Source organism: Rutidosis leptorrhynchoides, chromosome 2, assembly GCF_046630445.1.
Source record: "Rutidosis leptorrhynchoides isolate AG116_Rl617_1_P2 chromosome 2, CSIRO_AGI_Rlap_v1, whole genome shotgun sequence".
NCBI lineage: Eukaryota > Viridiplantae > Streptophyta > Magnoliopsida > Asterales > Asteraceae > Rutidosis > Rutidosis leptorrhynchoides.
Window position 1 is genome coordinate 33,725,936 of NC_092334.1, and position 144,179 is coordinate 33,870,114.

Sequence of the window (144,179 nt, forward strand, 5' to 3'; positions counted from 1 at the left end):
CTTAATAATCACCTGAAAAGAAACATGCTTAAAACGTCAACAAAAATGTTGGTGAGTTATAGGTTTAACCTATATATTATCAAATCATAATAATAGACCACAAGATTTCATATTTCAATACACATCCTATACATAGAGATAAAAATCATTCATATGGTGAACACCTGGTAACCAACATTAACAAGATGCATATTTAAGAATATCCCCATCATTCCGGGACACCCTTCGGATATGATATAAATTTCAAAGTACTAAAGCATCCGGTACTTTGAATGGGGTTTGTTAGGCCTAATAGATCTATCTTTAGGATTCGCGTCAATTAGGGTGTCTGTTCCCTAATTCTTAGATTACCAGACTTAATAAAAAGGGGCATATTCGATTTCGATAATTCAACCATAGAATGTAGTTTCACGTACTTGTGTCTATTTTGTAAATCATTTATAAAACCTGCATGTATTCTCATCCCAAAAATATTAGATTTTAAAAGTGGGACTATAACTCACTTTCACAGATTTTTTACTTCGTCGGGAAGTAAGACTTGGCCACTGGTCGATTCACGAACCTATAATAAATATGTACATATATATCAAAGTATGTTCAAAATATATTTACAACACTTTTAATACATTTTGATGTTTTAAGTTTATTAAGTCAGCTGTCCTCGTTAGTAACCTACAACTAGTTGTCCACAGTTAGATGTACAGAAATAAATCGATATATATTATCTTGAATCAATCTACGACCCAGTGTATACATATCTCAGTATTGATCACAACTCAAACTATATATATTTTGGAATCAACCTCAATCCTGTATAGCTAACTCCAACATTCACATATAGAGTGTCTATGGTTGTTCCGAAATATATATAGATGTGTCGACATGATAGGTCGAAACATTGTATACGTGTCTATAGTATCTCAAGATTACATAATATACAATACAAGTTGATTAAGTTATAGTTGGAATAGATTTGTTACCAATTTTCACGTAGCTAAAATGAGTAGTTTTTACCAATTTTGTTTTGCTCGCCATTTCTTCGTTTCTAATCCGTTTTGAGTGATTTAAGTGGCCACGGTTTCGTATTGAACTTGAATTTATGAAACTAAACAGAAAAGGTATAGGTTTATAGTTGGAAATACAAGTTACAAGTCATTTTTGAAAGAGGTAGTCATTTCCGTTGAAAGAACGACATCTTGATGACTGTTTTGAAAAACATACTTTCACTTTGAGTTTAACCATTATTTTTGGATATGGTTTCATGTTCATAAGAAAAATCATTTTTCCAGAAGTATAGCTTTTAAATCAAAGTTTTTCATAGTTTTTTATTATCCAAACCAAAACAGCCCCCGGTTGTAACTACGACGGCGTAAATCCGGTTTTATGGTGTTTATCGTGTTTCTGGGTTTTAAATTATTAAATTAGCATATCATATAGATATAGATCATGTGTATAGTTGATTTTAAAAGTGTATTTATAAGGATTAACTTTATTTGCGAACAAGTTTAGAATTAACTAAACTATGCTCTAGTGATTACTAGTTTACCACTTCGAATATGATAGCTTTTTATGTATGAATCAAATGATGTTATGAACATCATTACTACCTTAAGTTCCTTGGATAAACCTACTGGAAAATAGAAAAATGGATCTAGCTTCAACAGATCCTTGGATTGCTCGAAGTTCTTGAAGCAGAATCATGACACGAAAACAAGTTCAAGTAAGATTATCACATGAAATAAGATTGTTATAGTTATAGAAATTGAACCAAAGTTTGAATATGACTATTACCTTGTATTAGAATGATAACCTACTGTAAGAAACAAAGATTACTTGAGGTTGGATGATCACCTTACAAGATTGGAAGTGAGCTAGCAAACTTGAAAGTATTCTTGATTTTATGTAACTAGAACTTGTAGAATTTATGAAGAACACTTAGAACTTGAAGTTAGAACTTGAGAAAGATCAATTAGATGAATAAAATTGAAGAAAGAAAGTGTTTGTAGGTGTTTTTGGTCATTGGTATATGGATTAGATATAAAGGATATGTAATTTTGTTTTCATGTAAATAAGTCATGAATGATTACTCATATTTTTGTAATTTTATGAGATATTTCATGCTAGTTGCCAAATGATGGTTCCCACATGTGTGAGGTGACTCACATGGGAGCTGATCATTGGAGTGTATATACCAATAGTACATACATCTAAAAGCTGTGTATTGTACGAGTACGAATACGGGTGCATACGAGTAGAATTGTTGATGAAACTGAACGAGGTTGTAATTGTAAGCATTTTTGTTAAGTAGAAGTATTTTGATAAGTGTCTTGAAGTCTTTCAAAAGTATATGAATACACATTAAAACACTACATGTATATACATTTTAACTGAGTCGTTAAGTCATCGTTAGTCGTTACATGTAAGTGTTGTTTTGAAACCTTTAGGTTAACGATCTTGTTAAATTGTAGTGACCCGAACTTTTCCATGTTTATATATATTAATTGAGATTGATATTTACATGATTAAATGTTTCCAACATGTTAAGCAATCAAACTTGTTAAGACTTGATTAATTGAAATATGTTTCATATAGACAATTGACCACCCAAGTTGACCGGTGATTCACGAACGTTAAAACTTGTAAAAACTATATGATGACATATATATGGATATATATATAGTTAACATGATACTATGATAAGTAAACATATCATTAAGTATATTAACAATGAACTACATATGTAAAAACAAGACTACTAACTTAATGATTTTTAAACGAGACATATATGTAACGATTATCGTTGTAAAGATATTTAATGTATATATATCATATTAAGAGATATTCATACATGATAATATCATGATAATATAATAATTTAAAATCTCATTTGATATTATAAACATTGGGTTAACAACATTTAACAAGATCGTTAACCTAAAGGTTTCAAAACAACACTTACATGTAACGACTAACGATGACTTAACGACTCAGTTAAAATGTATATACATGTAGTGTTTTAATATGTATTTATACACTTTTGAAAGACTTCAATACACTTATCAAAATACTTCTACTTAACAAAAATGCTTACAATTACATCCTCGTTCAGTTTCATCAACAATTCTACTCGTATGCACCCGTATTCGTACTCGTACAATACACAGCTTTTAGATGTATGTACTATTGGTATATACACTCCAATGATCAGCTCTTAGCAGCCCATGTGAGTCACCTAACACATGTGGGAACCATCATTTGGCAACTAGCATGAAATATCTCATAAAATTACAAAAATATGAGTAATCATTCATGACTTATTTACATGAAAACAAAATTACATATCCTTTATATCTAATCCATACAGCAACGACCAAAAACACCTACAAACACTTTCATTCTTCAATTTTCTTCATCTAATTGATCTCTCTCAAGTTCTATCTTCAAGTTCTAAGTGTTCTTCATAAATTCCAAAAGTTCTAGTTTCATAAAATCAAGAATACTTTCAAGTTTGCTAGCTCACTTCCAATCTTGTAAGGTGATCATCCAACCTCAAGAAATCTTTGTTTCTTACAGTAGGTTATCATTCTAATACAAGGTAATAATCATATTCAAACTTTGGTTCAATTTCTATAACTATAACAATCTTATTTCAAGTGATGATCTTACTTGAACTTGTTTTCGTGTCATGATTCTGCTTCAAGAACTTCGAGCCATCCAAGGATCCATTGAAGCTAGATCCATTTTTCTCTTTTCCAGTAGGTTTATCCAAGGAACTTAAGGTAGTAATGATGTTCATAACATCATTTGATTCATACATATAAAGCTATCTTATTCGAAGGTTTAAACTTGTAATCACTAGAACATAGTTTAGTTAATTCTAAACTTGTTCGCAAACAAAAGTTAATCCTTCTAACTTGACTTTTAAAATCAACTAAACACATGTTCTATATCTATATGATATGCTAACTTAATGATTTAAAACCTGGAAACACGAAAAACACCGTAAAACCGGATTTACGCCGTAGTAGTAACACCGCGGGCTGTTTTGGGTTAGTTAATTAAAAACTATGATAAACTTTGATTTTAAAGTTGTTATTCTGAGAAAATGATTTTTATTATGAACATGAAACTATATCCAAAAATTATGATTAAACTCAAAGTGGAAGTATGTTTTCTAAAATGGTCATCTAGACGTCGTTCTTTCGACTGAAATGACTACCTTTACAAAAACAACTTGTAACTTATTTTTCTGACTATAAACCTATACTTTTCTGTTTAGATTCATAAAATAGAGTTCAATATGAAACCATAGCAATTTGATTCACTCAAAACGGATTTAAAATGAAGAAGTTATGGGTAAAACAAGATTGGATAATTTTTCTCATTTTAGCTACGTGAAAATTGGTAACAAATCTATTCCAACCATAACTTAATCAACTTGTATTGTATATTATGTAATCTTGAGATACCATAGACACGTATACAATGTTTCGACCTATCATGTCGACACATCTATATATATTTTGGAACAACCATAGACACTCTATATGTGAATGTTGGAGTTAGCTATACAGGGTTGAGGTTGATTCCAAAATATATATAGTTTGAGTTGTGATCAATACTGAGATACGTATACACTGGGTCGTGGATTGATTCAAGATAATATTTATCGATTTATTTCTGTACATCTAACTGTGGACAACTAGTTGTAGGTTACTAACGAGGACAGCTGACTTAATAAACTTAAAACATCAAAATATATTAAAAGTGTTGTAAATATATTTTGAACATACTTTGATATATATGTATATATTGTTATAGGTTCGTGAATCAACCAGTGGCCAAGTCTTACTTCCCGACGAAGTAAAAATCTGTGAAAGTGAGTTATAGTCCCACTTTTAAAATCTAATATTTTTGGGATGAGAATACATGCAGGTTTTATAAATGATTTACAAAATAGACACAAGTACGTGAAACTACATTCTATGGTTGAATTATCGAAATCGAATATGCCCCTTTTTATTAAGTCTGGTAATCTAAGAATTAGGGAACAGACACCCTAATTGACGCGAATCCTAAAGATAGATCTATTGGGCCTAACAAACCTCATCCAAAGTACCGGATGCTTTAGTACTTCGAAATTTATATCATATCCGAAGGGTGTCCCGGAATGATGGGGATATTCTTATATATGCATCTTGTTAATGTCGGTTACCAGGTGTTCACCATATGAATGATTTTTATCTCTATGTATGGGATGTGTATTGAAATATGAAATCTTGTGGTCTATTGTTACGATTTGATATATATAGGTTAAACCTATAACTCACCAACATTTTTGTTGACGTTTAAAGCATGTTTATTCTCAGGTGAATATTAAGAGCTTTCGCTGTTGCATACTAAAATAAGGACAAGATTTGGAGTCCATGTTTGTATGATATTGTGTAAATACTGCATTCAAGAAACTGATTTCGATGTAACATATTTGTATTGTAAACCATTATGTAATGGTCGTGTGTAAACAGGATATTTTAGATTATCATTATTTGATAATCTACGTAAAGCTTTTTAAACCTTTATTTATGAAATAAAGGTTATGGTTTGTTTTAAAAATGAATGCAGTCTTTGAAAAACGTCTCATATAGAGGTCAAAACCTCGCAACGAAATCAATTAATATGGAACGTTTTTAATCAATAAGAACGGGACATTTCAGTTGGTATCCGAGTGTTGGTCTTAGAGAACCAGAATTTTGCATTAGTGTGTCTTATCGAGTTTGTTAGGATGCATTAGTGAGTCTGGACTTCGACCGTGTTTACTTGAAAAATGATTGCTTAACAAATTTTGTTGGAAACTATATATTTTTAACATGTGAATATTATGTGATATATTAATCTCTTAACGCGTTTGATATTATGTGATAGATGTCTACCTCTAGAACAAGTCCCATTGACTCACCTAATAATAATGAAGAGTCAAATGTAAATTGGAATGATTCGTGGACTGATTCACAAGTTCCCGAAGAGGAACCGGAAGAAGAGTCGGAACCGGAAGAAGAATCGGAACCGGAAGAAGAATCGGAACCGGATGAAGAAATAGAACCGGTGGGGGAAATAATAAAACGGTTAAGTAAAAGAAAATCCTCTACCAACCGACCAAGGTTAATTATGGTCAATGGTGTTTCCGCCAAGGAAGCAAAGTAGTGGGGGAAATAATAAAACGGTTAAGTAAAAGAAAATTCTCCGATGAATCGGATTCCGACGAGAATTCCGATGATGTTATAGAAATTACCCCAACTGAATTTAAAAAGGCAAAAGAAAATAATAAGGGAAAGGGCATAAAAATAGAGAAATCTAATTCCAACCCCGATGAACTTTATATGTATCGTCAACGCCCGAAGTCCTTAAGTTGTAACAATGACCCGGGAACCTCTAAACCACCAGGTTTTTCTAAACCAATGTGGACAACGACGGCTCGTATTAGGGGAACATCATATATCCCTAGAAACTTGGCAAAACGAACCAAAACCGAAGAAGAAGAAACGAGCGAGTCGGAATAAGATAGTTGTATTCGTGTGGTGTAATATATGTAATATAGTGTTCTTATGCTTTATGATATATGTAAAAATTGCTTGTATTAATAAGTATTTTTTTTATGAATCTAACTCTTGTCTATTTTACAGTTTAAAAACACAAAATGGATAGACAACCCAATATTTTAAGAGACCTACCCGGAGACATGATTGATGAAATCTTGTCTAGAGTCGGCCAGAATTCCTCGGCACAACTATTTAAGGCGAGATCAGTTTGTAAGACATTCGAAGAACGTTCCAAGAATGTCTTGGTTTATAAGAGACTTTCGTTTGAAAGATGGGGGATATCACATTGGGAAACCCATAAGTTACGATGTGTTTACTTTGACGCATATATTGCGGGGAACCCAAATGCTATTTTACGCAACGGGTTAAGAAATTATTTTGACTCAATATATCCGAATATTGGACTTCGTGATTTAGAAAAAGCGGCTAACATGCAACATAAAGAAGCATGTTATGCTTACGGATTAGTAATGTTCGCTTCTCACCAAAGTGAGAACAAGAACATCGGGCTACAACTATTAAACAAAACGTTTCCACAAGTGACGGAGTCGGTAATTGGGGTAAGAAATGAGGTTTTTAGATTATTACGGGACTGTTGGACATTACGTAACCCTCGTCCCTTTGATGACGTTACAACACGCTGTCTTATCAACGGCCATAACGGTTATGTTGCACAAGACCAAGGATGGGAAGTAGTCCTAGTAAAACCAGAATGCATGACTTGTTTCTGGACGTATGAATTACGTGTCTTTATTGCCTTTGCTGAACGACTTGTGTACTAGCTAGAATTGTCTTCACAACTATCTTGTATCAAAGTTATTGTGTGCTATATTTCATGCTTTATGTAAAATAAGCGGTATTGTAAGTTTGTAAAATATTGTATAAAAGTTTGAACGCGAAATATTATTATAATCAGTTTTTCATATAGAATTGTAGTAGTTGAATTGTATATTAGCTACTAAGTATGAACTTAACGGGTAGGTACTACCCGAATTTAAACTTATAAAACGCTAATATGAAGAAAAAGCTTTTATAAATGAGTTCATATTATGCTACGAAATACTATTAACTACTCTTAATATTCTGTATGATTAACTTGTTCCATTTAACTATTTTGAAGGAAATGGCACCGACTACTCGACACACCGTGAATATGAATGAAGAGGAATTCCGTACTTTTCTAGCTTCAAACATAGCCGCAGTACAGGCTGCGCTACATACCAACAATAACCTTGGATCTAGCAGTACAGGAAATCGTGTAGGATGCACCTACAAAGAATTCACTGCCTGCAAACCTTTGGAATTTGATGGAACCGAAGGACCGATCGGATTGAAACGGTGGACCGAGAAGGTCGAATCGGTGTTTGCCATAAGTAAGTGTACTGAAGAGGACAAAGTAAAGTACGCTACGCATACCTTTACAGGTTCTGCGTTAACATGGTGGAATACCTATCTAGAGCAAGTGGGACAAGACGATGCGTACGCACTACCGTGGTCAGCATTCAAGCACTTGATGAACGAGAAGTACCGTCCCAGAACCGAGGTCAATAAGCTCAAGACAGAACTTAGAGGGTTACGAACCCAAGGATTTAATATTACCACGTACGAAAGACGATTCACAGAATTGTGCCTATTGTGTCCGGGAGCATTCGAAGATGAGGAAGAGAAGATCGACGCGTTTGTGAAAGGATTACCGGAAAGAATCCAAGAAGATATAAGTTCACACGAGCCAGCCTCCATACAACAGGCATGTAGAATGGCTCACAAACTCGTGAACCAAATTGAAGAAAGAATTAAAGAACAGACTGCTGAAGAGGCCAATGTGAAGCAAGTCAAAAGAAAGTGGGAGGAAAACGGTGATAAGAATCACCAATACAACAACAATTACAACAATAATCGCAACAATTATCCCAACAATCGCAACATCAATCGCAACTACAACAAACGGCCCAACAACAACAACAACAACAACAACAGCAACTACAACAATCATCCCAACAACAATAATAACCGCAACAACAACAACAATCAGAAGCAGCTATGCCAAAGGTGTGAAAAGAATCACTCGGGGTTCTGCACCAAATTTTGCAACAAGTGTAAAAGAAATGGTCATAGCGCGGCGAAGTGTGAGGTCTACGGACCAGGGGTTAATAGAACGAAAGGAACAAATGGTGTCGGAACGAGTAATGGCGGAGCAAGTAGTGTCGGAGCAAGTTATGCCAATGTAGTTTGTTATAAATGTGGAAAACCGGGCCACATTATTAGAAATTGCCCGAACCAGGAGAACACGAATGGACAAGGCCGTGGAAGAGTTTTCAATATTAATGCGGCAGAGGCACAGGAAGACCCGGAGCTTGTTACGGGTACGTTTCTTATTGACAATAAATCTGCTTACGTTTTATTTGATTCGGGTGCGGATAGAAGCTATATGAGTAGAGATTTTTGTGCTAAATTAAGTTGTCCATTGACGCCTTTGGATAGTAAATTTTTACTCGAATTAGCAAATGGTAAATTAATTTCAGCAGATAATATATGTCGGAATCGAGAAATTAAACTGGTTAGCGAAACATTTAAGATTGATTTGATACCAGTAGAGTTAGGGAGTTTTGATGTGATAATCGGTATGGACTGGTTGAAAGAAGTGAAAGCGGAGATCGTTTGTTACAAAAATGCAATTCGCATTATACGAGAAAAAGGAAAACCCTTAATGGTGTACGGAGAAAAGGGCAACACGAAGCTACATCTTATTAGTAATTTGAAGGCACAAAAACTAATAAGAAAAGGTTGCTATGCTGTTCTAGCACACGTCGAGAAAGTACAAACTGAAGAAAAGAGCATCAATGATGTTCCCGTCGCAAAAGAATTTCCCGATGTATTTCCGAAAGAATTACCGGGATTACCCCCACATCGATCCATTGAATTTCAAATAGATCTTGTACCAGGAGCTGCACCAATAGCTCGTGCTCCTTACAGACTCGCACCCAGCGAGATGAAAGAACTACAAAGCCAATTACAAGAACTTTTAGAGCGTGGTTTCATTCGACCAAGCACATCACCGTGGGGAGCTCCTGTTTTGTTTGTCAAGAAGAAAGATGGTACATTCAGGTTGTGTATCGACTACCGAGAGTTGAACAAACTTACCATCAAGAACCGCTACCCACTACCGAGAATCGATGACTTATTTGATCAACTACAAGGCTCGTCTGTTTATTCAAAGATTGACTTACGTTCCGGGTATCATCAAATGCGGGTGAAAGAAGATGATATTCCAAAGACTGCTTTCAGAACACGTTACGGTCATTACGAGTTTATGGTCATGCCGTTTGGTTTAACTAATGCACCAGCTGTGTTCATGGACCTTATGAACCGAGTGTGTGGACCATACCTTGACAAGTTTGTCATTGTTTTCATTGATGACATACTTATTTACTCAAAGAATGACCAAGAACACGGTGAACATTTGAGAAAGGTGTTAGAAGTATTGAGGAAGGAAGAATTGTACGCTAAGTTTTCAAAGTGTGCATTTTGGTTGGAAGAAGTTCAATTCCTCGGTCACATAGTGAACAAAGAAGGTATTAAGGTGGATCCGGCAAAGATAGAAACTGTTGAAAAGTGGGAAACCCCGAAAACTCCGAAACACATACACCAGTTTTTAGGACTAGCTGGTTACTACAGAAGGTTCATCCAAGACTTTTCCAGAATAGCAAAACCCTTGACTGCATTAACGCATAAAGGGAAGAAATTTGAATGGAATGATGAACAAGAGAAAGCGTTTCAGTTATTGAAGAAAAAGCTAACTACGGCACCTATATTGTCATTGCCTGAAGGGAATGATGATTTTGTGATTTATTGTGATGCATCAAAGCAAGGTCTTGGTTGTGTAATAATGCAACGAACGAAGGTGATTGCTTATGCGTCTAGACAATTGAAGATTCACGAACAAAATTATACGACGCATGATTTGGAATTAGGCGCGGTTGTTTTTGCATTAAAGACTTGGAGGCACTACTTATATGGGGTCAAAAGTATTATATATACCGACCACAAAAGTCTTCAACACATATTTAATCAGAAACAACTGAATATGAGGCAGCGTAGGTGGATTGAATTATTGAATGATTACGACTTTGAGATTCGTTACCACCCGGGGAAGGCAAATGTGGTAGCCGATGCCTTGAGCAGGAAGGACAGAGAACCCATTCGAGTAAAATCTATGAATATAATGATTCATAATAACATTACTACTCAAATAAAGGAGGCGCAATAAGGAGTTTTAAAAGAGGGAAATTTAAAGGATGAAATACCCAAAGGATCGGAGAAGCATCTTAATATTCGGGAAGACGGAACCCGGTATAGGGCTGAAAGGATTTGGGTACCAAAATTTGGAGATATGAGAGAAATGGTACTTAGAGAAGCTCATAAAACCAGATACTCAATACATCCTGGAACGGGGAAGATGTACAAGGATCTCAAGAAACATTTTTGGTGGCCGGGTATGAAAGCCGATGTTGCTAAATACGTAGGAGAATGTTTGACGTGTTCTAAGGTCAAAGCTGAGCATCAGAAACCATCAGGTCTACTTCAACAACCCGAAATCCCGGAATGGAAATGGGAAAACATTACCATGGATTTCATCACTAAATTGCCAAGGACTGCAAGTGGTTTTGATACTATTTGGGTAATAGTTGATCATCTCACCAAATCAGCACACTTCTTGCCAATAAGAGAAGATGACAAGATGGAGAAGTTAGCACGACTGTATTTGAAGGAAGTCATCTCCAGACATGGAATACCAATCTCTATTATCTCTGATAGGGATGGCAGATTTATTTCAAGATTCTGGCAGACATTACAGCAAGCATTAGGAACTCGTCTAGACATGAGTACTGCCTATCATCCACAAACTAATGGGCAGAGCGAAAGGACGATACAAACGCTTGAAGACATGCTACGAGCATGTGTTATTGATTTCGGAAACAGTTGGGATCGACATCTACCGTTAGCAGAATTTTCCTACAACAACAGCTACCATTCAAGCATTGAGATGGCGCCGTTTGAAGCACTTTATGGTAGAAAGTGCAGGTCTCCGATTTGTTGGAGTGAAGTGGGGGATAGACAGATTACGGGTCCGGAGATTATACAAGAAACTACCGAGAAGATCATCCAAATTCAACAACGGTTGAAAACCGCCCAAAGTCGACAAAAGAGCTACGCTGACATTAAAAGAAAAGATATAGAATTTGAAATTGGAGAGATGGTCATGCTTAAAGTTGCACCTTGGAAAGGCGTTGTTCGATTTGGTAAACGAGGGAAATTAAATCCAAGGTATATTGGACCATTCAAGATTATTGATCGTGTCGGACCAGTAGCTTACCGACTAGAGTTACCTCAACAACTCGCGGCTGTACATAACACTTTCCACGTCTCGAATTTAAAGAAATGTTTTGCTAAAGAAGATCTCACTATTCCGTTAGATGAAATCCAAATCAACGAAAAACTTCAATTCATCGAAGAACCCGTCGAAATAATGGATCGTGAGGTTAAAAGACTTAAGCAAAACAAGATACCAATTGTTAAGGTTCGATGGAATGCTCGTAGAGGACCCGAGTTCACCTGGGAGCGTGAAGATCAGATGAAGAAGAAATACCCGCATCTATTTCCAGAAAATTCGTCAACACCTTCAACAGCTTAAAATTTCGGGACGAAATTTATTTAACGGGTAGGTACTGTAGTGACCCGAACTTTTCCATGTTTATATATATTAATTTAGATTGATATTTACATGATTAAATGTTTCCAACATGTTAAGCAATCAAACTTGTTAAGACTTGATTAATTGAAATATGTTTCATATAGACAATTGACCACCCAAGTTGACCGGTGATTCACGAACGTTAAAACTTGTAAAAACTATATGATGACATATATATGGATATATATATAGTTAACATGATACTATGATAAGTAAACATATCATTAAGTATATTAACAATGAACTACATATGTAAAAACAAGACTACTAACTTAATGATTTTTAAACGAGACATATATGTAACGATTATCGTTGTAAAGATATTTAATGTATATATATCATATTAAGAGATATTCATACATGATAATATCATGATAATATAATAATTTAAAATCTCATTTGATATTATAAACATTGGGTTAACAACATTTAACAAGATCGTTAACCTAAAGGTTTCAAAACAACACTTACATGTAACGACTAACGATGACTTAACGACTCAGTTAAAATGTATATACATGTAGTGTTTTAATATGTATTTATACACTTTTGAAAGACTTCAATACACTTATCAAAATACTTCTACTTAACAAAAATGCTTACAATTACATCCTCGTTCAGTTTCATCAACAATTCTACTCGTATGCACCCGTATTCGTACTCGTACAATACACAGCTTTTAGATGTATGTACTATTGGTATATACACTCCAATGATCAGCTTTTAGCAGCCCATGTGAGTCACCTAACACATGTGGGAACCATCATTTGGCAACTAGCATGAAATATCTCATAAAATTACAAAAATATGAGTAATCATTCATGACTTATTTACATGAAAACAAAATTACATATCCTTTATATCTAATCCATACACCAACGACCAAAAACACCTACAAACACTTTCATTCTTCAATTTTCTTCATCTAATTGATCTCTCTCAAGTTCTATCTTCAAGTTCTAAGTGTTCTTCATAAATTCCAAAAGTTCTAGTTTCATAAAATCAAGAATACTTTCAAGTTTGCTAGCTCACTTCCAATCTTGTAAGGTGATCATCCAACCTCAAGAAATCTTTGTTTCTTACAGTAGGTTATCATTCTAATACAAGGTAATAATCATATTCAAACTTTGGTTCAATTTCTATAACTATAACAATCTTATTTCAAGTGATGATCTTACTTGAACTTGTTTTCGTGTCATGATTCTGCTTCAAGAACTTCGAGCCATCCAAGGATCCATTGAAGCTAGATCCATTTTTCTCTTTTCCAGTAGGTTTATCCAAGGAACTTAAGGTAGTAATGATGTTCATAACATCATTTGATTCATACATATAAAGCTATCTTATTCGAAGGTTTAAACTTGTAATCACTAGAACATAGTTTAGTTAATTCTAAACTTGTTCGCAAACAAAAGTTAATCCTTCTAACTTGACTTTTAAAATCAACTAAACACATGTTCTATATCTATATGATATGCTAACTTAATGATTTAAAACCTGGAAACACGAAAAATACCGTAAAACCGGATTTACGCCGTCGTAGTAACACCGCGGGCTGTTTTGGGTTAGTTAATTAAAAACTATGATAAACTTTGATTTTAAAGTTGTTATTCTGAGAAAATGATTTTTATTATGAACATGAAACTATATCCAAAAATTATGATTAAACTCAAAGTGGAAGTATGTTTTCTAAAATGGTCATCTAGACGTCGTTCTTTCGACTGAAATGACTACCTTTACAAAAACGACTTGTAACTTATTTTTCCGACTATGAACCTATAATTTTCTGTTTAGATTCATAAAATAGAGTTCAATATGAAACCATAGCAATTTGATTCACTCAAAACGGATTTAAAATGAAGAAGTTATGGGTAAAACAAGATTGGATAATTTTTCTCATTTTAGCTACGTGAAAATTGGTAACAAATCTATTCCAACCATAACTTAATCAACTTGTATTGTATATTATATAATCTTGAGATACCATAGACAAGTATACAATGTTTCGACCTATCATGTCGACACATCTATATATATTTCGAAACAACCATAGACACTCTATATGTGAATGTTGGAGTTAGCTATACAGGGTTGAGGTTGATTCCAAAATATATATAGTTTGAGTTGTGATCAATACTGAGATACGTATACACTGGGTCGTGGATTGATTCAAGATAATATTTATCGATTTATTTCTGTACATCTAACTGTGGACAACTAGTTGTAGGTTACTAACGAGGACAGCTGACTTAATAAACTTAAAACATCAAAATATATTAAAAGTGTTGTAAATATATTTTGAACATACTTTGATATATATGTATATATTGTTATAGGTTCGTGAATCAACCAGTGGCCAAGTCTTACTTCCCGACGAAGTAAAAATCTGTGAAAGTGAGTTATAGTCCCACTTTTAAAATCTAATATTTTTGGGATGAGAATACATGCAGGTTTTATAAATGATTTACAAAATAGACACAAGTATGTGAAACTACATTCTATGGTTGAATTATCGAAATCGAATATGCCCCTTTTTATTAAGTCTGGTAATCTAAGAATTAGGGAACAGACACCCTAATTGACGCGAATCCTAAAGATAGATCTATTGGGCCTAACAAACCTCATCCAAAGTACCGGATGCTTTAGTACTTCGAAATTTATATCATATCCGAAGGGTGTCCCGGAATGATGGGGATATTCTTATATATGCATCTTGTTAATGTCGGTTACCAGGTGTTCACCATATGAATGATTTTTATCTCTATGTATGGGATGTGTATTGAAATATGAAATCTTGTGGTCTATTGTTACGATTTGATATATATAGGTTAAACCTATAACTCACCAACATTTTTGTTGACGTTTAAAGCATGTTTATTCTCAGGTGAATATTAAGAGCTTCCGCTGTTGCATACTAAAATAAGGACAAGATTTGGAGTCCATGTTTGTATGATATTGTGTAAATACTGCATTCAAGAAACTGATTTCGATGTAACATATTTGTATTGTAAACCATTATGTAATGGTCGTGTGTAAACAGGATATTTTAGATTATCATTATTTGATAATCTACGTAAAGCTTTTTAAACCTTTATTTATGAAATAAAGGTTATGGTTTGTTTTAAAAATGAATGCAGTCTTTGAAAAATGTCTCATATAGAGGTCAAAACCTCGCAACGAAATCAATTAATATGGAACGTTTTTAATCAATAAGAACGGGACATTTCATAAATGTTGTTAACCCAATGTTTATAATATCAAATGAGATTTTAAATTATTATATTATCATGATATTATGATGAACGAATATCTCTTAATATGATAAATATACATTAAATATCGTTACAACGATAATCGTTACATATATGTCTCGTTTCAAAAATCTTTAAGTTAGTAGTCTTGTTTTTACATATGTAGTTCATTATTAATATACTTAATGGTATGTTTACTTATCATAATATCATTTTAACTATATATATAACCATATATATGTCATCATATAGTTTTTACAAGTTTTAACGTTCGTGAATCACCGGTCAACTTGGGTGGTCAATTGTCTATATGAAACCTATTTCAATTAATCAAGTCTTAACAAGTTTGATTGCTTAACATGTTGGAAACACTTAATCATGTAAATAACAATTTCATTTAATATATATATAAACATGGAAAAGTTCGGGTCACTACAAGTGAGTCTGGACTTCGACCGTATTTTCTTTTAAAATGATTGCTTAACATTTTTGTTGGAAACTATATATTTTTAACATGTGAATATTATGTGATATATTAATCTCTTAACGTGTTTGATATTATGTGATAGATGTCTACCTGTAGAACAAGTTTCATTGACTCACCTAATAATAATGAAGAGTCAAATGTAAATTGGAATGATTCGTGGACTGATTCACAAGTTCCCGAAGAGGAACCGGAAGAATAGTCGGAACCGGAAGAATAATCGGAACCGGAAGAAGAATCGGAACCGGAAGAAGAAATAGAACCAGTGGGGGAAATAATAAAACAGTTAAGTAGATGAAAATCCTCAACCAACCAACCAAAGTTAATTATGGTCAATGGTGTTTCCGCCAAGGAAGCAAAGTATTGGGAGGATTACCAATTCTCCGATGAATCAGATCCCGACAAGGATTTCGATGATGTTATAGAAATTACCCAACACAATTTAATAAGGCAAAAGAGAACAATAAGGTAAAGGGCATAAAAATAGAGAAATTTGATTCCAAACACGATGAACTTTATATGTATCGTCAACACCCGTATTTCTTAAGTTGTGACAATAACCCGGGAACCTCTAAACCACCAGGTTTTTCTAAACCAATGTGGAAAACGACGGCTCGTATTAGGGGAACATCATATATCCCTAGAAACTTGGCAAAACGAACCAAAACCGATGAAGAAGAAATGAGCGAGTCGGAATAAGATAGTTGTATTCGTGTGGTGTAATATATGTAATATAGTGTGCTTATGCTTTATGATATATGTAAAAATTGCTTGTATTAATAAGTATTTTTTTTTATGAATCTAACTCTTGTCTATTTTACAGTATAAAAACACAAAATGGATAGGCAACCCAATATTATAAGAGACCTACTCGGAGACATGATTGATGAAATCTTGTCTAGAGTCGGTCAGAATTCCTCGGCACAACTATTTAAGGCGAGATCAGTTTGTAAGACATTCGAAGAACATTCCAAGAAAGCCTTGATTTATAAAAGGCTTTCGTTCGAAATATGGGGGATATCACATTGGGAAATTCATAAGTTACGATGTGTTTACTTTGACGCATATATTGCGGGGAACCCAAATGCTATTTTACGCAACGGGTTAAGAAATTATTTTGACTCAATATATCCGAATATAGGACTTCGTGATTTAGAAAAAGCGGCTAACATGCAACATAAAGAAGCATGTTATGCTTACGGGTTAGTAATGTTCGCTTCTCACCAAAGTGAGAACAAGAACATCAGGCTACAACTATTAAACAAAACGTTCCCACAAGTGACGGAGTCGGTAATTGGGGTAAGAAATGAGGTTTTTAGGTTATTACGAGACTGTTGGTCATTACGTAACCTTCATCCTTTTGACGACGTTACAACACATTGTCTTACTATAGGTCACAATGGTTATGTTCCACAAAACTAAGGATGGGAAGTGGTATTAGTAAAACCAGAATGCATGACTTGTTTCTGGACGTATGAATTACGTGTCTTTATTGCCTTTGCTGAACGCCTTATTTATTAACTAGAATTATCTTCGCAACTACTTTGTATCAAAGTTTTATGTGCTATATTTCATGCTATATGTAAAAAAAAGTGGTATTGTAAGTTTGCAAGTTATTGTATAAAGGTTTGAATATGATATTTTTTTTTGTGATTAGTTTTTCATATAGAATTGTAGTAGTTGAAATGGTATGTTAGCTACTAAGTATGAACTTAACGGGTAGGTACTACCCGAATTAAAGAGTATAAAACGCTAATATGAAGAAAGAGCTTTTATAAATAAGTTCATAATACGCTACGAAATACTATTGACTACTCTTGATATTCTATATGATTAACTCGTTTCATTTGACTATTTTGAAGGTAATGGCACCGACTACTCGACACACCTTGAATATGAGTGAAGAGGAATTTCGTGCCTTTCTTGCTTCAAACATAGCCGCAGTACAGGCTGTGCTACATACCAACAATAACTCCAAATCTAGCAATGCAGCTAACGGCGCAAGAAATAGTGTAGGATGCACCTACAAAGAATTCACTGCCTGCAAACCTTTGGAATTTGATGGAACCGAAGGACCGATCGGATTGAAACGGTGGACCGAGAAGGTCGAATCGGTGTTTGCCATAAGTAAATGTACTGAAGAGGACAAAGTGAAGTACGCTACGCATACCTTCACATGTACTGCGTTAACATGGTGGAATACCTTTCTAGAGCAAGTGGGACAAGATGATGCTTACGCACTACCGTGGTCAGCATTAAAGCACTTGATGAACGAGAAGTACCGTCCTAGAACCGAGGTCAATAAGCTCAAGACAGAACTTAGAGGGTTACGAACCCAAGGATTTGATATTACCATGTACGAAAGACGATTCACAGAATTGTGCCTATTGTGTCCGAGAGCGTTCGAAGATGAGGAAGAGAAGATCGACGCGTTTGTGAAAGGATTACCGGAAAGAATCCAAGAAGATATAAGTTCACACGAGCCCTCCTCCATACAACAGGCATGTAGAATGGCTCACAAACTAGTGAACCAGATTGAGGAAAGAATTAAAGAACAGGCGGCTGAAGAGGCCAATGTGAAGCAAGTCAAAAGAAAGTGGGAGGAAAACGGTGATAAGAATCACCAATACAACAACAACAGCAATTACAACAATAATCGCAACAACTATCCCAACAATCGCAACATCAATCGCAACTACAACAAACGGCCCAACAACAACAACAACAACAACAACAACAACAACAACAACAACAATCAACCCAACAACAATAACAACCACAACAACAACAACAACAACAACAACAACAATCAGAAGCAGCTATGCCAAAGGTGTGAAAAGTATCACTCGGGGTTCTGCACCAAATTTTGTAACAAGTGTAAAAGAAATGGTCATAGCGCGACGAAGTGTGAGGTCTACGGACCAGGGGTTAACAGAACGAAAGGAACAAATGGTGTCGAAATGAGTAATGGCGGAGCAAGTAGTGTCGGAGCAAGTTATGCCAATGTAGTTTGTTATAAATGTGGAAAACCGGGCCACATTATTAGAAATTGCCCGAACTAGGAGAACACGAATGGACAAGGCCGTGGAAGAGTTTTCAATATTAATGCGGCAGAGGCACAGGAAGACCTGGAGCTTGTTACGGGTACGTTTCTTATTGACAATAAATCTGCTTACGTTTTATTTGATTCGGGTGCGGATAGAAGCTATATGAGTAGAGATTTTTGTGCTAAATTAAGTTGTCCATTGATGCCGTTGGATATTAAATTTTTACTCGAATTAGCAAACGGTAAATTAATTTCAGCAGATTATATATGCCGGAATCGAGAAATTAAACTGGGTGGCGAAATATTTAAGATTGATTTGATACCAGTAGAGTTAGGGAGTTTTGATGTAATAGTTGGCATGGACTGGCTGAAGAAGGTGAAAGCAGAGATCGTATGTTATAAAAATGCAATTCGCATTGTACGAGAAGAAGGAGAACCCTTAATGGTGTACGGAGTAAAGGGCAACATGAAGCTACATCTTATTAGTAATTTGAAGGCACAAAAACTAATAAGAAAAGGTTGCTATGCTGTTCTAACACACGTCGAGAAAGTACAAACTGGAGAAAAGAGCATCAATGATGTTCCCGTCACAAAAGAATTTCCCGATGTATTTCCGAAAGAATTACCCGGGACTACCTCCACATCGATATGTTGAATTTCAAATAGATCTTGTACCAGGAGCTGCACCAATAGCTCGTGCTCCTTATAGACTCGCACCCAGCGAGATGAAAGAACTGCAAAGCCAACTGCAAGAACTATTAGAACGTGGTTTCATTCGACCAAGCACATCACCATGGAGAGCTCCTGTTTTGTTTGTCAAGAAGAAGGATGGTACATTTAGGTTGTGTATTGACTACAGAGAGCTGAACAAACTTACCATCAAAAACCGTTATCCACTGCCAAGAATTGACGACTTATTTGATCAACTACAAGGCTCATCAGTTTATTCGAAGATCGATTTACTTTCTGGATATCATCAAATGCAAGTAAAGGAGGATGATATTCCAAAAACTGCTTTTAGGACGCGTTATGGTCATTACGAGTTTATGGTTATGCCGTTTGGATTGACTAACGCACCAGCTGTGTTCATGGACCTTATGAACCGAGTGTGTGGGCCATATCCTGACAAGTTTGTCATTGTTTTCATCGATGACATACTTATTTACTCAAAGAATGATCAAGAGCACGAAGAACATTTGAGAAAAGTGCTAGAAGTATTGAGGAAAGAAAAACTGTACGCTAAGTTTTCAAAGTGTGCATTTTGGTTGGAAGAAGTTCAATTCCTCGGTCACATAGTGAACAAAGAAGGTATTCAGGTGGATCCAGCAAAGATTGAAACCGTTGAAAAGTGGGAAACCCCGAAAACTCCGAAACACATACGCCAGTTTATAGGACTAGCTGGTTACTACAGAAGGTTCATCCAAGACTTTTCTAGAATAGGAAAACCCTTGACTGCATTAACGCATAAAGGGAAGAAATTTGAATGGAAGGATGAACAAGAGAAAGCGTTTCAGTTATTGAAGAAAAAGTTAACTACGGCACCTATATTGTCATTACCTGAAGGGAATGATGATTTTGTGACATATTGTGACGCCTTAAAGTAAGGTCTCGGTTGTGTATTAATGCAACGAACGAAAGTAATTGCTTATGCGTCTAGACAATTCAAGATTCACGAACAAAATTATACGACGTATGATTTGGAATTAGGCGCGGTTGTTTTTGCATTAAAGACTTGGAGGCACTACTTATATGGGGTCAAAAGTATTATATATACCGACCACAAAAGTCTTCAACACATATTTAATCAGAAACAACTGAATATGAGGCAGCGTAGGTGGATTGAATTATTGAATGATTACGACTTTGAGATTTGTTACCACCCAGGGAAGGAAAATGTGGTAGCCGACGCCTTGATCAGGAAGGACAGAGAACCCATTCGAGTAAAATCTATGAATATAATGATTCACAATAACCTTACTACTCAAATAAAGGAGGCGCAACAAGGAGTTTTAAAAGAGAGAAATTTAAAGGATGAAATACCCAAAGGATCGGAGAAGCATCTTAATATTTGAGAAGACGGAACCCGGTATAGGGCTGAAAGGATTTGGGTACCAAAATTTGGAGATATGAGATAAATGGTACTTAGAGAAGTTCATAAAACCAGATACTCAATACATCCTGGAACGGGGAAGATGTACAAGGATCTCAGGAAACATTTTTGGTGGCCGGGTATGAAAGCCGATGTTTCTAAATACGTAGGAGAATGTTTGACGTGTTCTAAGGTCAAAGCTGAGCATCATAAACCATCAGGTCTACTTCAACAACCCGAAATCCCGAAATGGAAATGGGAAAACATTACCATGGATTTCATCACTAAATTGCCAAGGACTGCAAGTGGTTTTGATACTATTTGGGTAATAGTTGATCGTCTCACCAAATCAGCACACTTCCTGCCAATAAAAGAAGATGACAAGATGGAGAAGTTAGCACGACTGTATTTGAAGGAAGTCATCTCCAGACATGGAATACCAATCTCTATTATCTCTGATAGGGATGGCAGATTTATTTCAAGATTCTGGCAGACATTACAGCAAGCATTAGGAACTCTTCTAGACATGAGTACTGCCTATCATCCACAAACTGATGGGCAGAGCGAAAGGATGATACAAACGCTTGAAGACATGCTACGGGCATGTGTTATTGATTTCGGAAACAGTTGGGATCGACATCTACCGTTAGTAGAATTTTCCTATAACAACAGCTACCATTCAAACACTGAGATGGCGCCGTTTGAAGCACGTCATGGTAGAAAGTGCAGGTCTCCGATTTTTTGGAGTGAAGTGGGGGATAGACAGATTACGGGTCCGGAGATAATACAAGAAACTACCGAGAAGATCATCCAAATTCAACAACGGTTGAAACCCGCCCAAAGTCGATAAAAGAGCTACGCCGACATTAAAAGAAAAGACATAGAATTTGAAATTGGAGAAATGGTCATGCTTAAGGTTGCACCTTGGAAAGGTGTTGTTCGATTTTGTAAACGGGAGAAATTAAATCCAAGGTATATTGGACCATTCAAGATTATTGATCGTGTCGGACCAGTAGCTTACCGACTTGAGTTACCTCAACAACTTGCGAATGTACATAACACTTTCCACGTCTCGAATTTGAAGAAATGTTTTGCTAAAGAAGATCTCACTATTCCGTTGGACGAAATCCAAATCAATGAAAAACTTCAATTCATTGAAGAACCCGTCAAAATAATGGATCGTGAGGTTAAGGGACTTAAACAAAACAAGATACCGATTGTTAAGGTTCGATGGAATGCTCGTAGAGGACCCGAGTTCACCTGGGAGCGTGAAGATCAGATGAAGAAGAAATACCCGCATTTATTTCCAGAAGATACGTCAACACCTCCAACTGCTTAAAATTTCGGGACGAAATTTATTTAACGGGTAGGTACTGTAGTGACCTGAACTTTTCCATGTTTTTATATATTAAATGAAATTGATATTTACATGATTAAATGTTTCCAACATGTTAAGCAATCAAACTTGTTAAGACTTGATTAATTGAAATAGGTTTCATATAGACAATTGACCACCCAAGTTGACCGGCGATTCACGAACGTTAAAACTTGTAAAAACATATGATGACATATATATGGATATATATATAGTTAACATGATATTATTATAAGTAAACATATCATTAAGTATATTAACAATGAACTACATATGTAAAAACAAGACTACTAACTTAATGATTTTGAAACGAGACATATATGTAACGATTATCGTTATAACGACATTTAATGTATATATATCATATTAAGATATATTAATACATCATGATATCATGATAATGTAATAATTTAACATCTCATTTGATTTAATAAACAATGGGTTAACAACATTTAACAAGATCGTTAACCTAAAGGTTTCAAAACAACACTTATATGTAACGACTAACGATGACTTAACGACTCAGTTAAAATGTATATACATGTAGTGTTTTAATATGTATTCATACACTTTTGAAAGACTTCAATACACTTATCAAAATACTTCTACTTAACAAAAATGCTTACAATTACATCCTCGTTCAGTTTCATCAACAATTCTACTCGTATGCACCCGTATTCGTACTCGTACAATACACGGCTTTTAGATGTATGTACTATTGGTATATACACTCTAATTATCAGCTCTTAGCAGCCCATGTAAATCACCTAACACATGTGGGAACCATCATTTGGCAACTAGCATGAAATATCTCATAAAATTACAAAAATATGAGTAATCATTCATGACTTATTTACATGAAAACAAAATTACATATCCTTTATATCTAATCCATACACCAGCGACCAAAAAAACCTACAAATACTTTCATTCTTCAATTTTCTTTATCTAATTGATCTCTCTCAAGTTCTATCTTCAAGTTCTAAGTGTTCTTCATAAATTCTACAAGTTCTAGTTTCATAAAATTAAGAATACTTCCAAGTTTGCTAGCTTACTTCCAATATTGTAGAGTGATCATCCAACCTCAAGAAATCTTTCTTATTTATAGTAAGATATCTTTCTAATACAAGGTAATACTCATATTTAAACTTTGATTCAATTTCTATAACTATAACAATCTTATTTCGAGTGGAAATCTTACTTGAACTTGTTTTCGTGTCATGATTCTGCTTCAAGAACTTTCAAGCCATCCAAGGATCCTTTGAAGCTAGATCCATTTTTCTCATTTCTAGTAGTTTTATCCAGAAAACTTGAGGTAGTAATGATGTTCATAACATCATTCGATTCATACATATAAAGCTATCTTATTCGAAGGTTTAAACTTGTAATCACTAGAACATAGTTTAGTTAATTCTAAACTTGTTCGCAAACAAAAGTTAATCCTTCTAACTGGACTTTTAAAATCAACTAAACACATGTTCTATATCTATATGATATGCTAACTTAATGATTTAAAACCTGGAAACACGAAGAACACTGTAAAACCGGACATACGCCATCGTAGTAACACCGCGGGCTGTTTTGGGTTAGTTAATTAAAAACTATGATAAACTTTGATTTAAAAGTTGTTCTTCTGGAAAAATGATTTTTCTTATGAACATGAAACTATATCCAAAAATCATGGTTAAACTCAAAGTGGAAGTATGTTGTCTAAAATGGTCATCTAGACGTCGTTCTTTCGACTGAAATGACTACCTTTACAAAAATGACTTGTAACTTATATTTCTGACTATAAACCTATACTTTTTCTGTTTAGATTCATAAACTAGAGTTCAATATGAAACCATAGCAATTTGATTCACTCAAAACGGATTTAAAATGAAGAAGTTATGGGTAAAACAAGATTGGATAATTTTTCTTGTTGTAGTAACGTGAAAATTGGTAAACAATCTATATTAATCATATCCTAGCTAACTTATATTGTATTATATATGTATTCTAATATATTATGTAATCTTGGGATACCATAGACACGTATGCAAATGCTTTGACATATCATATCGACCCATGTGTATATATTATTTGGAACAACCATAGACACTCTATATGCAGTAATGAGGGAGTTAGCTATACATGGTTGAGGTTGATTCCAAAAATATATATACTTTGAGTTGTGATCTAGCCTGAGACGTGTATACACTGGGTCGTGGATTAATTCAAGATAATATATATCAATTTTTTTCTGTACATCTAACGTTGGACAACTAGTTGTAGGTTACTAATAAGGACAGCTGACTTAATAAACTTAAAACATCAAAATGTACTAAAAGTGTTGTAAATATATTTTGAATATACTTTGATATATATGTACATATTTGTTATAGGTTCGTGAATCGACCAGTGGCCAAGTCTTACTTCCCAACGAAGTAAAAATCTGTGAAAGTGAGTTATAGTCCCACTTTTAAAATCTAATATTTTTGGGATGAGAATACATGCAGGTTTTATAAATGATTTACAAAATAGACACAAGTACGTGAAACTACATTCTATGGTTGAATTATCGAAATCGAATATGTCCCTTTTTATTAAGTCTGGTAATCTAAGAATTAGGGAACAGACACCCTAATTGACGCGAATCCTAAAGATAGATCTATTGGGCCTAATAAATCCCATCCAAAGTACCAGATGCTTTAGTACTTCGAAATTTATATCATATCCGAAGGGTGTCCCGAAATGATGGGGATATTCTTATATATGCATCTTGTTAATTTCGGTTACCAGGTGTTCACCATATGAATGATTTTTATCTCTATGTATGAGATGTATATTGAAATATGAAATCTTGTGGTCTATTGTTACGATTTGATATATATAGGTTAAACCTATAACTTACCAACATTTTTGTTGACGTTTAAAGCATGTTTATTCTCAGGTGAATATTAAGAGCTTCCGCTGTTACATACTAAAATAAGGACAAGATTTGAAGTCCATGTTTGTATGATATTATGTAAAAACTGCATTCAAGAAACATATGTCGATGTAATATATTTCTATTGTAAACCATTATGTAATGGTCGTGTGTAAACAGTATATTTTAGATTATCATTATTTGATAATCTACCTAATGCTTTTGAAACCTTTATTGATAAAATAAAGGTTATGGTTGTTTTAAAAATGAATGCAGTCTTTGAAAAACGTCTCATATAGAGGTCAAAACCTCGCAACGAAATCAATTAATATGGAACGTTTATAATCAATATGAACGGGACATTTCATGTAACGACATTTAATGTATATATATCATATTAAGATATATTAATACATCATGATATCATGATAATGTAATAATTTAACATCTCATTTGATTTAATAAACAATGGGTTAACAACATTTAACAAGATCGTTAACTTAAAGGTTTCAAAACAACACTTACATGTTTATAGTAGTTTGAGTTGTGATCTAGCCTAAGACGTGTATACACTGGGTCGTGGATTGATTCAAGATAATATATATATATCGATTTATTTCTGTACATCTAATTGTGGACAACTAGTTGTAGATTACTAAGGAGGACAGCTGACTTAATAAACTTAAAACATTAAAACGTATTAAAAATGTTGTATATATATTTTGAACATACTTTGATATATATGTACATATTTGTTATAGGTTCGTGAATCGACCAGTGGCCAAGTCTTACTTCCCGACGAAGTAAAAATCTGTGAAAGTGAGTTATAGTCCCACTTTTAAAATCTAATATTTTTGGGATGAGAATACATGCAGGTTATATAAATGATTTACAAAATAGACACAAGTACGTGAAACTACATTCTATGGTTGAATTATCGAAATCGAATATGCCCCTTTTTATTAAGTCTGGTAATCTAAGAATTAGGGAACAGACACCCTAATTGACGCGAATCCTAAAGATAGATCTATTGGGCCTAACAAACCCCATCTAAAGTACCGGATGCTTTAGTACTTCGAAATTTATATCATATCGGAAGGGTGTCCCGGAATGATGGGGATATTCTTATATATGTATCTTGTTAATGTCGGTTACCAGGTGTTCACCATATGAATGATTTTTATCTCTATGTATGGGATGTATATTGAAATATGAAATCTTGTGGTCTATTGTTACGATTTGATATATATAGGTTAAACCTGTAACTCACCAACATTTTTTGTTGACGTTTAAAGCATGTTTATTCTCAGGTGAATATTAAGAGCTTCCGCTGTTGCACACTAAAATAAGGACAAGTAATATCTCTAATATGAGCAAATTCACAGCGGAAGATTTCTTTCATACCTGAGAATAAACATGCTTTAAAGTGTCAACCAAAAGGTTGGTGAGTTCATTAGTTTAACTGAAGCGACCCGTCCTAATCCATCCGGATGAAGTCCATATTGATTATAAATGATTCACAACGGATGATTACATCGCGAGGTACTTGACCTCTATATGATACATTTTACAAACATTGCATTCGTTTTGAAAAGACAATCTTTCATTACATCTAAAGTTGACGACATGCATACCATTTCATAACATATCTGACTATAATTGAATTAATAATAATCTTGATGAACTCAACGACTCGAATGCAACGTCTTTTGAAATATGTCATGAATGGCTCCAATTAATATCTCTAAGATGAGCAAAAACACAACGGAAGATTTCTTTCGTACCTGAGAATAAACATGCTTTAAAGTGTCAACCAAAAGGTTGGTGAGTTCATTAGTTTAACATAAATAATCATTTCATAATTTTAATAGACCACAAGATTTCATATTTCCATTTCTCATAAACATACGTCCCATACATAGAGACAAAAATATCATTTATATGGATTGAACACCTGGTAATCGACATTCACAAGATGCATATAAAAATTTTGATACAAAGTAGTTGCGAAGATAATTCTAGTTAATAAATAAGGCATTTAGCAAAGGCAATAAAAACACGTAATTCATACGTCCAGAAACAAGTCATGCATTCTGGTTTTACTAATACCACTTCCCATCCTTGGTTTTGTGGAACATAACCGTTGTGACCGATAGTAAGACAATGTGTTGTAACGTCGTCAAAAGGATGAAGGTTACGTAATGACCAACAGTCTCGTAATAACCTAAAAACCTCATTTCTTACCCCAATTACTGAGTCCGTCACTTGTGAGAACGTTTTGTTTAATAGTTGTAGCCCGATGTTCTTGTTCTCACTTTGGTGAGAAGCGAACATTACTAACCCGTAAGCATAACATGCTTCTTTATATTGCATGTTAGCCGCTTTTTCTAAATCACGAAGTCCTATATTCGGATATATTGAGTCAAAATAATTTCTTAACCCGTTGCGTAAAATAGCATTTGTGTTCCCCGCAATATATGCGTCAAAGTAAATACATCGTAACTTATGGATTTCCCAATGTGATATCCCCCATCTTTCGAACGAAAGCCTTTTATAAACCAAGGCATTCTTGGAACGTTCTTCGAATGTCTTACAAACTGATCTCGCCTTAAATAGTTGTGCCGAGGAATTCTGACCGACTCTAGACAAGATTTCATCAATCACGTCTCCGGGTAGGTCTCTTAAAATATTGGGTTGTCTATCCATTTTGTGTTTTTATACTGTAAAATAGACAAGAGTTAGATTCATACAAAAAAACTTATTAATACAAGCAATTTTTACATATATCATAAAGCATAAACACACTATATTACATATATTACACCACACGAATACAACTATCTTATTCCGACTCGCTCGTTTCTTCTTCTTCGGTTTTGGTTCGTTTTGCCAAGTTTCTATGGATATATGATTTTCCCCTAATACGAGCCGTCGTTTTTCACATTGGTTTAGAAAAACCTGGTGGTTTAGAGGTTCCCGGGTTATTGTCACAACTTAAGAAATACGGGTGTTGACGATACATATAAAGTTCATCGGGTTTGGAATCAAATTTCTCTATTTTTATGCCCTTTCCCTTATTGTTCTCTTTTGCCTTATTAAATTGTGTTGGGTTAATTTCTATAACATCATCGGAATCCTTGTCGGGATCCGATTCATCGGAGAATTGGTAATCCTCCCAATACTTTGCTTCCTTGGCGAAAACACCATTGACCATAATTAACTTTGGTCGGTTGGTTGAGGATTTTCTTCTACTTAACCGTTTTATTATTTCCCCCAGTGGTTCTATTTCTTCTTCTGATTCCGATTCTTCTTCCGGTTCCGATTCTTCTTCCGGTTTCGACTCTTCTTCCGGTTCCTCATCGGGAACTTGTGAATCAGTCCACGAATCATTCCAATTTACATTTGACTCTTCATTATTATTAGGTGACTCAATGGAACTTGTTCTAGAGGTAGACATCTATCACATAATATCAAACACGTTAAGAGATTAATATATCACATAATATTCACATGTTAAAAATATATAGTTTTCAACAAAAATGTTAAGCAATCATTTTTAAAGAAAACACGATCGAAGTCCAGACTCACTAATGCATCCTAACAAACTCGATAAGAGACACTAATGCAAATTTTCTGGTTCTCTAAGACCAACGCTCGGATACCAACTGAAATGTCCCGTTCATATTGATTATAAACGTTCAATATTAATTGATTTCGTTGCGAGGTTTTGACCTCTATATGAGACGTTTTTCAAAGACTGCATTCATTTTTAAAACAACCATAACCTTTATTTTATCAATAAAGGTTTCAAAAGCATTACGTAGATTATCAAATAATGATAATCTAAAATATACTGTTTACACACGACCATTACATAATGGTTTACAATAGAAATATATTACATCGACATATGTTTCTTGAATGCAGTTTTTACATAATATCATACAAACATGGACTCCAAATCTTGTCCTTATTTTAGTATGCAACAGCGGAAGCTCTTAATATTCACCTGAGAATAAACATGCTTTAAACGTCAACAAAAATGTTGGTGAGTTATAGGTTTAACCTATATATATCAAATCGTAACAATAGACCACAAGATTTCATATTTCAATATACATCCCATACATAGAAATAAAAATCATTCATATGGTGAACACCTGGTAACCGACATTAACAAGATGCATATATAAGAATATCCCCATCATTCCGGAACACCCTTCGGATATGATATAAATTTCGAAGTACTAAAGCATCCGGTACTTTGGATGGGGTTTGTTAGGCCCAATAGATCTATCTTTAGGATTCGCGTCAATTAGGGTGTCTGTTCCCTAATTCATAGATTACCAGACTTAATAAAAAGGGGCCTATTTGATTTCGATAATTCAACCATAGAATGTAGTTTCACGTACTTGTGTCTATTTTGTAAATCATTTATAAAACCTGCATGTACTCTCATCCCAAAAATATTAGATTTTAAAAGTGGGACTATAACTCACTTTCACAGATATTTACTTCGTCGGGAAGTAAAACTTGGCCACTGGTCGATTCACGAATCTATAAAAAATATGTACATATATATATCAAAGTATGTTCAAAATATATTTACAACATTTTTAATACGTTTTAATGTTTTAAGTTTATTAAGTCAGCTGTCCTCGTTAGTAACCTACAACTAGTTGTCCACAATTAGATGTACAGAAATAAATCGATATATATATTATCTTGAATCAATCCACGACCCAGTATATACACGTCTCAGGCTAGATCACAACTCAAACTATATATATTTTTGGAATCAACCTCAACCCTGTATAGCTAACTCCGACATTACTGCATATAGAGTGTCTATGGTTGTTCCAAATAATATATATATATGGGTCGATATGATATGTCAAAACATTTGCATACGTGTCTATGGTATCCCAAGATTATATAATATATTAGAATACATGTATAATACAATATAAGTTAGCTAGGATATGATTTGTATAGAATTGTTAATATTTCCCGTAGCTACTAAAATCAAAAAATATCCAATCTTGTTTTACCCATAACTTCTTCATTTTAAATCCGTTTTGAGTGAATAAAATTGCTATGGTTTCATATTGAACTCTATTTTATGAATCTAAACAGAAAAAGTATAGGTTTATAGTCAGAAATATAAGTTACAAGTCATTTTTGTAAGAGGTAGTCATTTCAGTCGAAAGAACGACGTCTTGATGACCATTTTGAAAAACATACTTCCACTTTGAGTTTAACCATGATTTTTGGATATAGTTTCATGTTCATAAGAAAAATCATTTTCCCAGAAGAACAACTTTTAAATCAAAGTTTATCATAGTTTTTAATTATCAAACCTAAAACAGCCCGCGGTGTTACTACAACGGCGTATATCCGGTTTTACGGTGTTTTTCGTGTTTTCCGGTTTTAAATCATTAAGTTAGCATGTCATATGGATATAGAACATGTCTTTAGTTGATTTTAAAATTCAAGTTAGAAGGATTAACTTTTGTTTGCGAACAAGTTTAAAATTAACTAAACTATGTTCTAGTGATTTCAAGTTTAAACCTTCGAATAAGATAGCTTTATATGTATGAATCGAATGATGTTATGAACATCATTACTACCTCAAGTTTTCTGGATAAAACTACTGGAAATGAGAAAAATGGATCTAGCTTCAAAGGATCTTTGGATGGCTTGAAAGTTCTTGAAGCAGAATCAAGACACGAAAACAAGTTCAAGTAAGATTTCCACTCGAAATAAGATTGTTATAGTTATAGAAATTGAATCAAAGTTTGAATATGAGTATTACCTTGTATTAGAAAGATATCTTACTGTAATAAGAAAGATTTCTTGAGGTTGGATGATCACTCTACAATATTGGAAGTAAGCTAGCAAACTTGGAAGTATTCTTAATTTTATGAAACTAGAACTTGTAGAATTTATGAAGAACACTTAGAACTTGAAGATAGAACTTGAGAGAGATCAATTAGATGAAGAAAATTGAAGAATGAAAGTATTTGTAGGTTTTTTTGGTCGCTGGTGTATGGATTAGATATAAAGGATATGTAATTTTGTTTTCATGTAAATAAGTCATGAATGATTACTCATATTTTTGTAATTTTATGAGATATTTCATGCTAGTTGCCAAATGATGGTTCCCACATGTGTTAGGTGACTCACATGGGCTGCTAAGATCTGATCATTGGAGTGTATATACCAATAGTACATACTTCTAAAAGCTGTGTATTGTACGAGTACGAATACGGGTGCATACGAGTAGAATTGTTGATGAAACTGAACGAGGATGTAATTGTAAGCATTTTTGTTAAGTAGAAGTATTTTGATAAGTGTCTTGAAGTCTTTCAAAAGTGTATGAATACATATTAAAACACTACATGTATATACATTTTAACTGAGTCGTTAAGTCATCGTTAGTCGTTACATGTAAGTGTTGTTTTGAAACCTTTAGGTTAACGATCTTGTTAAATGTTGTTAACCCATTGTTTATTAAATCAAATGAGATGTTAAATTATTACATTATCATGATATCATGATGTATTAATATATCTTAATATGATATATATATATACATTAAATGTCGTTACAACGATAATCGTTACATATATGTCTCGTTTCAAAATCATTAAGTTAGTAGTCTTGTTTTTACATATGTAGTTCATTGTTAATATACTTAATGATATGTTTACTTATCATAATATCATGTTAACTATATATATATCCATATATATGTCATCATATAGTTTTTTCAAGTTTTAACGTTCGTGAATCGCCGGTCAACTTGGGTGGTCAATTGTCTATATGAAACCTATTTCAATTAATCAAGTCTTAACAAGTTTGATTGCTTAACATGTTGAAAATATTTAATCATGTAAATATCAATTTCATTTAATATATAAAAATATGGAAAAGTTCGGGTCACTACAGAGAATATATGAGATGCTTTTATAAATGTTTGAGAAGATAGACACAAGCAAAACATTCCTCGAATGAATTATTATACAGACAGATGTTCTGTTGATTATTATTGAATTAGTTGGACGTTATAATTGCCACTAATTGATGTGAATATTTTCACTGATTATTATAGCTTGGTAACCTAAGAATTAGAAAACGGGTATGGCCCCTAATTTACGCGAATCCTAAAGGTAGCTACCGGGTTTAACACCCCCACCCAGAATGTTCACTAGACGGAAGAGCTAGTGGACGTGGTGTTTAGTACTTCGAGGTTTATATATTTATTACAGACTGAAAGTTCTGTTTATTTTGGGGATATTTATGATGTGCATTAAATGTTAAAGTCGGTTACCAAGCAAAGAATGCAAAGTGAATGTTATATATCGAGAGAATGATTTTTATAAACAGGTTATGTGTATGATATTTTGTATACGAGATATGTGTACGGTTATTAAGTATTTTGAAAACTGATTTCGTACACGAGATATGTGTACTGTATTTAAAGGAAATCGCATGTACATTACAGGTGGGTGTAGGATTCGGGCCCATTTGTACCATGCACATTTAAATCTTGTGGTCTATCAAAATTACAGAATTTTATGGTTTAGGATAAACCTATGAACTCACCAACCTTTTGGTTGCCACTTTTAAAACATGTTTATTCTCATGTCTGAAAGAAATCTTCCGCTGTGCATTTGCTCATTTTAAAGATATTATTTGAAGTTATTCATGGCATATAGAGGTCAGTACCTCGCAATGAGACCAAATGTTGGAGACTTCGTCCAGGTGGATTAGGACGGGTCGCTTCAAATACAAAAAAGGAAACGACAACAAGTAATTACAAAGGACATGGAAGTCATACAGGTCAGCTAAAAAACTACTTTCTCCGTCTCATATTAATAGTTCACGGATAAAAAATACACAGTTTAAAAAAATGACTATCACATGTACTTTTCTTTACTTTACAGTTTTACCCCGTACTTTTCACTTATCTTTTGTTTTATATGCAAAAGTTAAGGGCATAAAGGAAATTCACTTTATTATTCTTATTTATTTATGGAATTGAACTATTCTTTTGAGACAAACTCAAAAAAAAAAAAAAATATATTGGACTATCAAGATGGAACAAAAGAGAGTAATTTACTCATAGCTTTTGATCAAGTAAAAGACGACATTCTTATGTTGTCGAATAAACCACTCCTCTTGATACTCTTTGAGCCAAAAAGGTTGTCATTTCGAAAGCGCCAAATGCACCATAAAGTAGAAGCAAAAATGAAGTAGAGTTAGGCCCTAAAAATTTTCAATGCTGGGTATGTCGCAAGCCACATATACTTGATTGATTACTTTAAACGTATACTTTAACTATATGTTATCGAAGGGATTCTAACTCAACGATAATAAAAAGTCTTATTAACCTTGAGATTATAATTTCGAGTCCCGTCGTGAACAAGCAGGGTAATAATATTTCCACTTATAAATTTAATACATTCACTCATCTAATGTATTAGGTATTTGTACTGTACTAACCTGTTATGTATGATTATAAGTGGATTTATCAAAACTATAAGTGAAAATATCAACACCAGAACAAAAATAACTGTGTGTTTTTTGCCGTTCACAATGATTTTTAACTATATATTTAGTATAGTATATAATAGCTTATTTTCTCCTTCCAAAATCTAATTGTCTCCCGATAAAAAAATACAGTCTATAGCTATTAATATCCATTTTTACTCTTTATTTTTTTTACCTATTTTTTTGTCTTATATGCATATATCGAGGGTATACATTACAGAAACTTTATATATATATATATATATATATATATATATATATATATATATATATATATATATATATATATATATATATATATATATATATATATATATATATATATATATATATATATTGGAAGTATATTATTAAAGAGCAAAAAGGTCGTCTGCACGTTGCAGCGAAAATTGCAACAATAGATTTCAACATATATTTTCTATGTTGTTCCCTCCCATTTCTTAAGCCTCGGAGGTCCTGTACGTCTTGTGTTCGAGCTTCACTCGAAAGGGTTTTACCATACGCGATGCTCGTATGGATTCGCCATGAGGGTTTTCTCATAGGGACGATATGAATGTAAACGTTCGATCAAGAAAATGATCGAGTGAGTCGATTCTGAATCGCGTTCGGACTCCCGTTATTAACTCCTAATTGTCATTTAAAAAAAATAGTTTACAATTACAATAAATTATATTAGTATGTAGTGAGTGAATATATATGCATATCAATGATTGTTACAAAGATAATCATTAGACTATTTTACTAGCAGTGAATCTACATTAATCGTAATAAAAAATGCGTAACTAAAAAAGCTAGTGAGAAAGAAATATTTAGTAACAAAATTAAGAAGGAAAAAAAGTTAAAAACATAAAAGCCTTAAAAAACATATACCAAAACTAAAGTAACTTCACTATCTTTTAAAAAGAAATATATCTATATGTTAACTTACGTGGAGCTAATGTTGAGAATCTGAAATGTCGTGTTACTGTTAAAAAGCGACAGTTTTTAGTTTTTTTTTTAGTATAATAGTATAGTGTAATGTAATGTAATATAATTCAAAACAATCAAAAATATATATTGGATAACAGATTTGAGACAGAAGTAACGTACTTTTTGTATGCTAAAAAATAAATAAATGTAAATACATAATCAAATTATTATCATTATCGATACAATGTATAAAATAGTAGAATATATTAAATATAATGAATGTTATAAAAATAAAAAATTTGAAAACACTCACATTAAAACCACACATAACGAACACCATGAAACATTGTTGTACCAAGATGAATGATAATGTTTTGAACAAAATGATGGATCACATATGTAAAACCTACGGTACATGATTTTATACAAATATTTTTTTTGAAAGACAAGTTGTTTGCATCGAATACTCTCATTTGCCAAGCACGCACGCATTTTCGGGCAGAAAACCCGAGTTGCATTACAGGGATCCGAACCTTATACCATCCCGAGGGGCAGGGTCAGACCTGGGTCCTGTATACGGGTCGGTAAAACCTTCCCCGGGGAAATTCGGCTTTCAGGAAATAAATCCCATGAATATTTTTAAGGGGAGGGACTCGAACTTGAGACCTCCCCACCCTCATCCCAATGCACAAGTGCAAATGGGTGAACCACTGGACCACAAGGGTGGGTTCGATTTTATACAAATATATAATATAACATATCTAATTAAAGAATCACATCCATAAACCACCTCAAATCTGTATCAATAACTTCACCGCTTTAACGCGCGACTCACCTCATCAGTCGTTAAGTTATGTACAGAAAAAATTACATGGCGTAGGTAGCACGTTTAGAACCATTTTACATTTTAACACAAAAAGGGGCCACACACACACACACACACATATATATAGGCAGAATCAATGGGGAAGTAACCAATCGGGGGGAAGCGGGGGGAAGCAAAAAAAAAATTTCGTTTTTTTTGAAATTTTTTTTTTCCGGGATCAAGATCACACAGAAATATGAACATTTAGAAGAGACACTTCGTGATGAATGCTATTATTTAGGCGGAAAAACGATCGATAAAAATAACATTCAAGATAATATTGTTCGTGAAGAAAATGAACGTTTTTTTTTCCATGTTTTGTGAAGTAAAATTTAACCCGATTTAGAGTTTAGGGTTTAGGGTTTAGGGTTTGGTGTTAAAAACTCTAAACCGTTCGTGTTAAAAACTCAATCTAAACCCTAAATCTAAACCCTAAACCCTAAATTTCTAAACCCTAATATCTAAACTCTATAAACCCTAATATCTAAACCCCAATAGCTAAAACCTCAAAATACGCTCGAAAAACACGATAATTGTTATATATTACTTCTTCGAGCGTTTTCCCGCCAAAATAAAAACATTTATCACAAAGTGTCTCTACTAAATGTTCATATTTTCATCTCATCTATAATGTTCGTGAACAAAGTTTTTTCAAAAAACGAAAAAAAAAAGTTTTTGCTTCCCCCCGAATGGTTACTTCTCTCTTGATCCTACCACTATATATATATTCCCCAGGTCACATAGTGGTGAATACACTTAAAAATCTCCAGTGGAGACTAACATTGTGTTTATGTACCTCTTAAATGAATGGTTTATTGTTGAATGTTGAATCATTCAGTATTCAGTGCGTTTGACATATGATGCTTTATTAAGTGTTGAACCGTTCATTATTGGAACACTATCGTAAAAATTAAGCCCTTTAATTTTCTAATATCATTTCAAATAATATTCAAACACATAACAAACAAAAGGAAAGCTGATTTTTAGGAGGAATGAGGAAGTAAAACATTTTCACGCATAATGTTATTATTATTTTACATTTCATTTACATTATATATTTAACATTCTATTTATATATAACTAGAAAAAAATTCGACCGCGCGTTGTTGCGGTTGTATTCGACGCGTGGTCGAATTTGGATATACGTTGTTTTGTACCTAATATATCTAGTAGGTTGGGTTGTTTGTTGGACGTGTATGTATATGTATGTAATATAGCCCGAAATATTTAGTGTTTTTTTAACGATGTCAAGTTTCGCGTATAGTTAGTCGCGTTGTGTTCGTAAAATTATTTCGAGTTAAACGGTGGTCTCGGAAAAATTTAACTCGCACCGAGCGAGAATATAGGGCCCGTTATCTAGTGTTTTTTAACGATGTTCGTTTCACGCGTAGTTAGTCCCGTTGTGTTCATTAGATTTTTTCGAGTTGAACGGTGGTCTCGAAAAAATTTAACTCGCACCGAGATAGAAGATAGAGCCCGTTTAAAATTAGGGTGGAATTAGTTTATTTTATTATAATAAAATTATGTATTTACGCTTTCTACCCCTGAGAAAGTGTAAAGTTGAGGGGCCATTGTGTAAGTTGAGCCGAAGTTGAGAGATCGTTTGTAGTGTGAACGCGGACACAAAACGACAATCCGATAAAACTGAAACGACGAAATATGGCGCGTGTTTTAGTATGTAGGGATAAAATAATAATTTCATGATTTACATGAAAAAAAATATGTGTATGAATAAAAAATAACTTTTTTTCTATCATAAACATATAATAAGAATAACATTATTCCCTATGAGTGATTTCGAAGAATATATTTTAAATGTGGAATGATATATTTTTTTGCGCATAAAATATTATTTCTAATTAATATTTCATTGATTTTTAATAAAATATTAACTTTTTGGTAAAATAAAATACTACTTTTTTATTAATATAAATTAATATAATATTTTTTAACATAAATTAATATATCCCATTAATTTTCACTAACTTTTACCTCGAGAATAACATAATTATAAATAATCTTTTACTTTCCTTCTCCATAACTCATTTCCCTCTTTAAACCGTCTGCTAATTTTTTTTGAACCCTAAATTGGCTGACCATATAATCTTCCATTACCGAAGCTTTGAGAAGTTAGCAAAATCAAGTAAGTAATCTTAAATTAGTTAAACATCTTGCCTTTTTAATTTCGCATAATTGATAATGATCATCGTAACATAATTAGAATATTATGTCATCTCTTAATCATATCGCATAATAGATTCGCAAAAACGTTCCATTGCCTAAATGTGTTAACCATGTAATTCCACAATTTGTTTTTCATAACCTCAAGATTCTTCAAACATATTATGATTCCATTGTTATTACTGGCTCATAATTATGATTATAATATGTTTGATTTCATTCATCTCTTAAATAAATTCTGTTTTGTTTGTGTGATTAATGTTTATGATGCTTGTGTTCTCGTATGTTTTTCATTCATAGTACCAATTTACATAGAAATGTATGTATTGTAGCTTTTACATTGATTAATAATGTTACATAAGCTTCCATGATCTACCTTCATTTAAATGGTATTTCTTCAGTGTACCAAATAACATGGTGACAATTAGTATCAACTTTCCCTCATCACTCCACTTTCCTGAAAAACCGATCCATCTGCTAACACAATCGGCGTCGCGTTTTAACTGTGCGTCGCAGTTATACGCCTTTGAGTATCCAACATTTCCATAAGCACTAAAATCATCACAGAATCAAGAAACAATCAATTTATATATGTACCCAACTTTCAATTCAAAACAACGATAACAAAGTATCTTAATCTCAATAGTTGCATAAAATTTTTGGTTGTAATAGCACCGCTACTAGGCCGACCAATCATGATTTTGAAGTAGTCTTACTTGTCACTGATTTATTTGGTCAAAGTTATCAAAAGTCCAATTTAATCGATCGAAATCAAAATTGGTTGAAGTTTGGGAAAAGCGGTCAAATTCAAAGTTGGTCAACGTCCGACTAGTCTCTAAGTTAGCTGATTAGTCCCTACAAGGTTTTCGTAGTGACGGGCTAGTACCCGACTGTTAAAATAATAAAGCGTTTGCAAGTGGATGGTTGATAGTCAACATGCACATGGTGCAAATATTTGACTTGGTAAAAGTTACCAACTTTACCTAAGTAGTGTCCAATTTGATTTCATATACATATGTATGAATGAGGAAGCGCCTACAACTTGAATATTCTTGAAGTAATTGGATTGTGTGCTGAAGTGGTCAAATACAATTTGTATTTGAAGTGGGTAGTATTACTATGATAACATTCAATGGATCATGATAATTAACACCAACCAACTTGTGTTCTTTATTTACCATAAAGTCATTGCCATATGCTATAAATAAAGGATTCTACAAGTAGGTTCAAGTATCCCAAAATCACAAGTGTTCTTGTGTACTAAAAGAGAGTTAATAGAGAGTTAAAGTGTTAACTCCTAATTACAAGAGATATAAATATTAGTGTTTATCCTTGTAATTAGAGAGAAGTGTAATTCCTATTATTCTTATTAGTGAAGCATTTCTTTCCTTGCCCGTGGTTTTTACCCTGTTGGGGTTTTTCACGTTAAATCTTGGTGTCCTATTATTGTCGTTATTTCAATTATTACTAGCGGTTTGCTATAATTCGGTGTCGCTTTTCTCAACAAGTGGTATCAGAGCTAAGGTTCTAATATCTAGTGTGTATTAATCTACTTATCGTATGCTCTGTGGTTGCCACTGGAGTGGATCGTCCACATCAGAAAATAAGTAAGATTAATTTCACTCAATAAAAGTTCCCGGGTACTATTTCTCAGAAAAATAGTGTTGTCAAAAAGAAGATTGTAATTATAGCAATGTCTACGAAATTTGAAATTGAAAAATTTAACGGGAGTAATTTCTCGTTATGGAAATTAAAGATGAAAGCTATCCTGAGAAAGGATAAGTGTTAAGCGGCCATCAGTCAACGGCCATCCGAGTTGACTGATGAAAAATGGGAAGAGATGGACAGCCAGGCTATCGCAAATCTTCATCTGGCACTAGCAGATGGCATGTTGTCTAGCATAGAAGAAAAGAAGACGGCGAAAGAGATTTGGGATCACCTCATAAAATTGTACGAGACCAAATCACTCCACAACAAGATATTCCTTAAGAGGAAACTTTATGCGCTACGCATGAATGAATCTACTTCAGTTAATGAGAACATTAATTCTTTGAATACTCTATTTTCTCAACTCGCTTCATTAAGTTGCAATATAGTGCCAAAAGAACGTGCTGAACTTTAACTTAACCAATAATGCTCTCTCGGAGTATCTAGTCTATGATGAAGTTGCGGCTGCTATTCTAGAAGAAGAAAATCGGTGCAATAACAAGGAGGACAAACAGGCCGGTTCACGACAAGTGGAGGCCTTGGTGGTGTCAGGAGGGAGATCAACGGAACGTGACCCAAGTGGGAGTCACAATCATGGTAAACCGAAGTCTAAAAAGAAGAAGATATATACATGCTACAATTGTGGCAAGAAAGGTCACCTGAAGAAGGATTGTCGGAGTTTACATAATTCAAATCCTCAAGGAAATATTGCAAGCACTTCAGATGATGGGACTGCTTTGGTTAGTGAGGCAGTGGTAGCAAATGAAGGCAGAAAGACATTTGTTGATGTCTGGTTATTTGACTCGGAAGCTACTTTTCACATGACCCCTAGAAGAGAATGGTTCAAACAATATGAACGTATCTCAGGAGGATCTGTATACAGTTGCAATGATCATGAACTAAAGATCATTGGAATTGGAGATATCGTTTTGAAGATGCATGATGGTACAGTTCATACTATTCAAGGTGTGCGACACGTGGAGGGTTTGAAGAAGAACTTATTGTCTTTAGGACAATTGGATGATCTTGGTTGTAAGATGGTGATACATGAGAAGATCATGATAATCAAGAAAGGCGCGGTTGTACTTATGAAAGGAGAAAAGGTGGGTGCTAATTTATACATTCTGAAAGGCGAAACGGTACAGGAATCGGAAGCATCTGTTGCTTTGAATAGTTCAAGTGATAAAGTTTCTATGACATGGCATCAAAAGCTTGGACACATGTCTGAGCAAGGTATGAAGATTCTTGTTGAAAGAAATCTTATTCCTGGTCTTACAAAGGTATCGCTACCTTTCTGTGAGCATCGTGTAATCAGCAAGCAGCATCGCCTGAAGTTTAACACAACAAATTCTAGAAGTAAATTGATTCTAGAATTGGTTCACTCTGATGTGTGGTAAGCACCAGTTCAATCCCTAGGAGGAGCAAAGTATTTTGTATCATTTATTGATGATTACACTAGGAGATGTTGGGTGTACCCAATCAAGAGAAAGGCGGATGTGTTTGAAGTTTTCAAAGTTTACAAAGCGCGGATTGAACTTGAATCTGGTAAAAAGATCAAGTGTTTAAGGACTGATAATGGAGGAGAATACACTGTGATGAATTTGATAAGTTTTGCAAACAAGAAGGTATCAAAAGGCAGTTCACGACAGCATACACTCCTCAACAAAATGGAGTGGCAGAGCGGATGAACAGAACCTTGTTAGATAGAACGATGGCGATGATGGCAACTGCAAGCTTAGGGAAATCATTCTGGGCATAAGCAGTTAGTACTGCCTGTTACGTGATAAATCGGTCACCGTCAACTGCAATTGAGTTGAAATCGCCGATGGAGATGTGGACTGGAAAACCAGTTGATTATTCAAACCCTCATATATTTGGAAGTCCTGTGTACACAATGTACAATTCTCAGGAAATGACAAAGTTGGATCCGAAGTCTAGAAAGTGTTTATTCTTGGGGTATGCTGATGGAGTTAAGGGGTATCGCTTGTGGGACCCCACTGCCCACAAAGTAGTCATCAGCAGAGATGTTGTCTTTACGGAAGACAAAGATCTTAAAGATGTTAGCACTTCAAAAGAAACTACACCGATACAGGTTGTAAATGAATTTTATAAAGATTCTTCTGAAGCAGTACCAGAGCACGATGAAAATCAAGTAGTCGTTGATGAAGCTCCATCGACTCGTATTTCTAATCGGGAAAGGAAACGTCCAGGGTGGCACTCAGATTATATTATGGAAAGCAATGTTGCATATTGTCTTCTAACGGAGGAAGGAGAGCCAACAACTCTTCGCGAGGCACTGAATCATTCAGATGCATCCCAGTGGATGACAGCTATGCAGGAAGAAATTGAAGCTCTTCATAAAAATAAAACATGGGAATTTGTGCCATTGCCGAAAGGTAGAAAACCTATTGGAAATAAATTGGTGTATAAGATCAAGCGAAATGGCGATGATCAAGTGGAGCGGTATCGTGCAAGACTGGTGGTTAAAGGATATGCTCAGAAAGAAGGTACGGACTTTAATGAAATATTTTCTCTTGTGGTTCGACTTACAACAATTCTAGTAGTTCTAGCGATGTGTGCTACATTTGATTTGCATCTAGAGCAGCTAGATGTGAAAACTGCATTTCTTCATGGAAATCTTGAAGAAGAAATTTATATGTTTCAACCAGAAGGTTTTGAACTACAAGGAAAAAAGAACTTGGTTTGCAGGTTAAAGAAATCTCTGTATGGTCTCAAACAGGCGCCGAGATGTTGGTACAAGAGATTTGATTCTTTCATAATGAGCCTTGAATATAACAGACTTTATGCAGACCCTTGTGCATATTTCAAGAGGTTTGGGGACAATGATTTTGTCATTTTGCTGTTATATGTAGACGACATGTTGGTTGCAGGCCCTAACAAAGATCGTATTAATAAGCTGAAGGCTCAATTGGCTAGGGAGTTTGAAATGAAAGACTTGGGTGCCGCAAACAAGATTCTAGGGATGCAAATTCACCGAGACAGAGATAATAGGAAGATTTGGCTTTCTCAAAAGAATTATTTGAGGAAAATCTTGGAGCGTTTCAATATGCAAGATAGTAAGCCAATCTCAACCCCACTTCCTACTAATCTCAAGTTATCCTCTGTTATGTATCCTAGTAGTGAAGACGAGAGGAAGGAGATGTCTCGAGTACCGTATGCATCAGCAGTGGGAAGTTTAATGTTCGAAATGATATGTACAAGACCAGACATTGCACATGCAGTGGGAGTAGTAAGTCGGTACATGGCGAATCCTGGTAAAGAGCATTGGAATGCGGTAAAGCGGATCCTTAAATACATCAAGGGAACCTTAGATGTTGCATTATGTTATGGGGAACCGAAATTTATTGTCAAAGGGTATGTTGATTCAGATTATGCAGGTGATATCGATAAAAGTAAATCTACCACTGCATATGTTTTCACACTTTGTGGTGGAATAGTAAGCTGGGTTTCAAAACTGCAGTCAGTTGTGGCGACGTCAACAACAGAGGCAGAATATGTAGCAGCTACTCAAGCTACTAAAGAGGCAGTATGGTTGAAGATGTTGTTGGAGGAACTCGGACACAAACAAAAGAATATCACTCTATTTTGTGACAACCAGAGTGCCTTGCATCTTGCAAGGAATCCGGCATTTCATTCAAAGACAAAGCATATACGAGTTCAGTATCACTTCGTTCGTGAGAAAGTGGAAGAAGGAACCGTGGATATGCAGAAAATTCATACTGACGATAATGTGGCCGATTTTCTAACAAAGTCAATCAACCGTGACAAGTTTGTTTGGTGCCGTTCCTCATGCGGCCTAGCGGAAACATAAGCAACATCATTGACAAGGAAGGATTATCGTGTGAAGATTGATTGAGTTACAATCAAATATTCAAGTGGGAGATTGTTAAAATAATAAAACGTTTGCAAGTGGATGGTTGATAGTCAACATGCACATGGTGCAAATATTTGACTTGGTAAAAGTTACCAACTTAGTGTCCAATTTGATTTCATATACATATGTATGAATGAGGAATGCATTGTAGGAGCCTACAACTTGAATATTCTTGAAGTAATTGGATTGTGTGCTGAAGTGGTCAAATACAATTTGTATTTGAAGTGGGTAGTATTACTATGATAACATTCGATGGATCATGATAATTAACACCAACCAACTTGTGTTCTTTATTTACCATAAAGCCATTGCCATATGCTATAAATAAAGGATTCTACAAGTAGGTTCAAGTATCCCAAAATCACAAGTGTTCTTGTGTACTAAAAGAGAGTTAATAGAGAGTTAAAGTGTTAACTTCTAATTAATAGAGATATAAAGATTAGTGTTTATCCTTGTAATTAGAGAGAAGTGTAATTCCTATTATTCTTATTAGTGAAGCATTTCTTTCCTTGTCCGTGGTTTTTACCCTATTGGGGTTTTCCACGTTAAATCTTAGTGTCCTATTATTGTCGTTATTTCAATTATTACTAGCGGTTTGCTATAATTCGGTGTCGCTTTTCTCAACACCGACTAACGACTTTTACAACCTTTCATAATTTGTAGGACGTGTATGTTATTTGCACATCCAAATAGCTTACAGTTACTACACATGCTCTGAGTCTTACTATTTTTTTTTTATTAAAATAGCGCTCGAGTCTTACTATACATCTGTTGATTACTTTGTAAGTAATACAATCGTTTAGTTGACAATTTCTTTCGATATACACAAGTAGTTGAAGTAATAAGTTATATATATTGAGTTACCTTACAACTTCAATAACAATACTCAGTGCATTGAAGTTAAGAGGATCCTCCTGTATCTTCTTTCTCTCGGTAATGCAAATTAAGATGACGAATATGACCAGGTATGATAAAGGCGAAAACATAAGATCTTCTACAATTTTGTGTCTCCTCTTGGTTTTTAATACTTCATTACAATTTGCTCCAACATAACAAGTATATGGAGGAATGTACCTGTATAATTGTTACACAGTAAAATACTGTTATCATTACTACCTGCATAAACTATTTAGTGTAACTGGTTAAACGAGTTAACAGTTTAGAATGGGTCCAGAGGCGATTCTACATGCATTGGTGTGGGGTTAAAGGACCCCACTACTTTGAAAATTTTTTATACGATGTATTCTTTAAATTGTATAGGACACCACTAAATTTAAGTATAGGACCCCATATATTTTTAAAATTTAAGGTTTTTTAGAGGTAAATAACCACTAGAGTTCCCTTTAAATATTATTTTTTTAAAAAAAAAAATTAGGACCCCATTGAGTTTTCATCCTGGAGTCGCCACTGAATGGGTCAAATTTGTCTAGTTAGGTTTAGGACTGTTTTGGGCTGACAATGACGGGGATCGAAAACCACACACCCGATCATTTTCCATGTACACATGCATTTCCAGGCGGAAACCCGAACCTCATAACATGGACACTATCCATCAATCCATACCGGCATATGAATCGAGCCGAATCCCTGCGTACAGAACAGTAAAACCTCCCCCACGGAGTTTTTACAGAGCCAAGGATCAAACCATTGACCTCTACCGTGCCCAATGCTCAAGGTATTGGGTTAAATCATTGGGCCACGAAGGCGGTTCTGTAACGATCGGCCATTAAGATGTAAAAAGGCAAAACCGAAAAGTAGGAGAATAAGTTAAGAGACTTACATCATGAAAATAAACAACACCCAAATAGCAGGAGCAAGGCTCCAAAGATCAAGTATAGTTTCTCCTGAATACCTTGTATTCACAATTTCGAATAGTACCCCGATAAACCTCTCATAATCATTAAGTTCACTCAACCCTCGTGCGTTCCATTCCATACAACAAAACATCACAAATTGTACGAAAAGGAAACCAAAAGCACTAAACATTAACAATGTAGAATGTCGAGCCGATAGCCAATGAAAGTAGCAAATTTCGTGTGATGGACTTTCTAGCAAGTACTTAGCTTCTGCTTTCTTGATAAATTTACCCGCGAACCAAACAGAAAACCTCAAACAAGGCGGATATAATGTGTTGCCTACCAGAATTTGAGATATTAGTATTAAGAGAAAACCAGAATTTTTCTTGAATACAATCATGTTTTCATTGCATGGGATGAAACCGCAATTAGTAAAAGTAGAAACTGTTGTGAATATCACGAATGTGAATTGACTCAAATTTTTTGTTTTCAGAACATTGTTTGTGGTTGGATATGTTGCTAGATAGATTGGGATCAATATGAACCCTAATATGTGATTTACCAAAAAATAAACTATTACTACGAAACCTAAGAACTGAATCGATTCATGCTTTAAGCGACGATCTTCATCCTCAGAAACATTATCATTTTTCAAATCTTTAGGATGGTCAGCTACTACATTGATAATGTCCCTTTCTTTTCATCATGTGAATATGAAGATATTGAAGAAAGATTACTTTTATCATCATTTTTGTTTTCTTCTTTGTTAATTAGCCTAAGCTTAGCGATCGAGCATTGTAACCCAACAATGGAAATGAATATATCACCGCCTATGAACATTAACAACGTTAAGATGAGGAGTTGATTATTTGAGAAATATTCAATCTCAACGACGGACATACTAGAGGTAGTCGTTGCGGAAACAGACATAAAAAATAAATCAATTTTGCTCGGTTTATAATCGACGTAATCAACCTTTGGTTTTGTCACAAACAGAAGGAAAAACCCTAAAATTGACACGAAGATAAAATATACAAGTTGTAAGAAAAGCGGATCGATTTCTAAGAGTATATGATGGTAGAAATTTGACAACCAATTCACAGGACGATGCAGTAGTTTATGTGAAATCGAAAAAGATGCAATTCTCATCGCTTCGGATAATAAGAAGAATGAGGAATGCTTTGGATCTTGTTTAGGGTTTGAGATGATGGATTATGCATGTATGGAAACAGATTTATCCCTCTACAATTGTTTAGAATTACCTGCATAACTGAAAGAGACATGATAGATGTATAACAATAACAATAACAACCTATTCTTCAAAATAAAGGTAAGTTTTAATTCGGCAGGAGAGTTTTTGATGATTGAATATGCAAGGCCTAAAGAACATGTGAATACGTTCGGTTTGATTTGATTTATTCCAATCTTTTGTGAGCAAAATGAGGAAAAAACAATCATACTTTATTATACTTTAATATGAAATGATAAACTAACATGTATGTTATAGTAATTGTTTCGTGATAGAATTAACTAGTTGTGGAGCTGTCGCTTCGCGCCGGGGGCTCCGTTTTGAATGCGAGTTAAAAAAAAAAGTCTTGATCTATTTTGTAAAAAAGATTTTTTTCGACATCTAACATTGAATGGTTGTTCCTTTTGTGAAAGTTGCTTCTTTTAGCGTTCGTTTTTTTTTTTTTTTTTTTTAAAAAGTTAGTTGATCTATTTTGTAAAAAAGAATGTTTTTCGACATCTTTTGGTAGCATTGAAGGGTTGTTCCTTTTATGAAAGTTGACTCCTTTATTGTTGATGAAGAAAAGGAAAAAAAAAAAAAAAGGTTAGTTGATTTTTTTGGTAAAAAAGAATTTTTTTCAGCATCTTTTGGTAACATTGAAGGGTTGGTTCTTTTATGATAGTTGCTTCTTTTATCGTTGGAGGCAAATTTTTTTTTTTTTTAAATAACGAAAATACCTCTGGTTACTATTGATGAATAGTGCTACAGGGTTTGTCTATTAGATATAGAGAAAATTAGTATGATCGAGCCCGTGAGTTATTGCGAAAAATAATTTGTTTCATATTTTTTTAAGAAAAAATATCACCGTTGGTCCACGAACTTTGCACTAGAAATCAAGATAGGACAAAAACTTTAATTTCATCACCGTTGGTCCCAAGTTATGAAAAAACATCACGTCTGGTCCCAGGATTTCACACCGTTACTTCCAACCTGTTATATTGAATACACGTGATATGCACAGTCTGGGCTTTTTCGTCATTTCCCTGAGTAATCTTCACACGTCGTAACCCATAAAACCTAGTAATACCCCGCAATATACAAACCACCTACGTAATATTATATCAGTTTGTTGAGTCAATCAAAACCACCATCGACATACACAATTCTATACGTTTTTACAGTCTATTGCAATTGCAATTATGGCTTCAGCATACACAATACGCAATGAAGGAGAAGATATCGATGATCATACTTTAGACAGTGAGTATAGTTTAATTGTTTTTTTTTTTTTGTTTTTTTTACAATATAATCGAATTGTAGGATCACAGATCCTCAATAACTCATACTCAACCTCACAATTATAAACAGAACTAAAGAAAAAGTTTAGATCGAAATTGTATTTACTGTTTTTTTTTTCTGTTGCATATACCATAACAAACACAAGCATTTATACCTTCTGTAATATATAAATATATGTTTTTTGAGTTAACTGCATATAGATTTAACTAATCAAACACATGTTTACATCATATAATGATTGTTTAACTGGTTTTTTATTCATTGGTGTAGTGCGATATTCTGGGTTATTTTCCATACAACTACACCATGGTGGTTATTTCACAAAACTTCCACGCAGAGAATACATTAATGGTCGTGTTAATTTTGTGGATGGGCATTGATATAGATAAGTTATCTATTCCCGAGGTCGATAAGATTGTTGACAAACTTGGTTACCCTGATAGTAATCCAAAGCATTATGTGTTCTTAATGCCTGACACAAATTTAGATTATGGGTTATGTGAGTTCTCTAATGATTTTGATATTAATAATATGAGGTCTTATTTTGGACTATATAAGACAATAAGTGTGTACATGACTAGTGGTGTTGTTAATGATAATGATTATGATGCTAGTGGTGTTGTTAATGATAATGATTATGATGCTTTAAATGTGCCTGATGATAGTGATGATAGTGATGATATTGATTTTGTTGAAGATGGGGAGAATAACATATCTGATGTCGATGTAGATATGAAGGAGTTTGAGTTCAACATTGATAAGGATGTTGAATTCATGGGAAATGCTAGTCAGTCAATGCTTGATAAACCCGGTATTACTGATTTTGTTGATGTTGTGGATATAGATGAGATCAATAATGATAATTTTGACAGTGGTGATGATGTTGATGATATAATTACTCAAAGAAAGAAGAGAATCAGAGAATTAAAGCAGCAAGAAGGAGAATCAAACATAGGAAAAACTTTTTTCTATGTTGGACAAACGTTCAGTACCAAACGTGAATTCAAACAACAATTCCAATTACATGCCATAGAGAGTAAAAGGGAAATTATACTCTGTAGGGGGAAAGGTATGAAGAGCAACAGGATGGGCAACAGTCATTGGGTTGTGCTGCTTCTACACTAAAACCAATGTATAAGAAGCCAATTGCTAAAACTAAAAAAAAAACAACCCAAAAAACTCCTAGATCAGATCAACAAAAAAGTTGGAGGAAGAGAGAGAGATGAATATAGAATGTCCTTGGGAGATTTATGTATCCAAAGTTGGTAAATCAGAAACATGGCAAGTGAAGACATTTCATGATGAACACAAGTGTTTATTCTCAAGAGATATTCCACAGTGTACTTATGAGTTCCTTGCAAGCAAATTGGATGACAAAATTCCATCTAATCCAAACTTACCTACTAAAGCAGTCAAGGTACAATTTGAGTCTGAGTATGGGGTTAATATTACAAATCAAAAGGCATATAGAGCATTGAAGTTGGCAATAAAAATTGTCCAAGGAGATTATCAGGAGCAATATAGTCATTTAAGGGATTATTTGTTAGAGTTGGTTAAATGAAACCCAGACACAACTGTGCATGTGCAAACAGAACAATGTGATCCTGATTTACCTACTAGGGTTTTCAAGAGAGTTTATATAAGTCTTGGTGTGACGATCGCTCCAAATCCATATGGACGAACACGTCATTCATCGATTTCATTGTGAGATTTTGACCTCTATATGATACGTTTTGTAAACATTGCATTCTTTTGAAAAGGCTCACCATAAATGAATATTTAAATCAAAGGTTTTCGATATCTGATGATTTCTACATATAGACAATTACCGTAAATAATAGTTTACAATAGTACTTCCGTTGACAATGCAGTCAAAATAAGATACATGGTGATGATTTGGTGAATGCAACGTTTCCTTGAAAAATATGCCATGTAAGACTCCATGCACATAGCTTGTCTAACATATAAGCAAACAGCGGAAGACTTCTAGGGAACCTGAAAATAAACATGCTAACAAGTGTCAACACAAAAGTTGGTGAGTTCATAGTTTTAATGTTTTGCATAATCTGTACATAAAGGTGGATCACAAGATTTCAGTTGTTTCATCCAGAAACGTTTATCAAAATATTCTACAAGATTGAGCACCCTGGTAGCTAAACTCTAACGTTATAATAAGTACCCATGTTTTAACATACATGCAACCAACATGTACAATACACGCAAAATCAACGTGTACTAAACTCAAATAGCATACATCTGTTTTATAGTTCAGGCTAGGGTTTCTATACCTGGAAAAGACGGGGATGTCAAGCCCTATGGATCCATATACAACAACACGCGCCCACCAGTTCTTATAACTGGCAATTACTAGTTACCAAAGCTAAGGGATTTTCGGTTCAAACTCGGTGTAGAATTTAGTATGTACTTGTATCCATTACGTATAAAATAAAGTACATGTATTCTCAGCCCAAAAATATAGATTTCAAAAGCATTTAAAAAGGGAGCAAATGAAACTCACCTTAGCAGCATATAAAGCCGTTCACCAAAATGTGACCGAAACTCGGATTACCAAATAACCGTAGATCTCAACCTAGAGAACATATGTTGGTCAATAAATCTCTATCAAGCTAAGTCAGGTCATAGTGTATCACAATCCTAATGCTCGAGATCGACATACAAAAGTTATCCAAAGTCGTTTCAAAAGTCAATTTTGACAATAGTTCAACAAAACGAGACGTACCTTATATAAGGATTCATTTACTCGGTTGGTAATATTCAAAAATCCAATTTATCAATCTTACAAATAAGTTGTTTAAATATTAATTGCAGATTCAAAAGCAATTCTAAATAACGTCAATCATAATTCAGTTGATCATATCTTTTGATTCGTTCATCGAAATTACGCGATTTCTAAATGAAAAGTTATTGATTTTTCGCCAGCTTTCTAAAAACATGTATATCATATACCTTTTATAAGTAATATATGTATTTAATTCATGATTCATTATAAACTGTTTAACGACGAAATTTAGCATACAAGCATGCATAAATATATATACTCGAGCACTAGACATGAATACACAATTAATATATAAAAGATAAAATATGAATGCTCACGTATCAATATCGTGATTCAATATTGCTGGAAAGTACGTAGACGCGACGGAAATGATAAATGCTAGGTTGACCTTTGACTCATGATCATAACCCCAAGTAATACCCATAACCTCCATAGCTATAACTGATGTTTTAGCAGAGTGGTATAAAATACTATTAATTTTTAGCAGGAAATACTATTAAATACGATACAATTTTACACAAGATATTTATTTATTTAGAGAATGGATATACTTAAACCTTGCTACAACACTTATAGGCAGTGTACCTAATCGTACAGTAGTGTAGTTTTTAGTAAGTCCGGTTCGTTCCACAGGGAAAATCTTTAAACAAAGCTTAACGCTATATTAGTTTACTTTTATAAAAATACAAATATATATATAAGTAATATTATTATTATAAAAGGGGGGATTTTACCGTTTAATGACCGGTTTGTTGATTTTAAAACTTTAGTCGCAGTTAAAACCAAATGTAAAATAATAAATAAATACAAGACTTAATTTAAAGCGTAAAGTAAATAACGATAATGAAATTGCGAATAATAAAAGTGCGATAAAATAAACTTGCGATAATTAAAAAGTACGATAATTAAAAGTGCAATTAAATACAATAACAATAAAAATGCGATAATTAGAAGTGCAATTAAATATAAAATAAAGGAAATTAAATATGAAATAAAAGAATTATGCTTATTTAAACTTCCGTAATCATGATGTTTGACGTGTTGATTTTAGTTGTATGCCCATGGGTTAATTGTCCTTTGTCCTGGATTATTTAATATGTCCGTCTGGTTTTTGTCCATAACAGTCCATCAGTCATAAATATAAAGTGCGAGTGTCCTCATCAAATTATCCTTATACCCGAAGTCAAATATTCCAACTAATTGGGGACTTAAACTGTAACAAGGTTTTATTACTTTGTTTAATAATTACACCAGGATGTCGACTGAGTGTAACTCAAGGTTTTAATACTTTGTTATCAATTATGCCAAGTGTCCTTGTACATAATTTCACCCCTGTTTTAATAATTCTAGTGGCTATTAATCCATTCCCATGTCCGGTTAAATGAACGATTATTCGTACATATAAGTACCCCGCCCATCGTGTCCGATCGAGTGTATATGGTAATTTATAGGGACGCCCAATTGTAAATCTTTATATTAACATTAACAAACTATCATTTAGTTAAACAAATATAAAGCCCATTAATAGCCCATAGTCTAATTTCTACAAGTGTCGTTCTTTTGTCCAAACCCCAATTATGGTACAAAGCCCAATTACCCAATTTTAGTAATTAGCCCAACATCATGATTACTTCGGATTAAATAAGCATAATAATAACTTAGCTACGAGACATTAAATTAAAAAGGTTGAACATAACTTACAATGATTAAAAATAGCGTAGCGTTACACGGACAGAATTTCGACTTACACCCTTACAACATTTGCTAACATACCCTTATTATTAGGATTTAAAATTAAAATTAAAGTTAAAATATAAATTATATATATATTTTTACGTATATATTGAGAGAGAGAGATAGATATTGGATATTGAAAATGATCAGAATTCGGTTGGCTTTATAGGGAATTAAGTTCAGGGGTACTCCGCGACTCGCGGCCCTTTTTGCCTTCAAACTCCGCAAGTCGCGGAGTTTGATTTTACAGCTCACACAAGTTTGGAGCCTTTCTTGCCGACGGTTTATAATATATTTTATATATAAATAATTATAAGAATTATTTAAATATTATATTATATTTATGTGCATAGTTGATTTGTAATTTTTAGTCCGTTGCGTCGAGCGTTGAGAGTTGACTCTGGTCCCGGTTTCGGATTTTCGAACGTCCTTGCGTACAATTTAATATCTTGTACTTTACATTTTGAATATTGTACTCTTGTAATTTCGAGACGTTTCTTATCAATAATTGGAACCTCTTTGATTGTATTTTGTACTTTTGAGCTTTTTGGTCGTTTGCGTCTTCAATTCGTCCAATCTGTCTTTTGTCTTCACCTTTTATTATTTAAACGAATATCACTCGTAAATAGAACAATTGCAACTAAAAGCTTGTCTTTCTTGAGGAATAATGCTATGAAATATATGTTCGTTTTTTGCATTATCAAATATTCCCACACTTGAGCGTTGCTTGTCCTCAAGCAATATCGTCTTGAAATACTAGAATCGCTTCTTTATTCTTCACACTTTGTACATCAGTGATTTCTATACGGCGGTATAAACAATGGTAGTAACGATATGGTTTACAGTCCCACATGACTATAAAAATTTAGATCCATTAAGGAAATTGGATCTTTATGAAAACATTTGATCTTTTGAAAATTAAATCTAGTTTTTACCCTAGATAAGTTTTCCGGAATAACCCTTCACCGGTGTTTGCAAAATATTTTTGTGGGTTTGGTGGGTTTCTGATTTGAAAATTTTAGCTCAAAACTTATGGTTTTGTGTCACCCACTTGCTAACCTTGTATTTGAAAAGCAACACGTCCAGTTTACTTGTCCCGTATATTACCTTTCGGTAAACTACCGTCCGGTTGTAAAGGAAAGCGTTGAACAAGCAACTGTTAAGGCAATGTCTCCTGACATGCTTTTAATTATGGTCTTTAACGTGTCAGACGCAATTACTATCCTTGGTAGGAGCAATAGTAAAGCTCACCCTTATGATTTTGTCGGTCTGGCACAAGGCCTGTCTTTGACCACTATGCAACCACCGTTCTTACGGTTGACACCCGATTTGGTTCAGGTGACTCCAGGTGAATTCCTAGGATTTTACGTTCAATGGTAATGAATGCATTGAAAATGGGGTTTTCAGAAAACAAATCGGTTTATAATTTGATCAAAATATTTTCTCGTTCAAGCTCGAGTTTAGATATCATTGAATTTCATGAGTTTGAATTCTCAATCTTTAAGGTCAATCTCTTGGATTGATTAATATCAGGCTTAAAAGCTGATTTTTAATCTTTTAAGGAGATTATCCTTTCTGGGGATCTGATTCATTAGTCTTATCCAGCTAATTTGCACGGTGCCCTCCCCATTTTACAAGACAGATCCTCTCATGGTTAGGATAAATCTGACCACTTGGCGACCCTGTTTAATGCTGAGGTCCGTGGATTTCCTGCTGATTTTAGTGATGACTTTTCTAGATTTTTCGTCAACCTACAGCTGGTCTGGACGACAACTTCTTGACCTAAATCAAGAAGCGCGTTTCTTTTTCGGAACACTTTACTTCCTTTTAATGATGGAATTGATTCATCGTGTAGATCCATCTTTCTTACAGTAAATCAGGTAAAATTTTTTAGTTTAGTCCAAAGCAAAAGTATTTTCAGTTATTTGTACAAAAATATGTGACATATGTTTTGAATAACTTGGAGAATTTTCCCACACTTGGCTTTTATTTTCCTTTTTATTGTCCTCTATTCCATTTTAAATGAATTTTAACATTTTGGTTTGTTTCTCAATTTATGTCCTTTCCGAGGTAACAATAATTTCGGTGTTAAAACCTAGTTTTATCGTTCATAAATATGTATAAACATGATTTTGAGTTCATTTAATTGAAAATTTTAAAAAATTTTACTAGAATTGGGTAGTCAGTATATAAGACTAGGGTTGTTCTTTATTATCAGAGAGCACTAGATTCTAATACAACTACTGCTTTACTAGTATTTTTAATGATAACCAAGTGTTTAAGATAAAAAATTATAAAATTCGTAAGAATTTAACCCCTTCCCACACTTAAGATCTTGCAATGCCCTCATTTACAAAAAATCAGTAACAATTTAAATTTTTGAGGGTGATTTGTGTGAAAATGATTAAATTTTTACCAAAGTTTCCAAATATATTGGCGTTTGTTTGTTGAATGATAAATGGTGCACATCATTTGTTCATTCCGTCTTGTTGTTATTTCACATATATTTTGCATCTTGTCGTCAAAATTAGTTGCTTTAGCTGAACTTAATGCCAGTCTTTGAAAATGCGTTGTTTTACCATGTTGTGTACATAAGATAAACTGCAAACATATATACATATTTTTGAAGTTTGCTATATTACCCCACATTCAAAAATTATTAAAATCTAAGAATAAAAGTTAGAAAATTATAAAAACTATTACAATATTAACATAAGTATTAAACGTATCAACATTACAAATTACAAAATAAATAAAACTAAGTAGACTAGGGATGATACTGATACCAATAGGGGTTCCATGCATAACCATAGGTGCTATAAAATGCTTCGGCAGGGTTATACGTAGGATACGGTGGTTACATCTCTATAGACCAGGGAGGGAATATGGGCTTTGTAGTAGGAATATAGTTTCTACCTATATGTTGGCAATAAGCTATGATTTGGTTTTGATGAACTTTCCAATATTCAAATGCTCTATGTCTAGCATTTTCGTACTCCTGCGAAGCTATAAACCTTTGCATTTCTTGCATTTCATTTCCCCCTCCTACATTACCTTGCTGTTGGTTTCTCTCAACCTGTGGATGTCTACCATGGTATTGTACTGCGGCGTTATTTCGCCTCTTCAAAACTTTCGCACCATGGTATACATTTAAACCTATTGTATCGCGGGGTTCTGGTTCTTCGACTAATAATCCCCCCCGACTTATATCCACGCGGAGATATTCAGCAATCAAAGTAATAAATATACCACCTCCTATTATGCTATGCGGTCTCATCCCCCTAACCTAGCTGATAAATAATAACCCACACAATAAGGTATACTTACAGCGCTTTGTGGGTCTCGAATACACATATGGTAAAACAAATCCTGTTCATTTACCTTTTTCTTGTTCTTACCTCTTTGTGTAATCGAATTAGCTAAAAACCTATGAATTACTCTTAATTCAGCTCTATCTATATCCAAATAAGAGTAATTTCCCCCTTTGAATCGGTGATGGCTTGTCATTTGACTCCATACACCATGTGTATCAAAATTTTTATCTATCTTTCTACCATTTAGTATCAACCCTCTACAATCGGCAGATGCTAACTCCTCAGGCGTATATATACGTAAAGCCTGAGCCATGTCTAGTAAAGACATGTGGCGCATCGAACCTCCTAACAAAAATCTAATAAAAGATCGATCGGTTAAACTAGCTACCCGATCATTTAATTCTATACTACACAACAATTCTTCACACCATACTTTATATACAGGTCTACGCATGGTGAATAAACGTACCCAGTCGTTAAAAGTAGAATTACCATACCTCTGTGCAAGTAATTCCCTAATTGGCCCGGCCAATTCTACAACTTCTAATGGTCCCCATTCTATGACCCTAGGTACCTCAACAACTTTAGAATGAAGAGTATGCAAACCCCTTTGGTATTTTGGATAATCTATCCAAAGTAAGTCAAATCTCAGGTTCGGGTGCAAATCTTCCAAGTGCATATCAGAAAATGTCATGACTGGATGAGGTATATCTTGTTTGTAGTAGTTATCCACCTCCTGTTGTTCCGCATTCTCAGCAGGAGCATTGCGAGCTTGGGATGAAGATTCACCCCTTTCAGTCTGCAAAACACATCAAACACAATTTTTGTGCATCCAAATATGCATTAGTGTCAGCAAAATCATCAATCAAAATAATTACAATGACATGATCAATTTATATCAAACTTAAGCTCATTTTCATATTTTCATCAAATCTACACTTTTTCAAATAAGCATATACGAAAATGTTCGCCAAGTTCATAAGCATTCAACTCAAATAACAGGTCAAAATAATCATTACTAGCAATTAAACAAGTTTCAAATGGCATTATCTCTCAAAAATTAAGTTCATGAATTTTAGACTTGAAAAAGTCCACTTTAATTCTCAAAATCATGTTTAGGCTCAAAGTTTGGATCATTTAACTACCTAAACATGTTACACTACTTAATTTAGCAACAATTCATGACAAAAATTGGCCATAACCTGTTTAAATCAAAAAGCCCCAAATTTGCTCAAGAACACAAACCCTAGATTACTCAAAATTTGAAGTTTGAGGCTTCTAATCATGTTAAATAGCATCAATCTAGGTTATACAAGCATAATACATAAACAATTTAAGCATAATTACACTAAAAAGCATCAAAATCAAATTGGAGAAAAAATTGCTCAAGAACACTAATTTTCGGATTAAATGGTGTTTAGGTGTAGAAATTTACCGTTTTTCTTGAGTAATTCCTTGATAGCATCCTTCTCAACATGATTTTAGTAAAAGATTTGATGATTAACGGTTAAAAATTGTAATTTTGGGGGTGTTTTTGCGGGTTTTTGCGCAGTATTTTCGCAGTGTTTTGTGTGTTGTGGTGTTCAACTGATCAGTTTTTTGCGTTTTATTTTTTTTTCTGTATTTCGGTCCCTCCGCGAGTCGCGGAGTTTAAACCTTCAAACTCCGCGAGTCGCGGAGTTTTTTTTTTTTTTCTTTTTAATTAAAACAATTAAGTAATTAATTTTAAAATTTTGTTTCCCTTGTTATTTAGGACGAGGTCGTTTCGAATCGATGTCCTAGTCCGTCCTTCGTCAAAATTTTAAAATTTGTCTTTTTGTAGCGATTGTTTTAAAAGCTAAGATTTTGGGGGGGTTTTTTTTTATGTTTTTGACATACTTTAATTCAATAAGATTAAAAAATAATGATAATAAAAGTTCTCGTCCCTCCCTTGGGTAAAGCAATTTCGGTTCAAAGACCTAGTCTTCAACTTACGACGGATTTTAAAAATCATATTTTTAACTTAATGAGATAAAGTAAATTTTTGTTTTTAAATTCACACAATTTAAATATAAAATTCAAAATTAATATTAAAAATTCACACCAAACTTAAAATTTGAAATGCATAAAATTAAAAATTTATATTTTAAAAATTAAAAATTCACACCAAACTTAATTTAAAAATTCATATTATAAATTCACACCAAACTTATATTAATTTTTTAAATATTTATAATTTTAAATATATTGTTTTTACAAAGTTTACAATATTAATTTAAGATTTAATTTTAAAAATATGGTAAAAATAAAATTAAAAATCTTTTTGGCTTTTTATCCCACTTTAATCAATCAAATATTATCAAAAATATACGCCCCTCTTTTCGGTAAAGTAATTTCGGTTCCAAGACCTAATTTAACTCATGACGAATTTTTGAAATATTTTGGGTTGATTGATTAAAGATATTTATACCTTAAGAATAAACGTTAAATTTCGCAGTGATGTAATAAATTTTTGAATGATATCAATAATTTCGGTCGCCAAACCTAATTTTATTCAATACCAATTTAATACTTTATAGCGAACAAATTAGCGTTTATTATCAAAAGGTTAAAAATAAAAATAAAAAATAAAAACTGTACAAACATACCTGTGAAATAGATTTCTTAGTTATATGATCTATCCCATTCATAAGATCGTCGGTTTAATTGGTTTTTCATGGCTATATAGGCGTAACCTCGAGTATTCAGTGTTTTTTCTTCTAAACATATGAACGGTCCGTCTCTGCATAAAGTAACAAATTCGGTGTTTGAATAGGTTTGATTATTTGAACATTTACCTCCATGTGACCATTTTCCGCATTTGTGACATCTTTCTAGGTGTCGTGCTCTTCTTTTCGCTGCGGATTTTGATTTTTCTTTACCAAATTGTAACTTATTATCTTCGCATCTGGATTCTTTTCTAACTCCGTCCAATCTTTCTCTGATTACTGATACTATTTCACTCGGTAGTGTGTCATTATTACGTTTAGTGATCAAAGCGTGTAGCATTAGACCATGGTTTAGTTCACAGGCAGTCTTCATTTTGTAAAAACCTAAAAAAAAATAAAAATTCAGAATGGGGGGAGAAGACTAGTTCTTTAGGGTCTGCTAGGGAAAGACCATTCAGGTTCCATTTTCGAGAACTACACGAAAATAGACAATCTAACTCTAACAGAAATACATAAACCCCCTATACTTAGTTAGCTGTGGTATCGAAATTGTGATTAACTTCATTGTCTTCTTCCATCGGACCATGTATGTAATGTTTAACTCTGTGACCATTAACTTTAAATTCAATCCCATTTGAATTTATTAATTCTATCATTCCGTATGGGAAAACTTTTTTGACTATGAATGGTCCAGACCATCTTGATTTCAATTTTCCAGGAAATAGCTTGAATCTTGAATTGAAAAGAAGAACTCTGTCTCCTTCTTTAAATTCTTTTGAACTTCTGATTCTTTCATCATGCCATTTCTTCGTTCTTTCCTTATAGATTAACGAATTATCGTATGCTTCATGTCTTAATTCTTCTAATTCGTTTAGTTGACTTAACCGTAGACGTCCGGCTTCATGTAAATCAAGATTACATGTCTTCAAAGCTCAAAATGCTTTGTGTTCAATTTCTACTGGAAGATGACATGCTTTTCCATAAACAAGTCTAAAAGGTGTGGTTCCAATTAGAGTTTTGTAGGCTGTTCTAAAAGTCCAGAGTGCATCCTCCAATTTATTGGACCATTCCTTCGGATTTGATCCTACGGTTTTCTCTAGAATACGTTTTAAAGCTCGGTTGGTATTTTCAACTTGTCCACTTGTTTGTGGATGATATGCGGTGGAGATTTTATGAGTTACTCCATATCTTTTAAGAACTTTCTCAAGTTGATTATTACAGAAATGAGTACCCCGATCACTTATTAAAGCTTTCGGTGTTCCAAACCTTGCAAAAAGACGTTTTAAAAAGTTGACTACAACTCGTGCATCGTTAGTTGGGAGAGCTTGTGCTTCCGCCCATTTAGATACATAATCAATGGCTACGAGTATATATAGATTATTATGAGATTTTGGAAATGGACCCATAAAGTCAATACCCCAAATGTCAAATACTTCACATACTTGGATGACATTTTGTGGCATTTCATCACGTTGACTTATTTTTCCGGCCCTTTGACAAGCATCACAGGATTTGCAAAGAAGGTGTGAGTCTTTGTAAATTGTAGGCCAATAGAATCCAGCATCATAAACTTTTCTTGCTGTTAGTTGAGGCCCATAATGCCCTCCTGTTGGTCCTGTGTGACAATGGTTTAATATTTTACTAGCTTCATCTCCAAATACACATCGGCGTATTATTCCATTGGAACATCTTTTAAACAAATGTGGATCTTCCCAAAAATAGTGTTTTATATCACTGAAGAATTTCTTTCGTCTTTGGTGCGATAATCCTTTTTCAAGGAATCCACAAACTAAGTAGTTTGCATAGTCTGCAAACCATGGAATTTCTTTATAATCTATCTTCAATAGATATTCATCAGGAAAGTTGTCTTGTATGGCCGATTCATTTAGAACTTCTAATTCGGGATTTTCAAGATGAGAAAGATGATCAGCGGCGAGATTTTCTGCTCCTCTTTTATCTCGGATTTCAATATCAAACTCTTGTAAGAGTAAGATCCAACGGATTAATCTTGGTTTAGCATCTTGTTTCAAAAATAGGTATCTAAGAGCAGAATGGTCGGTATAGACCACCGTTTTTGCTAGAACGAGATATGATCGAAATTTGTCAAAAGCAAAGACAATAGCAAGGAGTTCTTTTTCAGTAGTTGTATAGTTCGTTTGTGCTCCTTGTAACGTCTTACTAGCATAATATATAGGTTGAAATCGTTTTTCAATCCTTTGTCCTAAAACGGCTCCCATTACAAAATCACTTGCATCGCACATTAGTTCAAATGGTAGATTCCAATTTGGTGTTATCATGATCGGCGCATTAGTGAGTTTCTCTTTAAGAATATTAAAAGATTTGATACATTCATCTGAAAAGATGAATGGAGCATCTTTTTCTAGGAGTTTATTCATAGGAGTGGCAATTTTAGAAAAATCTTTTATGAAACGTCGGTAAAAACCGGCATGCCCTAGAAAACTCCTAACTCCTCTAACATTGGTGGGATGTGGAAGTTTAGCAATTACATCTACTTTAGCTCTATCCACTTCAATTCCTTCTTTTGAAATTTTATGTCCAAGAACGATGCCTTCTTTAACCATGAAATGGCATTTCTCCCAATTAAGTACTAGATTTGATTGTTCGCATCTAATCAGCATTCGTTCAAGATTAACTAGACATGATTCAAATGTATCACCGAAGACTGAAAAGTCATCCATGAAAACTTCCATGCATTCTTCTATCATGTCGTGAAAAATTGCCATCATACACCTTTGAAAGGTTGCAGGGGCGTTGCAAAGTCCAAATGGCATGCGTTTGTAAGCAAAAGTACCATAAGGGCACGTGAATGTGGTTTTCTCTTGGTCTTCGGGTGCTATTGGAATTTGAAAATATCCGAAAAATCCATCTAGAAAACAATAGTAACTATTTCCGACTAATCTTTCCAACATTTGATCTATGAAAGGTAAGGGAAAGTGATCTTTTCTGGTGGCGTCATTTAATTTTCTATAATCAATACACACACGCCATCCTGTTACAGTCCTAGTAGGAATAAGCTCATTTTTCTCATTTGTAATGACAGTCATGCCACCCTTCTTAGGCACGCATTGAACTGGGCTTACCCATGGACTATCAGAAATTGGATAAATTAGACCTGCATCTAGCAGTTTAATAATCTCTTTCTTAACTACATCTTGCATATTAGGATTTAGTCTTCATTGGCGTTGCACATACGTTTTATGACCTTCTTCCATAAGGATTTTATGTGTGCAATACGAAGGACTTATTCCTTTAATATCATGAATCTTCCATGCAATGGCTGGTTTATGAGCTTTCAACACAGAAATGAGTTGTGATTTCTCATTTTCAGTAAGAGAAGACGATATTATTACAGGTAATTCAGATTCACCATGTAAATAAGCGTATTCCAAATGGTTTGGAAGTGACTTTAACTCTAATTTCGGTGGTTCTTCTATCGATGATTTATATCGATATCTGTCTTCTTCTTTTAGCATTTGAATTTCTTCTGTTGTTGGTTCATATCCATTAGCTATAAGTGTAGCTAACATTTCAGCTTCATCAATTGGTTCATTACCTTCTCCTAAAGAACATTCTCCTGTTCCTTGTAATTCTGGAAATTCTTCTAATAATTCTGCATGTGCATCTATAGTTTGAATATAATAACATGTATCATCTGCAGATTGTGGTTGTTGCATTGCTCTATCAACTGAAAAGGTAACACTCTCATCCTCTATACTTAGGGTCAATTTCTTACCGAACACGTCTATCATTGCTTTAGCCGTGTTTAAGAATGGTCTTCCTAATATGAGAGGAACTTGAGAATCTTCTTCCATGTCCAGAACAACAAAATCTACTGGAAATACTAAAGTACCAACTTTAACTAGCATATTCTCCATTATCCCTCTAGGATATTTTATTGATCTATCGGCTAGTTGTATGCTTATTCTGGTTGGTTTCAATTCTCCAAGGTCTAGTTTAGCGTATAGTGAATACGTCATTAGATTTATACTAGCACCTAAGTCTGCCAATGCTTCTATTGAACTAAGACTTCCCAGAAAACATGGAATTGTGAAACTTCCTGGATCAGATAATTTTTCTGGTATCTTATTCAACAGCACTGCTGAACAATTAGCATTCATAGTAACAGCCGAGAGTTCTTCCATTTTCTTTCTATTTGAGATTAGATCTTTCAAGAATTTAGCATATCTAGGCATTCCTGAAATCACATCAATGAAAGGAAGATTTACATTTATCTGTTTAAACATATCCAAGAATTTGGATTGCTCGGCTTCAAGTTTCTCTTTCTTCATTTTACTCGGGTAAGGAAGTGGTGGTTGGTATGGTTTAACATAAGGTTTAGCCTAAACTGTATTATCTTCATTAACCTTTTCAACTACCAGTTCTTTTTCCTTATCTTGATCAGGTTGTGGTTCTTGTGGAGTAGGAATAGCTTCATCAGAAGTTACAAGTATTTCAGGTGGTTTAAGTGTTGTACCACTTCTTGTGGTAATGGCTTTAGCTGTTTCATTCCGGGGGTTAGTATTTGTATCACTAGGTAGACTTCCCGGTTTTCTTTCACCTATTAACCTTGCTAGGTTACTTACTTCTTGTTCCAGATTTTGAATAGAAGCTTGTTGATTTCTAAATGCTTGAGCATTTTGTTCATTAGTTTGTTTCTGAGATGTGAAAAACTGCGTTTGAGTTTCAACTAGCTTCGTCATCATATCTTCTAAATTCGGCTTTTTATCATCGGTTTGTTGTGGTGGTTTGTTTTGAAAATTAGTTCTTTGCTGGTTGTAAGTATTATTGGATACTTGTTGATTGCTAGGACCTTGTTGGTTGTTGTATGGAATATTTCGGTTATAGTTCTGGTTTTGATTGTAAATAGGTCTTGGCGGTTGATAATTATTCTGATAATTATTTCCAGGCCTTTGGTTTATGTATGAAATATTCTCTCTTTGTTCCATTGTTAATTCAATACTGAGACAATCTTTTGTCAAATGTGGTCCTCCACACTGCTCACAACTAATTCGTATTGAGTGAATATCTTTAGTCATCTTTTCCATTCGTCTCTCAACAGCATCTATCTTTGCGGAAATGGAATCTAAGTCATAGCTAGAATCGGCTCTAGCTGCTTTAGATGATCTAACGATATCTTTTTCTTGGTGCCACTCGTGTGAGTGGGAAGCAGTGTTATCAATAATTTTGTAAGCATCAGTTTCGGTTTTCTTCATAATAGAACCACCAGCTGCTATATCTATGTCTTTCCTTGTAGTGATGTCGCATCCTTGGTAGAATATTTGTACTATTTGACAGGTGTCTAAACCATGTTGCGGACATCCTCTCAATAACTTTCCAAATCTACTCCACGCCTCATATAGAGTTTCATTCGGCTTCTGTGTAAACGTAACAATTTCTCCTTGAAGTCTTACGGCTTTAGATGCAGGAAAGAATTGTTTAAGAAATTTTTCAACTAAAACGTCCCATGTATCAATCGCCCCTTCAGGTAACGATTCCAACCAATCTTTGGCTTCTCCCTTTAAAGTCCAGGGAAATAACATGAGATATATCTGTTCATCCTCTACTTCTCGGATTTTAAATAGTGTGCAGATCCTATTAAAGGTACGTAGATGTTCATTTGGATCTTCCTTCGGCGCACCACTAAATTGGCATTGATTAGTCACCATGTGTAGAATTTGTCCTTTGATTTCATAATCTGGCGCATTAATGTCTGGATGAGTAATTGCGTGACCTTGGCCAGTGCGTTTAGCTCTCATTCGGTCTTCCATACTTAATGGTTCTGTTACTTCCATAATTGAATTTGTTGAATCGGAATCACTAGAGGATTCTGATTTAATGGTTCGTTCCTCAACAATCTCTGTTTGAATGATTGGTGGTTCCGGAAGAAAGTTTAGTGGTTCAGGATCTATGAATCGTCCCTGAATATTCTCCGGATTCTCAATTGTGAGGTCGGGTTCAAAAAATGGATTATCGGAAATTTGAACGGGAGTACTTGGTCGACTGAATGACGATTGTAAAGAAAAATCAACGGCGGTAATATTTGCTAAATGTCTTGATCTAGTTACAGGTGGTGAACGTACAAAAGGTTGTGAACGTCTTGCTCGGTGCATTCACTGAATATCCTATTAGTTTTTAAAAGGAAAGAAAAATTATAATAAGTTATCCAATTAATAGACTTTTCTGATTTTGCCCACGTTTCGAATAGCCAAAAGATGCAGCAGAGGGGCAGGATTCGTTTGGTCTCAATATAATTCGTTTGGTCCACGTACAAATCCAACTATTACTACGAACCAGAAAATTTTGATGTCTATCAATTTAACCACTTAAAATAAATTTTCGTAATTTTAAGAAATTTAGATAAGAAGTAGAATAAAAATCTATGTCCTAAAACTAGAATAGCGAGAAATAAGAAAGAAAAAGAGTGTGTCGAAAAAGGTCGAAAAAGAAAAATGGTTGAAAAATAAAAGGTGACGGAAAAATAAAAGAAACTTATAAAACTTAAAAACACTTGACTAACCTAACCTTATTACTACAACTAACTTAAAATTATAATCGCAAATTGAGATTACTAATTGGAATGATAATTGATACATAGGTAAAAGGTGTCTAAAAATATTAAAGCTTACAGGAAAAACTATATCCCAAATGGAAATAACTTAAAAAGAAACTAAAACTTAAAAAGGCGTCGCAAAATTCTAAAGTACCTAAATCTTAATCTAAAGAAAAAGCACTTAAGGAATTCTACGGCAAAGCCTAAAAATCTAGAAGTAAAAATAACTATGGCAAAAAAAAAAAAAAAATAAGTTTAAAACTAAATATGAGCTAAAAATACAAATATTACGCTAAAACAATTAAAAAGGGACAAAATATAAAAATATACAAAAAGTTGTAAAAAGTACAAATTTTATAAAAATATTATTTTTAAATTATTTATTTTATAAAACTATTAATTTTATAATTTAATTAAACTAATTTAACTAAAATATAAATTAAATAAAAAGTAACTTAAAATAAAACTAATTATAATAATAATAAGTATTTAGGGTTAATAATAATAATAATTAATAATTACTCCGTAATTAAATGCAGATTAGGGTTTCTGTCGGTGTCAGAGTGTCTCCGCGAGTTGCGGTATTTAGAAGCTGTAAACTTCGCGAGTCGCGGGGTTTCAATTTTCAACTCAGGTACAGTTTAAAATTTTACGCGTTTTTTTTTATTGTTTTATTTTATATTTTCTGTTTTATATTTTTTTGTTTTAAAATCTAAAATATTTATATAATAAAAACTTATATTTTTATAACATAAAAATAAAGAAACTTTATAAAACTTAAATATTTAATAAAATCTTAAAAATATATAAATTTTTGTTTTTCTTTTTATATTTTCGAATAATTAAAAACGTATTTTTACAAAAGTGAATTTTAATAAAAGTAAACTAAAAATAAAAATCTTTTTTTTTATATTAGTGTTGCGCTTTCGGTTTTTAAGCGAATCCCCGGCAGCGGCGCCAAAAATACTTGATGTTTTAGCAGAGTGGTATAAAATACTATTAATTTTTAGCAGGAAATACTATTAAATACGATACAATTTTACACAAGATATTTATTTATTTAGAGAATGGATATACTTAAACCTTGCTACAACACTTATAGGCAGTGTACCTAATCGTACAGTAGTGTAGTTTTTAGTAAGTCCAGTTCGTTCCACAGGGAAAATCTTTAAACAAAGCTTAACGCTATATTAGTTTACTTTTATAAAAATACAAATATATATATAAGTAATATTATTATTATAAAGGGGGGATTTTACCGTTTAATGACCGGTTTGTCGATTTTAAAACTTTAGTCGCAGTTAAAACCAAATGTAAAATAATAAATAAATACAAGACTTAATTTAAAGCGTAAAGTAAATAACGATAATGAAATTGCGAATAATAAAAGTGCGATAAAATAAACTTGCGATAATTAAAAAGTACGATAATTAAAAGTGCAATTAAATACAATAACAATAAAAATGCGATAATTAGAAGTGCAATTAAATATAAAATAAAGGAAATTAAATATGAAATAAAAGAATTATGCTTATTTAAACTTCTGTAATCATGATGTTTGACGTGTTGATTTTAGTTTTATGCCCATGGGTTAATTGTCCTTTGTCCTGGATTATTTAATATGTCCGTCTGGTTTTTGTCCATAACAGTCCATCAGTCATAAATATAAAGTGTGAGTGTCCTCATCAAATTATCCTTATACCCGAAGTCAAATATTCCAACTAATTGGGGACTTAAACTGTAACAAGGTTTTATTACTTTGTTTAATAATTACACCAGGATGTCGACTGAGTGTAACTCAAGGTTTTAATACTTTGTTATCAATTATGCCAAGTGTCCTTGTACATAATTTCACCCATGTTTTAATAATTCTAGTGGCTATTAATCCATTTCTGTGTCCGGTTAAATGAACGATTATTCGTACATATAAGTACCCCGCCCATCGTGTCCGATCGAGTGTATATGGTAATTTATAGGGACGCCCAATTGTAAATCTTTATATTAACATTAACAAACTATCATTTAGTTAAACAAATATAAAGCCCATTAACAGCCCATAGTCTAATTTCTACAAGTGTCGTTCTTTTGTCCAAACCCCAATTATGGTACAAAGCCCAATTACCCAATTTTAGTAATTAGCCCAACATCATGATTACTTCGGATTAAATAAGTATAATAATAACTTAGCTACGAGACATTAAATTAAAAAGGTTGAACATAACTTACAATGATTAAAAATAGCGTAGCGTTACACGGACAGAATTTCGACTTACACCCTTACAACATTTGCTAACATACCCTTATTATTAGGATTTAAAATTAAAATTAAAATTAAAATATAAATTATATATATATTTTTACGTATATATTGAGAGAGAGATAGATATTGGATATTGAAAATGATCAGAATTCGGTTGGCTTTATAGGGAATTGAGTTCAGGGGTACTCCGCGACTCGCGGCCCTTTTTGACTTCAAACTCCGCAAGTCGTGGAGTTTGCTTTTACAGCTCACACAAGTTTGGAGCCTTTCTTGCCGACGGTTTATAATATATTATATAATATATAAATAATTATAAGAATTATTTAAATATTATATTATATTTATGTGCATAGTTGATTTGTAATTTTTAGTCCGTTTCGTCGAGCGTTGAGAGTTGACTCTGGTCCCGGTTCCGGATTTTCGAACGTCGTTGCGTACAATTTAATATCTTGTACTTTGCGTTTTGAATATTGTACTCTTGTAATTTCGAGACGTTTCTTATCAATAATTGGAACCTCTTTGATTGTATTTTGTACTTTTGAGCTTTTTGGTCGTTTGCGTCTTCAATTCGTCTAATCTGTCTTTTGTCTTCACCTTTTATTATTTAAACGAATATCACTCGTAAATAGAACAATTGCAACTAAAAGCTTGTCTTTCTTGAGGAATAATGCTATGAAATATATGTTCGTTTTTAGCATTATCAATAACCCATAATTTCCTTAGCTCTATCCCGCTCGAAAAGCTTGTTTTGAAAATAACTTGCTCATGACCTAGTCGTAGTATTTTATGTATAATAATACTAACACTACTAATAATAATAATAAGATTTATGATAATAATAATAATAATAATAATAATAATAATAATAATAATAATAATAATAATAATAATAATAATAATAATAATAATAATAATAATAATAATAATAATAATAATAATAATAATTATAATAATAATAATAATAATAATAATAATAATAATAATAATAATAATAATAATAATAATAATAATAATAATAATAATAATAATAAATATAGAGAGCATAGATGGAGAGATATATGTGTGTGTCTGTCGACAAACTGTCCAATTTATAGAAGAATTTTGATTTCTGACCCTCATGCGATCGCATGGGTTTTATGTCTTTTTCTCTTGCGATCGCATGACCCTCTGATCCAGCTCACAATCATTTGTTGTTTTGTTTGTCGACATATTTAAATATAATATATATAATATATATAATTTAAATAATTAATTATATATTATATTAAATTCATGTGCATAGTTGACTTGTAATTTTCGTTTCGATGACTCGTACGTTGTCACTCGACTTATGTCCCGGTTCCGGTTTCTCGAACGCATTTTCGTACGCTAAGAAAACTCGCAATATATGCTTAATATATTCATCTACGGAATTAAAAGATATTTATCAAATCTCTTATAGATTGTGTTATTGTTACGGGTCTCCGTTGTGAGGTCCATTGTGATTTAAGAAAACTTTTCTTTTTAACGATATTCGAAATAAATGGTAGTGTAATCTACAAGTGAGAACAAAGTGTCAAATAACATGAATTAGACAAAAGTAGTAGAGATTCCTGCTTAATTTTCAATGCATGCTTTACAATATTGTTCCTCGTGATTCTTGATAAGTTAATTATTTAACTATCATAATATTTAATGTAAGAAAATGTTTTCAATATAATAGAATTTTTATTATTAAAATGTTTTGTTAAAAGAACATAATTTTGATATAAAACGTTTCGATATTATTAAATATATTTTAATAGGTAACGAAAAGATGATTTATAGAAGCAAATGAACAAAACACTCAAATGATTAAGTTATACTTAGGGTAATATAGTTTATCATTGATTAAGTCTAATTATTGATAAATGTACACGTCGCAAAACGTAAAGTACGCGTTTTCTTAGCGTACGAAAGGACGTTCGAGAAACCGGAACCGGGACATAAGTCGAGCGTCAACGTACAAAACAATGGAGCTAAAGTTACAAGTCAACCATGCACGAGAATATAATATAATATATAATTAATTAATATAAAATTATATATATTAAATATAAAATAATATGTCGACAAACAAGAAAACAAATCAGGTGTGAGCTGGCTCAGGGAGCTCCACGATTGCGGAGCTGTAAGGCACAAAAGCTCCACGATCATGGAGCAGTCAAAATCAAAAATGTACTATAAAAAGGCCAGTTTGTTCGACGCATTACACACCTCAATCTATATCTCTCGCTCTCTGTGACATATATAAATATATATATATTATTATTATTATTATTATTATTATTATTATTATTATTATTATTATTATTATTATTATTATTATTAATCTTATAGTTAGGAGTATTATTATTAGTATTATTATACATAAAATATTACGACGAGGTTATGCCCAAACGATTTCAAAACAAGTCTTCGAGTAAGTCAAAGCTATAGAAATTATGGGTTATAGCTATGAAGGTTATGGGTAATGTTCGTGGGTATTGTTCGTGAGGTCAACCTAACGTTTATCATTTCCGTTGCGTCTTCGTACTTTCCTGCAATATTAAAAAACAATATTGATACGTGAGCATTCATATCTTATCTTTTATATATTAATAGTGTATTCATGTCTAGTGCTCGAGTATATATGATTATGCATGCTTGTATGCTTAATTTCGTCGTTAAATAGTTTATGATGAACCACGAATTTAATACATATGCTACTGATATATAGTATATGATATGCACGTCGTTGGAAAGCTATCGAAAAATTAATAACTTTTCATTTAGAAATCGCGTGATTTCGATGAACGGATTAAAAGCTATGGTCAACTGAATTATGATTGACGTTAATTGAAATTGTGTTTGAAACTGTAAATTAATATTTAAACAACTTGTCTATGAGATTGATAAATGGGATTTTTATATATTACTAATCGAGTAAATGAATTTCTATATAAGGCACGTTTTGTTTTGTTGATCAATTGTCAAAGTTGACTGTCTTATCATGTTTTAAAGCTTTATAAACACTATAATCTGATTTTACAAGTATTGGAAAACTATGTGAAATAATAAAACATGTTCGATTACCATGATAATTCAAATATAATATAGCTCCTGAAATAAATAATATTTTGAGTTTGATAAACTATAAATTCGTTCAATTATCAAGACTTATAATATGTTAATAAACATGTATAGATTTAAAGATCATATTGGGTCAGGTTGACTTTTGAGATGACTTTTGTTAACTTTTATATGTCGGTCTCGAGCATTAGGATTGTGATACACTATGACCCGACCTAGCTTATTAGACATGTATTGACCAACATATGTTCTCTAGGTTGAGATCTACGGTTATTTTGCATTCCGAGTTTCGGTCACATTTCGGTGAATGACCTTATGTGCTGCTAAGGTGAGTTTCATTTTCTCCCTTTTTAAATGCTTTTGCAATATATATTTTTGGGCTGAGAATACATGCATTTATTTTAAACGCAATGGATACAAGTACATACTAAATTCTACACCGAGTTTGAACTGAAAATCCCTTAGCTTTGGTAACTAGTAAATGCCGGTTATAAGAACTGGTGGGCGCGAGTAGTTATATATGGATCCATAGGGCTTGACATCCCCGTCTGTTCCAGGTATAGAAACTCTAGCCTAAACTATAAAACAGACGTATGCTATTTGAGGTTAGTACACGTTGGATTGCGTGTATTGTACATGTTGGTTGCATGTATGTTAAAATAGGGGTACTTATTATAACGTTAAAGCTTAGTTACCAGGGTGCTCAATCTTGTAGAATATTTGATAAACGTTTCTGGATGAAACAACTGAAATCTTGTGATCCATCTTTATATACAGATTATGCGCAACATTAAAACTATGAACTCACCAACCTTTGTGTTGACACTTTTAAGCATGTTTATTCTCAGGTTCCTAGAAGTCTTTCGCTGTTTGGTTATACATTATACAAGCTATGTGCATGGAGTCATACATGCTTTATTCAAGAAAACTTTGCATTCACAAAATCATCACCATGTATCTTATTTTGACTGCATTGACAACGGATGTACTATGGTAAACTATTATTTACGGTGATTGTCTATATGTAGAAATCATCAGATGTCAAAAATCTTGGAATTTGATATTCAATTATGGTGTGCCTTTTCAAAAGAATGCAATGTTTACAAAACGTATCATGTAGAGGTCAGAACCTCACTGTGAAATCGATGAATGATGTATTCGTCCAAATGGATTTGGATGGATCATCACAGTTGGTATCAGAGCTTGAGGTCATAGGGAACCAGAATTTGCATTAGTGTGTTTAACTGGTAATTGTTAGGATGCATTAGTGAGTCTGGACTATGATCGTATCTGTTTTTACCGAGTTTTGCTTATCATTTCTTGTCGGAAATTACATGCTTATCATTCTTAAATCTAGACACGTTTGTCTGCAGTTATTGCATGAATAGTGTATAGACAAAATTCATATCTTAGCGTATCTATTACTGTAAACTTTTCCTGACATCTTCCGAAAATTTCACCATAATTTATGGGATTTTGGTATTATATATACATATGTAAATTATGTGTTGAAGTATACCAATCTAAGTCCTATAATCTATTTCATATCAAAAATCAATTCCCTAATTATACAAGATGGATCACGTATCTAGTTCAAATTCCTTAGATTTCGACAACTATTCCGATATGGATTTCCACTCGAGCTTCGAAAGCAGTTTGACCGGAATGGATCAACCAATTAGCCATCATCTATTTTGGATGAATTGGGGATGGGTTAGTAGCTTACTTAATCATTGGAGACAAGAAGAAGGCGATCCCTTCCATCCACCACATTGCCCTCTTGGCGAAGAACCTGAAGCACTTACCGGCGAACCTGTTCGTAATACCATTTTCTCTCTCATTTCCAGAGTATCTCGTCATGATTATATACTATCTCAAATTCTAGATCTTATTCGTCCGCTCGTTGGAACCGAAAATCACCCCGGTGTAATAGAAGAAGTCAACGAGCTTCGCGCTCGGGTAATGGCTTTGAAAAATATGGTGCAAAGGTTACAAGCACCAGCAGCATCACCGGCATCAGCAGTACCACCATCATCAACACCAATAGTACCATTACCACCACCAACAACAACCTCCGCATCCCACACCTCAACATCACAATTTGTACCTTGAGCATCAACATCATACACACTGTAGGTACCAAGGAATACCAACAACAACAAACGATGAAGTATTAATTCATAACTTTATTAAAGAAATATTCTATGGCGATTAAGTAATATCTAAAGTTTTAGAAATTATATATTCTAGTCCTAGTCGAAATCCAGATGAGATTAATATTATGTTAACTCATTAAATCCATGATTACATCTAAAGAAAATATATATGTAGGTATATTTTCATAAAGATTGTAATTAAGAAAATTCTTTTGTACAAACTGTTAATGGTGAGAATATTTTAACGGGTAGGTAATACCCGAGAGATATATAAATTCACAATTAATATGTTACATTCTTCGATACTGATTCAACAAATCATCAACTATACTCACTACTTTCATAACGAGATATATTCTTTCATAGAAATCAAAACAACCATACTCATTCAAATTCAATTACATATTCTGAATTTAACATATCAGAATCCAAGTCGAGATATAACCGATATCATCATTCTTAGATCTCTACATCTTTCAAAGCTGTACTTTGATTTCAAAACTGTGCTAGAACATCACTCCTATTCATAAAACCCAGAAAAAAATAATTATGAACATCATATGACGATTACAATCTGCGTTCAAACCCTGCATAATTCTTGAAAACATCTCAATTAAGAAACAACCGAGAGGATGATCTAACCACACATTACCTATGAAAGGAATGACTTATGCATATAGTCATGCACCTGGAAAACTCCCGGAACCTAAGTAGAAGTTTAACACGAATATGTGATCCATTGGCGTTGTTATTACCGAAAATAACCTTGCAATCCCTTTTCAAAATTAGCCAGCTTTATCACATTTCCAGCAAATCAACACCGACCTTCCATTCGAATAAGCCTTATTATAACTTTGATATATAAGTTTGCCCTTCGTCATCGTTACTGGGGAACCGTTTATATCCCACCACATTAGCAGTAAAACTATCAACAACTTCATTGATCTTTGACTGTCCGAAAAATCATTATATTCATTGAAACCCTATCATGTACTCATATGCATCTTGTAACGGTAATTGTCATACCAAAAAGCTTCAATCATTATTCTCGAATGTCGCAGCAATTCTACGCAAACAGTTATATGTGTACATATAGCATCTATCACCTAGACTTACATACTTCAATTGTGAACTTTTGAAAAGCACCCTAAACTATGAATTAGTTCTTCGAATTTTTTAAAAATGCTGATGAAGCAGCAAAAACTGTAAACGACCTTAACAGTCAAAAGTTTGATGATAAAGAATAGTGTGTTGGCAAAGCTCAGAAAAAGAGAAGGTTTGGAACTGGAAAACAGAATGAGCAAACCATGAAGGAGGCTGTGGACAAATCACAAAGACTAAATCTGCCTTCAAAGAATCCAAATAATTCAGTGTCTACTGAAGTCATTAGCGAATACCTTGCTCCCGACTCTAAACCTTTACGGATAAATATTCTTCATCACCTTTTGATCTTAGAAATTCTAAGATATCATCGTATCTTTCATTATAAATATCCTCGATATTTCTGAAGATATTTTCGTAACTATTCTTATCTGAAATCATTTATCTCTTCGCGATATCATTATTACATCAGAAAGGAAACTGTTTTAGTTTCTAATTCTGAAAAATTCAAATTTAAAATATGACTGTTTTTGAAGTAGTGTTGGGAATTGAAGCATAAATTAGTATAATATAATGACACTTGATCAACGTGATTATATTACAGTAAGTCATGCTGAGTTTCTAATGGAACGTGATAAAGGTTCACAGATCATACCCTCATCATGAACCATGTTACATAACACTTTCATTCTATTTAACCTCTAAACTATCAAGAAAATATTTTCTTGATGATTCGGTCTTTTTCGGATATTCTGGTAATTTGACAAATCAAGATCGTGCCATTACGATTTCCTTCTTAGAACATTAACTATGTTCATTCGAAACTCCATACCTACGAATTCTGGACCATTACTTGCTGTGCTTAATGGATAGAAGAGAAAACAGAGCATGAAGCTCCGAAATAGAAATGGGAGTATAAATCGCAGCAAATAAGAGAGAGCATTAACTGTGGATGTCAATAATTATGGGAAGACAAGAGCAGGGACTTCGAAAAATAAGGAAAGATATAAAGCCCGATGACAACGCATAAATTACAAACCGTGTATATCAATAAGTATTGCAACGTAAAGACACGGGAGAACTAAAAACACTATAAACCAGGAGTATAGTAGAAGTGAATAGATTTCTCCTGTGGCAGATGAAAAAGAAGAATGACAGATATGAAGGTTAGAAGTATATCAAGAATCAGAACTGGATGGAGCATATTGACGAATGCTTTTAAGTATGAGTTGAGGGAGAGAATAGAAGGTATGAGCTGTGGAAATAAGGAAACGAAGGGAGTGAATTTATAATGAAATATCCGACAAAGCAATCAAAATAGATTATCGCATTTAACCAAAGCGAATCCTAATTTCCTTAATTACCGAAAAATCAAATCTTATTTTGATTTCAAAGATTTTCTTTAATTTCCTTGAAATCCGAAAATCCACCGTGACTACGTCAAAAGTTAAGACGAATTTTTATTTTCTCATTTTACTTTTCTGCGATAGCTTCACTCATACGCTTCGAGTAATTGAATTATTTTATTCATATTTCTCAATCATGATAAAACCCCACATATAGACTCATATTCGTCATAATAACATTCCTATTGTTAGCCATGACGACCTCGATCAAATTTCGGGACGAAATTTCTTTAACGGGTAGGTACTATGATGACCCGGAAATTTCCGACCAAATTTAAATTTAATCTTATATGATCCTGACACGATAAGCAAAGTCTGTTAAGTTGAATCTCAAAATTTTGAACTATGTTCATGTATTTATTTAACCTCGACCAAATTTCGACGATTCACGAATGATTATATAAATGTATATGAGTATGTGTATATGTATATGTATATATATATATATATATATATATATATATATATATATATATATATATATATTAAACTTGAAAATGTTAACAAAGTATTAAATGTATAATACTTTACATTAAGCGTATTTGTCTCAATATATGCTTAATATATTCATCTACGGAATTAAAAGATATTTATCAAATCTCTTATAGATTGTGTTATTGTTACGGGTCTCTGTTGTGAGGTCCACTGTGATTTAAGAAAACTTTTCTTTTTAACGATATTCGAAATAAATGGTAGTGTAATCTACAAGTGAGAACAAAGTGTCAAATAACATGAATTAGACAAAAGTAGTAGAGATTCCTGCTTAATTTTCAATGCATGCTTTACAATATTTTTCCTTGTGATTCTTGATAAGTTAATTATTTAACTATCATAATATTTAATGTAAGAAAACGTTTTCAATATAATAGAATTTTTATTATTAAAATGTTTTGTTAAAAGAACGTAATTTTGATATAAAACGTTTCGATATTATTAAATATATTTTAATAGCTAACGAAAAGATGATTTATAGAAGCAAATGACCAAAACACTCAAATGATTAAGTTATACGTAGGGTAATATAGTTTATCATTGATTAAGTCTAATTATTGATAAATGTACACGTTGCAAAACGTAAAGTACGCGTTTTCTTAGTGTACGAAAGGACGTTCGAGAAACCGGAACCGGGACATAAGTCGAGCGTCAACGTACAAAACAATGGAGCTAAAGTTACAAGTCAACCATGCACGAGAATATAATATAATATATAATTAATTAATATAAATTATATATATTAAATATAAAATAATAAGTCGACAAACAAGAAAACAAATCAGGTGTGAGCTGGCTCAGGGAGCTCCACGATCGCGGAGCTGTAAGGCACAAAAGCTCCACGATCGCAGAGCAGTCAAAATCAAAAATGTACTATAAAAAGGCCAGTTTGTTCGACGCATTACACACCTCAATCTATATCTCTCGCTCTCTGTAACATATATAAATATATATATATTTATATTATTATTATTATTATTATTATTATTATTATTATTATTATTATTATTATTATTATTATTATTATTATTAATCTTATAGTTAGGAGTATTATTATTAGTATTATTATACATAAAATATTACGACGAGGTTATGCCCAAATGATTTCAAAACAAGTCTTCGAGTAAGTCAAAGCTAAGGAAATTATGGGTTATAGCTATGAAGGTTATGGGTAATGTTGGTTGGTATTGTTCGTGAGGTCAAGCTAATGTTTATCATTTCCGTTGCGTCTACGTACTTTTCTGCAATATTAAAAAACAATATTGATACGTGAGCATTCATATCTTATCTTTTATATATTAATAGTGTATCCATGTCTAGTGCTCGAGTATATATGATTATGCATGCTTGTATACTTAATATCATTGTTAAATAGTTTATGATGAATCACGAATTTAATACATATTCTACTTATATATAGTATATGATATGCATGTCGTTGGAAAACTATCGAATAATTAATAACTTTTCATTTAGAAATCGCGTGATTTCGATGAACGGATTAAAAGCTATGGTCAACTGAATTATGATTGACGTTAATTGAAATTGTGTTTGAAACTGTAAATTAATATTTAAACAACTTGTCTATGAGATTGATAAATGGGATTTTTTTATATTACTAATCGAGTGAATGAATTTCTATATAAGGCATGTTTTGTTTTGTTGATCAATTGTCAAAGTTGACTGTCTTATCATGTTTTAAAGCTTTATAAACACTATAATCTGATTTTACAAATATTGAAAAACTATGTGAAATAATAAAACATGTTCGATTACCATGATAATTCAAATATAATATAGCTCCTGAAATAAATAATATTTTGAGTTTGATAAACTATAAATTCATTCAATTATCAAGACTTATACTATGTTAATAAACATGTATAGATTTAAAGATCATGTTGGGTGAGGTTGACTTTTGAAATGACTTTTGTTAACTTTTATATGTCAGTCTCGAGCATTAGGATTGTGATACACTATGATCCGACCTAGCTTATTAGACATGTATTGACCAACATATGTTCTCTAGGTTAAGATCTACGATTATTTTGCATTCCGAGTTTCGGTCACATTTTGGTGAATGACCTTATGTGCTGCTAAGGTGAGTTTCATTTGCTCTCTTTTTAAATGTTTTTGCAATATATATTTTTGGGCTGAGACTACATGCACTTTATTTTAAACGCGATGGATACAAGTACATACTTAATTCTACACCGAGTTTGAACCGAAAATCCCTTAGCTTTGGTAACTAGTAACTGTCGGTTATAAGAACTGGTGGGCGCGAGTAGTTATATATGGATCCATAGGGCTTGACATCCCCGTCTGTTCCAGGTATAGAATCCCTAGCCTGAACTATAAAACAGACGTATGTTATTTAAGGTTAGTACACGTTGGATTGCGTGTATTGTACATGTTGGTTGCATGTATGTTAAAACAGGGGTACTTATTATAACGTTAAAGCTTAGTTACCAGGGTGCTCAATCTTGTAGAATATTTGATAAACATTTCTGGATGAAATCACTGAAATCTTGTGATCCACCTTTATATACAGATTATGCGCAACATTAAAACTATGAACTCACCAACCTTTGTGTTGACACTTTTATGCATGTTTATTCTCAGGTTCAGAGAAGTCTTCTGCTGTTTGCTTATACGTTATACAAGCTATGTGCATGGAGTCATACATGCTTTATTCAAGAAAACTTTGCATTCACAAAATCATTACCATGTATCTTATTTTGACTGCATTGACAACGGATGTACCATGGTAAACTATTATTTACGGTGATTTTCTATATGTAGAAATCATCAGATGTCAAAAACCTTGGAATTTGATATTCAATTATGGTGTGCCTTTTCAAAAGAATGCAATGTTTACAAAACGTATCATGTAGAGGTCAGAACCTCACTGTGAAATCGATGAATGATGTATTCGTCCAAAGGGATTTGGACAAATCATCACAAGCTTATGCTATTGAAGAGTCAGAAAGTTATAATTCATGGAGCTGGTTCCTTGATTATCTTGGTAAAAACTTGGAATTGAATAAGAGATCAAACTTCACTTTCATTAGTGACATGCAAAAGGTAATTTATTAACATTGATAATTTAATTAATTTATTATTTTTTGAATTTATGTTTAAATATATGTATATTTTTTATAGGGTCTAATAAATGCTGTTGAAAGGCTTTATCCTAGTGCTAAGCATAGATTCTGTTTAAGGCACTTGCAACAAAACATGAAAAAAAAATTGGAATGGAAAGGCATACAAAGATCATTTGTGGAGGTGTGCTACAGCTACTACTGTACCTAAATTTGAACTTTGTATGCAGGATCTGAGAAGGTTTAATGAAGGTTGTTGGGATTATTTGGTTAAGATAAAACCTCAACATTGGGCAAGAAGTCATTTCTCAGGTATGCACAATTTGATATTTTTTTTAATGATTTGTTAATGACCTCATAATGTTAATGATGCTGATAATGATTGCTAATGAAAATTGTTTTCAATATAGGGAGGGCAAAAACTGATATACTTCTCAACAATATGTGTGAAGTTTTAAATAGATGGTTGGTAGATGGTAGAGATAAGCCAATCATAACTGCACTGGAGTTTATTAGAGAATACCTTATGAAGAGAATAGTTAATGTTCATAATACAATTTCCAAGTGTAGTGGACCATTAAACCCTGGTGCTACCAAAGTGTTTGAAGGAATAAAGAAAGAAGCTGAGAAATATACTGTCATGTTTATTGGGAGCAACAAATATCAAGTTAATGGACCACATGATGATCAATGTGTGGTTGACATGGAGCACACGTCATGTGTATGAAGAAAGTGGGAGCTAGCAGGTATGCCTTGCAAATATGTTGTGGCTGTCTTATGGAACATGTTTGCTTATGGAACATGGTGCATCTGAAAGTGCAGTGTAGAAAAAAATGAAAGGAAAAAGTGGCTAGACTTGAATATGTGTTGAACCTGTTTTGATTGTGTTTTGAACCAATTTCTAGTTCATGAATATTTTTTTTATCTATTTAGAACCTGTTTTGAAGGTGGTTTAAATGTTTATGTTTTTTTTTCATGAAGCTATTTGGTATAGACCTAAACAAATTTGTTTATGTTTGACTTTGGATCATTATGAATTCATAAATCTGTTATGAACCTATTTCTTAATATGTTTTGAAAGGTTTTTTAATGTGTTCTGAATGTATTCAATGAGTATGTTTTAGCCTTTAGAAATTTATCCTTGAAATTCATGCTTAGTAATGTCATGAACTTAGGTTTTTGGATGAGTTTGAGTAAATCTGGTCAAACTAATGGAATTGTCAACCGGTGTTGAATCTATCCTTACTTGACTGTTGTTGATTGCACATATGAATTGTTGAATCTATCCTTACTTGACTGTTGTTGACTGCACATATAAATTTGTTTATTTTGACTGTTGTTGACCACTAAATTTGAATTGATGAATAATATGTTTGTTTTTGGAAGTTTCTTGATGAAAGTGTTAAAAAAGATTGTGTCAAAAGATAAAAAGTGTACTACATCAGCAGAGTCAATAGTGTAAAAAGTTCAATTTGAATAAAATTTGCCATAGTTTGACTGATGTTGACCATATAATAAGTTTTATAGTTATAATGTGTTAAAAGTGTCAATACAGTCAAAGGTGTTAAAATTGTCATAAAGAAAAAAATTTGTTAATGCATTCTTACTTGTCAATACAGTCAAAATGTTGAAATTGTCAATACAATCAAAGTATTAAAAGTGTCAATACAGTTAACATGTAGAAATTGTCAAAACAGTCAATAATGTCAAACTGACAAAGTGTTAACACATTCTTATTTGTTAACTTGTTATAAGTGTCAAAACAGTTATACTTTGTCAACTTTATTTTAGTGTAAAAAAATTTATACTAGTCAAACTTTACTAAACTTGATTGTAAGATGGTGCTTTTAGTTGTTTTTTTATTTTTTTGGTTAACGTGGGTGGAATCAAAGCATGATCCAAGCCATTTGTGGATCATAAAACAGTCATTTTCTGGGTATCTGACTATTTTAAACAACACAACACATCTTACAATTATCATACTAGGGTCTTTGAACCATAACTGTGTTTATACACAATACCATACTAGACTTATTTTTGAGTGTTGTATTACCAATGAGTCTTGTATTATATTGACTTTATGCAACACATTTTGCAATAACAATATCTACACATGATGAATTTATGTACTAGCATACACATGAGTGCATAGCTCAACAAATGCTCAAATTGGATCAAAAGGTATAAAGTACAGTAAACTGCAGTTTAAATTTATCAAAGAATGTTGATTAATTCATAATATCATACAGGATCAATCATAACATGTAATCACAATTCATAAGAACATTAAAGTAAAACTTACTTGATGGAAGAATCGTTCTGCAATTAGGATTTGATGATGAAGCCATTAGGTTAATCAATTCCTGAATCAATATCAATAATCCGATGGAGGGATTTCTTATTCGCTTGAATAATGGTGTTCTTGGTAATCAGAGAGAAAAGAGAGAAAGAACATGATTTGATATTGTCCAGGAAACCACAACCCTAATATTTATATATTTTTATTACAGTTATTTCCATCAAATAACTGTAATATTAGTTAGGGGTATATTATGTCATTTAGGAAACATGAGGGGGCAAACTGATAATGGTAATGAAGGCCACATAAAATATGACGGGTCTAACATTCTCCCACTTGGCCGAATTACCATTTGCAGATAAACTAAAAATTATCTTCGCCATGTTTATCTTAGTCATCATAATTTCATATAGCGCCAAAGCAAAAAGATACAGCCTTACGTGTCGCATTTGACACGGGACCCCCATCGATTATACTACTGGTGCTAATATAAAATGTATGATGCATTTAAGTCCCAATGACAAGAGCATAATGTGGTACATAAATATGTTTGTCTATAATGAAACATAAGTGTGCACAGTTAGAGTAATAATAGACAAACTAGACATAATAGTGAAGGATATTTACTTAAAGCGCTTGTTTTAAAATTAAATGTTATCATGAAATTGTACACTAACTTCAACATTACGTAAGGTCTTAAATAAAACCCCAATATAGCGACATAACTCATAAATAGATTGGGTTATAGACCTTTAGTTAGCGGATCCGCAAGATTTCATGAGTTCTTATGTTCTCGATACATATACGTTATTCCTTCACTCGTTCACGTACAAATAAATACGTTGTATCGAGGTATACATAAACTTCAATTGAACTATTACGTACAGTTCAAAAATCTCATAACTGTGTTATTATCGCAGTAAATCTTTAATGGCCTTGATATGTATTTGGCAGTTATGAGTCCAATGATCAAATGTCTCAACAACATTAAATGACATGTCGCTCTATAAACTGAAATTTACTCAGCTATCCTTGTTGAGGTCATCCTTAGCACTTGTTTTTGACTCTTCCAATAAATAGGCCCACTTGACAACATGAAAATATATCTCACAGTTTACATACTAGTTTCTTTGCATTTCACAAAGTCTGATTCTGAGTGTCTAATAACTACTGGGTTTCAGTTCTAGTATAAGTTAATTTGTAGTACTCTTTCATTCCTGTAGATATCGCAATACTTTCTTAGCAACTTTTCAGTAATGTAGGCCATGAGTAACATGAATTCTAACTAACATGCCACATATATATGCGATATCTAGTTGAGTACAAACTTGAGCATACGTTAAGCTTTCTATTATGGAAGCATAAGGACTTTGCCTCATTTCCTCATGTTCAACCTCAGCTCTTGAACATTGATGAGACTCATAATTATCAACCCTTAATCATAGGAGTGACCGTGGGGAGCAAGGTTGCATATTGAACCTACTGAGTACATGTTCAATTTATGCCTTCTGAGATAATGCTAATATCCCACCGGCTCAATCTCGGTGAATTTCAATTTCTTTAACATACACCGAGATCTTTCGTGTCAAAGCTTCTAGATAGAAAACATTTTGACTCATGCAACAAATCAACATTATTACTTGTTAAAAGGATATCATCAACCTAAAGCACAAGTAAAGTAAAATTGCTCCCACTCATCTTATGGTACACTCAGTGATCTACCTGATTTCTAATGAAGTTGTGTTTCTTCATTACTTCATCAGTTTTAAATACCCTTAACGAGATACATTCTTAATCCCATAAATACATTTCTTGAGTTTACAAACTAAGTTTTCTCGGCCTTCAGATATAAAACCTTGAGTTTGAGCCATGAACACATCTTCATGTAAATCTCCATTAAGAAATGTTGTTTCGACGTCCATTTAGTGTAACTCTAAGTCAAAATGAGCTACTAAGGCCATTACGATACTTAGGCTGATTCAAACGAGTTTCAATCAATAATTCCGTTTAGTACTTTAACAAGTTCCCAAACGTCACTTTTGCTCATTGAGTTCAACTCATCTTTCATTGCTTCCCCTCAATGAGCTGATTGGTCATGAGTAATGGCATCCTCAAATGATTCGGGGTAATTGAATTTCCCTAAGTCAAAATCAGCCTCATTCAAATAGATATAATAATCGCCATAATTTGTGGGCTGCATTTGTCGTTGTGACATGCGCAACGGCTGTTAAATTTCTTTTGGTTCAACATTAGTCACGGGGTTCGGTTCATTTTCCTCGACATTAATCGGATGATCATGAGAATTAATTCAAGGTGTCAAGTGGCGTATTAATCTGGATGTGCGCATGAATTATTGGTGTCGCATCTCGAGCCTCTTGAATCTCAATTCTTCTACATGAATCGCTCCCACCGTTGTTAGCATTTTCAAGAAACTCTGCATGGTGTATCTCGATAATTCTGGCATTGTTAGACGTACAATAGATACGTAACCCTTATATCATTATGGGTACTCAATGAAGGAGAAACTAATGTTTTTTTTAGGTCCAGTTTTCGTGTTCAGGATTGTATAGCTTTGTTTCAGCTAGACATCACCTAAACCCGCAAATATTATAAACTGGGTTTTCTTCATGTCCAGATTTCATATGGTGTAGTAAAATCATCAATGTAAATACTGAATGATTTATGACCACCAATGCTCAAAGGAAAACATCCACATAATGCTAATAATCTGGTACTTCGCGTGGCACCCTTCTTATTTCCTTTGGTCATATGGGCCTATATGCATTCTACACATTGTTCAAAAATATGAGAAAATGAGATGTGGTAGAAATTCATCTTTCACAAGTCTAGTCATTATGTCTCGTGAAATGTGACCTAAACGTTGGTGCCACAATATTGATGAGGTTTCTGGATCTCAATTTCACTTATTATGAATTACATTCTCATTACCATTAAATGATAATAGAGATTCTGAAGAATGATCATCTAAACATAACTTGAAGAGGTTTCCCTCAATACAATCATTTTCAACAACACGAGAAACTTTAATAGTCAGTCAATGCTTGATAAACCTGGTATTACTGATGTTGTTGATGTTATGGATATAGATGAGATCAATAATGATAATTTTGACAGTGGTGATGATGTTGATGATATAACTACTCAAAGAAAGAAGAGAATCAGAGAATTAATGCAGCAAGAAGGAGAATCAAACATAGGAAAAACTTTTTTCTATGTTGGACAAACGTTCAGTACCAAACATGAATTCAAACAACAATCCCAGTTACATGCCATGGAGAGTAAAAGGGAAATTGTACTTGTAAAAAATGATGACAGACGATTAAAAGGTGTCTGCTGGGGGGAAAGGTATGAAGAGCAACAGGATGGGTAACAATTATTGGATGGGCAACAGTCATTGTGTTGTGTTGCTTCTACACTAAAACCAATGTATAAGAAGCCAATTGCTAAAACTAAAAAAAAAAAAAAAAAAAAAAAAAAACCTAAGAAACTCCTAGATCAGATCAAGAAAAAAGTTGGAGGAAGAGAGAGATGAATATAGAATGTCCTTGGGAGATTTATGTATCCAAAGTTGGTAAATCAGAAACATGGCAAGTGAAGACATTTCATGATGAACACAAGTGTTTATTCTCAAGAGATATTCTACAGTGTACTTATGAGTTCCTTGCAAGCAAATTGGTTGACAAAATTCCATCTAATCCAAACTTACCTACTAAAGCAGTCAAGGTACAATTTGAGTCTGAGTATGGGGTTAATATTACAAAACAAAAGGCATATAGAGCATTGAAGTTGGAAATAAAAACTGTCCAATGAGATTATCAGGAGCAATATAGTCATTTAAGGGATTATTTGTTAGAGTTGGTTAAATGTAACCCAGACATAACTGTGATCCTGATTTACCTACTAGGGTTTTCAAGAGAGTTTATATAAGCCTTTGTCCATTAAAGAAGGGTTTTAAAGCTTTGGGTACGGATCTTATTGGTTTAGATGGTGCATTTATGAAGGAACCAACAACTGGACATGTTTTAACAACATTTGGTGTTGATTCAAACAATGGAATATATCCAGTAGCTTATGCTATTGTAGAGTCACAAAGTTGTAATTCATGGAGCCAGTTCCTTGATTATCTTGGTAAAAACTTGGAATTGAATAAGAGATCAAACTTCACTTTCATTAGTGACAGGCAAAAGGTAATTTATTAACTTTGATAATTTAATTAATTTATTATTTTTTGAATTTATGTTTAAATATATGTATATTTTTTATAGGGTCTAATAAATGCTGTTGAAAGGATTTATCCTAGTGCTAAGCATAGATTCTGTTTAAGGCACTTGCAACAAAACATGAAAAAAAATTGGAATGGAAAGGCATACAAAGATCATTTGTGGAGGTGTGCTACAACTACTACTGTACCTAAATTTGAACTTTGTATGCAGGATCTGAGAAGGTTTAATAAAGGTTGTTGGGATTATTTGGTTAAGATAAAACCCCAACATTGGGCAAGAAGTCATTTCTCAGGTATGCACAATTTGATATTTTTTTAATGATTTGTTAATGACCTCATAATGTTAATGATGCTGATAATGATTGCTAATGAAAATTGTTTTCAATATAGGGAGGGCAAAAACTGATATACTTCTCAACAATATGTGTGAAGTTTTAAATAGATGGTTAGTAGATGGTAGAGATAAGCCAATCATAACTGCACTGGAGTTTATTAGAGAATACCTTATGAAGAGAATAGTTAATGTTCATAATACAATTTCCAAGTGTAGTGGACCATTAACCCCTGGTGCTACCAAAGTGTTTGAAGGAATAAAGAAAGAAGCTGAGAAATATACTGTCATGTTTATTGGGAGCAACAAATATCAAGTTAATGGACCACATGATGATCAATGTGTGGTTCACATGGAGCACACGTCATGTGTATGCAGAAAGTGAGAGCTAACAGGTATGCCTTGCAAACATGTTGTGGCTGTCTTATGGAACATGTTTGCTTATGGAACATGGTGCATCTGGAAGTGGAGTGCAGAAAAAAATGAAAGGAAAAAGTGGCTAGACTTGAATATGTGTTAAACCCTGTTTTGATTGTGTTTTGAACCTATTTCTAGTTCATGAATATTTTTTTTATCTGTTTAGAACCTGTTTTAAAGGTGGTTTAAATGTTTATGTTTTTTTTCATGAAGCTGTTTGGTATAGACCTAAACAAATTTGTTTATGTTTGACTTTGGATCATTATGAATTCATAAATCTGTTATGAACCTATTTCTTAATATGTTTTGAAAGGTTTTTTAATGTGTTCTGGATGTATTCAATGAGTATGTTTTAGCCTTTAGAAATTTATCCTTGAAATTCATGCTTAGTAATGTCATGAACTTAGGTTTTTGGATGAGTTTGAGTAAATATGGTCAAACTAATGGAATTGTCAACGGGTGTTGAATCTGTCCTTACTTGACTGTTGTTGACTGCACATATGAATTGTTGAATCTATCCTTACTTGACTGTTGTTGACTGCACATATAAATATGTTTATTTTGACTGTTGTTGACCACTAAATTTGAATTGATGAATAATATGTTTGTTTTTGGAAGTTTCTTGATGAAAGTGTCAAAAAAATTTGTGTCAAAAGATAAAAAGTGTACTACATCAGAAGAGTCAATAGTGTAAAAAGTTCAATTTGAATAAAATTTGCCATAGTTTGACTGATGTTGACCATATAATAAGTTTTATAGTTATAATGTGTTAAAAGTGTCAATACAGTCAAAGGTGTTAAAAGTGTCATAAAGGAACAAATTTGTTAATGCATTCTTACTTGTCAATACAGTCAAAATGTTGAAATTGTCAATACAATCAAAGTATTAAAAGTGTCAATACAGTTAACATGTAGAAATTGTCAAAACAGTCAATAATGTCAAACTGACAAAGTGTTAACACATTCTTATTTGTCAACTTGTTATAAGTGTCAAAACAGTTATACTTTGTCAACTTGATTTTAGTGTAAAAAAATTATACTAGTTGAACTTTACTAAACTTGATTGTAAGATGGTGCTTTTAGTTGTTTTTTATTTTTTTGGTTAACGTTGGTGGAATCAAAGCATGATCCAAGCCATTTGTGGATCATAAAACAGTCATTTTTTGGGTATCTGACTATTTTTAAACAACACAACACATCTTACAATTATCATACTAGGGTCTTTGAACCATAACTGTGTTTATACACAATACCATACTAGACTTATCTTTGAATGTTGTATTACCAATGAGTCTTGTATTATATTGACTTTATGCAACTCATTTTGCAATAACAGTATCTACACATGATGAATTTATGTACTAGCATACACATGAGTGCATACCTCAACAAATGCTCAAATTGGATCAAAAGGTATAAAGTACAGTAAACTGCAGTTTAAATTTATCAAAGAATACACAAATGCTCAGCTTTTCAGTCAAAAGGAATTCCATTCAATTGATGTTTACTAAATTACATTCAAATGCATTACATTAAACTGAGAAATCGAACCAAAGCTAACAAACCAAATTAATTCTACTTCTTCATTACATATAAACAAAAAAAAATCCAATTAATAACTTGTAACAACAATAACTTTCTTGAATTGATTTGTAGTTCAGTATTTGACTTCTTTAATCATGGAATTGTGTTGACTGACCGAGCACACATGGTGGGTCTAACCAAGAAAAAAAACCTGCATTTAGAGCACTTTACAAAAGAAAATACAAATCAACAATCAAACAAAACGAAATTGAAATAAACTAATTTTTATCTTACCTTAATCTGACAATTATAGTAACGACGACATGGATTTCGTGAACTCCATGAAGTTCGAATGACTGGATGAATACAACCAACAATATTCGATTAGATCTTGGGAACGATTTGCTTCAATTTGGGAATTAGGGTTCCTTTCAATGGATACCCGTAAACTGAGTTGGGGTATAAAACGGGTCCAGGTTTAATTTAAACACAAAATTTAGGGTAAACAATGGTTCAAGAAGAAAAGACGAATACACCCTTAGTGTGCAAATCACGTGACTTGGTATAACCTGAATGAAACTAACGGTGTGAAATCCTGGGACCAGACGTGATGTTTTTTCATAACTTGGGACCAACGGTGATGAAATTAAAGTTTATGTCCTATCTTGATTTCTAGTGCAAAGTTCGTGGACCAACGGTGATATTTTTTTCTTTTTTTAATTAAAATGCGTATATCGATGATTGTCAATAGCTTTTATTAAATGAAAAGTAAGTGATATAAAAATATTATAAAAATTTCACTGAAAAATAGTTTTTGGTAAGAATTTTTTTGAAAAACAAGTTTCATTTATTTTCTTGTATTATTTACCTTTAATTTAGGCCTAAATGATGGGTACTAAAATATTTAAGTAAACCACATGAGAACCATATAAGTTATATATATAAAAAAAAGAAGAAAAAATGAAAGTTAGAAAAAGGACCCAGGTTCGGTGGGGGCATAACAAAACTGAGTGTATTTTCGGTAAACTTTAGTATATATTATAATTATAATTATAATATAATGATTTTTTATGAGAATATAATAATAAATCACTAAAATACCACCGTAACTGTAAAATATGATAGATACAATATACACCGATGAAAACGACTTTCCTTTATGAATGGAAAACAGTTATTTCACCGATGAATTCATCTAAATTTTCTTCTACATCATTTTTAATCGTTCTATAACGGTTCGGATCACTTGCAAAGCGAAAAGTTGTAATCCCTAAAAATTTAGGATTCGATTCACGAATTGAAAAATAAGGATGTGATTTCAAATCAAATCTCAGAGAACCTTGTGTTGGAAGAAGAAAATGGTGAAGGAAGAAATCAAGAACATGTTATTGATTCCGAAAAGGACAATATGGTGAAAGAGAAAGAAACCGAACCCATGATGGGCAATTTGGGCAAGAACACTGCTGTTGATATTGTGATGAAATCAACCACTGTAAATAAGTGCACCAGCATGTGCTTCCAAAGTCCAACGACATGTGCACCTTATGTTTGTCGAGAACCCATTAATTCTCATAGTTTGATACCCATTAGTACCAGTGATGGCATATATGGACTTTTATGGCACTTTTGATATGGGTTCATGATCAACAAAGAAAATTTCAACCATATTACCTTGTGTCATATCACTACATAACCCATCATAACTATCATCTTCCCCTAATACCTCTAAACTATACAATTGACCATTACACTTGTGCCCTGGTGCATGCTTTTCATCACGACGAAAAACATAAATTCTTTGACGTTTTATTTTCTATTCCTTTCCGAGTTAACATTATTCTAGTTGTATTTTGCTCGGTCCTTGTGTTGTATGGGTACCTGTTAAAGCATTCGCTGGTAATGTGACGATTTTACTTGAATTTGTGCCATAATAATTGTTTCTTGCACGATAGTTGATTGTATTACTTTTGAGGTTAAAAGGATTAGATTATACCTTTATTGAAGTATGCAATTGGGTTGTAACATCCCGCCTTTTTCCGTTAAATTTATTTTAACACCGTCTTTTTTTTAGATAATATCTTTCGTTATCTAAATTCGTATCCCCTGTTAATAAGTGTTTCCAATATTTTCGTTATTTAATTATAACATCTCTCGTTTACTCTAGCATTTTTTTTTTAAAATAATTCGTTTGGTTAATTCACGCACCCGCTTTCAAACTCGAGGGACCATTTGTGCCAAATGACCAAACTTGACCAAGTGAGTCAACTAGTCAATCACCTCCCCACCACTCATTCATTTCATCACCCACCACCATATTCACACTTCCATTTTTACTCTCAAACACCCAATTCACTAATTCATCATCTAAATCCGATCTAGCAATCAAACATCGAAACAAATTACATATTTGTGATCCTTGCATCATCCTCTTCAATTTGGTACCAATTTCACTACTTTTAGGTAACTTTCTAAAAACTCTAGCTTTCTCTAAATTCATTTTATAGACTTGAAATGGTGTTAATTAGTGTATATGGCTTATTGTGATGTCGTATATGTAATTTGTATGCTCGATCTTGTTATTTGATATAACTAGCATGAACACTTGAAATGGGTTAGTTAACTCTTTGATTTTGGTTGATTAAATGTTGTTAGATGTTAAACCTTATGTGTTAAAAGTGTTACTAGCATCATTAGCTTCGTTTTGGTATGTTGGATGACATGAAAACCTTACATTAACATGATTATCGATTTTGTGATTCTTGGTTAGGGTTTGATAGATTTTAAAACGAACTTTTGATGCATTAAATGCTTTGAAATGTTGTTGGAAAGTGTTTAGTTGTATTCTATGCGTAATTACCTATGAAACGGCGTATTATATATTGTAGTAAGTTCCCAAATCATGAAATGCGTTTTACGAACTTGAAACTAGAATGATGAACTTTTAACGATCATTCGACGAGAGTTGGTCATTTAAAATGATGTGATTGTTTGATGATATGTGTTTAGTTGTATTCCTCATTAAAATACCTTTCCAACGATGTATGATATGCATTTTAAGTGTTTGCGGTTCATAATTTGTGTTTGAATGAGTTTTGGTTCGTGCACTTGTGAATTTTCTGCAACTTCAGCTGACCAGAATAACTTATACAATAACTTGCAAACTTACAATACCGCTATTTTACATATAGCATGAAATATAGCACATAAAACTTTGATACAAAGTAGTTGCGAAGATAATTCTAGTTAATAAATAAGGCGTTCAGCAAAGGCAATAAAGACACGTAAATCATACGTCCAGAAACAAGTCATGCATTCTGGTTTTACTAATACCACTTCCCATCCTTGGTTTTGTGGAACATAACCGTTGTGACCGATAGTAAGACAATGTGTTGTAACGTCGTCAAAAGGATGAAGGTTACGTAATGACCAACAGTCTCGTAATAACCTAAAAACCGCCATCCAAAACCTTGGACGCCGTCCAGTCCTTCACTACTGGACACCGTCCAGCCATTTTGGACGCCGTCCAAATGAGCTGCAGATTTCTGCTCAACTTGGTCATTTCACGTTTAATTCCAACTATGCAACGCAACTTTGATTAACATGAAACTTGACTAACATGTTTATATATGATTACTAATTGGAGAAAAATTGTCGGATACCCGACCCCGTTGACTTTGACTTTGACCTTGACCAAGTTTGACTTTTAGTCAAACTTGACCAAACACTTATGCAATCGTTTTAACGTGCTTTTATACTTATATCTTGCATGAAACTTGATAACGTGATTCACATGCTATATAATCGAGTCGTAACGAGCCATAGGACTAATTGAACACATTTCGCCCGACCTTGTGTCGTAACCCGTAATTGATACAACTTATTTGTTTAGGTCGAGGCTAAACAACTTTCATTGCACAACGTTTAATTTCAAACACTTAGGCGTGTAACTACGGTGAGATCATAGTCCCATCTTTTCAACAACTTTTATACTTTTAATTAATGGGATGAGAAACATATACGGTTTATACTTTTATACGTTGAACACAAGTACGAAAACAAACATTCCACGTACGAGTTAGAACAAAAATCCTCAAGTCCAATTATCATTAGTTACACTTGTAGGGTGTAAGCGAGAACTTATGTTGTGTGGCTATACGGGTTTGACGAACCCTCATTCGGATGAATGAAACGTATTTTTGGGATATAGTGTAGGTTCTAACACTATGATGCAGATGTACTATTCAGTTAAGCCTTGGTAATTGGGTGCTCGTGATACAAACAACAACTTTTGAAATGTAAACGATTTGGATAATCACCTTATACTAAATCTTGTGGTTCAAAAACTTACTTTTACAAATACACCTATGATTTCACCTAACGTTTTTCGTTGACAGTTTTCTATATGTTTCTCAGGTTCATACTTGGCTACTTGATACATGCTTCCGCATATTTTGATTACTTGCTTGGGGTCAAGCATACATGCATACGCTAGTGATAACACCTTTGGATTCAAACTTAAAGCATACATACTTACGCTATTTATAGAAATCGTGATTTTCAACTTATATTATGTCTCAAGTCATTTCAATTATACCTTATTACTTTTGTAAACTTAAACTTATTGTTGAACCGTTTGGTAACTTAAAACTTTGCAAGTCTTACACGTTTCAAATGAATGCGGCATAATTTTGGTCAAACGCGTCTCATTTAGGGACTATGACCACGTAACGGGACCTAAGTTAACGGCGCCGTCAATGGCGATTTTGTCGGGTCATTACATGTGTTATGTTGTAATTTAGCCAAACCATAGGCATCTTTCATCGTTTTTCGCTTAAACATTCTAACAGTTAACTCAACATCCTTCTGCAGTCCAGCAAGAAATAAACTAATAGCATGTTTTGAACTCAATTCTACTTTATTCAACAATGCTTCAAACTACTCATAATAGCGTTGCACAGATCCAGTTGGTATGAGATTCTTTAACTCTGATAATGGATCTTCAGTTGTGGCCCCAAATCTCTTCAAAATAGCTTCTTCATATACTCTCCATTCTATTTCTTCACCATGAATCTTAACAAACTGTTGATGCCATGTTAAAGCCCTTTTTGTGCAGATGTATTGAAACCACACGAATCTTTTCTTAATCCTCTATTCAATCCACTACAAGGAATTGAATTACACATGTAGATATATTCTCTGACATCTTCAGCCTCAAAACATGGAAATTCTATTGTAGTATATTTGTTGTAGTGCAATCCTCCTTTACGACTAGTACCTTCTCCACCATTCTTTAATTTCCGAATATCATCTGTAAACTAGTGATGTTGAATCAACATTTGGTCTATTCTTCCATTGATATTGTTTATAGCTTGATTTAGCTCTACCATAGCTACTTTGAAATACTCCATCATAGTTTCTTCTTCTTTTTACCAGATGCTCATGTAGACATCACCATTTCAGTTGATAACTTGCAAAAATTCGTTCGATTTCTCAAGAAAGAGCTCTGGCACCACTTGAGATGATTTTAATTTGTTCAACCTAAATTCACCGAACCGCAATTGAGCTCAAACACCTCAATCTAGAAACTAAGGTTTCAAAATTAACTTCGAAAATGAAATAAATTTTAGTGATCAAAATTCATACAATGGATAGTTGTTACAAGATTTGATTGAGATATCTATTAGAATGACAAAATTTGAATTACACATTGCAATCTTATACTCCATTTTTCTCATTCCAATAGTCCACTTTCTGTTTTCAAAGTCTTTTGTATTAAACTTTGACTCAAAATATTTTTGTTTATGTTATATATTATTCGAAGAAATTTATATGAATGAATTAATGTTCAAATGTGTTTTCATTGGTATAACTTTCATCAAATAACATATAACACAAATAAAGTTATTTTAGGTCAAAGTCGAGCAAAAAAGACCTTAAAAGTAAAAACTGGACTATTGAAATGAGACGGAGGGAGTAACTATTTAATACTAATTTTTAGCTAAAACGACATTTAATTTTGTTACAACTCCTTTGTTAATGAAAACACGTGACCATGACATTTAATTTTGTTATTGGTTAGATTTTTTAAGTTTAAATTAATCAGAAAAAATATTGTCTCTCTTGTTATTTTTGGAGATGATGAAGACTAGAATGGTGTTGATGATGATTAAGTGAACTAGGTGAAAGATAACGTTGATAAAATGACAAAAATGCTCTCACATGTATTAAAAGAATAAGTTTAAATTACTGTAAATGTGAAGGTAAGGAAAACAATATGAAATAAGATAGATTGCAAAAGAGAATGTGTATCGATTGAGTTATATTATGAATCACGTACATGCATGGGTTTAAATACAAGGAAAAAGGTAAAGAATATTAAATGTTAGCCTAATAAAACAAACATGCTAGATATAAAGGAGATATCATATCACTCTATATTAAATGCAAGATATCTATAAATTTGGAAATATCCCATAAATCAAGGGATTATGCTGCACTAATTTTAACACTCCCCCTTAGTGCAAACTCTCGATCAAAAATTCCCAACGCTTCTCGAAATTCCATGAACTTAGTTTTCATTAGAGCTTTAGTAAAGATGTCGGCTACTTGAGCATTTGTCCTTACGTTTGCTAGCTCGATCTCCCCGCTAAGAACCTTTTCACGAATAAAATGATATCTCATTTCTATATGCTTAGTACGGGCATGAAACACAGGATTCGAAGCAAGCTTGATTGCACTTTCGTTGTCACATTTCAATTTGACAACATAATCTACTTTTTCAAGTATGTCACCAATCAATCTTCTTAACCAAATACATTCTTGAGCCGCCATCATTGCAGCTATGTATTCTGCTTCCGTGCTAGACAAAGCAACAACATATTGCTTCTTGCTACACCATGAAATAACCGCGAAACCCATGTTAAAACAGTAACCCGAAGTTGAATGGCGATCATTTGCGTCTCCCATCCAATCTGCATCCACGAAACCATTTAACAAAACATCGTCACACTTCTTGTACCACAAACCGTGACCCATTGATCCTTTCACATAACGAAGGATCCTTTTTATTGCATCAAGATGAACATTAGTTGGACATTGCATAAATTGAGAAACAATGCCAACCGAGTAAGAAATTTCCTGCCTTGTGATGGTTAGATAGATCAACTTCACATCCTTGAGCTATTTTCCTTGATCTTTCTTCATTTTGAGGTTTGGTTCCATTGGAGTAGTCATAGGCTTTGACTCCCCCATGTTGAAACGTTCCAAGAGACTTCTTGCATAACCCCTTTGAGAGAAAAAGTATCCGTTTTCTAATTTATCAACTTCCAAGCCAAGAAAACATCCAATCTCCCCCAGATTCTTCATTTCAAAACGAACCGAAAGATCATCACTTAAACGAGAGATTTCGGACTCATTTTCTCCGGTGATAATCATGTCATCAACATATAATAACACCAAAACATGGAAACCTGATTCTTTCTTTACAAACAAACTAGAATCCACATCAGAAATCTTAAAACCACAAAAGACAAGGTATTGTGCAACCTTACCATACCAAGCTCTCGGAGCTTGTTTCAAGCCATAAAGAGCTTTCTTTAACAGGCACACATATTTTGGAAATTGATTTGAAATGAACCCAATAGGTTGTTCCATGAACACCTCACGATCAAGCTCTCCATATAGAAAAGCATTCTTCACATCAAGTTGCCACAATTTCCACCCTTTGTAAGCCGCTAGTGAGATTATTGTTCTCACCGTTACCATTTTAGCCACGAGGCTAAAAGTTTCCTCATAATCAAGCCCATAACTTTGACAAAAGCCAAGAGCCACCAACCGAGCCCTGAACCTATTAATAGTTCCATCTAAGTTCTTCTTCAAACGGTAGACCCATTTGCAAGTAACCGGTTTACATGCTTCCGGTTTCTTGACAAGCTCCCAAGTTTCATTCTTTTCCAATGCATCAATTTCCTCTTGCATTGCTTTTCTCCAATCCGAAGAATCTTTAGCTTCTTCATAACATGTTGGTTCTTCGGTTAAGCCACCTGAAAAGAAACAAGTTGTGACTGTGTTCACCTCATAGTCACTTAGATGTCTTGGTTGTCTCTTTTCTCTTGTTGACCTTCTAACTTGAGTTGGTACTTCTTCACTAGGTGTCTCTTTTTGAGTTTGAGAAATACCATCGTTCTCACTTTCTTCTTGAGTGTCGAAGCTAGGAAACATAAATTTGTAATCTCTATTTTCTTCACCATTTTTGCTTGATTCAGAAAATTGAGAAGACACTTCATCAAATACCACATCTCTTGAAGTGGTAAACTTCTTTGTTTCTAGATCCATACACCTCCAACCTTTCCTGTGAGAATCATAACCAACAAAAATACACCTTGGAGCTTTTGGGTCAAGTTTGGTTCGGTTAGATTTGGGAACATGAACATAACAAATAGAACCAAACACCCTAAAATAGCTTACATTAGGCTTTTCACCATAAGCTAGCTCAAAAGATGATTTTTGTGTACCTGGCCAAGATGGTAATCGATTAGACACATGACAAGCACATTGAAGTGCTTCCGCCCATAGCTCCCTAGGCAACCCCTTGTCATGTAACCAAGATAAGCATATTGAAACAAGATAAGCAATCTTTCTTTCTGAAACCCTATTTTGTTGTGGAGTATCTGGACAAGTCATTTGGCGAGAAATACCATTTGTTTTACAATAAGTAAAGAAATCATTTGACATGAATTCTCCACCATTATCACTCCTAAGAGCTTTTACCTTTCTCCCAAATTCTGATTCTACCGCTTCTTTGAATTTTATGAACTTTGATAAGGCTTCGCTTTTCTCCTTTAGGAATTTCACCCAAGTAAACCTAGAATAGTCATCAATTAACACCATGACATAGCAATGACCGCTATAACTTGGTGTTTTTGTTGGCCCTATCAAGTCCGTATGAATCAAGTCAAGCTATAACCGAGTAACAACTTCACATCCTTGAGCTATTTTCCTTGATCTTTCTTCATTTTGAGGTTTGGTTCCATTGGAGTAGTCATAGGCTTTGACTCCCCCATGTTGAAACGTTCCAAGAGACTTCTTGCATAACCCCTTTGAGAGAAAAAGTACCCGTTTTCTAATTTATCAACTTCCAAGCCAAGAAAACATCCAATCTCCCCCAGATTCTTCATTTCAAAACGAACCGAAAGATTATCACTTAAACGAGAGATTTCTGACTCATTTTCTCCGGTGATAATCATGTCATCAACATATAATAACACCAAAACATGAAAACCCGATTCTTTCTTTACAAACAAACTAGAATCCACATCAGAAATCTTAAAACCACAAAAGACAAGGTATTGTGCAACCTTACCATACCAAGCTCTCGGAGCTTGTTTCAAGCCATAAAGAGCTTTCTTTAACAGGCACACATATTTTGGAAATTGATTTGAAATGAACCCAATAGGTTGTTCCATGAACACCTCACGATCAAGCTCTCCATATAGAAAAGCATTTTTCACATCAAGTTGCCACAATTTCCACCCTTTGTAAGCTGCTAGTGAGATTATTGTTCTCACCGTTACCATTTTAGCCACGGGGCTAAAAGTTTCCTCATAATCAAGCCCATAACTTTGACAAAAGCCAAGAGCCACCAACCGAGCCCTGAACCTATTAATATTTCCATCTAAGTTCTTCTTCAAACGGTAGACCCATTTGCAAGTAACCGGTTTACATGCTTCCGGTTTCTTGACAAGCTCCCAAGTTTCATTCTTTTCCAATGCATCAATTTCCTCTTGCATTGCTTTTCTCCAATCCGGAGAATCTTTAGCTTCTTCATAACATGTTAGTTCTTCGGTTAAGCCACCTGAAAAGAAACAAGTTGTGACTGTGTTCACCTCATAGTCACTTAGATGTCTTGGTTGTCTCTTTTCTCTTGTTGACCTTCTAACTTGAGTTGGTACTTCTTCACTAGGTGTCTCTTTTTGAGTTTGAGAAACACCATCATTCTCACTTTCTTCTTGAGTGTCGAAGCTAGGAAACATAAATTTGTAATCTCTATTTTCTTCACCATTTTTGCTTGATTCAGAAAATTGAGAAGACACTTCATCAAATACCACATCTCTTGAAGTGGTAAACTTCTTTGTTTCTAGATCCATACACCTCCAACCTTTCCTGTGAGAATCATAACCAACAAAAATACACCTTCGAGCTTTTGGGTCAAGTTTGGTTCGGTTAGATTTGGGAACATGAACATAACAAATAGAACCAAACACCCTAAAATAGCTTACATTAGGCTTTTCACCATAAGCTAGCTCAAAAGATGATTTTTGTATACCTGGCCAAGATGGTAATCGATTAGACACATGACAAGCACATTGAAGTGCTTCCGCCCATAGCTCCCTAGGCAACCCCTTGTCATGTAACCAAGATAAGCATATTGAAACAAGATAAGCAATCTTTCTTTCTGAAACCCTATTTTGTTGTGGAGTATCTGGACAAGTCATTTGGCGAGAAATACCATTTGTTTTACAATAAGTAAAGAAATCATTTGACATGAATTTTCCACCATTATCACTCCTAAGAGCTTTTACCTTTCTCCCAAATTCTGATTCTACCGCTTCTTTGAATTCTATGAACTTTGATAAGGCTTCGCTTTTCTCCTTTAGGAATTTCACCCAAGTAAACCGAGAATAGTCATCAATTAACACCATGACATAGCAATGACCGCTATAACTTGGTGTTTTTGTTGGCCCCATCAAGTCCGTATGAATCAAGTCAAGCAAACCCTGTTTTCGATTTTTTGACTTCTTATATGGAAGTCGATGTGACTTTCCATATTGACATCCTTGGCATATTACTTCCTCACGAACATTCTTTAATTGAGGAATTCCATCAACTAGTTTATGTGAGAATATCTTTTGCAACATTTAATATCCCACATGGCCTAGTCTAGCATGCCAAATAGCTCCGTTGTCGGTTTGACTTGTTTTCTTCACATAAGCCTCACCTGCGGACAACACAAACAAAGAACCTTTCTTTGCTCCCGTGAAAAGAACATCACCCACAATCTCCTTGACATTCTCAAGGACTTTCACATCCGTTGGACCAAAAAGAACATGTTTTCCAGATTCGGTAATTTGAGGTACCGAAACTAGATTCTTGGTCAATTTAGGAACAAGATAAACATCTTCCAAAGTAAAAGTATTATTATTAACATCAATAATAGCATTACCTTCCTTTTTAACCGGATGAGTTGAGTTGTCGGCCGTGATTACAACTCGATTTTGATTGTGATCTCTAACGTCATGAAGAAGAGTTCCATCACCGGTCACATGATGAGAGCAACCCGAATCAATAATCCATTGATTCTTCTTAACAACCGTATCAACGGTAAAACATTGCTCCCATTTGACTTCATCATCATCGTTGCTTGAACAAGCCACGTTTGCTTTTATGACTTTAGAATGACAATATTTCTTGATGTGACCAACCTTCCCGCACTTGTAACATGTGGGAGGTTTCTTTTCATAGTTACTTTTGTAACTAGTTTGCTCTTCTTCTTTTTCTTTGCTAGAAGAACCTTTCTTGAAGTTCTTCCCTTTTGAAAACAATACCGCATCATTTTCAAATCCTTTAGCCATTTGCTTGGCCAAAGCTTCTTGATTAGAGAGCAAATTCTCTAATTCTTCAACCGAAGGTTGAGTAGACCACCCCTGCATAGAGGTTATGAACGGAACATACTCTTTCTTCAAACCGCGAATTAAATATCTTCGCAACCGAGATTCACTAATTTTCTCGTTTGTATCAATCTCTGAAATTCAGAACAAAGAGTTTTCACCCGTAAGAAATATTCAGAAACTGACATACCTTCTTGTCTTCAGATTGCTAACTCATTTTCCAAGAATTGCAACCGTGCGGTATTCTTCTTGGTAAAGAGTTTCTCAAGAGTATCCCAAACCTCCTTTGGCGAGTTAAGATCACGAACGTGTTCTATGAACTCTTTGCTAATTGATGTCCTCAACGCAAAGAGAGCCTTCCTACACTTGATCTTCCATTTTCTTCGTGACTCGCCTTGCTCAAGAGTTTCTACGGGAATTACGGCATCACTTCCGGCCACAAGTTCCCATAGGTCTTGACCTTGGAGTAAGCTTCCATACACATCTTCCAATACTTGTAGTTGTTGCCTACAAGTCTTTCCATGCCGTTGATCATACCACCGTTGTTTACATTTGAGACTTCCATTTTTTATAGCAAGAATTTAGCTTTGTAACTTTGAGTATTTGCACACAAAGATTAATTTTAAAACCAAGCTCTAGATACCATAAAACAATAAGTTTAAATTGCTGTAAATGTGAAGGTAAGAAAAACAATATGAAATAAGATAGATTGCAAAAGAGAATGTGTATTGATTGAGTTATATTATGAATCACGTACATGTATGGGTTTAAATACTAGAAAAAAGGTAAAGAATATTAAATGTTAGTCTGATAAAACAAACATGCTAGATATAAAGGAGATATTATATCACTCTATATTAAATGCAAGATATCTATAAATTTAGAAATATCCCATAAATCAAGGGATTATAGTATCCCATAAATCAAGGGATTATAATATCCTATAAATCAAGGGATTATGTTGCACTAATTTTAACATGTATCATGGTATCACTGACACTAGTGTCCATCATGCCTAGGGACCAACAACGAACTAAGTGTATAGTTGGGTGATCAACCACGTCAAAAATAAATATAATGGATAAACGTAATATATTAGACAAACATGAGGAACCAAACATGTAATTCTTTCTTTTACTAATTAAGGCTACTATAGAAAGTCGTTGGTACCCTTAACAAAATCAATTAGGTTACTACTATATATACAAAGTCGGTTAGTCAGTACCCATGATGCGAGACTTAATTTTCACATAAGTTGTTGCATTGCAAGAATAGTTACAATGGCAAACACCATTTTTAACTAAATCTATCGCACAAAATTAAAGAGAAAACAAACCATATATGAAAATTGTATTACCAAATGATTGTCTATCTTAGGATAGCTTCCATGCCTTACCACCTCTTTTATGAAACTTTTTAAGTCTTCCAAATATCATCACAACTATAAGAATTAGTTTGCTGATATTACTCCATCTTCCTGCAAAACCGTACCAAGCGTTTCTGCAATTTTCGTCACGTTGAAGCTGCCTTTCGCAGCTATATCCCATCGAGAATCCCACATTTCCATATGCACTACATGTCACTAATTTAATCTTATCAGTAATTAATCAACTACTTCATTTAAAATTGTAAGAATAATTAATCAATTAACTAATTATTATCTATGCTGACCTGATGACTTCAAAGATGATGTTCAAGACACTGAAATTTAAGGGGTCTTTCTTCATATTTTCACTTTGAGTGATGCATAAAAGCATAATTATAACGACCAGAAACGGAAGTGGCGAGAGTATTAAGAAGCCTCGTGACTTCTTCGTTTTTCGCTTTTTTTTGATATACGAAATTTTTACCTTCTCTTCATTATCGTCTCTCGGCAAGAAATACGTATATGCTGGTAAATACCTGCAGTATGAAAAAGAGTAGCTAATAGAGACAAAAGGGTGACAACCAGTATCTATATATTCGATCAATCGGTTCATATATGTCGTGTCTACTTGCAAACCGCATATGGTAGGTCCCTCTATCCACGTATACTTATACATAAAATTATACGAAGTATCATGAAAAAATAACACGGATATATATTTTATACCTCATTACTAGCTAGTTGCCTAGTTGCATCCCTAAATTACGAAGACAATATTTGTGAGTATTAATTTGCACATGTTACACTAATAGTCCTTTTGTCTAACGCTTAGTAATTACATTGACAGTCCTTTAACTGATGTTGGGTTTTTTTTTTTGAAAAACAATAGTTGCCATCGAATACTCTCATTTGTCACGCACACACGCGCTTTCGAACGGAAACCCGAACCATATTACAGGGATCCGAACCTTAAACCATCTCGAGGGGCAGGCGGGTCGGACCTGGATCCTGAATATGGTCGGTAAAACCTCCCATGGGGCAACCCGGCTTATCGGAATAAATTCCACGGGTATTTTTAAGGAAAGGGGACTCGAAGTCGAGACCTTCCCTCCTTCCCAACACCTAAGCATTGGGGTGAACCACTAGATCACAAGGATGGATTCTTTAACGGATGTTAGTTGGATAGACATTTCTCATAAAATGTGTAAAACACAAGAACCATTTACCTATAAAAAAAATTAAGGGCGCATGCATTCAGTAATATTGTACAAACTAGATGGACTATCTGTCTATCTGGTTAATTTTATTTTATACTGTAACAATTATCATGAGGTGTCAATATTTTTGTCATTTTATAAATTTATGATCACGTGTACGTGTTAAGTAATGAAAATAATGTTTTAAGGTCCTACATATGGCATATCATGTGTAGGAAAATGACCTATATCTATGCTGCTAATCGTACTACATATATCTGTACGTATGCAGGATGCTATACGTTAGTTAATTAATAGTAGTGGTTTCACTCCTCATGTCAACGTCAGGGCCGGGCCCGAGAATTTGAATGCCCAGTGCGAGATGGTAAAAAGTATGCCCCCATCAATAATTTAAATAGCACGCCACAATATTTTAAGGGTTTGGAACCTAGTCAAACTAGACGACTCATCTCTACGCCGATTTTTATTCAATAAACACAATACAATTTATGTATGGGCATCAACATTAGTAAGGAAAGAAAACATTATTTTTATGAACATTATTTGTATGGGCATCAACATTATTTTCTTCGTTTGGATGCCCAATGAGGCAACAATCAGTTGGTGTAAATGAGTTTTTTTTTCAATATTTCTAAATTTATGTATGGGCTTTTTTCAATTTTTTAAATAAGGGTTTATATGAGTTAGAACTATGGACTGAAATGAATATAGTATAGATGAAATTGGACTCTTAAATAGTTGCCCCTTGAAATTTGATGCCCGGTGCGATCGCCCACCCCGCACGGCATCATGCCCGGCCCTGGTCAACGTGATAATATCTTTTATTAAAAAAATAAATAGGATTCGAACCAAAAATCTACGAGCTCAAAGGCCGAACCACTAGACTAACTTGTAATGACAAATACTCAATTTTTACTAACCTATAGCACATTAAAACACCTACCAGGTTTGAAGTCTTTGAAAAAATCTATTTATTACGAGTAATTATTATGTTAGAAAAAAAAAACCTTAATTATCAGGTAAATCCAGTTACCTTGAAGAAGTACGTACTTACAAGGTGACGGTTAAAATAATATTGCAGTCCAGTTAAATCCTTAAATAATTAAATTGAACTTACATCAAGGTGACGATTAAAACAATGATAGCCGGAGACACAAGTGAAAGATCAAACACCGATTCGCCAGTGTGTCTCGTATTCACGACTTGAAACAACGACCCAACTACTTTTTCCAATGGATTCAGCTCGTCGAGGGCTTTCGATTTCCATCCTATCGGTATAAAAACCGCAAACTGAACCATTATGAACCCGAAAGATGTTAGTGCAAGATACCCACAATCTACACCTGATAATAAATGACAATACCCCAACTCATCTTGATTGTTCATAACAAAATTCAACTCCTCCCTGTTCCGCATTTTACGCAAAACTGTCACTATCATTCGTAAAAACACCGGATACAATGTGTTTCCTAGGAGCACAAGCGGGATTAATATGATTAGCAGACCCAAATTTTTCTTAAAAACCATCATGCCTTCGTTCGTTGGCAGAAATCCGCAGTTCGTAAATGTAGAGATTGTTGTAACGATCGAAAACACTTGAATATTAATGTTTTTGTTACGAAGTACTTGTTCTGCTGACTGAACCAGACCAACATACATAGAAACTAGAAGAAATCCAGTTACTTGCACTGTAACAAAGTAACTTATAACAATAAATCCTAAAAACTTCATTGATTTGTATTTCAAGTTGAAATCGTTTTTCGAAGGATTCAACCCGTCTTCGAGGTTTGTTTCGACTTGACTCTCATTTTTTTCTAGTAACTTAAACTTGTTGAACTGAAGCTCAAGGATTGATGTAAAAACTTCTCCTCCCAACAACATTAAAATAGCTAAACAAAAGAGTTGAGAATTTGAGAAAACTTCCATCTCAACTGTTGACATGCTCGAAACGGTGACAGCTGAGACTGAGGTGAAAAGAAGATCAAAGTTTCCGGGTTGGTGACCTGGATTCCGGGGCTCCAAGAAGGCCAAAATGAAGTACCCGAACATGAATAGTGTGACGAAGTAGCATAGTTGAAGCCAAAAACGACCGACTTTAAGTAGCAGAGTTCGAAGAAACAAACGCGCTAAATGCTGAGACGAACTTTGCAAGTATATTAGAAATGAACACAATGACCTACAGAATTGCATTATTTTTGTAAAGAATGTAGTAAGGGAGGTCTTCATTTTGGTATGTTTGATTCAGACTTAGTGAGTGATGTAATTAAGTATATAAATGTTTAGACTAGAATATTTATATTTATCTAAATGAAAATATTCTGATTTCCCTTAAGTTAGGAATGTAATATTTTGTTGATAGAACATATATACTGAAACAGATATAATTATAAAATTAAATCAACTTTTATAGCAGACGAATGCTATTTTAAGACCACTTCCATTATTCTCCACTCAATTAAGTGAACTTCCTTGAACGTACTTTTACAACTGATCCTGCATTATTGCAATAATACAGAGTAAATTGACAACCATTTCACTTATAACCACATCTACCCATTCATATATATACTTGCTTTATTACAAATGTATTTTTTTATATTAAATATAATAAAAGTGTCAATCTTTTGCATTAATTTGCACACCTGGCCATTTCGATCAGTCATACACTCATGCATACATATCAAAATATTTGAATATCATTTAACGTCAACTGATTTATAACCAACCAATCAATCAAACTAAAAAAGTCCCTTACGTCTATGATTCTTTATGATATTTGATTAGTTATACGTGTATTATACGCGTAATCAAATGAACTTTGGATGACTTCATTACTTTTCTGATACGATTAAATAATGAAATGTGAATGGATAAAGATTTTTTTTTTCTAGTTTATTTAAGATAGAGAGTATATATACTCCGTAATATATATATGACCATATAAAAGGTTTAAATAGATTAAGAACTTGAAGAATAAAGTAAATGTACGTAGTAACAATTTAAAAGGTTCATATAAGCATACTAAATGCCCACGTGAAGAATAAAGATGTACTTTATTTTTTATTTTTTTTGTAAAGGGATCACCCCACCCCGCTGAATATATTAATATCAACAAAAGATACAAGAGAAAATACTGACTTATAGGACATATCCTATAACCTCTCAAAAAAAAACAAGCTTATACTAGAGAAGTAAAAGCAAACAAGAGCATAATATAGCTGAGACAAAAAAAAGGACAAGTACAAAGTTGTGAAGAAGAGAAGAAGAGCGTGGGTTAGCGAAAGTAGAGAAGAGAAAGCTTGTAAGTAATATTGTAATTGTAATTTAATATAAGTGTTTTTGTTAAGTTTCCCGATCAAGCCTTAGTTTGTGTTTAAGTTCTTAGTGCACTTTTGTTGTTCTTATTATATGGTCGGCTCTGCCGCCTAAGTAATACATGGTCGGTTATACCGCCTAAAGATATATGGTCGACACTGTCGCCTAAGTACATTGTGCACTAAGGATTTATAAAATTAAAGGCTAACCAACGCCAAAGTGTTGGTGTAGTGAGTCTAGTATAGTCTAGGTCCTCTATAGTGGGTGTGTTGGGCTCGTCGAAGCTTCCAACAATTGGTATCAGAGCCAGGTTGTTCGGGATCATTTCTAGTGGAGGAAATCGGTAAACGTTGGACGTTTACATCGACTTGTTTTCACCAAGGCTCTAAGGGAGATTCTGTCGGAGCACAGTTAGGAACTGTGAAAGCTCATCGGTCAGGGACCAAGCTTATTGGACGTTGGACGTCATGATGGCAGATCTTGCAAGTACGAGCAGTGGTATCAAGAGTCTCAATAACCACAACTATGGTTATTGGCAGACTTGTATAGAATCCTACCTACAAGGACAGGATTTATGGGAAATAGTTGCTGGCAGTGACACAACGCCTCCACCGAAAGAAAATGCCGAAGCCTTGAGAAAATGGAACATCAAGGCCGGGAAGGCTTTATTTATATTGAAGACTACAATCGAGGAGGATCTATTGGAGCACATCCGTGACGAGAAAACACCAAAGGCAGCTTGGGAAACTTTTGAAAAGTTATTTTCAAAGAAGAATGAAGCACGCCTCCAGCTCTTGGAAAATGAGCTCGCAGGTATCTCACAAGGAAGTGTATCTATTTCTCAGTATTTCACCAAGGTGAAATCTATTTGTCGTGAGATATCTCAGCTTGCTCCTTAAGAGAAAGTGAGTGATGCAAGGATGAAGAGAATTATCATCCATGGCTTAAGATCCGAGTATAATGGATTTATAGCCGCTGTGAGAGGATGGCCTACTCAACCATCATTAATAGAGCTGGAGAATCTATTGGCTAATCAAGAGGCATTAGCCAAGCAGATGAATGAAGTAACCATAAAAGACGGAGAAGATGCACTTTTCACCAATAAGAAGAAAGCAACATCTCGAAGACAAGAGGTGATGAAAGAAAGTAAGACATATGGGTGGAAGGGTCACCCAAAATCAAAAGGCAACGCTTCAGGGGGAGCTCAACAAGGAAGAAGAGATCATCGCCAACAATACGGGGAAAATGATAAGAGAAAGAATGGTGAATGCTTCAATTGTGGCAAGAAGGGTCATTTTGCTCGAGATTGTAGATTCCCCAGAAGGCGAACTTTCGAAGGAAATGTGTCCGCCGCAAGAGATGAGAAGAAAGAGGTCACATTCGAAGCAACCATTAATGAGGAAACATGGGATGCAGAAGCTGGACTCTCTGTTGAAGCTGACATAGATGATCAAGCTCTTACAACAACTTTAAAGTCAAAAATAAACTACAAAGATGATTGGATCATCGATTCTGGGTGCTCAAATCATATGACCAATGATGAGACGAAGCTGCAAGAAATGGAGGATTACAAAGGAAAGAGAGTCGTGTTGACAGCCGACAATTCAAGGTTGTCTATTTCTCACATTGGAAAGACAATAATTCCAAGTGAAGGTGACTCTCATAAGCTCCAACTCGAGAAGGTGTATCTTGTCCCTGGCCTAAAGAAGAATTTACTGTCAGTACCACAATTGACAACAGAAGGGAATTATGTGCTCTTTGGACCAGAAGATGTGTCCGTATTCAAGAGAGTGAAGGTGGTTGGCAATCCAATTATGCAAGGAAGAAGAATAGAGTCGGTTTATGTACTATCTGCTGAAACAGCATATGTGGATAAGACTCGAAAGAATGAGATGGCTGATCTGTGGCATGAACGTCTTGGGCATGTGGGATACAATAAGTTAAAGGACATGATGGTGAAACGCATAGTAAATGGGCTTCCTCAAATTGATATCCAAACAGATACAATATGTGCTGGATGTCAATTTGGCAAAGCTCACCAATTGCCATTCAAGGAGTCAGCGCATCAGTCCAAGACACCACTAGAGCTCATACACTCAGATGTCTTCGGCCCAGTGAAACAAACATCACTTGGAGGTATGAAGTATATGGTGACATTCATTGATGACTTCTCAAGGTATGTATGGGTTTACTTCATGAAGGAAAAGTCAGAGACTTTTCAGAAGTTTAAAGAGTTCAAGAACAAGGTAGAAAGTGAGCTCAATACTAAGATTCGATGCTTACGCACAGATAATGGAGGAGAATATTTATCAACCGAGTTCAACATCTATCTTGAGAAGCACAAGATCAGAAGGCAATTAACTTGCCCCAATACTCCACGGCAGAATGGAGTGGCGGAACGCAAGAATCGCCACCTTGCCGAAACTTGTCGAAGTATGCTTCATGGTAAGAATGTACCAGGTAGATTTTGGGCCGAATGTATGAGGACGGCGTCGTACGTGATTTACAGACTCCCACAAACAAAGTTGGGGTATATTTCACCTTATGAAAAATTATGAAAGATCAAGCCAACCGTCAACCATCTCAAGGTTTTTGGATGTGTATGTTACGTCTTCGTACCAGATCATCTACGAAGCAAATTTGATAAGAAGGCAATTCGGTGCATTTTTGTCGGTTATGATAAATCAAGAAAAGGATGGAGATGTTGTGATCCAAATACTGGAAAGTGTCATACTTCAAGAAATGTGGTATTTGATGAAGCTTCTTCATGGTGGTCACCTCAAAAGATAGAGCTTCCAGAATCTCACGGATTAGAAGAAGTTCCAGAAGAGAAAGAAGAACATAAAGAGCACATATTGGATCCAATTAAAGAAGGAGATGGATCGTACTCTAAGGAAACGAGTCCATGGAAAACTGGGGTACATTAATCTACATTCGAAGAGGTTCGTCCAAGCCAAATGGATGCCGAGGAGCATGTGCAAGAATTACGGAGATCAACAAGGCCGAGGCAACCTAATCCGAGGTATGCCAATGCTGCTCATGTGGATGAATTAATACATATTGAGCCTTCCACTTATGAAGAAGCAGCACAAAGTCAAGAATGGCAGAAAGCGATGGAAGAAGAAATTAATGCACTAAAAGAAAACCAGACATGGAGTTTAGTTCCAAAGCCAAAAGATGTAAAACCAATATCTTGTAAATGAGTTTACAAGGTGAAGACTCGATCAGATGGCTCCATTGAAAGGTATAAAGCTCGACTTGTTGCTAGAGGTTTTTCTCAACAATATGGGCTGGATTATGAAGAAACGTTTAGTCCAGTGGCGAAGATCACAACAATTCGAGCTCTACTAGCTTTAGCCGCTAGCAAATCTTGGAAGCTGTGGCAGATGGATGTCAAGAACGCTTTCTTACATGGAGAACTTGACAAAGAAATTTATATGGAGCAACCAAGAGGCTTTGAGAACAAGTCTCATCCTGACCATGTCTGCAAATTAAAGAAAGCACTATACGGCTTGAAGCAGGCTCCAAGAGCTTGGTACGGGAAGATTGGCGAGTTCTTAGTACAAAGTGGTTTCACAGTTGCTCCTTCAGATTCTAGTTTATTTGTGAAACAAGATCAAGAAAAACTAGCCATAGTGCTAGTATATGTGGATGACTTAATCATCACGGGAGATCACTATGAGGAGATCCAAAGAACAAGAGAGAATCTGTCTATCATATTTCATATGAAGGAGCTTGGAGAACTCAAACATTTTCTTGGACTCGAAATAGAGCAGAAAAGAGAAGGATTATTTCTGGGACAACAGAAATATGCGCGAGATCTTTTACAAAAGTACGGAATGCTTAATTGCAAACCTATCTCAACTCCGATGGATCCGAATACAAAACTACGAGCAGATGAAGGAAAAAGTCTTCAAGATGTTACCATGTATCGAAAGATGGTCGGAAGTCTTATTTATCTCACACTAAGCCGGCCAGATATATCTTATGCAGTTGGAGTGGTTAGTCGATACATGAGCAATCCGAAGAAGCCTCACCTTGATGTTGTACGACGCATCTTAAGGTATGTCAAAGGCACTATTAACTTTGGTATTTTATACAAGAAAACAAAAGAATGTCACGTAACTGGATATTGTGACGCCGATTACGCTGGAGACTATGATACACGACGGTCAACAACTGGATACATGTTTAGTCTTGGATCGGGAGTAATATCATGGTGCAGCAAGAGACAACCAACAGTATCCTTGTCAAGCACTGAAGCAGAATATCGATCGGCAGTATCAGCAACACAAGAAATTATGTGGTTGAAGCAACTAATGGAAGATCTTCATCAATCAACAGATTATCAAGTAAAGCTTTTCTGCGATAACCTATCAGCTATTCTTCTAGCAGAAAATCCAGTCTTTCATGCGAGAACAAAACATATAGAAGTGCACTATCACTATGTTCGCGAGAAGGTCCTTGAAGGAGAGATCAAGATGATGCCAACAAAGACAGATGAACAGGTTGCAGATATATTCACCAAGAGCCTAAGTAAACCGAAGTTTACAAAATTCAGAGAAGCACTTGGAATGGTCTGCAAGACATCGTTGGAAGAAAATTTGCATTGAGGGGGAGTGTTAAAATACAATGCAAATTTAGAATAATATGGAATTAGTAAATGTATATGGGTAAAATATCTAGATATTAATATGTATAAGAAAATATCTAGATATTAGAATATAAGAGAAAAATCTAGAAATTGAAATGTAAAAGAAAAATCTAGATATTTGTAGGTTGTAGAAATATCTAGATATTTATATATCCATGGAAATATCTAGGTTCTAGAATGTTCCATGGAGTAGTATAAATATGGAAGGAGATTTCATTTGTGTTGTGTGAAGTTGTGAGAGTGAAATAAGAAGTGAGTTGTGAAGAAGAGAAGAAGAGCGTGAGTTAGCGAAAGTAGAGAAGAGAAAGCTTGTAAGTAATATTGTAATTGTAATTTAATATAAGTATTTTTGTTAAGTTTCTCGATCAAGCCTTAGTTTGTGTTTAAGTTCTTAGTGCACTTTTGTTGTTCTTATTATATGGTCGGCTCTGCCGCCTAAGTAATACATGGTCGGTTATACCGCCTAAAGATATATGGTCGACACTGTCGCCTAAGTACATTGTGCACTAAGGATTTATAAAATTAAAGGCTAACCAACGCCAAAGTGTTGGTGTAGTGAGTCTAGTATAGTCTAGGTCCTCTATAGTGGGTGTGTTGGGCTCGTCGAAGCTTCCAACATACAATCTCAAGAAATTTTTCTATCCGATTTGAAGCTTCCATTTGAAGCTTCAACCGAACTGTAGAGTATATAGCCTCAAAAACCTGTTCTGGACTTCGCTTACTCTTTTTAAACAATCTTTTTTTTCTTTCACGCCACACAAAGTACACTTATGCGGCTAGAAGCAGTTTAATAATAACAAACTGAGCCAAATTTCTTGAAATGAAAGGGCTCTACATAAAGATGTAATTTAAAAGGTCCATTTATTTTTATTTTTATTTTGGCGAGAAACATGAAATTAAATGAAAAAGGATCAGAGGATCTTACAAGTTACAAATTGTACAGATTACTCTCTGTTTGACTAGATTCAGAGGTCTATTGAACTCCACACGATACATGACCTAGGTCCTATTACAACCAAATACGCCAACCGTTGAAAATATGTAATCAACACCAACAAAACATTGGTGTGTCAGCATGTGACGTAAGTTAACGGAAGTTTTCAATGTTCGTCGGACGGTGGGACTGTCTACGCAACATTTGTAGACTACGATAAATGTCCTTGTTGATAAAAAAGTTTAGGGACCGAACTTACAATTTAGTACAAACTACTGGGACTCCTTGTAAGTTTGTGTAGATTAATTATTAATTAAATAAATTAAAGTATAAATGTTAATGCCAAAAGTATAACACATATATACATCACTTTCGTTCTCAACATTGTTGAGATATGACAAAACAGAGAATTAATGTGAACAGTAAAGTGAAGACTATTAGCTGCCATTGGTGTTCTCCCAGGACTAAAATGATGGTGACTCCGTTAGGAGTGGTCTAACAAGTAACAAAATAACATCCTCGTTCTTGAAAAGTAAAATGTAGCATGTTTATAGTCAATGTTATTGGATTCTTTGATTTTGAACAAGGTCTTTAATTTGCACCTCGATCATTCGTATTACCTTTGATGTAAACATGTTACACATTTTTTTATCGCTGTGTAACACTAGTCAAGAATAACACGAACTCGTAAAGTACCATTACCTGTATGCATAATACTCCACGTACAGGGGCGGAACATTTAAGGGACAAAAGGGGTATCCGCCCCCCCCCCTCGATTTCGAGGAAAAAAAATTTTACACTAAAAAATTTTTTTTTTACAAAAAAAATAAGATTTTTTTTTTAGTGTTTACCCCCCTTCGATTAGTTTCTTACTCCCTTCAATTAGTTTCGCCCCCTCTCGAGTCAGGTTGAAGTTCCGCCACTGTCCACGTATGACATTGATCACAGGTACATAGTGTATATCCAAAGACCAAAGTTGATTACTTCGGGATATAAAGCAGACTAAACCACAGGTAAAATTCAACCACTCTATGTGGTTGTAAATTATTCATACCCCCATTTCTTTCACTTCATCTTGGTAAATATTTTCATCAACAACAAAAATATAAAAAAATTATATCTATCTAAGATATACATTAACAAATATATAATCTAACACTTGGCAACATAATATGAAGAAAGCATTATATGCATCATCTTATTCTCATGGCTTTTTACTTTGCCTTCCATTAAACCGTACACCACCCATCTATATGTTTTTCTTTTAACACCAGTTCGGGATCCCCCAGGGGACTAAACGACGTTCATCTCCCGTAGTTGCATAACCCGCCCCCAACTGTTGCCCAAAAGGAAAACCCGGCCCATGTATTGTGGCATATTCTTTAAATTGTCCGATATTGGCAGGTAACAACAATTAAAAGTTGTCACACCTTACGCTAGAAATCGCCGGTCATCCATACGGCGGTGAATCCGTTCCCGGGCCTTGTACACACCGCCCGTCACACTATGGGAGCTGGCCATGCCCGAAGTCGTTACCTTAACCGCAAGGAGGGGATGCCGAAGGCAGGGCTAGTGACTGGAGTGAAGTCGTAACAAGGTAGCCGTACTGGAAGGTGCGGCTGGATCACCTCCTTTTCAGGGAGAGCTAATGCTTGTTGGGTATTTTGGTTTGACAGGGAAAACTAAACAATATTTCCATTTAAGACTTCTTTGACTAACAAAAAGAGATGATAGAACCTGGGATACAATGCTGATGGGAAAACACCATTGTTAAGGGAATTTCATTGCAACAGCTTTTTATATATACAAGAGTCCAAAACTTGAAATCCTAAGTAACAGAAGAATTCGTGACAGTTACTTATACATATGAATCAAATAAACGCATCGTTATTTTGGATATGTAGATTCATTCAAGAGATGATAGGTTTGTCTCGGGGTTTAGATAACTCGGGCACAATCTCCTGAGTCGCATATTACAACTGTATCTTGGTTAAGATGGCTAGCCAGGTCTGGTTGAACCTTAAGATATTCATTATTAACATACGAAGCAGCTTTTTCTGCATACTCGGCGTTCACAAATGCTACACAGCACCCTCGGAACCCAGCACCACTGAACCGGGCTCCATAGACGCCAGGTGCCTTTACAAGGATATTGTATATTTGGATTAGTGGTTCACAACCTGAAAGCACCATATCAAGAAATATCAAAAAATCTGCTTACAGGTGACAATATGGGTTGGGTAATGGGTCAAATGGCATGTAATTGTATACAGAATAGAAGACGTACCACATTCATAGTTTTGAATTGAACTTAACCCAGAGGCAGAGATAAGCTTTCCAAATTCTTCGAAATTGCCACAGCCCCAAGCCTCTAGTCCTAAAATTAAACCGAACTAGTTCATTAAAAAAGTTGATGGATCGTAGCATCTAAAACATAACAAAATCGTAGTTTGTTAACAAGTAGAAAACAATTAACTTATCCTTATATTGCTCATACTAAATACTAATAAAGTCTTTTTGTGATATATTGACCTAATAATAGTAGACGTGCTAATCTGAAATCTGCATGTAAAGAAGCCACATTTGGGAAGGAATTAAACCTTTAATAACCCGCATATTCTCAGAGAAGTAGTGTTCTGCTCTTTTAGCTAGATCTGGTTCTAATTTGGACTGCGTAAAAGAATATCATAATGGGTAAGTAATTCATTAGTGCTAGTAATTTTTATTTTTTTTAAGAAAATTAAGGAGAATAAAGGAAATAAAAATAGAACCTTGTGAGCCTCATATTCTTCTAATTTAACTGTAAAAAAATTTCAAAGACAGAAGATGTAAGGTTAAAAGTAATAACAAATAAACAAACAGGAAAAAAATATTATACAATTCTAACCGTTACACAAGATCGGTTCAACGTCTTTTCCGGAGGCCCTATAGAAAGCACAAACTATAATATGTCACACTAGAGGTAGTAATCTCAACCCATTTACTTACAAATAGATAACAGGTCAATCAAGTAAGATTACCAAATTTAGTTGAACAGAAAATTAGTAAAAATGGGTCAATCATCATTGTATGTAATAAACTTCTACAGAAAGTAATATTACTAAGTATTGTACTATTTACACAACTAAATTTTTGCAAAAAAGTACTCCCTCCGTCCCTAAATTATTGTCCAGTATTCCATTTTGGGATGTCCCAAATTAATTGTCTACTTCCATAAATAGAAAGGAAAGGAGATATTTCATTGGTGGATCTGGAGAGAGAAGATATTTCATTGGTAGAGAAATAAAGTTAGTGGGATTTCCTAAAACTGTGTGTTTTTTGTCTGGGGACAATTAATCTGGGACGGAGGGAGTAGTTTTTTAAGTCCACCCAACCTGATCCATAGAAAAATACCCATGACCTGACCCGACCCACCCGCACTACCCAAACTAATAAAAACACAAGGAATCTTACGTTAGAAGAATCTTTGCAGCATCTCGACACTCAGCAACCCTCCGATTATATCCCGGGTTAGTTGTCAAAGCCTGTTTCAGACCCGAAAATGCAAGTAGTATCTTGTAGGCTTTTTTTGTACCATCGTTTTTCTCCATTTCAACCTTAGGTGGGTGTATAAGCTTGTGTAATTTGGTCTGCACAACATACGACTTGTTTAGAATGAAATACCACAAGCACATGATCATTAATCAACTTTTCTTAAGGTTAAAATGGTTCTAGTAATACCTTGCAATCCATAAAAGTTAAACAACCGTAGCTCGAAAGCAATATTGCTGACTGGTCCAATATGCCATTTTTCAGACCCAAATATTCATTCTCAATCAACCTAAAAAGACCAAAGTTGAAGTTTTGTCGACAATCTTGAACGCTATTTAAATCGACCCGTTACTTATGAGTAACTTACCGGTCATATTTTTTATTGAAAAAAAAAAACTTACCGGTCATATTCAATATTTTCTGTAGGAGATACTGTAAGATTATTAGCACTTTCTAGAGCCAATAGGTAAGCAATTCCAACCTGTTAAAGCACATAAACGATGCAATTACCAACTTTTTAAAAGCTATTAAGTTGCTGAATAGTACAACATAAATTTATAGTGACTAGTGAGCATTCAGATGATTTGACAATAATTATGATTAGTTGGGTTTTGGATTGAATGTACAGTAAGCATAACAAGAATAAAAACTTACAGCAGCTGACGAACTTAAACCGGAACTATCAAGACCCTTTGTACCACATATGAATCCAGTGATACCCTGCACCCAAACAGAATTAAAACTTCAGAAGCTGGTGCCAAAAAGAGATTTTATTAGAGGTGGTAAAATGTGTTAGAAATAAGAGGTTATGTATATTATTTGTGGAAGAGATATCGATGACTTAGATGTTTGATTAATCTAGAAAGCTTTGTTTATTACTTGATTTGCTTGATTACAAATGAGAGGTGAATCCCTCTATTTATACTACTCAATGGAGTAGTCTAGAATACTACATCATCTACTAATATCTAGATATTTTCTAAGTATTATCTAGATATTTCCTAAGTATTATCTTAGATATTTTACAAGATTGTTCTACACATTTTGAGTACTACATATTATAAGAAGTTTCTAGATATTGGACTACAATTTTGATCCATATACTTGTATACTTGCAAGCCCAAATCCAAAACACATAGCCCAAAATCAAGTTTAGTTTCCAACAGCCCCCCTTAAACTTGATTTCGTCACTCCGAGCATATTTCGTAATCGCTGAAACGTCTCGTGTTTTAGAGGCTTTGTGAAAATATCAGCAACTTGGTCAAGTGACTTCGCGTACTTTATCTGCACCTCTTTATTTGTAACACACTCCCTTATGTAATGGTATTTTGTATCGATGTGTTTGCTTCGATCAAAGAAGACTTGATTCTTTGCTAGAGCAATCGCAGACTTGTTATCCACATATATCTCTGTAGGTTCCTTTTGAAAAAACTTAAGCTCATTTAGTAACTTCCTGAGCCATATTGCATGACAGGTGCACGATGTTGCTGCTACAAACTCGGCTTCACACGTTGATAGAGTCACAATGGGTTGCTTCTTCGAGCTCCATGTGAACGCCGTATCTCCCATATAGAACACGAAACCACTCGTACTCTTACGATCATCTTTGTCTCCAGCCCAATCACTATCACTGTATCCAACTAGCTTGAAGTGATCAGAAGGCGAATAAAACAGGCCATAGTCAATCGTACCTTTGATGTAGCGAAGTATCCTCTTAGCCGCCTTCAAGTGATTTATTGTAGGTGCTTCCATGTATCGACTTACTAGTCCAACTCCGTAGAGAATATCTGGCCTCGTGCAGGTTAGGTACCTCAGACTTCCAACTAAACTCTTATATTGTGTTGGGTCCACCAAGTATCCTTCATCATCTTTTGACAATTTGAGATTGCAATCCACCGGTGTGTTCATTGACTTGCAGTCATTCATCTTAAACTTCTTGAGCACCTCATTCGCATAACCTTCTTGGGATATGAATATTCCTTCTTCCTATTGTTTTACCTCGATCCCAAGATAGTAAGCCATAAGACCAATGTCGGTCATCTCGAACTCCCGAAGTATTGCTTTCTTGAACTCCTCAAACATTTTGGGATTACTACCGGTGAATATCAAGTCATCCACGTATAGGCACACAATCATAACATCTCCATCATTGCTAACTTTGGTGTAGAGGGCATGCTCATGGGGGCATTTCGTAAAGTCATTTTGCTGGAAATACTTGTCTATCCTGCTATTCCATGCCCGAGGCGCTTGCTTCAACCCGTATAAGGCTTTTTTCAATTTTAGCACCTTATTCTCTTGGCCTTTCACGATGTATCCCAAAGGTTGTTCTATATAGACTTCTTCTTCTAAGTGGCCATTAAGGAACGCGGATTTGACATCCATTTGATAAATCTTCCAATTATGTTGAGCCGCAAGTGAGATTATCAATCTTATAGTTTCTAGACGAGCGACGGGAGCAAATACCTCGTCATAGTCTATGCCGGCTCGTTGACTATATCCCTTCGCCACCAACCTTGCCTTATATCTTTCAACTTCACCTTTGGAATTCTTCTTGGCCTTGTACACCCATTTTACACCAATAGCCTTATGTCCCTTTGGTAGTGTGGCAAGATCCCACGTATTATTCTTCTCGATTGCTTGAATCTCTTCGTCTATAGCACGTTTCCACTTTTGGATTTTTGCTGCGTCTTCATAACTTATTGGCTCACAATCGGCAAGAAGGCAGAACAATGTTAGATCCTCTATAGGCTGTGTTACCTCGTACAACTCCTCAATGCTCCTTGTGTGATGTTGTAGCCTACTTGATTCACCGCCTGATGTTGGTGTCACTTCATTAGGTGTAGTGGTTAGAGTACGTGGAGAGTGCGGAGATGGTGTACTAGAAGTTTCTTGAACCTCTAGATATTCTTGATTCCTTATAGTACTCTCGAACGGATACGGGAGAAAATCGTAGTTCTCCTCTTCGGGAACATTCCAATCCCATGTTGCTTCTTCATCGAACACCACGTCTCGACTTGAGATTACTTTACCATTCTTGGGATTGTATAGCTTGTAACCCTTCGAACTTGAGTCATAGCCCACGAATATGAGTTTCTCGCTTTTATCATCGAGCTTCGTCCTCTTCTGATCTGGCACATGAGCATATGCCACACTTCCGAACACTCGAAGGTGTGAGATGTCGGGCTACCTTCCACTCCAAGCTTCAATGGGCGTTTTGTTCTTGACGCTTCTAGTGGGCGAGCGATTTGCTAGATAGATCGCACAGTCCACTGCCTCAGCCCAAAACTCCTTAGGCATCCTTTTGCTCTTTAACATACTCCGAGCCATATCAAGAATGGTCCTATTTTTTCTTTCCGCAACACCATTTTGTTGAGGTGAATACGGAAGGGTTAGAGGACGTAACCCATTGTTGTCGCAAAATTCCTTGAATTCCTTGGATGTGAACTCTCCTCCACGATCGGATCTCATCGCCTTTATGGTGAGACCACTTTGATTCTCCACAAATGCTTTAAACTTCTTGAACATTCCAAAAGCTTCCGACTTCTCTTTTAGAAAATAGACCCATGTCTTTCGACTAAAATCATCATTGAATAGAAGAAAATATCTATTTTTACCAAAATACGGTGGGCTGATGGGTCCACACACATCCGTGTGAATAAGTTCTAGAGGTTTCTTCGCTCTACTAGAAGCAACTGTTGGAAAATTGTTTCGGATGTGCTTTCCTAGAAGGCATCCCTCACATATTTGATCCGGATGATTAATTGGAGGCAAACCCTTCATCGTTCCTTTACTTGATAATAATTTTAAGCCTCCAAAATTCAAGTGCCCGTATCTCATGTGCCAAAGCCAAGAATTGTCTTTGAAACATGCTTTTAAACATCTTGGAATGTCATGTTGAATATTTAGCATGAATGTAGTGACCCGAACTTTTCCGAACCTTTCTATGATTATATGTTTAATGAAAACTATATTTACATGATTAAATGTTTCCAACATGTTAAGCAATCAAACTTGTTAAGACTTGGTTAATTGAAACGAAAATTTTGTAAACGTCTGATTACCCAGTTTGACCAATGATTCACGAACGCTATAAGTTGTATATTACATGATGATACATAAATGAATAAATATATATGTTTAACATGATATAATGATCATCAAGTATCTCATTAAAAATAGTAACAATAAGTTATATACTTAAAAAGGAGACTATTGACGTATGAAACTCGAAACGATACATATAACGATTATCGTTATAACCACGTCTTACTAAATGTATATGAAGCATATTAATACATTGTTATATTATATATAACATGATAATATGATAATTAAATATATCATTAAGTGTATTAACAATGAACTACATAAGTAAAAACAAGACTACTAACTTAAGGATTTCGAAACGAGACATATATGTAACGATTATCGTTGTAACGACATTTTAATGTATATATCATATTAAGATATAAGATATATTAATATATCATAATATCATGATAATATAATAATTTAAAATCTCATTTGATATTATAAACTTTGGGTTAACAACATTTAACAAGATCGTTAACCTAAAGGTCTCAAAACAACACTTACATGTAACGACTAACGATGACTTAACGACTCAGTTAAAATGTATATACATGTACTGTTTTAATATGTATTCATACACTTTTGAAAGACTTCAAGACACTTATCAAAATACTTCTACTTAACAAAAATTCTTACAATTACATCCTCGTTCAGTTTCATCAACAATTCTACTCGTATGCACCCGTATTCGTACTCGTACAATACACAGCTTTTAGATGTATGTACTATTGGTATATACACTCCAATGATCAGCTCTTAGCAGCCCATGTGAGTCACCTAACACATGTGGGAACCATCATTTGGCAACTAGCATGAAATATCTCATAAAATTACAAAAAATATGAGTAATCATTCATGACTTATTTACATGAAAACAAAATTACATATCCTTTATATCTAATCCATACACCAACGACCAAAAACACCTACAAACACTTTCATTCTTCAATTTTCTTCATCTAATTGATCTCTCTCAAGTTCTAACTTCAAGTTCTAAGTGTTCTTCATAAATTCTACAAGTTCTAGTTACATAAAATCAAGAATACTTTCAAGTTTGCTAGCTCACTTCCAATCTTGTAAGGTGATCATCCAACCTCAATAAATCTTTGTTTCTTACAGTAGGTTATCATTCTAATATAAGGTAATAATCATATTCAAACTTTGGTTCAATTTCTATAACTATAACAATCTTATTTCAAGTGATGAGCTTACTTGAACTTGTTTTCGTGTCATGATTCTGCTTCAAGAACTTCGAGCCATCCAAGGATCCGTTGAAGCTAGATCCATTTTTTTATTTTCCAGTAGGTTTATCCAAGGAACTTAAGGTAGTAATGATGTTCATAACATCATTCGATTCATACATAAAAAGCTATCATATTCGAAGTGGTAAGCTAGTAATCACTAGAACATAGTTTAGTTAATTCTAAACTTGTTAGCAAATAAAGTTAATCCTTATAACTACACTTTTAAAATCAACTATACACATGATCTATATCTATATGATATGCTAACTTAATGATTTAAAACCCGGAAACACGATAAACACCATAAAACCGGATTTACGCCGTCGTAGTTACAACCGGGGGCTGTTTTGGTTTGGATAATTAAAAGCTATACTTCTGGGAAAATTATTTTTCTTATGAACATGAAACCATATCCAAAATTCATGGTTAAACTCAAAGTGAAAGTATATTTTTCAAAACAGTCATCAAGATGTCGTTCTTTCGACGAAAATGACTACCTCTTTCAAAAACGACTTGTAACTTGTATTTCCGACTATAAACCTATACCTTTTCTGTTTAGTTTCATAAATTCAAGTTCAATATGAAACCATGGCCGGTTAAATCACTCAAAACGGATTAGAAACGAAGAAATGGCGAGAAAAACAAAATTGGTAAAAACTACTCATTTTAGCTACGTGAAAATTGGTAACAAATCTATTCCAACCATAACTTAATCAACTTGTATTGTATATTATGTAATCTTGAGATACTATAGACACGTATACAATGTTTCGACCTATCATGTCGACACATCTATATATATTTCGGAACAACCATAGACACTCTATATGTGAATGTTGGAGTTAGCTATACAGGGTTGAGGTTGATTCCAAAATATATATAGTTTGAGTTGTGATCAATACTGAGATATGTATACACTGGGTCGTGGATTGATTCAAGATAATATATATATATATATCGATTTATTTCTGTACATCTAACTGTGAACAACTAGTTGTAGGTTACTAACGAGAACAGCTGACTTAATAAACTTAAAACATCAAAATGTATTAAAAGTGTTGTAAATATATTTTGAACATACTTTGATATATATGTACATATTTGTTATAGGTTCGTGAATCGACCAGTGGCCAAGTCTTACCTCCCGACGAAGTAAAAAATCTGTGAAAGTGAGTTATAGTCCCACTTTTAAAATCTAATATTTTTGGGATGAGAATACATGCAGGTTTTATAAATGATTTACAAAATAGACACAAGTACGTGAAACTACATTCTATGGTTGAATTATTGAAATCGAATATGCCCCTTTTTATTAAGTCTGGTAATCTAAGAATTAGGGAATAAACACCCTAATTTACGTGAATCCTAAAGATAGATCTATTGGGCCTAACAAACCCCATCCAAAGTACCGGATGCTTTAATACTTCGAAATTTATATCATATCCGAAGGGTGTCCCGGAATGATGGGGATATTCTTAAATATGTATCTTGTTAATGTCGGTTACCAGGTGTTCACCATATGAATGATTTTTATCTTTATGTATGGGATGTGTATTGAAATATGAAATCTTGTGGTCTATTATTATGATTTGATAATATATAGGTTAAACCTATAACTCACCAACATTTTTGTTGACGTTTTAAGCATGTTTATTCTCAGGTGATTATTAAGAGCTTCCGCTGTCGCATACTTAAATAAGGACGAGATTTGGAGTCCATGCTTGTATGATATTGTGTAAAAACTGCATTCAAGAAACTTATTTCTTTGTAACATATTTGTATTGTAAACCATTATGTAATGGTCGCATGTAAACAGGATATTTTAGATTATCATTATTTGATAATCTACGTAAAGCTTTTTAAACCTTTATTGATGAAATAAAGGTTATGGTTTGTTTTAAAATGAATGCAGTCTTTGAAAAACGTCTCATATAGAGGTCAAAACCTCGCAACGAAATCAATTAATATGGAACGTTTTTAATCAATAAGAACGGGACATTTTAGTTGGTATCCGAGCGTTGGTCTTAGAGAACCAGAATTTTGCATTAGTGTGTCTTATCGAGTTTGTTAGGATGCATTAGTGAGTCTGGACTTCGACCGTGTTTACTTGAAAAATGATTGCTTAACAAATTTTGTTGGAAACTATATATTTTTAACATGTGAATATTATGTGATATATTAATTTCTTAACGTGTTTGATATTATGTGATAGATGTCTACCTCTAGAACAAGTCCCATTGACTAACCTAATAATAATGAAGAGTCAAATGTAAATTGGAATAATTCGTGGACTGATTCACAAGTTCCCGAAGAGGAACCAGAAGAAGAGTCAGAACCGGAAGAAGAATCGGAACCGGAAGAAGAATCGAAACTGGAAGAAGAAATAGAACCAGTGGGGGAAATAATAAAACGGTTAAGTAGAAGAAAATCCTCAACCAACCGACCAAAGTTAATTATGGTCAATGGTGTTTCCGCCAAGGAAGCAAAGTATTGGGAGGATTACCAATTCTCCGATGAATCGGATCCTGACAAGGATTCCGATGATGTTATAGAAATTACCCTAACACAATTTAATAAGGCAAAAGAGAACAATAAGAGAAAGGGCATAAAAATAGAGAAATTTGATTCCAAACCCGATGAACTTTATATGTATCGTCAACACCCGTATTTCTTAAGTTGTGACAATAACTCGGGAACCTCTAAACCACCAGGTTTTTCTAAATCAATGTGGAAAATGACGGCTCGTATTAGGGGAACATCATATATCCCTAGAAACTTGGCAAAACGAACCAAAACCGAAGAAGAAGAAACGAGCAAGTCGGAATAAGATAGTTGTATTCTTGTGGTGTAATATATGTAATATAGTGTGCTTATGCTTTATGATATATGTAAAAATTGCTTGTATTAATAAGTATTTTTTTTTTATGAATCTAACTCTTGTCTATTTTACAGTATAAAAACACAAAATGGATAGACAACCCAATATTTTAAGAGACCTACCCGGAGACATGATTGATGAAATCTTGTCTAGAGTCGGTCAGAATTCCTCGGCACAACTATTTAAGGCGAGATCAGTTTGTAAGACATTCGAAGAACGTTCCAAGAATGCCTTGGTTTATAAAAGGCTTTTGTTCGAAAGATGGGGGATATCACATTGGGAAATCCATAAGTTATGATGTGTTTACTTTGACGCATATATTACGGGGAACCCAAATGCTATTTTACGCAACGGGTTAAGAAATTATTTTGACCTAATATATCCGAATATAGGACTTCGTGATTTAGAAAAAGCGGCTAACATGCAACATAAAGAAGCATGTTATGCTTACGGGTTAGTAATGTTCGCTTCTCACCAAAGTGAGAACAAGAACATCGGGCTACAACTATTAAACAAAACGTTCCCACAAGTGACGGAGTCGGTAATTGGGGTAAGAAATGAGGTTTTTAGATTGTTACAGGACTGTTGGATATTACGTAACCCTCGTCCCTTTGATGACGTTACAACACGCTGTCTTATCAACGGCCATAATGGTTATGTTCCACAAGACCAAGGATGGGAAGTAGTCCTAGTAAAACCGGAATGCATGACTTGTTTCTGGACGTATGAATTACGTGTCTTTATTGCCTTTGCTGAACGACTTGTGTACTAGCTAGAATTATCTTTACAACCGTCTTGTATCAAATTTATTGTGTGCTATATTTCATGCTATATGTAAAATAAGCGGTATTGTAAGTTTGTAAAATATTGTGTAAAAGTTTGAACGCGAAATATTATTATAATCAGTTTTTCATATAGAATTATAGTAGTTGAATTGTATATTAGCTACTAAGTATGAACTTAACGGGTAGGTACTACCCGAATTTAAACTTATAAAACGCTAATATGAAGAAAAAGCTTTTATAAATGAGTTCATATTATGCTACGAGATACTATTGACTACTCTTAATATTCTGTATGATTAACTTGTTTCATTTGACTATTTTGAAGGAAATGGCACCAACTACTCGACACACCTTGAATATGAGCGAAGAGGAATTTCGTGCCTTTTTTGCTTCAAACATAGCCGCAGTACAGGCTGCGCTACATACCAACAATAACCTTGGATCTAGCAGTACAGGAAATCATGTAGGATGCACCTACAAAGAATTCACTGCCTGCAAACCTTTGGAATTTGATGGACCGAAGGACCGATCGGATTGAAACGGTGGACCGAGAAGGTCGAATCGGTGTTTTCCATAAGTAAGTGTACTGAAGAGGACAAAGTGAAGTACACTACACATACCTTCACAGGTACTGCGTTAACATGGTGGAATACCTATCTAGAGCAAGTGGGACAAGATGATGTTTACGCACTACCGTGGTCAGCATTCAAGCACTTGATGAACGTGAAGTACCGTCCCAGAACCGAGGCCAATAAGCTCAAGACAGAACTTAGAGTATTACGAACCCAAGGATTTGATATTACCACGTATGAAAGACGATTCACAGAATTGTGCCTATTGTGTCCGGGAGCGTTCGAAGATGAGGAAGAGAAGATCGACGCGTTTGTGAAAGGATTACCGGAAAGAATCCAAGAAGATATAAGTTCACACGAGCCCGCCTCCATACAACAGGCATGTAGAATGGCTCACAAACTAGTGAAGCAGATTGAGGAAAGAATTAAAGAACAGGCGGCTGAAGAGGCCAATGTGAAGCAAGTCAAAAGAAAGTGGGAGGAAAACGGTGATAAGAATCACCAATACAACAACAACAGCAATTACAACAATAATCGCAACAACTATCCCAACAATAGTAACATCAATCGCAACTACAACAAATGGCCCAACAACAACAACAACAACAACAACAACAACAACAACAACAACAACAACAACAACAACTACAACAATCATCCCAACAATAATAACAACCGCAACAACAACAATAATCAGAAGCAGCTATGCCAAAGGTGTGAAAAGTATCACTCGGGGTTCTGCACCAAATTTTGCAACAAGTGTAAAAGAAATGGTCATAGCGCGGCGAAGTGTGAGGTCTACGGACCAGGGGTTAACAGAACAAAAAGAACAAATGGTGTCGGAACGAGTAATGGTGGAGCAAGTAGTGTCGGAGAAAGTTATGCCAATGTAGTTTGTTATAAATGTGGAAAACCGGGCCACATTATTAGAAATTGCCCGAACCAGGAGAACACAAATGGACAAGGCCGCGAAAGAGTTTTCAATATTAATGCGGCAGAGGCACAGGAAGACCCGGAACTTGTTACGGTACGTTTCTTATTGACAATAAATCTGCTTACGTTTTATTTGATTCGGGTGCGGATAGAAGCTATATGAGTAGAGATTTTTGTGCTAAATTAAGTTGTCCATTGACGCCGTTGAATAGTAAATTTTTACTCGAATTAGCAAACGGTAAATTAATTTCAGCAGATTATATATGCCGGAATCGAGAAATTAAACTGGGTAGCGAAATATTTAAGATTGATTTGATACCAGTAGAGTTAGGGAGTTTTGATGTAATAGTTGGCATGGACTGGCTGAAGAATATGAAAGCAGAGATCGTATGTTATAAAAATACAATTCGCATTGTACGAGAAGAAGGAGAACCCTTAATGGTGTACGGAGAAAAGGGCAACACGAAGCTACATCTTATTAGTAATTTGAAGGTACAAAAACTAATAAGAAAAGGTTGCTATGCTGTTCTAGCACATGTCGAGAAAGTACAAACTGAAGAAAAGAGCATCAATGATGTTTTTGTCACAAAATAATTTTCCGATGTATTTTCGAAAGAATTACCGGGACTACCTCCACATCGATCTGTTGAATTTCAAATAGATCTTGTACTAGGAGCTGCACCAATAGCTCATGCTCCTTACAGACTCGCACCCAGCGAGATGAAAGAATTGTAAAGCCAACTGCAAGAACTATTAAAACGTGGTTTCAATCGACCAAGCACATCACCATGGGGAGCTCCTGTTTTATTTGTCAAGAAGAAAGATGGTACATTTAGGTTGTGTATTGACTACAGAGAGTTGAACAAACTTACCATCAAAAACCGTTATCCACTGCCGAGAATTGACGACTTATTTGATCAACTACAAGGCTCGTCGATTTATTTGAAGATCGATTTACGTTCTGGATATCATCAAATGCGAGTAAAGGAGGATGATATTCCAAAAACTGCTTTTAGGACGCATTATGGTCATTACGAGTTTATGGTTATGCCGTTTGGATTGACTAATGCACCAGCTGTGTTCATGGACCTTATGAACAGAGTGTGTGGGCCATATCTTGACAAGTTTGTCATTGTTTTCATCGATGACATACTTATTTACTCAAAGAATGATCAAGAGCACGAAGAACATTTGAGAAAAGTGCTAGAAGTATTGAGAAAAGAAAAACTGTACACTAAGTTTTCAAAGTGTGCATTTTGGTTGGAAGAAGTTCAATTCCTCGGTCACATAGTGAACAAAGAAGGTATCCAGGTGGACCCGGCAAAGATCAAAACCGTTGAAAAGTGGGAAACCCCAAAAACTTCGAAGCATATACGTCAATTTTTAGGATTGGCTGGTTACTACAGAAGATTCAGCCAAGATTTCTCCAAAATAGCAAAACCCTTGACTGCATTAACGCATAAAGGGAAGAAATTTGAATGGAAGGATGAACAAGAGAAGGCGTTTCAGTTATTGAAGAAAAAGCTAACTACGGCACCTATATTGTCATTGCCTGAAGGGAATGATAATTTTGTGATATATTGTGACGCCTCAAAGCAAGGTCTCGGTTGTGTATTAATGCAACGAACGAAGGTAATTGCTTATGCGTCTAGACAATTGAAGATTCACGTGCAAAATTATACGACGCATGATTTGGAATTAGGCGCGGTTGTTTTTGCATTAAAGAGTTGGAGGCACTACTTATATGGGGTCAAAAGTATTATATATACCGACCACAAAAGTCTTCAACACATATTTAATCAGAAACAACTGAACATGAGGCAGCGTAGGTGGATTGAATTGTTGAATGATTACGACTTTGAGATTCATTACCACCCGGGGAAGGCAAATGTGGTAGCCGACGCCTTGAGTAGAAAGGACAGAGAACCCATTCGAGTAAAATCTATGAATATAATAATTCACAATAACCTTACTACTCAAATAAGGGGGCGCAACAAGGAGTTTTAAAAGAGGGAAAATTAAAGAATGAAATACCCAAAGGATCGGAAAAGCATCTTAATATTCGGGAAGATGGAACCCGGTATAGGGCTGAAAGGATTTGGGTACCAAAATTTGGAGATATGAGAGAAATGGTACTTAGAGAAGCTCATAAAACCAGATACTCAATACATCCTGGAACGGAGAAGATGTACAAGGATCTCAAGAAATATTTTTGGTGGCCAGGTATGAAAGCCGATGTTGCTAAATACGTAGGGGAATGTTTGACGTGTTCTAAGGTCAAAACGGAGCATCAGAAACCATCAGGTCTACTTCAACAACCCGAAATCCCGGAATGGAAATGGGAAAACATTACCATGGATTTCATCACTAAATTGCCAAGGACTGCAAGTGGTTTTGATACTATTTGGGTAATAGTTGATCGTCTCACCAAATCAGCACACTTCCTGCCAATAAGAGAAGATGACAAGATGGAGAAGTTAGCACGACTGCATTTGAAGGAAGTCGTCTCCAGACATGGAATACCAATCTCTATTATCTCTGATAGGGATGGCAGATTTATTTCAAGATTCTGGCAGACATTACAGCAAGCATTAGGAACTCGTCTAGACATGAGTACTGCCTATCATCCACAAACTGATGGGCAGAGTGAAAGGACGATACAAACACTTGAAGACATGCTACGAGCATGTGTTATTGATTTCGGAAACAATTGGGATCGACATCTACCGTTAGCAGAATTTTCCTACAACAAAAGCTACCATTCAAGCATTGAGATGGCTCCGTTTGAAGCACTTTATGGTAGAAAGTGCAGGTCTCCGATTTGTTGGAGTGAAGTGGGGGATAGACAAATTACGGGTCCGGAAATAATACAAGAAACTACTGAGAAGATCATCCAAATTCAACAATGGTTGAAAACCGTCCAAAGTCGACAAAAGAGCTACGCCGACATTAAAAGAAAAGATATAGAATTTAAAATTGGAGAGATGATCATGCTTAAGGTTGCACCTTGGAAAGGTGTTGTTCGATTTGGTAAACGAGGGAAATTAAATCCAAGGTATATTGGACCATTCAAGATTATTGATCGTGTCGGACCAGTAGCTTACCGACTTGAGTTACCTCAACAACTCGCGGCTGTACATAACACTTTCCACATCTCGAATTTGAAGAAATGTTTTGCTAAAGAAGATCTCACTATTCCGTTGGACGAAATCCAAATCAATGAAAAACTTCAATTCATTGAAGAACCCGTTGAAATAATGAATCGTGAGGTTAAGAGACTTAAACAAAACAAGATACCGATTGCTAAGGTTCGATGGAATGCTCGTAGAGGACCCGAGTTCACCTGGGAACGAGAAGATCAGATGAAGAAGAAATACCCGCACTTATTTCCAGAAGATGAGCCAACACCTCCAATCGCTTAAAATTTCGGGACGAAATTTATTTAACGGGTAGGTACTGTAGTGACCCGAACTTTTCCGAACCTTTCTATGATTATATGTTTAATGAAAACTATATTTACATGATTAAATGTTTCCAACATGTTAAGCAATCAAACTTGTTAAGACTTGGTTAATTGAAACGAAAATTTTGTAAACGTCTGATTACCCAGTTTGACCAATGATTCACGAACGCTATAAGTTGTATATGACATGATGATACATAAATGAATAAATATATATGTTTAACATAATATAATGATCATCAAGTATCTCATTAAAAATAGTAACAATAAGTTATATACTTAAAAAGGAGACTATTGACGTATGAAACTCGAAACGATACATATAACGATTATCGTTATAACCACGTCTTACTAAATATATAAGAAGCATATTAATACATTGTTATATTATATATAACATGATAATATGATAATTAAATATATCATTAAGTGTATTAACAATGAACTACATAAGTAAAAACAAGACTACTAACTTAAGGATTTCGAAACGAGACATATATGTAACGATTATCGTTGTAACGACATTTTAATGTATATATCATATTAAGATATAAGATATATTAATATATCATAATATCATGATAATATAATAATTTAAAATCTCATTTGATATTATAAACTTTGGGTTAACAACATTTAACAAGATCGTTAACCTAAAGGTCTCAAAACAACACTTACATGTAACGACTAACGATGACTTAACGACTCAGTTAAAATGTATATACATGTAGTGTTTTAATATGTATTCATACACTTTTGAAAGACTTCAAGACACTTATCAAAATACTTCTACTTAACAAAAATTCTTACAATTACATCCTTGTTCAGTTTCATCAACAATTCTACTCGTATGCACCCGTATTCGTACTCGTACAATACACAACTTTTAGATGTATGTACTATTGGTATATACACTCCAATGATCAGCTCTTAGCAGCCCATGTGAGTCACCTAACACATGTGGGAACCATCATTTGGCAACTAGCATGAAATATCTCATAAAATTACAAAAAATATGAGTAATCATTCATGACTTATTTACATGAAAACAAAATTACATATTCTTTATATCTAATCCATACACCAACGACCAAAAACACCTACAATCACTTTCATTCTTCAATTTTCTTCATCTAATTGATCTCTCTCAAGTTCTAACTTCAAGTTCTAAGTGTTCTTCATAAATTCTACAAGTTCTAGTTACATAAAATCAAGAATACTTTCAAGTTTGCTAGCTCACTTCCAATCTTGTAAGGTGATCATCCAACCTCAAGAAATCTTTGTTTCTTACAGTAGGTTATCATTCTAATACAAGGTAATAATCATATTCAAACTTTGGTTCAATTTCTATAACTATAACAATCTTATTTCAAGTGATGATCTTACTTGAACTTGTTTTCGTGTCATGATTCTGCTTCAAGAACTTTGAGCCATCCAAGGATCCGTTGAAGCTAGATCCATTTTTCTATTTTCCAGTAGCTTTATCCAAGGAACTTAAGGTAGTAATTATGTTCATAACATCATTCGATTCATACATAAAAAGCTATCATATTCGAAGTGGTAAACTAGTAATCACTAAAACATAGTTTAGTTAATTCTAAACTTGTTCGCAAATAAAGTTAATCCTTATAACTACACTTTTAAAATCAACTATACACATGATCTATATCTATATGATATGCTAACTTAATGATTTAAAACCCGGAAACACGATAAACACCATAAAACCGGATTTACGCCGTCGTAGTTACCACCGGGGGCTGTTTTGGTTTGGATAATTAAAAACTATGAAAAACTTTGATTTAAAAGCTATACTTCTGGGAAAATGATTTTTCTTATGAACATGAAACCATATCCAAAAATCATGGTTAAACTCAAAGTGAAAGTATGTTTTTCAAAACAGTCATCAAGATGTCGTTCTTTCGACGAAAATGACTACCTCTTTCAAAAACGACTTGTAACTTGTATTTTCGACTATAAACCTATACCTTTTCTGTTTAGTTTCATAAAGTCAAGTTCAATATGAAACCGTGGCTGCTTAAATCACTCAAAACGGATTAGAAACGAAGAAATGGCGAGAAAAACAAAATTGGTAAAAACTACTCATTTTAGCTACGTGAAAATTGGTAACAAATCTATTCCAACCATAACTTAATCAACTTGTATTGTATATTATGTAATCTTGAGATACCATAGACACGTATACAATGTTTCGACCTATCATGTCGACACATCTATATATATTTCGGAACAACCATAGACACTCTATATGTGAATGTTGGAGTTAGCTATACAGGGTTGAGGTTGATTCTAAAATATATATAGTTTGAGTTGTGATCAATACTGAGATATGTATACACTGGGTCGTGGATTGATTCAAGATAATATATATATCGATTTATTTCTGTACATCTAACTTGGACAACTAGTTGTAGGTTACTAACGAGGACAGCTGACTTAATAAACTTAAAACATCAAAATGTATTAAAAGTGTTGTAAATATATTTTGAACATACTTTGATATATATGTACATATTTGTTATAGGTTCGTGAATCGACCAGTGACCAAGTCTTACTTCCCGACGAAGTAAAAAATCTGTGAAAGTGAGTTATAGTCCCACTTTTAAAATCTAATATTTTTGGGATGAGAATACATGCAGGTTTTATAAATGATTTACAAAATAGATACAAGTACGTGAAACTACATTCTATGGTTGAATTATTGAAATCGAATATGCCCCTTTTTATTAAGTCTGGTAATCTAAGAATTAGGGAACAGACACTCTAATTTACGCGAATCCTAAAGATAGATCTATTGGGCCTAACAAACCCCATCCAAAGTACTGGATGCTTTAGTACTTCGAAATTTATATCATATCCGAAGGGTGTCCCGGAATGATGGGGATATTCTTAAATATGCATCTTGTTAATGTCGGTTACCAGGTGTTCACCATATGAATGATTTTTATCTCTATGTATGGGATGTGTATTAAAATATGAAATCTTGTGGTCTATTATTATGATTTGATAATATATAGGTTAAACCTATAACTCACCAACATTTTTGTTGACGTTTTAAGCATGTTTATTCTCAGGTGATTATTAAGAGCTTCCGCTGTCGCATACTTAAATAAGGACGAGATTTGGAGTCCATGCTTGTATGATATTGTGTAAAAACTGCATTCAAGAAACTTATTTCGTTGTAACATATTTGTATTGTAAACCATTATGTAATGATCGCGTGTAAACAGGATATTTTAGATTATCATTATTTGATAATCTACGTAAAGTTTTTTAAACCTTTATTGATGAAATAAAGGTTATGGTTTGTTTTAAAATGAATGCAGTCTTTGAAAAACGTCTCACATAGAGGTCAAAACCTCGCAACGAAATCAATTAATATGGAACGTTTTTAATCAATAAGAACGGGACATTTCAATGAACATCCTATTCGTTGACATTGGCACCTTAGCAATCAAACCCCCTTTTTGGTCTCTTAAAGAAAGGGTACGATTTATCATGTGAATATCATAGCCTTTCTCTAAGAGTTGTCCAATACTCAGTATATTCGTCTTCATATTGGGCACATAATACACGTTAGAGATAAATTGATGCCTTCCATTTTTCAAGCGGATGAGAATCTTACCTTTGCCTTTAATCGGGACTTTAGAGGAATCTTCGAAGGTGATATTTCCTCTAATTACCTCGTCTAACTCCACAAACATGTTTTTGTCACCGCACATATGGTTGCTTGCACCCGTGTCGAGATACCACAAATTTGATTCTCCGTTATCTTCACCTTTGCATGCTTGTAACAAAGTGTTTTTCACGGCTTCGGTATCTTCTTGCACTAAATTTGCTCTTTCTTGCACGTAATTGTTTGACTTCTCGCATTCCGAAGCATAGTGGCCAAATTTATGACAATTATAGCATTTGGTTTGAGAATTGTCATACCTTGGCCTTCTACTTGTGTAGCCTCTCCCGCGACCTCTAGTCGGGTGAAAATCTTGACTTCTTTCTTCATTTTTGTAAGAACTATAACCTCCACGTTTGATATATCCTTGTCCTCGTCCTCGGCCACGTACTTGACCACGACCTCGTTGACTCGTTTGATGAGTCTTTTCACTGCTCTCTTCCTAGAAAGACAGTTTTGCTTGTAAAGCTTGCTCCAAAGGCTCCTTATTTTTCTTATTGAACCTCTCTTCATGGGCTTGTAGTGAACCCATGAGTTTATCGATAGTCATTGATTCTAGATCTTTAGATTCTTCGATGGCTACGACTATATAGTCGAATTTTGAATCTAATGATCTAAGAATCTTCTCAATGACTCTTACATCACTTAGAGTTTCACCATTCCTCTTTAATTGATTGACAACCGCCAAGACTCTTGTAAAATAATCAGAAATTGATTCCGAGTCTTTCTTATTTAAGGATTCGAACTCACCTCGTAGTGTTTGTAGTCGAACCTTTTTCACCTTATCAACTCCCTTATAAGAATTCTCCAAGATCTCCCATGCTTTCTTGGCGGTTGTTGCACTTGCAATTTTCTCAAAAGCTCCATCATCTACACTTTGCTGGATGATGGAAAGAGCCTTTTGATCGTTCGTCTTCATTAATTTTTTCTCCTTGCTGAGAGGACCTTTTTCTGTAGGTTCCTCATAGCCTTCCTCCACAATCTCCCATAAGTCTTGTCCACCTAGGAAGGTCTTCATTTGGATGCTCCATCGATCATAATTATCCTTTGTGAGGCGAGGAAACGTGATGACATTGTTGGCCATCATCTTGTCGAACCAAGCTCTGATACCAATTTGTTAGAAATAGGAGGTTATGTATATTATTTGTGGAAGAGAGGATTGATGATTTAGATGTTTGATTAATCTAGAAAGCTTTGTTTATTACTTGATTTGCTTGATTACAAATGAGAGGTGAATCCCTCTATTTATACTACTCAATGGAGTAGTCTAGAATACTACATCATCTACTAATATCTAGATATTTTTTAAGTATTATCTAGATATTTCTTAAGTATTATCTTAGATATTTTACAAGATTGTTCTACACATTTTGAGTACTACATATTACAAGAAGTTTCTAGATATTGGACTACAATTTTGATCCATATACTTGTATACTTGCAAGCTCAAATCCAAAACACATAGTCCAAAATCAAGTTTAGTTTCCAACAAAATGGACGTATAATATAACAGGTCAAAACAGTTTTGAGCCAAAGATGCCCTTTTACTAAAACGATTGATTGTCCAGTAAGGCGGAAAACCTAAAAACAGTTAATATAAACTTTGTTCACTTGTATATAAATAATGTGGGTTGAATATGATTACAAAAATATATCTTTTCAATTATAAACAAATGGGTCAAAATGACCACCTATGATGTTGACTTTAGTACATTAACTAGAGAATATACAAAGTTAATAAGAACCAAAAGTTTCTAACAAAAAGGTCAGATTTTAATGCAAGGTTTCAATACCATGTTGTTTTTTTTTTTTTTTTTTTTATTTATTTATTTATTTATTTATTTAAATTTACGTGTAATTAGTATTATAACCTTTTTGAGATGGTTTCCTCTGCGTTGCAGCGCATACAGTGCTCCTTTCGCATAACATCCCCACTTACATTCCTCTGTATCAGATGAATCATTCTCTTGGATCTTTCCGTTTGACTTAACATCATTCTTCGGACGCTGAACTTGGTCAACTCTGTGGTCAAATGATCCCACTCAAATAAGTTCAACAAAAAGTGAACAATCATCGTTAATATATAACATAAAAAAATAAAAGAATGTGAAAAGAAAAAAGCGTGTTCACCTAAAACGATCTTCTCCACTAAATTGTCCACTGGACAATCAATCGAGAATCCCACATTGAAGCTGCAATTTTCGTCACGTTGAAGCTGCCTTTCGCAGCTATATCCCATCGAGAATCCCACATTTCCATATGCACTACATGTCACTAATTTAATCTTATGAGTAATTAATCAACCACTTAATTTAAAATTGTAAGAATAATTAATCAATTAACTAATTATTATGCTGACCTGATGACTTCAAAGATGATGTTCAAGACACTGAAATTTAAGGGGTCTTTCTTCATATTTTCACTTTCAGTGATGCATAAAAGCATAATTATAACGACCAGAGACGGAAGTGGCGAGAGTATTAAGAAGCCTCGTGACTTCTTCGTTTTTCGCTTTTTTTCGATATATGAAATTTTTACCTTCTCTTCATTATCGTCTCTCGGCAAGAAATACGTATATGCTGGTAAATACCTGCAGTATGAAAAATTAGCCATTACCAAAACATATTAATTACTCCAATTTTTTTTTTTTTTTTTTGAAAGACAAGTTGTTGGTACGAATACTCTCATTTGCCACGCACGCACCCGTTTTCGGACAGGAAACCCGAACCGCATTACAGGGATCCGAACCTTATACCATCCCGAGGGGCCGGCGATCGGACCTGGGTCCTGAATACGGGTCGGTAAAACCTTCCCCGGGGCAATTCGGCTTTCAGAAAATAAATCTCACAAATATTTTTAAGATGAGAGACTCGAACTTGAGACCTCCCCACCCTCATCCCCTATCCCAATGCACAAGTGCAAATGGGTGAACCACTGGACCGCAATGGTGGGTTCAATTACTCCAAAAATTACTCGTACGTGTTAACTATTTTGACCGTTTGAGTGACTTTTTCTACTTTTTCTTTAAATCCGATGTGGCTAGTCAAAAAGTCAACTAGTTGGCCACCTTACCCGTTTTTTGCATAACTCATCACAAGTCATATTTTCGAACAATTAGAGCCTGTTTATTTATGACTTAATGGGCTGAGTTGAGGAAAGTCCTTATTCAGTCATCCACAAACCTGTTTACTTTTGTCATAAATTAATGAAATTGATGGCCAGATGAATTTATGGGTCACCAACAAAAGGTTATTTGTCCCCATATAGACAACTTTATTTCCAAGAGTACGCTGTACCATTTATTCTTTCTCTTTCATCTTATTATTTCTTCATCTATTTTTTCTTTTTTGTTTCAACTTACAAATTCATTAAACTTTCGCAATCTGATTTGGAGAACGAAAACTGAAGTCAAACCTTCGTGAACGTGGTCACGTAACATACACGATTAACAAATTTATTTTTGAAAAACCTTCATGGAGAGGTCGAGCATGGAGAGGTCAGCTAATTATTGAAACTCCAATGATTTATATGTGGTCATGGGTTTTGATTCTTAATAGGAATTGCTAGACATGGGTGAGGTTAATGAGTGAGATACCTGAATGGAATTGTGCATTTTTATATGAAATTTTGGTAATAGTTTGAGATATGATTGGGGTTTTTAGCTAAGATGAAGTTAATTGTGTTGTCGGTTATGTTCTTGAAAATTTATTCTCTGTATATTTTGTGTTTAGAAATTTATGTATGTATATTTGTGTTTCAATAAATTTGAATAAAAAGAAAATGAATTTTCTTTAACTTAGGGTTAAAATAGTAATTTTTATCATTCAGACTTTTTATTCAGCACAAAAAAGTAAACAATATAATTCATTCAGTTATTAATGGATATAGTCATTCTTACCCATACTGCCATCTATACCCAGTGTTGTAAAAGTCGTCCGACTTGACCGACGCGTCGGCCGATGCGTCGTTTTTTTGGGTTCTCCGTCCCGTTTTTTCTAAAAACGACTCAAAAGACGGTCAAAGCTAAAAGTTCGGTCAAAGTCTGTCAAAGACGGTCAAAGTTGGTCAAAAACTGTCAAAATCAGTCAAATTTTCGTCAAGATCTGATATGTTTTTAGAAATTAGGTTTTGTTTTATTTTTTGGGCCACTCTTTTCTTAATGTCCTTACTGATTATGTACTCAGTAACATTAATTAAGTTTAAAGTTCGATTGTTTTTAAATTTAAGTTCTTATTTAAGAAATTTATGGTACATAATCAACTATTTTATATGTATATAAATATATATTTAAGAAATTATTAATAAAGTCAACGTTGGTCAACGACCGATGCGTCACCGACACGTCACCGACTCGGCCGACGCGTCCTTTTTAGGTCTAGACCGATGCGTCCCCGACTCGTGACTTTTACAACCTTGTCTATACCCATATACAACTTAATCGGAAAAAAAGTAAACAGGCCCTAGAGTAGCTAGTTGAGACAAAAGGGTGACAAGTCATATATTCGATCAATGGGTTCACATATGTCGTGTCTACTTGCAAACCGCATATGGTAGGTCCCTCTATCCACGTATAATTATACATTAAATTATATACCGTAGAATGATGATATCATGAAAAAAATAACACGGATATTTGTGGTTAATACCTCATCACTAGGTAGATGCATCCCTAAATTACGAGGACAATATTTGTGGTTAATTTGCATACTAATAGTCCTTTTGTCTAACGCTTAGTAATTACATGATGTCGGATGTTAGTTGGATAGACATTTCTCATATAACATGTGTAAAACACAAGAACCATCTACCTATAAATTAAAAAAAATTAAGGGCGCATGCATTCAGTAATATTGTACAAACTAGATGGACTATCTGTCTATCTGGTTAATTTTATTTTATATCTATCAACAATCATCATGTGGTGTCAATATTTTTGTCATTTTATAAAATTATGATCACGTGTACGTGTTAACTAATGAAAATAATGTTTTAAGGTCCTACATACGGCATATCATGTGCAGGAAAATGACCTATATATATGCTGCTAGTCGTATATGTCTATATGCAGGATGCTTTTATATATGTTATATACAATTATTACTTATTCGTTACTTAATTAATAGTAGTGGCTTTACTCCTCGATCATCTCAAGGTGATTATGTCTTTTATTAAAAAAAAAAAAAAAAAAATAGGATTCGACCCAAAAATTGTTGGTTCAATGTGCACGTCATAACACAAATCTATACTACCGCTTATGTGCAGGCCTATGGGGTCACACACTTTAGCATTTAGACACCATTATTATATATTGTTGGTATATAATTACAACCTATAGTTTGAGAAAACATAATTTAATTAAATATGATTAAATTAAATTAAATAATAAGAGTTTTATTATTATTTTAGTTTTAGCTAATATGTAATTAATTAAACTACATGTCGGCTAAGAAAATTGTTCTCATTTTTAGCCGTGATTTGAGGAATGCAATAAAACTAAAATATAAAAGACAAAAGTGGTTCATTAGTTTTCATTGCTTTTCAACAACTCGAGATTTAATTTGCAAATATGAGGATCTTTCAAAGATTACATGAAATCTTGATATAATAGCAAGTGGTTGTGTATAGGAAAAGAAAGGGACATTGAAAGCAATACAATAATATATTAAAAGATCTCATGATCTACATATTTGGGTAGATGTATAAAAACAAGTTATGAGTTTTCTTTTTACGTATCAATTTTTGAGAGACTCCTTAAACCATTCTATAAATAGACCATCTTGTAACTTATTGTAAACACACCACAAATATTCAGTAAATACATTCTCTAGTTGGTCCGTGGACTAAAACAATCACAACGATTGCATATAACCACGTTATCTCTTGTGTCGATTTACATTTCTTGCACTTATAATCTTTCGTTCATTAAGTGGGTTAGTAATCTTGTAGAATTACTATCGGTGAGTGATCTTGTTGAATCACTTGCGTTGTTTTGGATCCTAATATCCTTACAACTGGTATCAGAGCACAAGGTTTCGTTAAGGGAACGATGGCGGAAGACGGGAAGTTTAGAATCGACCGATTCGATGGGAGAGACTTTGGCTTTTGGAAGATGCAAATTGAAGATTACTTGTATCAAAAGAAGCTACACCAACTCTTGTTAGAGACCAAGCCTGAAAGCATGAACGATGCCAATTGGACGCTTTTGGATCGTCAAGCTTTGGGCGCTATTCGTCTTTCAGTTGCTAAGAACGTTGCATACAACGTTGTGAATGAGAAGACGACGTTTGCTTGCTTGAAAGCACTCTCTAACATGTATGAGAAACCTACCGCTTCTAATAAGGTATTTCTCATGCGTCAATTGTTCAATACAAAGATGAAGGAAGGTACGAGTGCAACGGATCATATCAATGAATTTAATAATATCGTTTCAAGGCTTGAATCGGTAGAGATTAAGTTTGATGATGAACTAAAAGCACTAATCTTGCTTTCATCATTACCGGAAAGTTGGTCGGGTATGGTTACCGCGGTTAGTAGCTCTACGGGAACTACTAAGCTAGAGTTTGAAGCAATAAGGGATTTGATTCTTGGTGAAGATACTCGTAGGATAAACTCGGGGGAATCGACATCCGGTTATTTGTTAAGTACCGACAACCGTGGTAGAAAATTTGATCGCAGTGAGAAGAAGGGTAGAAAGAAGTCTAAGGAGAGGTATCCATCGAAAGATAGAAGTGAAGCTGTTTGTTGGGGTTGCAATCAAAAAGGACACTTTCAAAGGAATTGTAAAAATGGTCCGGCGAAAGGTGTGAACTTGACCGAGGAAGAAAGTGATGATGCACTTTTATGTAGTGTTGAAAATTCTATGGAGTCTTGGATTTTGGATTCGGGAGCTTCATTTCATGCTACTCATGTCAAAAGCATGATGAAGAATTTTCGTTCATATCAAGGCAAGGTGAGATTGGCGGACGACAAACAACTCAATATAGATGGCATTGGAGATGTTGTATTGAAGACTACTCTTGGCTCTAATTGGACCTTGAAAAATGTAAGGTACATTCCTAAATTAAAAAGGAAACTTATTTCGGTTGGTCAATTAGATGATGAAGGTAATGCGGTTACTTTTGAAAACTGCCAATGGAAGGTGGTTAAGGGTAGTTGTGTAGTGGCTCGTGGACATAAAAGGGAAACTCTTTATATGGTTGAAGTGTTTGATGAAGACACGGTGGTTGCTACGGTTAATGTTGAGTCCGAATCAACTCTATGGCACCGAAGACTCGGGCATATGAGTGAGAAGGGTATGAAGATGCTTGTTTCAAGTGGGAGAATTCCGGATTTGAAAAAGGTAGAACTTGAGATTTGCGAACCATGTGTATATGGGAAGCAAAAGAAGGTGACTTTTGGGAAATCAGGAAATGCTCCTAAGTTGGAGAAATTGGAGCTTGTTTATACGGATTTTTTTGGTCCAACGAATGTAGAATCACATGGAGGTTCTCGCTATTATGTCACCTTCATTGACGACTCCACTCGAAAGGTATGGGTTTATTTTCTTAAAGCTAAATCTGATGTATTTAATACATTTGTGAAGTGGAAAGCTATGGTAGAAAATGAGACTAACTTGAAGGTCAAGTGCTTGAAGTCGGATAATGGAGGGGAATATGGTAGTCTTGAGTTTAAAGACCATTGTGAAAAGCTCGGTATTAGAATGTTGAAAACGGTACCGGAGACACCGCAACACAATGGGGTCGCCGAACGTATGAATCGTACGTTAAATGAAAGGGCAAAGAGTATGAGACTACATGCCGGTTTGCCTAAAATGTTTTGGGCGGATGCGGTTAACACAGCGGCTTATTTGATAAATAGGGGACCCTCAACACCATTGGGTTTTCGAATTCCCGAGGAAGAATGGCATGGTAAGAAGGTGAGTTATGGTCATCTTAGGATCTTTGGGTGTAATGTATATGTGAAGACCAAAGATGCGGATAGAGACAAGCTTGAAGCTAAGTCAAAGAAGTGTATTTTCATAGGCTACGGGTCGGACGAAATGGGTTATCGTTGTTGGGATAACGAGGCTAGAAAAGTAATTCGTTCTCGTGATGTTACTTTTGATGAAGATTCGGTCTATGGCAAACCGGAAACGGGGAGTCCTAAACCGGGTCATGTTACTTTTGACGATGTTTCTATTGATGATCTTACAGGTTCTAGTAGGAGTACGGGAAACAATGAATTACCAACAAACGGTGAGGCGTCAGAAAATGCTAATGATGGGGATGGTTCGAAAAGCGGTGATGATTTCGAACATAGTGCGAGTTCTAGTGATGAGGAGGACACAAATGAAACCGGTCCAACCATTTCGGTTACTCCTACACTAAGACGCTCGACTAGAGTGCCCAAACCTAATCCTAGGTATTCTCCATCAGCAAACTACTTGCTCTATACCGAGAATGGTGAACCCGAAAGTTACTTTGAGGCAAGAAAGACAAAAGAATCCATACAATGGGAGCTTGCCTTGAAAGAAGAGATTGGGTCACTTGAGAAGAATAAAACTTGGTCACTAGTGAAGTTACCTCATGATAAAAGGGCGTTGCAAAGTAAATGGGTGTATCGAATCAAGAATGAGTTGGATGGCAAGAAAAGGTACAAGGCTCGTTTGGTAGTCAAAGGCTTTCAACAAAAGGAAGGGGTTGACTACAAAGAGATATTTTCACCAGTAGTTATAATGACTACTATCCGTTTGGTACTTTCTATGGTTGCATCCGAATACTTACATCTAGAGCAACTAGATGTGAAGACCGAATTCTTTCATGGTAATCTTGTTGAAGAGATCTACATGAGGCAACCCGAGGGCTTTGAGGTAAAGGGTAAAGAGAAGTGGGTTTGTAAGCTAACGAAAAGTTTGTATGGATTGAAGAAAGCACCTCGGCAATGGTACTTGAAGTTTGATGATTTTATGAAGAAGATTGGTTTCTTAAGATGTGAAGCGGATCACTGTTGCTACTTAAAGAAACTCAAGTCTTCTTATATAATCTTATTGTTGTATGTTGATGACATGTTACTTGCAGGTTCCAACATGTCCGAAATTAACAAATTGAAGGGATTACTTTCCCGTGAATTCGAGATGAAAGATCTTGGTGGTGCTAGGCAAATACTTGGCATGAGTATTGTGCGTGATCGTGTGAAAGGTACTCTATACTTGTCTCAATCCAAATATATTGAGAAAGTAGTAGAGAGGTTTAATATGGAGAATTCAAAGGCTCGTTCTATGCCTTTGGGTAGCACGATTAAGTTATCGAAAAGTCAATCAGCAAAGACGGTAAAAGACAAAATGGATATGGAAAAGGTTCCATATGCATCGACCGTGGGTAGTATTATGTATGCCATGGTTTGTACAAAACCCGATATTGCTCAAGCAGTGGGAGTTGTAAGTTGTTATATGTCTAATCCGGGGAAAGAGCATTGGGAAGCGGTCAAATGGTTGCTTTGTTATTTGAAAGGTACTTCTAATATGGGATTGTGTTTCTCCAAAAACAATCTCATACTTAGGGGTTATGCGGATGGTGATTTGGGTGGATGTGGTGATTTGGGGAAAAGCACTACGGGTTATGTTTTCACAATAGGGAAGACGGCGGTTAGTTGGATGTCTCGACTACAAAAGAGTGTTGCTTTATCAACCACCGAAGCCGAATATATGGCTATTGTAGAAGCTTCTAAAGAGCTTGTTTGGTTGAAAAACTTCTTAGGTGAGTTGGGTAAAAGACAAGACTATTGCGTCATGAATTGTGATAATCAAAGTGCGGTTCATCTTGGGAAGAATCCGGTGTTTCATAGTCGTACAAAACACATCAAGATAAGGTATCATTTTATTCTACAACATATAAATGATGGTACTTTATTATTGGAGAAAATCCTTGGTACGAAGAATCCTGCTGATATGTTTACTATGGTTGTTACGACAGAGAAATTGAGGTTTTGCATTACCTCAATTGGTCTTCTAATGAATTGATGAGAAAAGACCCCAACTAGAGAATTAGAGAGTTAATGTTTCAATTTTAACAAGTAGTGTTGAAGACCTTGTATTGAAAGTCTGCTCATCCGAAGTATGTGTTGAGTGTGCGTGTCCCAAATGGAGTTTGGCGGTATAATGGTGGTTTAACGTACTTGGTTAGATCGTTGATATTTTGGGTTAACGAAGGTTGGGTTGTTCAAAGTCTCCAAGTGGGAGATTGTTGGAGATATGGAGAACTTTAAACAATTAGAGGGAAGATTCCGGGAAACTCACACGAAGCTTCCACGAAGTTGTTAGGAAACTCACATGTAGCTTCCACGAAGCTGTCAGGAAACTCACATGTAGCCTCCATGAAGCTGTCAGGAAACTCACATGAAGCTTCAAGGAATTGTTTTTAGACCATTCTATAAATAGACCATCTTGTAACTCATTGTAAACACACCACAAATATTCAGTAAATACATTCTCTAGTTGGTCCGTGGACTAAAGCAATCACAACGATTGCATATAACCACGTTATCTCTTGTGTCGAATTACATTTCTTGCACTTATGTGATGACCCGGAAATTTCGACCAAATTTAAACTTAATCTTTATATGATTTCGACGCGATAAGAAAATTCTGTAATGTTGAGTCTCAAAAAGTTTTGGAACTATATTCATGTAATCAATTACCCTTTGACTATGCTCGACGATTCACGAACAATTATATGTAAAAATACTATTAATTATATTGTAGTAAATAACAAGAAGACGATTTAAAGAAGCAAATGACCAAAATATTAAAATGTATAAGTTACATTTCAAATAAGATAATTTATTAGCAAATAAGTCTAATTATTGATAAAGGTACTCATCGCGAAATGTAAAGTACAAGTTTTCTAACCGTACGAAAGGACGTTCGAAAATCCGGAACCGAGACATAAACCGAGTATCAACGTACGAGTCAACGGACCTAAAATTTCAAGTCAACTATGCACATGAATATAATATATATATATATATATATATATATATATATATATATATATATATATATATATATATATATATATATATATAATTAATATAAATTATATATTATATATATATATAATATTATGTCGACAAGCTTGCAAACAAAAATTTCTGAGCTGGAATGCGCACCTTCGCAATCGCGGAGCTGTAAGGCATAAAAACTCCGCGATCGCGGAGCAGTCAAAATCACAAATGGCCTATAAAAGCCAAGGGTGCTGCTCGAGTTTTTTACACATTTTCAAATCTCTCTATATTTCTGCATACAAATATATTTATATTTATAATTATAATTTTAATTTTAATTTAAGTTTAATAATAATAAAGTATATACGAGGGTGTTTTAATTCGGGTTTCAAACCGTTTTAAACTAAAGAAATATTGGGTATTATTTCGGGGTATTGTTCGTGGATCCAAGACCAACCATACAGTCATCCACTATCTTTACGTCTACGTACTTTCCTGCAATATTGAATCACAATATTGATACATGAGTATTCATATCTTATCTTTTATATATTAATAGTGTATCCATGTCTAGTGCTCGAGTATATATGTTTATGCATGCTTGTATGCTTTAATTTTGTCGTTAGATAGTTATGATGAATCACGAATTTGATACATATGCTACTGATATAAAGTATATGATATGCATGTCGTTGGAAAGCTATCAAAAAATTAATAACTTTTCATTTAGAAGTCGCGTGATTTCGATGAACGGATTAAAAGATATGGTCAACTGAATTATGTTTGGCATTAATTGAATTTGTGTTTAAATCTACAATTAATATTTAAACAACTTATTTATAAGATTAATAAATTGGATTTTTGGATACTACTAGTCGAGTAAATGAATTCTTATCTAAGACACGTCTTGTTTTGTTAAACAATTGTCAAAGTTGACTTTTTGAGATGACTTTTGTTAACTTTTGTATGATGGTCTCGAGCATTAGGATTGTGATACACTATGACCCGACCTAGCTTATTAGACATGTATTGACCAACATATGTTCTCTAGGTTGAGATCTACGGTTATTTTGCATTCCGAATTTCGATCACATTTCGGTGAATGACCTTATGTGCTGCTAAAGTGAGTTTCATATGCTCCCTTTTTAATTGCTTTTGCAATCTATATTTTTGGGCTGAGAATACATGCACTTTATTTTAAACGCAATGGATACAAGTACATACTAAATTCTACACCGAGTTTGAACCGAAAATCCCTTAGCTTTGGTAACTAGTAACTGCCGGTTATAAGAACTGGTGGGCGCGAGTAGTTATATTTGGATCCATAGGGCTTGACATCCCCGTCTGTTCCAGGTATAGAAAACCTAGCCTGAACTATAAAACAGACGTATGCTAT

At 34.2% G+C, this 144,179-nt stretch overlaps 5 protein-coding genes across 6 annotated transcripts; 2 read left to right on the plus strand and 3 right to left on the minus strand.

Annotated features, from left to right (window-relative positions):
• Nucleotides 1–38,362: 38,362 nt before the first annotated feature.
• On the minus strand, nucleotides 38,363–46,307 carry LOC139887769 (cation transporter HKT1;3-like). Its single transcript, XM_071870826.1, has 4 exons — nucleotides 46,145–46,307; nucleotides 45,392–45,746; nucleotides 44,476–44,685; nucleotides 38,363–38,561 (listed from the first exon to the last, which is right to left on the minus strand). Exons 1-4 carry the CDS (start codon nucleotides 46,305–46,307, stop codon nucleotides 38,363–38,365), a joined length of 927 nt encoding a protein of 308 aa, XP_071726927.1.
• Nucleotides 46,308–49,156: 2,849 nt separating this feature from the next.
• On the plus strand, nucleotides 49,157–79,373 carry LOC139887770 (uncharacterized). Its single transcript, XM_071870827.1, has 5 exons — nucleotides 49,157–49,482; nucleotides 78,488–78,629; nucleotides 78,708–78,830; nucleotides 78,877–78,958; nucleotides 79,057–79,373. The coding sequence occupies exons 1-5, from the start codon at nucleotides 49,157–49,159 to the stop codon at nucleotides 79,371–79,373; spliced, it is 990 nt and encodes a 329-aa protein (XP_071726928.1).
• A 4,630-nt stretch (nucleotides 79,374–84,003) lies between these two features.
• LOC139887771 (uncharacterized) lies at nucleotides 84,004–85,904 on the plus strand. Its single transcript, XM_071870828.1, has 5 exons — nucleotides 84,004–84,311; nucleotides 84,461–84,751; nucleotides 84,841–85,153; nucleotides 85,232–85,481; nucleotides 85,579–85,904. Exons 1-5 carry the CDS (start codon nucleotides 84,004–84,006, stop codon nucleotides 85,902–85,904), a joined length of 1,488 nt encoding a protein of 495 aa, XP_071726929.1.
• Nucleotides 85,905–100,361: 14,457 nt separating this feature from the next.
• On the minus strand, nucleotides 100,362–104,044 carry LOC139890705 (cation transporter HKT1;3-like). 2 transcript variants are annotated; one of them, XM_071873614.1, is made up of 3 exons: nucleotides 102,826–104,044; nucleotides 100,797–101,027; nucleotides 100,362–100,697 (listed from the first exon to the last, which is right to left on the minus strand). In XM_071873614.1, exons 1-3 carry the CDS (start codon nucleotides 103,932–103,934, stop codon nucleotides 100,499–100,501), a joined length of 1,539 nt encoding a protein of 512 aa, XP_071729715.1. In that variant the 5' UTR covers nucleotides 103,935–104,044; the 3' UTR covers nucleotides 100,362–100,498. The 2 variants fall into 2 exon arrangements, with proteins under 2 accessions (XP_071729715.1, XP_071729716.1); XM_071873615.1 differs by having other exon boundaries at nucleotides 100,573–100,707.
• An 8,310-nt stretch (nucleotides 104,045–112,354) lies between these two features.
• LOC139887772 (galacturonokinase-like) lies at nucleotides 112,355–134,700 on the minus strand. Its single transcript, XM_071870829.1, has 13 exons — nucleotides 134,552–134,700; nucleotides 134,163–134,393; nucleotides 133,934–133,963; nucleotides 133,675–133,825; nucleotides 114,797–114,862; nucleotides 114,544–114,623; nucleotides 114,332–114,431; nucleotides 114,065–114,240; nucleotides 113,499–113,536; nucleotides 113,383–113,411; nucleotides 113,212–113,281; nucleotides 112,899–112,988; nucleotides 112,355–112,791 (listed from the first exon to the last, which is right to left on the minus strand). Exons 1-13 carry the CDS (start codon nucleotides 134,698–134,700, stop codon nucleotides 112,550–112,552), a joined length of 1,452 nt encoding a protein of 483 aa, XP_071726930.1. The 3' UTR covers nucleotides 112,355–112,549.
• Nucleotides 134,701–144,179: the final 9,479 nt, after the last annotated feature.

Coding starts and splice junctions, on each gene's coding strand:
- LOC139887769 (XM_071870826.1), bottom strand. CDS start 46,307: ATGTCCGTCGTTGAGATTGAATATTTCTCAAATAATCAACTCCTCATC. Junction 45,747..46,144: donor AAACAAAAATGATGATAAAA/GTAATCTTTCTT, acceptor AAATTCTGGTAG/GCAACACATTATATCCGCCT. Junction 38,562..44,475: donor ATTGTTATTGAAGTTGTAAG/GTAACTCAATAT, acceptor TGATGATTTTAG/TGCTTATGGAAATGTTGGAT.
- LOC139887770 (XM_071870827.1), top strand. CDS start 49,157: ATGAATATAGAATGTCCTTGGGAGATTTATGTATCCAAAGTTGGTAAA. Junction 78,630..78,707: donor TCATTAGTGACATGCAAAAG/GTAATTTATTAA, acceptor TATTTTTTATAG/GGTCTAATAAATGCTGTTGA. Junction 78,959..79,056: donor GGCAAGAAGTCATTTCTCAG/GTATGCACAATT, acceptor TTTTCAATATAG/GGAGGGCAAAAACTGATATA.
- LOC139887771 (XM_071870828.1), top strand. CDS start 84,004: ATGCTTGATAAACCTGGTATTACTGATGTTGTTGATGTTATGGATATA. Junction 85,154..85,231: donor TCATTAGTGACAGGCAAAAG/GTAATTTATTAA, acceptor TATTTTTTATAG/GGTCTAATAAATGCTGTTGA. Junction 85,482..85,578: donor GGCAAGAAGTCATTTCTCAG/GTATGCACAATT, acceptor TTTTCAATATAG/GGAGGGCAAAAACTGATATA.
- LOC139890705 (XM_071873614.1), bottom strand. CDS start 103,934: ATGAAGACCTCCCTTACTACATTCTTTACAAAAATAATGCAATTCTGT. Junction 101,028..102,825: donor GTTTTAATCGTCACCTTGAT/GTAAGTTCAATT, acceptor TTCATACTGCAG/GTATTTACCAGCATATACGT. Junction 100,698..100,796: donor ATCATCTTTGAAGTCATCAG/GTCAGCATAGAT, acceptor AGTGACATGTAG/TGCATATGGAAATGTGGGAT.
- LOC139887772 (XM_071870829.1), bottom strand. CDS start 134,700: ATGAGGGTGGGGAGGTCTCAAGTTCGAGTCTCTCATCTTAAAAATATT. Junction 114,863..133,674: donor GAGGAAACCATCTCAAAAAG/GTTATAATACTA, acceptor GTTTGGGTGCAG/GGTATCACTGGATTCATATG. Junction 113,282..113,382: donor AAGAATATGAGGCTCACAAG/GTTCTATTTTTA, acceptor TCTTTTACGCAG/TCCAAATTAGAACCAGATCT.